Source organism: Manis javanica, chromosome 9, assembly GCF_040802235.1.
Source record: "Manis javanica isolate MJ-LG chromosome 9, MJ_LKY, whole genome shotgun sequence".
Classification (NCBI taxonomy): domain Eukaryota; kingdom Metazoa; phylum Chordata; class Mammalia; order Pholidota; family Manidae; genus Manis; species Manis javanica.
In genome coordinates this window covers 118,037,590-118,181,768 of record NC_133164.1, presented here as the reverse complement: position 1 = coordinate 118,181,768, position 144,179 = coordinate 118,037,590, and the positions used below count along the sequence as shown (strand labels likewise).

Here is a 144,179-nt window from a genome sequence, read left to right as displayed (position 1 = left end):
CTGTGAAGTAGTGATAATCTTGGAAAAGAAATCATTTTAACCTGAAAGAAATGATTACATGGCAAATTAAATAAAGTTCAATAAGCATCTGACAATAGTTTCCCCATTCTTCCATAAAACACTCAGTCTAAACTATTCCTGTTTTGTTATTTGCATCATTTAAGAAGTTTCTTTTAAAACTGAGAAGTATTTCTTCCTCATTGTAAACCATGCACATAGGAATCAGGAGTCAAATTGTTCTCTGAACAGCACCTTTTGTCAACCTGTAAATTAAGAGGTTTTTTTTTTTTCCTGGGCAAAGTTACAGTGAACTGCATAGATTAGAAATTAGTGCTCACTAAAGTCATCAATGGATATACACCTATCTACTTTAAACTGCACTTTAACTTTTGAATCTCATTCTCTGACTGATGAGAGAACAAGTTATCACACATCTCATGTTTGTGTGGTGCATGTCCGGATTTATTAGAAAGTTGGGTGGGAATGACATTTAGTACATGGGAGGCAATGGGGAGGGAAAAGCCCTATCTATCTTAGGAAATACAATAGCACATTCCCACACCACAAATTACCTGAAAGATGTGAAGACATTTTTAAGTTGTATACTGTCTTCTTGTGCGATCTGAAAGAATATGAACGACTATCTAGTGAAATTTGAGTACGGACTCAGCCCCGAGTAGAATAAAAGGGAGACTTTTTCTTAACAGTGAGGAAAGTAATGCAGTGTCTCATTATGTATTAAATTAATAGATATATTATTAAGATATAATAGATGTGATATATATTAATAGATATATGTTTAATAACATATGGTTATTATCTGGAATACAGCAAATTTAAAAAATTTTAATTAGGACTCACAAAATTACCCTCCTGGTATTGATGCCTATAGAATATTTATGCTATTCTTGATGATTTTGTAATATAGATCTCTTCTATGAGAATGGGTACATTATTCATGTTTTAATGATACTACAAAACACAGACAAATAAAAGGCTTTCACAAAGGCCTCACTGAATATTAATCACAGAGCAAGATAAAGGACATATTCTCTGACTCAAAATCAAACAGTGCAAAATAACATGATTATATTTTTCCTAAATAAGTGCATTTATAAGCAGCCTATTGAATTTTGGTAATATTTGAAGTTTTCTTATGTTGGCGAAGCTTATCCCTCAATATACTACAAAGTAGTTTTTGGTAAAAATCACCTTTCTGTCCATTTCTGGCCATGATGGCATCAGGACACAGGAATGACTCTCCCAACACAAGCAACTACAAACTGGCCAAAGTAGATTAAATGGCTTTTTCTCTCCAGATTTTGGATAACAAGCTGTTCAGGATTGTGATCACTGAGAAATGGAGACCAAAACAGGATCACCTTACTATTCCCTTGGCATTCTGCCAGGAGGCAGTGACTTTGATACACACATATACTGAAATTTATCTTTATTTTATAATGGGAATATTTTTCAAATTTACAAGATTTCATTATTTTACAGTAAAACTCTTTGTCAAATACATCTCACAATGTACCTTGGCCTATAAAAGAAATAAATGGAACTTCTTATATTGAAGAGAGAAAGGAGACTATTTCTGTTTCCACCCTCAACACATTCTCAATGGCAGCTAGTATTAGAACACTAGAAAACACAGGAAAATTGTAAGAGGGTAAATTTGTCCTCGCATAGTTATCCAGGTTGTAAGATCTTGGTACCAGGCATTGTTTATATATTCTTTCTGGAATATTCCAAGATAAGCTGTGAAGTTTGATTCTATAATATCAAATGGAAACACATATACACATGTTATAGGATCTAGGCTTTGTCAGTGTTACTATGTGGATTTGAATGAGCCTTAATATTTCATGGACATTGATCAATCTGTTTTAACAAAGTCAGGCCAATTGTTGGAGCAATATGTCTTATCCTTTGAGTTTTGCATTGAATGTGGTTAATGCTAATAAACTAGGTTTACCATTTTGGGGTGAAGGGTAGCTTCTACAAATAATCTGTGTTATACCACAAATGCAGCCACATTGTTGATGTTTATTTTTCATCTAATTAGTATAATAAATTATGATTGCTTGAGCATTCAGGTTTAAGTAGATGATTAATGTAGAATCTATTTAAAATGATGGATTAGGGTGGTCTATAATTATAGTCTTTTATATATCATGATTTATCATGTCTTTCCACTAATATAGTCAACCTTCTGAAAATATATCGCCTTTAGACAAAAAGTGTATGTTTTTAACATTTTCAGATGAGAAAATCATCATTTTAAAATTATGTACACATTTTAGACTATGAAGAACCAACAGTAGCTTGCATTGAACAGAACTGTCATTCGCTGAATCATTGAATTGTTTTCCTTTTAATATTTAATACTTACCTTGAGATTTCACTAAGAAATGAAATGGTTTGTGATTAATTTTCAGTATACACATAGGAAGTTTTACTTAAAAATTATTATTGTGTTTCTTCCTATTTAGTCTAAAATATATTTAAAACCAGAATAGACAATCTATATTTATTTTAATAGTGAATTACATAATGACCTAACACTTTAAAGTGCATTTTAAACTTGTGTGAACTATATCCAGTATTCTCTGGATGCCCTTGATAGCAGAGAAGGAAAAACTTAATTTGAAAATAGAGTTGCATTCACTCTAGAACCCACAGATCTTCTGAATTTTAATTATATTTATTGGGAAGTATTTAATTACTTCTGGGGATATTGGTGCACTATTTATTAATGAGAATCTCAAAGCACCTAACTTCCTTAAAACAAAACATACTAAAACAGTAATTGTGTATTAGCTTAACATCCTGGATTTATTGACGTTTCCTCTTATAAAACTAGTCAGACTTGAACAGGAGGGAAAAATGAGAAAGTCAAAAGTGTTTTGGTGACTTTTCCTTCCAGTCATGAAGTAACTAATACCCCACTCACCCACCCATCATAAACAATTCATGAGTGGAATAAATACATGGTGGCATGTTTGCATAAATGAATGAAAGTGCAGGGCTCTCATTCTTCCCAGCAGGGAAACGCACACAGTGAGCCCCCCATCAGCCGAGGTTTTGTCCTCTCTGCACAATATGGTACGGTGGAGCTGAATTAGAGCACAGAAATCTCACTGCAATTAAGAGAAAGGATTTGAGTAAAAAAAAAATAAAGCACTTGGAATTTACAGGAAACAATAAGAGGAAGGACAGACCCATAGAAAAATCTTTTGGGCACCTGCATAGAGTCCCCATAAGTCTCTGGCTGAATGCTAAGCTATGCAGGTACAGGGCAAGACTCCATAAAGCCTAATGGAGAACAGCTTTTAGGGAGCTATGAGCTGAACAGAGATGCAGGAGGTCACTCAGTGCTTAAAAAGATGGGAATTCCCATAAGGCCATTCACAGTTGCTCCAACAACTCAAAAAGACAGCCTCTAGAGTAATGACAATTACCTGCCAGGACAAGACCCAGTACTATCTAAAGGAAGACAACAAAGTCTAAATTCCTCAAAATGTAGCACTTGCAATGTCCAGAATAAAGTAAACCTCACTAGACTCAAGAAAAACAAAACTGGAGCTAGGGACAATTAAAAAAAATCAGCAGCAAGACGACCCATGTATTGTAATTAGCAGTAAAAGATTGGGAATAACTTATTTTAAATAGTTTCCAGGACATAAAGGAAAGCATGATTATGAATGGAATGAATGAAGATAAGGAAATTTCAGCAGAGAAGTGAAAACTACAAGAAAATCCAAAAAATAAATTATAGTATCTAAAATGCACATTTCACCAGTTGGCTTACACAGAAGATTAGGGACAGAACACAAAAGGGTCACAAAATTTAAAAACAGATCATTAATGTTAGCTAATCTGAAGAACAGAAAAGCTGAAAAGTTGAATAAAGACTCAGAAACTCTTAGCTAGGGATAATCGGTCTGACAGATGGATAAATCAAGGCCTGTAAGGAGAGGGAGGCTGGGGAAGAGATAAGGTATGTGAAGACTATTGTCTGAAAATTTCCCAAATTTGGTGAAAACCATAAATTTATAGATCTGAGAATCTCAGTAATTGTCAAGCTGAATACCTACATAGAGACACACCTAGGTATAACATGAAGTGCTTAAAACCATAGATAAAGAAAAAGAAATCTTGAAAGCAGCCGGAGGAGGAGAATTACATAAAGGAAAGTGATGATTCCAATTGTCACTAACTCACCATCTGAAACAATCAAGGCCAAAAGAAAATGAATCAATACCTTTAAAAGGCATATATCACTCAGCTCAATGCATCCCTGATCCGCCAATCACTAGCTGTGGCTTTGACCGAATTTTTTACATTCCCTGGGGTTTAGTGCCTCAACTGTAAAGTGGAGGAAACAGTAGTTCTTCTTGCTGGGGTTTTATGAAGATTAAATGTGAGGGTTGCGTGATTGTGAGCTTCTATGGGATGAAAGCCCCAAAAGACAGGGAATTTTGACTGTTTGGCTCATGGTTCTGTCCTCCACGCTGAGTACAGTTTTGGAGAAAAAATGAGGATATTTTTATGTTTATCTGGCCATTATTTTTTCCTTTCACGCACGAGTGATTCACAATTGTGTTTCTTACATTGAATCTCCAAACAAAAATGTGTTTTCCCGCAAGGTATATTTTTGCTCTTCATTGCTAATTTAATTACATTATGATCATATTTGTATGCTTAATTTTAAATACTTTTAGATTTGTTGATTATTTGGGGCCCATTTTTGAATCTCAAATATTGATTTTTCCAATTTCACTTGTAGTTGATGATTTATAATTCTAATTTATGTCCATATTTTAAAGCTGGCATTTTATTTCTTTTATAGAGTACAGATAACAGTTTTTTATAAACTGATAATACCAAAATATGAAAATTTTTGTTTTTACTCATAAAACTGCATGCAAATACATACCAGTAGGGATTTATGGGGTTTCTCTTATTATTTTTTGCTTAAAATATAATTATACACACTGCCTTATGTCTGTTTTAATCATTGAATCCCTTCAGGTCACCAATGAAACTACACTCCTTTTTACTAGCCGCATAATACTCCAAAGGTTGTTATACCACATTAGAATAATAACTGCTTAATTGCAGACTTTGCCACCACAATGTTCAATGCTACATTACATATTATTATATACATATTTACTTGCACATGTATATAATGATTATATATATGCCCATGTTTATATGGTATATACATAAAATGATACTTATGTTACTTATTATTCTAATAATAAATAGTATGTATGCATATATGATACATATATAAAATATATATAGAAGATATATACATCATACTAATTCTTTTTCCTCTGTGAAAGAAATTACAAGGAGCATAATTTGTGGGTTAAAGGGTGAGATATAAGTTTTTTAGTATTAATAGAAGTGGTATTAATTGCTCATTTCTATGCTTTATTCAGAGTTCTATCCGTGTGTTGGTATCTTAAATTTTTATCAAGTATCATGTAAGTAATAACCACATGACTTGATCACATGGATTGAAAATACATTTTCCTGATAATTTTTTTTCAAGTGATTTTTTCAGTGTCCTTTGCTATGTGTGTGCGTGTGTGTGTGTGTGTGCATATGATATAGGAAAATAAAGCTATCTCTTTTTTTATTGAAGTATATTTGATATATAGTTTTATATTTGTTTCCAGTATATAACACAGTGGTTCACCAGTCAGCCACATTATGAAATCCTCACCCCAACTAGTGCAGTTACTATCTGTCAAGATAGAAAGATGTTACAGAATCATTGGCTATATTCTCCATGCTGTATTACCATTCCACGAAAACTTATATTATGATTGAGAATTTTTGTGCCGCTTTATTCCCCTCAAGCTCCCCACCTACCCAACTCAACCTCTCTCCCGTGGTAACCACCAGTCACTTCTCAGTGTCTTTGAGTCTACTGCTATTTTGTTCATTTTTTGTTTTGTTTTGTTTTAAGATTCCACAGATAAGTGAAGTGAAAGCATATGGTATTTGTCTTTCTCTGCCTGGCTTATTTCACTTACCCTAATACCCCCCTAGGTCCATCTATGTTGTGGCAAGCAGGATTTATTTTTTATGGCTGAATAATATTCCACTGTGTATATGTACCACATCTTTTTTATCAGTTCATCATTGATGGACACTTAGGTTGCTTCCATATATTGGCTATTATAAATAATGCAGTGATAAACATAGGGGTGCATATATCTTTTCAAATCAGGGATTTTGCTTCCTTTGGGTAAATTCCTAGAAATGGAATTAGTGGGTTGTATATGGCATGTATATTTTTAGTTTTTTGAGGAACCCCCATGCTGCTTTCCACAGTGACTGCACTGATTTATATTCCCACCAACAGAATATGAGGGTCCCCTTTTCTCCACAACCTTTCCAACACTTGTTATTTCTTGTTTTTTAGATAGTGGCCATTCTGACTGGTGTGAGGTGATACCTCATTGTGGTTTTGATTTGCATTTCCCTGATGATTAGCAATGTGGAGCATCTTTTCATGAGCTTGTTGGCCATCTGTATTTTTTCTATGGAAAAATGTTTATTCAGGTCCTCTGCCCATTTTTTAATTGGGTTATTTGGGTTTTTTTGTGTTGAATCATATAACTTTATATATTTTGGATGTTGACTCCTTAATGGATAAATCATTTTGAATATATTCTTCCATACTGTAAGATGCCATTTTGTTCTGTTGATGGTGTCTTTTGCTAATCAGAAGCTTTTTAGTTTGATGTAGTCCCACGTATTCATTTTTTATTTTGTTTCCAGGGAAGATGTGTCCAGAAAAAATTGCTTATGCTTATGTTCAAGAGATTTTGCTTATGTTTCTTCTAAGACTTTTATGGTTTCATGTCTTACTTTTAGGTTTTTAATCTATTTCAAGTTTACTTTTGGGGATGGAGATAGACAAAAATCCAGTTTCATTCCCTTGCATGTAGCTGTCCAGTATTCCTGACACCAGTAATTGAAGAGACTGTCTTTTTGCCATTGTATATTCATGGCTCCTTTATCATATATTAATAAAGCTATCGATTATATAATTTATATGTTGTCAGTCTTGATAAAAGAATATCCACTCCCAGAGAGCTCATGTATTTTTTCAGATTTTTTTCTTACAATTAAATCTTTAAACTATTTGGAATTTATTTCTAATGATGTGTGAAAGAGGGGTTCAAATTATACCAAACCACATGAATGTCTGATTGTGTCACACTTTTTATTAAGTGTATCATGCTGCTTATATACTTGGATATCACAAGTTTGTCACACAATACATTTTCATATTAAGTATTATATTTCTGGATTCTGTGTTATGATCCATTTGTGTATTTGTCTACTACCTTGCCAGTATAATGTTTATTTTACTGTATTGATTTTTCAATAAGTCTGATGTCTAGTTTGGTAAAAATGTCCCTTGAACATTTTTTTAATTCATTTTTTTCTCCAGATTCATTTTTATTTTCTGATCTTCATACCTTTAAATACAATAAAAAGTTATCTAGTTGCTCAGTTGATGAAAAAAAAAAGCACATAAAATCACCTTAATGTCTCTGTTTGACATACAACCAACGTACATTTACTATGCCTGCTGGCTTTACCCTTCAGACATTTCCTCCATCGAGCTAGCTGCCCTTGCACCATCTCAGCCCTTCAGTACCAGCCGCATCATCGCCAGCTTGACTGGCTCATGACCCTCAATCTTTCTTTGCTCTTACCCTTGCTTGGATATTGGGATTCTAATTGGAATTGTATTGAACTTAGCTATTGAGTTTTGTAATAATTTACATTGTATGATTTTAGGTTTTGCTTTTGTGGATGGTTTTCCATAGGTTCACATATGTGTTCCTTGTAGTTTTTACTTTTATAAAGGTGCTGGACTCGACAAATGTATTGTAAGTTCATCACAATTTATGTTGTCAGTGTGATGGAGCATCTTTTCTCATTTCTGTTTTACATCCTGTTATTTTAACAAAACACTTAAGCTTAATAAGTTCTAATTATCTCATGGATATTTAAATATAAAATGACACCATTTAAAATGTATAATTTATCATCTAATTAATGTTTACAACTGTTTTTTTTATTTTATCTTATGATTTTTGTTATAACCTCCTAGATAATATGTAATAATAATGGTAATCAGGCCATGCCTATTCTAATTCCAGATACATATTTTATTTATTTTATTTTATCTTTACATATTTTTCTAAGGCTTGAGGCATTTTCCTACTCAATATTCTTAGCTGAACTTGGGGGCTTAACTTAGAGTGGGGCTAGGGTGTGGTCTTGAAGGAAGGCATTGAAAGGATATGGGACTAGGGAAATGAGTACAGTTACCCTCCTGTACTCCCAAATACTACATGGAGGTTTAAAATCATGTGATTTTTAAAATTCCAAAGGGTGAATTATTAGGTTCCTGTTGCTCCTTCATTCCTCTTTCAACCACCTTATAAAGAACCTGAGTTAAGTGTTCATCTTGTGTTCTCCTGTGATGGGCCCACAGACGGGTTATTTACCATTTGCTCCTGGGGGCTGAGGTCTGTGCAGGACATCTCATGAGGAGACAAGCCCCTGAGTGGGGCCAGGATGGGGTCTTCCCTGGGTGCTTCCACAGAAGGCAGGTGGGACCAGCACAAGGTCTCTGCTGATCAGGAGCCCTTAAGAGGCAGGAAAGCTTGTAGAAGATTAAAAATAAGACATCTAGGTTCAAGTTTATTTACGATCACACCATTTGACAAAAAATAGTACTATAATATTCTTAATGCCCTTATTGGCACCTTAGATGTATCATTTCTTTTTAAGTAAACTCAATAATGATTTGATGAATGTTAAATGCATTACTTACAGTATTTAATATAAAGAAAACCAGCTACATTATCATTTTTATATACGAACAACCAATTTATAGTTTAATTTTGAAAGATGAAGTATATTTATATTCCTAAGGTAGTGAATTAGCGGAATATTGAAACAAAGCTTTAAAAATCACCCTGTTCCTGCTAAGTTTTAAGATGAAACTATAACCAAGCTACCAGATGGCACAATTACAAGAAGTAATCAAAATTTTATGAGCATATAGTTGGAACTTTAGGAGCTGTTCTATTGCTATAATGGTGCTGGAGATTTTAGTGGACTGTTAATTATGGTTTTGAAAATAAATTAATTTTAAAGAATCATGAAATTTATCCCTGAGGGGTAGAGCTTAATCTCAGTGTAGAATACAACTTTAAAATATCATTCTGCATGATGTCAATAATGTCTTTATTTTAAAAAAAGGAGTTATATAAAGAATTTAATGCCTCAATATGAACTAAGAGATAATCTGTCTTTAAAATGATGCTCTGGTCCCTAGATGCTTGTTTTATCATGATATATGATGGTCTCACTGTTAATTAGGAAGGCATTGAAAGGATATGGGACTAGAGAAATGAGTCATGTCTTATGTGGGGACTCATCGTCCCTGGACTGCTCTTTCTTCCTCAGGAGCCCTATTATTTTACCCAGTTCTATGCATACCCTCAGGCAGTTCAGCAGATGCTGAATTACTGTCAAGGTTAAACATCTCCACTTGTGCCCTGCACCTGCCATCAGATGACATGAGCAACCCAATTAGTTAATTTCATACTTGTGTAGAGCCACATTCTGGAATAAAACCCTTCTACATGATTTAACTATAGTAAAGTCTTCAACAAATTAGTAAATCAGCCTAAAGTCCTCACATCAGCAAAATGACTCATTGAACCACTATACTTTTTGTATTAGTATATTCACTGGAGGTTTTCTACATAATTTCTATAGCTGTTCTTATTGCAAAATACATCCATTAAAAGATTAATTGAGGACATCACTGGGAACCAAATTTCAAAGATCACATTTCAAGCATGATGGATATTTTCAGCTCAATTTTGAGAATACTGCAAACTCTGTGCTAAATCTTCTTTTCTCCCTTGAGATCAAAAGACACTAAGGGGAAGGAGGGAGGAAAGGAAAATGTAAATAAGTGCACAAAAACATGCAGACACGAGCTAATGGCTGCGTCAACCTAGTGTCTTTGTTTCTTTGCTTCCACACTTCTGATCATACTTTCTCTACTCAGCTTTACCTCCTACTCCAAAGCTCATACCTTGACCTTTATTTTAATAATAATTAAACCATTTCTGTTGTTTGTTTCAATTATTCCATTGCCTGACTTTCACTGGTCACTTATCTTAGACTGACCCATGATGATTAATATTGTGTGTCTACTTCCGTGGGCCACAAATGTGTCTATGAAGGTGTTTGTGGATGAAAAACATCCAGAATGGTGGACTCAGTCAAGTTGATTGCCCTCCTAACTTTGGGTGGGTCTCATCCAATCTGTTGAAAGTTGAATAAAACAAAAAGCAGAAGGAAGAGACATTTACCCCTTTGTTTCCTGCCCCACTGTTTGAACTGGGACATTGTGTCTCATCTTCTGCCCCTGGATTGGTATTTAGACAATCAGCTCTGCTGATTCTCTGGTTTTTGGACTGGGACTGAATTCCACCACCAGTTTTCCTGGGTCTTTAGCTTGCAGATGGCGAATCATGGTACTTCTCACCTTCCTTAATTGTGTGAGCCAGTTCCCAAAATGGGTCTATCTTCTATTATTCATTATACATTTATCAACATATAGAAAGATGCAGGTATAAAAAGATATAGGTATAGATATCTATATACACACAAACATATACATAGAAAGATGTATAGATGTATCATGCTATTATCATACGATAACTCTATATTTTTATAAGAAAGAGAACAAGTCCCAATCAAAACTATGTGTACCTCATTTCCCTCAGCTGACTACTGGCTCTTCTCTCTTTCCTTCATTGTGGAAACTTGGCACATTAATCATGCATCTTGCATTTTCTCCTTCCCAGTTTCTCACTGAAATGGGACTTGGGCAAGTCATCCAAGGCGCCATACAATAAAAGCACAGCCTCCTACTCGTGTCTCCAGAGTCCCTGGCAGGGTTCAGCACAGCTGTGGTCTTGTCACCCTGCTGCCCCCCCACCTCACTGAATGCTCCCCTTCTTCCCGACTTTTAGAAGATGGACAGAACACAGGACCAAGTCTCATAATTCTTCTTTCTCTATTTAAACATATTTTCCAAATGTTTTCATCCAATGCCAAGGCTTTAAAAACAGCTTTGATGCTGATGCCTCCCAAGCAGAGAGCCAAGGCCTTGTCTTTTCCCTATGAAAGTGTATATATTGTTTGACCCTCATAGAGGCATTGAACTATATTTAGGCCAGAGTGCTACCATCCAGCTTTAGATGAGAAAAGAAAGAGTGAGAGATGAAAGCGACAAGCATGTGCCGAACAGCAAAGGAAATAGAGCCGAACCTCAGGTCCTGGGACTTCTGGCTGGTTATATGACACTGTCCATTCTGTTCACATTTTGGTACTGTTTAAATATATATTGAAAGCATTTTTTAAGTAGCACAGATTATTATGTACTGAATTAGCTCCTGGGAAATTTGTAAATGTGTATGAGGAATTTTTCCTCCTGTATTTAGCAAAATTCTGATAATGAAGGTACCGTTTATAAAAGGAAGTAAGATTTTTAACGTGGTTAAAGACATCAAAGCTGCCCCTTTTCAAGAAATCACCTGCATTCTTGTGTTGCACTTTAGTGTACTTTCTACAGTGACACCTACGGCACCAGAACTAGTCACAGATGTCGTTGGGTGTAACTTCAGCTTCACAGAGAAGGGGGTTCCCATTCCTCCTGCTGGCTTCTCCCCGTTTGCTCAGGTTACCTTACTCAAGTGCACTGGCTCGCTTCTGTTTCTGATCTCCCCCGTGTTGGCCTCACAACTTGCTGGGAAACATGAGGCCATTACTCAAACGGTGTCAGTTTGTCAGGAAGGAAGCCCAGGAGCAATGCATTTTCCGTGACAAGAGCAGAAGTGATACTGAGAATACAGCTATTGATAAAAGCAGTAGGAAAATGAAGAAATAGTAGCTAAGCTCACTCTTCAAAATTATGAAATCCTAACAATTTCAGACAAGCTGAAAAAAATGTTAGTAAAGGAGAGATTTCTGAGCAGATTTCCCCCATAAATGTCAAGGAATAAAGCACCTTTTAATAACACATTTATCTCTAGAGTGAATATTGCTGCTCCAATCTAATAGGCTAAAAATAATTAAATTTCTTATTTCAGGATATCTTTAGATTTCCAGAGAAGCTGGAAAGATACGGCAGAGAACCTGTATGCCCGTCACCCAATGCTCCTCGCTGTTAATTCTTTCTATTACTATGATACATTTTCCCAATCAAGAAACCACCACGGGTACATTACTATTAGCTATATGCCATAATATATTCGGATTTCCTTAGTTTTCATTGAAGTCCTTTTTCTTTTCCAGGACCCTATGCAGGATATCACATTTCATTGAGATGTCGTATTTCCTGAAGCTTCCTCTGGTCTGTGAAAGTTTCTTGGATTTTGCTTATAGTTGATGGCCTTGCCAAGTTCGAGGATTACTCTCAGGTATGTCGTCGAATGTCCCTGAATCTGCTTTTGTCTGATGCTCTTCTCATGATCAGACAGGGATTATGTTTTTCGGGAAAAAGACCACCGAGGGAAAGTACCAGGCCCCGCCTGCTAGCAACACGATTCATCGCTGCTGATGTTAAGCTGGGTCACCGGGTAGAGACAGCAGTTGTCAGGTACCGCCATGGCAAAGGTCCTTTTCTCCTCCTTCCCCCCTCTACTCTTCGGAAGCACAGAGACTTTAAAACATTATTTGTAATACGTTTGTTAAGGCACAAAAGTACCACTGTATACAAGGGAGGCCCGCAAAAACACAGCAGACTAAGCTTCTACTTTTGAACGTACCTGAGACAGCACCCCTGGCAGTATCTGTTACGGTAAATCTCTGGAGTAGCAAACTGCGTCCTTTTCTCCCGGTAGGTAGATGCTACTACTAACACCTATGGTTAAAACCGTCCTTTACTGCAAAGGATGTAGATCTTCCACGTGCAAGAGTTGGGGAATCTCCTCAGTTTTCCCACTGTAATCTGTACAAAATAGTTAAATACTCTGTTTTCTACATTTGCTTCTTCTTTTTAGGCTCTTTAGAACAGCTCTGTCCCAAACTGTGGTTCACAAACACTGAATTACAGCAAATAGGTATTACATGAGAAGAAACAGCTTTGTATCAAAATATATGTAGGAAAGGCCTGGATTAGAAGTGTAAAAGAAGATTCTTCACCACAGACCTTTCACAATTTTTAATATGATGGTATGCATTTTTAATATGCGATGGTGTTGCATTATGTTGTATTTCCCAGACTTACAATTAGAACATTAAAACTTATGAAGTACCATCTCCAGAGAGCATAGTTTGAGAAATTTTTTATGAAGATGAATTGGCTGACTCAAAGGAGCCAGTTTTCTCATTGTTCCATTTTAAGAGTGCTTGGTGTATTTTGGATAACAGCTCTATAGAAGATAATGTCTTTGGAAAAATTATTCTCCCTGTCTGCAGCGTGTCTTTCAAATCTCTTGATTTTTGTTTTTCATGGAGCAGAGTTGTTAATTGTAATGAAGTGCAGCTAAAACTAAATAGCTATTTAGTTATCCAGTCTTGCAAAGATATAAGTATCTTCTTCACTTGTTTTGCAATTCTGAGAACCTTAACTTGCCTACTATACACATTTTCTATAGCAGTTTATCTGGAGTAACTTGCCAAAACTTTCTGAGCTGCCTTTTTACCACAGTAGCAGTATCATAGGATTTGCGAGAATATGGTAGACAGATGGCTTTTTTGATTCCATGATTTTGATTGAAAAAAAGCCCTAGAGTTTTACTACTCAAGAAAGAAACACATGCACACATACCAACAATATTGCTGCTGGTTCTTAACCCTGATCAATTCCTTCTGAATTTATAACTGCAATGAATTCTTATTTTTCTCTTCTCTTTGGCAAGTATATAACTTCTCTTTGGCATGTATATGCCAAAGTGATTATTCACAATATTCATGGCTTTGTGTGTTATTAAAGTACTATTCATGTTTGTTTCCCACTGATTTGGCTTAATACAGCTTTCAAACTTTCTCTCAATGAAATATGGAACACATACTTAGAGATTCATTTCATTTCCTCAGGTTTCAGCTCAGAGGTTCAGCTTATTGCATTTCAAGTTTGAGAAGATTGACATAAGGATCATAAACACTGAATCTAAAATTTCTTTTCATTCTCTTTCCTTTCAATAAAGAAATCCTATGATGTTGAATGCATGTCTGTTCTCTTTAAATTTCTTTAACTGTTGCTGAAAACTCAGTTCTGTAAACATTACAAAAATGTGCGATAGTTGTTAATTTGTAAAGCATGTTTGGAGATGCGAGGCTGAAGAACTTCTTTCAGCGTATAGGACTTCTCTTCTTGAGCCTCAGGGCTATTTCAAGGGTTTTTCATTTTAGGAATAGCTGGCAGAGAAGAAATTTGATTCATTTCTCAGGATTGAATCCAAATTAATAATTTAATGAGGGAAATGAAGATATGACATAATTGCTGAAATGTACATTTGTGAGTACATGATAGAGTATCTCTACTCTATCATTTAAAAAAATCATCCCAAAACTCAAATCTGGTAAAGACCAACTCTATGAAATGCTGCTTAAATATCCTTAAGTTTTCTCCACTCCAACATACTGAACTTCTTACACCATCCAAATAGCTGTACCATAAAAACGTACAGCCACTGTTCTAAGTTCAGTACATGTTTGGAGAACTTATTATTGCTGGACATTGCACTAATTGTCTCAACATTTTAATCAGCTATCATTATAGTGATCAGTTATCAATGATTGTCCATTCGGATTTCCATTTTATAAATGAGAAAAGTTAAGTTTCAAAAAGTCTCAATAATCAGTCTTAAATTACACTCAATGTCTTTGCAAATCCAGCTGATGTCACACAGGCATGCCATGTGACATGTTTTCCTTTATTGTGTTAACTTGCTGAGTTCATATAATTTCTTTAAAATCCATCCCCAAAATCTCATTCAGCTCAGGTACTTTCTCCTTAGTGGAGTCTTACTGAGTTAAGTGCTTCATCCTTTCCTCTCCTTTATTAGGACACATTGTCTTTCATAGTAGCTTTGCCATATATGAACTTCATGAAAAAGCAAGATTCTAAAATCTTGCAGGGCCAGTATTGTGTATTATTTGTCTTGATTTCCATAACATCTAGCATGGGCTCTCATACATATTAGAGATGCAGTAGGAATTTTTAATTTGAAATGATAATCTAGGTCTGGATAGTAAGAGGTGAAAATCTGAAGGAAAAATTCTATATGAGCCTTAAATTATACTAATTATAAGATAATTTTGCATGTTATGTGAGAATAAAAATTAAGCTACAGTAAATGAAAGAAATAAGCAGAAAGATTCAATACAGCTTAAGTGGGAGCAATTTTGACCAAGTGCCCCTGTGATATTGGCCCGTATAAAAAGCTCCCTTGAAAACCCTCTGATCATCAGAGTCAAATGTTTATAATAAAATAAAAAAGGATACAAAAAATGACTATTGCAGTTGAAGCATCAGTTGGATGGAATATATGTCAAGTGATTAAAAGTTAAAAGGGAACCTCCTGGGGACAGCTCTGAGATTCCCAGTGGCACCCTGCAAGTCTGATGTGCCCTGAGAGCACAGGTGAAGAACACCCTTATAGCCTCTGGTTCTTCAGCTGTCATAGCTGACTTAAAACAAGAGTTTTATTCAATTAAAATCATTTTTCCTAGATGAGTTTTCAGAGTTAAGTTTCATTATTCTGAAGTAATCTCTGATAAGTATGAAAATGCATGCACATAAAAGCTCCTTGAAGACCCAAACATATATGGCAACTAATATTCGATAAAGGGGCCATGGACATACAATGGGAAAATGACAGTCTCTTCAACAGATGATGCTGGCAAAACTGGACAGCTACATGTAAGAGAATGAAACTGGATCACTGTCTAACCCTATACACAAAAGTAAGTTAGAAAAAGATCAAAGACTTGAATGTAAGTCATGAAACCATAAAACTCTTAGAAAAAAACATAGGCAAAAATCTCTTAGACATAAACATGAGTGACCTCTTCTTGAACATATCTCCCTGGGCAAGGGAAACAAGTGCAAAAACAAGTGGGACTGTATCAAGCTGAAAAGCTTCTGTACAGCAAAGGACACCATCAATGGAACAAAAGGAACCCTACAGTATGGGAGAATATATTTGAAAATGACAGATCCGATAAAGGGTTGACATCCAAAATATATAAAGAGCTCACACACCTCAACAAACAAAAAGCAAATAATCCAATTAAAAAATGGGCAGAAGAGCTGAATAGACAGTTTTCCAAAAAAGAAATCCAGATGGCCAACAGACACATGAAAAGATGCTCCACATCGCTAGTCATCAGAGAAATGCAAATTAAAACCACAATGAGTTATCATCTCACAACAGTAAGGATGGGTACCATCCAAAAGACAAACAACAACAAATGTTGGAAAGGTTGTGGAGAAAGGGGAACCCTCCTACACTGATGGTGGGAATGTAAATTAGTTCAACCATTGTGGAAAGCAGTATGGAGGTTCCTCAAAATGCTCAAAATAGAAATACCATTTGACCCAGGAATTCCACTTACAGGAATTTGCCCCAAGAATGCAGTACTCCCGTTTGAAAAAGACAGATGCACCCCTATGTTTATTGCTGCACTATTTACAATAGCCAAGATATGGAAGCAACCTAAATGTCCATCAGTAGATGAATGGATAAAGAAGATGTGGTACATATACACAATGGAATATTATTCAGCCATAAGAAAAAAACAAATCCTACTATTTGCAACAACATGGATGGAGCTAGAGGGTATTACACTCAGTGAAATAAGCCAGGCGGAGAAAGACAAGTACCAAATGATTTCACTCATATGTGGAGTATAAGAACAAAAGAAAACTGAAGGAACAAAACAGCAGCAGAAGCACAGAACCCAAGAATGGACTAATAGTTACCAAAGGGAAAAGGACTGGGGAGGATGGGTGGGAAGGGAGGGATAAGGGTGGGGAAAAAAGAAAGGGGGCATTACGATTAGCATGTATAGTGTTGGGGGGGGGGCATGGGGAGGGCTGTGCAACACAGAGAAGACAAGTAGTGATTTTACAGCATCTTACTATGTTGATGGACAGTGACTGTGAACGGGGATGTGGGGGGACTTGGTGAAGGGGGGAGCCTAGTAAACATAATGTCCTTCATGTAACTGTAGATTAATGATACCAAAATAAAATTTAAAAAAAGCTCCTTGAAGGAAGGCAAATGTTTTATTTCACATCTCTTCAAAATAATGAAGATTTCATGAGTCTAAATGATTTGCGTTCCCTCTAATACTGCTGCTACACTTTGGATCAGGGTTTTGTATAAGGTCTTCAGCCTTTTTTTTTTTTTTTACTGTTACTGGTTTCTGAACAAAAAAATACTCCTTGTAATGGAGCCCTTAAAAAGGCTCTAAGTGACAGGAAACCCCAGGGCCTTAGGTGCTAATGTGAATTTCATTTTATTTAAATGATTAATCCTTTTATGCTATACTGGGGATGTACTTACTGAACATGTCATCATATTTTGTGCTATCTGCAGATGTGGATGCCATAATGATTTCTTCTTTATAGAGTTCAAAATCTAGCAGTTCATATCTGAAACAAAGGAATTACCATATGTCCTCTGAAGAGAGAATAAAGAACTTATAATGTTTTAAACACCAGTAGAAATATTTTAATGAGGAAAAATGAACATTTTATTCATTGACTGTGGTCTACTCTGCTACTTAAAATTGACAAATTATCAGCTTTTAGTCACAGGATTCTGCTAATTATTAAATTCCTTTGACTATACTTGCTAAGACTATAAAGTCAATATTGTTGCAGATTTTTCATGGTTTTAAATTTTTCAGAGGGGAAAAAACGATTTTGAATGAGTAAAGAGGAATAAAATCAAGTTTAATTTGATTAATTTAGAGATGAACACTTGAACGCTCGAAGAGGGTTTCTGTTACAAAATCCTGATTACGTTTTATTCCTTGTGAGCTTCAAGCACAAAAAAACACCTTAACTACTAAAATAAGAATCTAGGAAAAAATGTTCTAATAATTGTGGCATACTAACATGATGAAGGCAGAAAAAAACGAAACAATTCAATCCGTACAGAAATCTTCCTTCAATAGGGTGTACTTGAAATGTTCAGCCCTTAAACACTTCCATGTAGTTGATCCACATCATCATGTGGTTGAAGTTTGGAGATGGGGAGAAAATAATACAGATTACAGATTTCAAGTCTGTTGTTTCATTCATATAGCACATTCCTAAGCAATTTCACATGCCTGTCACTATGTTAGGTTTTGGAACATAAAAATTTAAGAACCCTTCCATCAGAGAATTTAGGATCCCCAAATACAGAAAAACAAGGAAATGAATATGCTGTCGTAATGTGACAAATGCTGCCATAGTGGAATGGCAGAATGGATGTCACGGCAGGGAAGATTACACGTGGTCTTAGGAGAGGGTCGGGAAGCCCTGCACAGGAAAGGTGTTCGTTTAAATAAATTTGAAATGGCACCGAGGGGCCAGACAAGGGTAAGAAGAAACTGGGAGAACAGATGGGGATAGACACCGAGATGCAGAGAAGCTTTCTGCATGCCGGAAACAGCCAATTGCTCAGGGTGTCTACAGCAGTATAAGGGTGAGTGACATTTCTAGAAGGACCTTCATGTCATGCTGAGACGTTTGAATTTTATCATGAACAAATGGTTAATCAGTAAAGCGGGCAGGTAGCTTGAAAGAGTTCTATACAACACTGACACAGAGGGCCAGGAGGCTGGAAGCAGGGAGACATGTGGACAGCCATGTAATAACTTTGGCAATAAAGAAGGCAAGCCTTAGGTAAATGCAATTGGAAGTGGAGAAAAGGAAGACACTGTTCTGATGTACATTTTTTACTAGAAGCACATACACAGCTCCCTGTACATCCACAGCCCTCTGCCTGATAGAATGGTAATACGATGAAAGCCAGGTACCACTCTTTCCTCAATTAGAACTCACGTCCACCTGAAAATGGAATAAATTCCCTCTGCAGCTTACTCTTTAATTTATTAGTGTAGAATTACGTATGCTGAATCAGTCTTAAATTTCATGGAAATAAGCAATCCCCTCTAATCTCCTCCACTGCTGGACTTTGGATGGGGAGGGACGTGGTTGTGTCGCGAGCGGCTTTTCTGTTCAGCGTCGCGGCCATCGCTTTGGTGGGTGGCCTGCTAAGGGACGGTCAGCAAGAACGGACGTGCCATTTCATCAAACTGCAGCTAGATATTTGCAGGGGGGCTTTGCCAACCTCAATTTGCATGTGTGTTTTACACACCGTTCTTAAAAATTCCATTTTACTTGAACAAACAAATCTATGACTCCCAAAAAGCAGTTTAACTTCGTACTTTTTAAATGCTGGGCTTGCAATGGTGCAAAGGAGATGAGGAGCGCGGAAGTCAAGCCCGTTCCAGGTACTTGCAGGTCCCAAAAGGCCAGGGTGCTGCTCCAAGGATTTGAAGGTGAATATTAAGTCGGTTGAATTGTCAGCATGAAATATCCATCATGACGTGGGCCTCTTTGCAGAATTTCTATGCCGTCTAAAGTTGCAGAAAAGGTCTGAAATCAACTTAACAGACGGAAACTGGCTAAGGTAATGAAGCCCCGAGAATTCAATCCCTCTTTATGTAGCTGCGCAGAATGTTAAATCAGGCATTGGACCAATGAGACCAGGCAAAGAAAAATGCATTTCTCACAGGAATCTGTATATTTAATATATTCAAATACTCCTGCACTAGGATATGGACCCTGGATATCACCTTGGTCAGAGTAATTTTATTTTATACCATTTGAATACTGCAAAATATGCCTGCAGGGAATTTTGGGTTCTAAAAGCAATTACCATGTCATTATTTATTCTTAGTATCTTGTATCTTAGTTCAAATATGAAGAACACTTCTCTAGTTAAATCCACTTGGTTAATGCAACTATCAAATAATAAAGGACATGGAAAGAAATAGGCTTGTTAATATTCAAACAGGTAGCCCTGAATACAGTATGTATGCTGTTGTTTGGGAAATTCATTTCTCCATGCTTTTAAATAATAAATTTCTAAACATAAATACGTTAATTATGGCTAAAGAAGGATTTACACACCCAGAATATCTAATCTGATCTATCAGATTAAAGTAATTGTATGTAAAACTTGATTGTAATGGATGTAGCTTTTGTGTTGCATTATTACTGATAATTAAAACATTTTAAGTACCATTATCTCTGAGGAACAATTTATTTGAACAATTGGAATGATAAGATAAATAAAGCAGTATTAGATTATAACCCAAAGTATAAAAATACATATTCATGAGTCCATGCTGATATAAATAAATAATTGAATAAATCATGAAAAAAACATCAGACAAATTCCAAGAAAAGGGCATACATAGTATACTGTGCCCAACTTGCACCCCTTGTTACCGTCAACGTCATGAAAATAAGAGAAGCCTGGCAAATTGTCATGACCAAGAGGAGTCTAAGGAGACATAAATGTGCTGTGTGTCCTGGAAGACAAGGTCCTGGCACAGAGAAAGGACATTAGATAAAAATCAAGGAAATCTGAATAACATAGGGACCTTGGATCACAGCAGTGTGTCAGTAATGGTTCATTAATTGTAGCAAACATACCACACTAATGCAAGATGTTACTAATCGGGAAAACTTGGGGCGGTATGTATGCACCATCTACTTAATTTGTATATCTAAAACTATTCTAAAAAGTAAAGACTATGTAACATTTGAAGATATTATATGTATAATGCATATGTATACATACAAAGCATATACGTATTTATTATTTTTAAAATTCATCTGAACACTGAGCTAATATGGCCATTAAGATTTCTACAGAGAAATAGTGAGCAGTTCTTCAACCAAAACTTTTCAGTGTCACACATTTTCTTTCTTTCTCCATTGATGACAATTGTAAATGTCTTGATTTTTGGAGGATTAAAACACTAATCCAAATGAATAAATTACAAAATGAAGAGTTAAATTTATCTGCTGACAAGTTGCTAAGAAACATCCTTCAGAGTCTCAGATTTGTGTGCTAGATGCTTCTTGCTCAATTTAAGTGTGTGTTATGGGCAGAAGAATTTATATCCAAAGTATTTTCTAGCTTGCTCATCGGCCTGTTGTGAACATTTTCTACTTTGCACAGCCTTGATTGTTGCAGGAACATGTGTGCAGATTTACTGTAGGGGGGGCTTGTCTGTTGAGTAAACTACTGTTTCATAACCTCAACAATGTTCATCTTTGCCTCTTCACAACTTCTGCAGCCCTTTGTTCTTAATTATATCTCAGGAGTAATCATTGTGAACCTTTTCATGAGCACTTCTGTTTTCTCTGATTCTTTCTTTGCACCTGTGGTGGGCAGAAAAATGGTTCCTCAAAGATGTTCATGTTCTCATCTCCAGAAACTAGAAATATGTTAGGTTACATGGAAAAAGGGAATTAAGTTTCAGATGGAATGAAGTTGTTAACTACATCCTTAAGATTATCCTATATTATCTGAGAGCGACCAAAGTCATCACAAAGGTCCTTAGAAGTGGAAGAGGGAGGGAAAGAGTAGAATCAGAGGTGGTGTGCCTCAGAGAGCAGAGCCAAGGAGATGCAACCTTGCTGGCCTTGAAGTTGAGGGAAGGGGGTCATGACCCAGGGCCCAAGGCCAGCTTCTAGGATCTGGAAGAGGAAAACAAATGGATTCTCACCTTGAGCCTGCTCACATCTTTTACAGAAAAGAATGCAGCCTGCTCACATCTTTTACCCAAACTTCTGAACTACAGAACTGATAAGTTATATATTTGTGTTGTTTTCAGACACTAAACTTACAGTAATTTCTTACAGTGACCATAGAAAACTAATACAGTGCCCCAAATATAAGTTAAGCTGCACATGCATTTCATACAGCATTCCCTCTTACTCAGGGACGCTTATTTGCCCGTTCATATTTTCCCCTTGAGATCCCTTGAGACCAGAAAATATTATTAGTTGAAATTGTAAGTTAACAATATCATAGTTTTGGCCACATTTTGGTGCTCAGTAAATAATTACTGATCCAAAGAATGCTGTTCTTAGAATATGTAAGACAAATCTCCTGGACTTTTAGAAGAAACACTTAGCTTCTCTGATTTCCAATGTTCTCATTTGTAAAAATAAAAATTGTGTTCCCTATGGTTATGAATTTGAATATTTCAGTGCAATTGAATATTAAACTGAAACATTATGCAGACATAAAGTTTCCTAAGTACTTAGGTTTATATGACAGCGGTCTGCTTGTGACAGCTCTTTTCCCAGCCAGTCCTAGCATTCCCAGGCAAATCCCTGGAAGCAGAGACCACTTCTGCCTCATTCATCTTCATCCCTTCTGCAACATGTATCATTTAGATTTTTTATTTATTGCTCAAAAAATAGCTATTAGTTATTTAAATCAGCATAATTAAATATAGCAAAGATGGGTTTAGGGAAAGATGGTGTAAATGAATTAAGGACGGAAGAGAAGTTTCATTGTTATTCTAAATACCACTTCTCTCCGTTCTGGGTGTGGTTCCTTTCTTGTCCTCAATGTCTAGTACCTCCTAAAAGAGGGGTGAATGATGGATGGTGACAATGATACTAATAATATAATGATAATAATATAATTATAGAATTATATGACTTATCCAAGTTGTACAAAAAAATACTTTTGTGCCTGAATGCTCCACACCCACGTCTCCACAGATAAGCTGTATGGTCCAACGGTCTGGTTCTATATTGTGCGTTAGCCAAGTTCTGGTCAAGCATCCTTCACTCAATGTTATGTTAATAGAAGGCAATGTTCCAATAGAAATAAGCAGGATTTTCAAGATGGGGACCCTCTTTGGGGACCCCAGGGTCTCTTTCTGAATTCCTTTCCTTTCTCATAAAAACTACATCTTCCACCAAGGTGTCTAGAATTCTCACTGATTTCCTCCAATGCTGAAATCCAGACCAAGGAAAATACCACTCCTTCAAGCCAACTTGCACTGTAAGATTTTCAGTTGACTCTGGCATGAGGATTTGGTTGAATTGGAAAGAATTTCAGCCATCACTGAGCAAGTTAGGGAGGCGTAATTTGGAACCAGGGACCTAATTTTCTGGAATCTCATCACCCACGCAGCATGCCCTTCTGAGACTGGCTACGTGTGTTCCCGTTGCTCAGCACATCAGTTTCAGGACTTGAAACATCTGTGACCCTGGGAAAATAAGTCAGGTTTCAGTGCATCATATCTTGCAGAAGTGAAGTTTATAATGCAATGCTTCATACAGTACTTCAGTATCACTGTTATTGTAAGATTTACTAAGTATAGTTTTGAAGCATGTTGAAATCTTTTATGGATGACAGTTTACCAATAAAAAAGTTTCCTCTTACCTGTCATCTCCTGTCATATCACACACTAGAAAACTGTATTTGAAGAGAAGAAGGGTGTGTGTGGTGTTGCTAAATGCTTTATGATAGAATAATGCAGATATATGAAATTAATTCAAGAATACAAGCAAGCCCTTTCATCATGCGGGCCATAAAAACTGTATGTGATGAGCAGGACTTGTTCCGAATTAATGTTCACATTTTCTCAAATTTGTGTCTGTCATTTAGATTGAAGTGATTTCACTCTAGATTTGCCAGTTCACTTAACCTCAAGATTCTCTTCTATAATGATTTGTCATTTTTCAAATTTGCAATTTCTATACTGCTTTTTTGGCAGCAATGATTCACTGCCCAGGAAAAGTGCTAGAATATGTTACATTATCATAAGCAAAATCTTCACTTCCTATTGCTTCAGATTTTCCTTGCAAATTTATACTGCTTAGAAACTCTAATACAAACTCCATATTTTGGGTCATTTCTAAATTTAATGGTTCAATTAGAAGCTATGCCTATTTAGTATTAATTACATCTTCCAGTATGTGAAAAACAATCTCTAGGCTATTTGAAGTGAACTTGCTAAGACGAATTCCAAAAGCCAAATTAGTCATTTATAGTCTTGGGACTAGAAAGGGAGAAGGAAGCAGAGATGTTTATAAGCTATGCTGTCCAAATATCTCAGTAATAATAGCTGGCTAGTGTGGGTTATAATGATCAAACACTCCATCATCATTGTCGGGCACATAGACAACTAGAAAATCTTACATTGTTTGACTTCAGTGGCTACCATATTTTCCTACCAAGTTTTGATGATAAGGTCAATTGGTGCCCGATTAGTTGCATTTTAAGTTTCACTAATCAGTACATAGTCTCTTTCTTTCAGTTCCTTAGTTTCAAGGTACACGAGTGCTCAACAAACACGTAGACAGAAGAAAAAGTCCTTAAAGTATCTTAAATAAAGATATTTCAATTTAAATAGCGTTTTAGTCTTGTTTCCTCTAAAACCCAGAAATATAGATCGTACATTTCAAAGGAAGATCCAAGACCAGTTTGTAGCTCTTGCAAAGGTGATTTCTTCAAATATCTTCAGTCAAACAAAGGGAAGACTAAGAAATGAGTTGGAGTTTAGGAGAAAGTTAATCGAAAGAGTTGTTCACTGGGAGTTCCTTTTCCCAGCCCAAAGCACAGAAGAAGGACTTTCCTTGGGATGACCTAGAGAGCTTTTTATTTATTTCCCAGAGTCTCAAAGACATAATGAACTGATTTTCAACTCATGGCTGAAAAGCACATAGAAGTTGGCTATCTAACTTGTGATGGCCGGAAAAGGGGGGATCTCTGACTGTGAGGTCAAAGTCGTGTGTTTCCCAGGGTCATGCATGAGAGAGTTGCTGTAGATCCTGTCTAGAATGGCATCCCAGAGATCAATGGGAACTACAGTAAGAAGGAGGAAGAGAAAGAGAAGGAGAGAGAGAAGCAGCAGTTGCTAAAAATGTGCTACCAGACACCGAGGCTCACAGAGGCGGGGTGCGGGAAGGACGGGGCTAATCACGGAGTCACCTGTCAATTTGAAAGAGAATTGCAGAGAAAGGGGCAGCTGTGAAGAACCACCAAGGCTGGAAAATGCTGGGTGCCTTCCTCACTGCCCGGGTGCAGAAAGCAGTCAACAAGGCAGAATGGAGACACCAGGGGGAGAGAGGTGACAGCCTTTACCCTTTTGTGACTGGCTTCCAGCCGCCTGAACCGGGTGGGGCTCACTTTGAATACAGTTGGAAGATTCATTCATAAGTGGAGTCAGAAATATTATTCATCTGACACTGTTTTTTGACCAGAAATAACTGAAGGCATTTTCATCATCTGAAAATAGCTAGAGGAATCATGAGCAACTCTTTGATTTGTGGTCCAGTGGAGCAGAAAAGAACTAGCCCTCTAAAAATGAGTTGCTTTCGACCAGGGCGTGTGGAAGACAAAATCTAGTAATTTTCCAATGCTACCCTGTGAGGCCCTCTTTTCAGACCTAACAGAACACAGTCGGGGATAAAAATGTTTTTCTGAAAATGTTATTTTACATGTCTTTCTATTGGACATTTCTTGAGGCTGAGCGCTGTTTCTTACTAATTTTTACATTTTTATGTCTATATAGTACAAAATTACATATTTAGAAAACTTGTAAATATTACAACTTTTATAGTTAAATGGCTTTTCATATATGCATCCTCAGTTATATTTATAAATTTGTCATGATGTCACTTATGCTTTTAATGTTTCTTTGTTATGAGACAAACTCTTTCAAGTCATATGGGAAATTTAAGGGGCACTAAATTCTGAGTACAAATTAACTGGAAAGCAGTAAGGCTGAATATGAGCATCAGTGGTACTTCCCCCACCCTCTTCATCCATTCGCATCATCAAAGGCAGTGCTGGGGTTCAAGGCAAGCCTCTGCCCTAGACACCAGTTCACTATCCAGGTATCACCGCTTCTAGGCATTTCAACACACAGAGCTAGGGAATACATGCAGATATGCTAACCCATGCATGCACACGTGTCTATGTATCATCTACCATTTACCTATTTATATCTCTCATCTACCTATCTATCTACATCTATCATCTATCTATCTCTATCTATCTATCTATCTGTCTATCTATCTAATCTATCCTGAGTTCATACTGATACCTCTGATTTCAGTGCAACCCACAGAATTCTTTTTGATTTTTTCCCTCTTCGTTTACCTGTAACTTTTTTCTCCCTCCGAGAGAAGTTATTTCCTCCATCCTCTGATACACATCAAATAGATTTACTAACTAGATTAGAGCATTGATGTACAGTTTTTGTTTCCAGCCTCACAGTCCAGGGAAGGTAGTGTGTTTTAAAAATTCCTGAGGTCAGTTCTTGCCCACCACTTTCAGCATGTTTATGCTTTGAATTTGGAAGAGAGAGTTTGGTTGAATTTTCCAATTCGGTTGAATTGTTAGTGTTTCTGTTTCTTTTTTGAATTCCTGCCAAATCCTGCTTGGTTTTCAATTTTACTTACTTATACTTTAAATTAAATTCTTCTTCCCTCTCAAGCTCACATGGTCTCATGCGCAATGCCTGTGTTGTCATTGTGAGAAGACTGATGCACAGGTTTTTTTAATTCAAGTTGGTCACCCAAGCAAATTGATCTGGGTGTTGCAAATGGCCAGAATGATGTGCTTAGCTGTCTGGTTAAGTCGCCACATAGACACTGAATAAACACCATGTTTGAAAATGTATTTTTAAAATCAAGACAAGTGACAATGGTGATCCCCAGGTATTAGAAAGTAACTAAGAGAAACTTATTTAATGAGTGGATCAATATTTTACTTTGGCTTGTAAATCTTTCTTAAATAATGAGTACTTGGTTCCTGGACCTTGTCCTCTATTTTCAGATGGAGTTGCTTGCTGTTTTGGGCTGCATTTTTATGTCCCCTTCCAAATTCACATGTTGAAACCATGACCTCCAGTTGGATGGTATTTGGAGGGGGAACCTTGAGAAGAGCTGCATAGGGTAGAGCCCTTATGATGGGACTGGTGCCCTTAGAAAAGAAGAGAGCTTGCTTTCCCTCTCTTCTCTTCACCATATGAAGTTACAGTGAAAAGATGGTCATCTGCACACCAGGAAGAGGACACTCACCAAGAACACAGCCATGCTGGAGCCCTGTTCTTGAACTCCCAACCTCCAGAACCATGAAAAAAAATTTGTCTTGTGTAAGCCACCAATTCTATGGTATTTTTCTTTTAACAGTCCAAACTGACTTTGATACCTTCTCTAATTATGTCATTGCAGACCATCTTTGAGAATTCAGTCATGCATGCATGTGCTGAAGTGTGGGAGATGAGGGACCACACTTCTGGGGACCTTGATTCTAGCCAAACTGCTTTGGAACACTTAAGAGATAGTTTGGAAGTATTATATTGTTAGAGAGGGATCGAATGCAGAAGACATTTGGCATGATATAGAGAAATCAGGGCTGTCAGTCGCCAATGGGATATAAAGGAAGAGATTGAGAAAACAGCTTAAAGGACATTTTGATAAGGGTCAATCGCAGAATCTTTAGATTGCATAGGGGTCAAGCATAACCAGCCTGAAGGAAACTTTTTAAGACATTACTGTCATGATCAATAAGGAAAACTCAAGTGATGGAGCTATACTTTAATTTTTCTAAAATGTGTTTAACCATGTTCCAAATCAGAGAGTTTTATTGCTAAGGTGAGAGGTACAACCGGATATATGGACATGAAATAGGTAGAAAAATGGGCTCCTAACTAATGACAAAGTTCAAAAATGGTATGATGTCTTCTTTACTCTAAATGATTTGAAGGTATTTTTTACTGGGAAAGAGTGTGCGTGATTTTGTGTGTGTTATTTTTATGTAAGTCTTTTTGGGAAAGGTTGTGCAAATGTGATAGGCTAGAAAATAGTTTAGCAATGTATTTTATGAACTTCTTGAGAAAGAGAATCAGAAACTGCTTACTTAAGGGGTTATATATACTATTTTGGAATGTAATTCTTTGGGAATTAAATACTGAGTTAATGGTCCTTTAAAAATAATTGTTTTTGTATGCATACACCACATTCTCTACCCATTCATGTGCTGATGGATGTTTAGGTTGCTTCCCTATCTTAGCTATTGTGAATAGTTCTAAAATGAACATGGGAGTGCAGATATTTCCTTGAGATTCTGATTTCAATTCTTTTGTATCTATGTATTATTCAGAAGTGGGATTACTGAATCAAATGGTAGTTCTATTTTTATTTTTTGAGGAACTTCCATAGTGTTTCCATAGTAGCTGTACCATTTCACCTTCCTACCAACAGTATATAAGGGTTCCAATGTCTCCACATCCTTACCAATATTTGTCCTCTCTCTCTTTGATAATAACCATCCTAACAGGTGTGAAGGGACATCTCACTGTGGTTCTGATGGGCATTTCTCTAGTGATTCGTGATGCTGAGCATCTTTTCATATACCAAATGGCTATTTACATGTCTTCTTTGGAGAAATTTCCATTCTAGTCCTTTGCCTATTTTTAAAATGGGTTTTTTGTTTTTTGTTACTGAGCTGTAGTAGTTCCTTAATTTTGGATAATGACTCTTTATCAGATATATACTTTGATTTTTTCTCATTTCATGAGTTGCTTCTCACTGTGATGATTTTTTTTTCTTTGCAGTGCAGAAGCTTCTTGATTTCATGTAGTCACACTTGCCTATTTTAGCTTTTTTTTTGCTTGTCCTGTTGGTATTATATCCAAACAATCATTGCCTAGTTGAAAGTTATGAAGCTTTTCCCATATTTTTTTCTTCTAGGAGTTTTAAAGTTTCAGAATTTTATGTTTAAGTCTTCACATTCAGCCTTAAAAAAAGACAGAAATCAGAAAGCCTTGTATGTGACAAGGTGGATGAGCCTGAAGGACATTATTGTAAGTGAAATAAGCCAGTTACAAAAGTACAAATACTGCCTGATTCCATTTATATGAGGTATCTAAGATGCCACCCACAGACACAGAATAGAATGGTGATTGCCAGAGACTGGTGGGCAGGGGTGAGTTGTTATCCAACAGGTATAAATTTACCATTATGCAAGATGAGTTAAGTCCTAGAAGTCTGCTCTACAATATTGTGCCTGTGGTTAACAATACTTTACTGTACACTTAACATTTTATTAATGGGGTAGATTGCATGTTAAGTGATATTACCCCAGTAAAAATCAATAAAACATTTTTATGTTTTGTTTTTTATATTCTATGCACTAGGAAATAAAGCATCTTAAATGGGGCAAAGTTGATCAGATGGTGAGAACTTCTATTTCCATTATACTAATCTCAGTGCAGGTTATCTCTGTACAGCGAAACCTGGGAGTAGGCAAGGTGTAGTATGGATCAAGAATCATATGATCTACATAGGGAAGAAAATCTTACTGTGTTTTAGAGTGTTAATTCCACAGAACAGTTTAGAAGGTACCAAATGAGTGGCAGAGTTTTTCATGTTGACTTATATTGTTTGGTTTTTTAGTTCACCTAGAATTCATTTTATCAGGTGAAGTTAGACTAACTTATGCTTTTCAAAAGGATAAACAATTATGTCTGTACCATTTTTCACTAATCTATCTCTTTCCCATGGGCTTTTGTGCTTCATTTTACATACATATGCATATTAGCTAGAGAAAAGGAATATTCCAGTGATTATAGGGAGGAACTCATGCTCAGTATAACAGCTACTTCTCTCATCCACTCCCAATTCCATCCATTATAACCTGTCACCATAAATTCTGTCTCAACAGAGTAATAGCAGCCAATATAGCAGATTCATCTGGGAGGGAGAGGGTGGTGGTGATTATTATCATTATTTTTAGTATCTTTGAAAATTCACCATTCCAGAAATTTCTGGCTCCATGTTTTCTAAGGGAGGAAAAATTCAGGCTAACTAAAAAATCCTCCCACACTCAGCTCTCACTGAGCAGTCTTTCCACCTCTTTCTTAAATTCACCTCAATAAATAACATGATTAAAGACCTGCAAATGCAAATATGGGTAATTTCTCTGAATTTCTCTTTCAGTTTCCCAGCTTGGTATTTAGATGTTTATGTATGAGCCAAAACATAGCCAAGAGAGCATCTCCACTTAGAGCTCCTCTGAATGTTATTTTCTTATTGGAACATGTCCTGCCTGGTATTTGGCACAAGGCTACTGATAGAGTGAAGCTATTTCTTTTCTGTTATTTTTCACTTGAATGACCAAAAGTGTTTCATTTTTACCCAAAATAAGAGCAACAAAATACTAGGATTCTGCCTCAAGGTCATGTAAAGTTCCTAGTCCTGTACTCCCGTTGTCCACTTGCAACTTGACAGATTTACTCTCCTAGGACATTGTCCTTGTCTAACAAATTTATAACACCAAGTACGAAGTGACAAGTGCTTTATGCACAGAAGAGTGAGGGGACTGAGCCTTGCAAAGACCTGTGCCTCCCGTGACTTAGGGCGCACAAAAATCTAAAATGTTTAGATTTTAAAGCAAGCATATAGCCCCCAAATGAGTGATCTTTCCAGCATATTTATCACAGGACCAGGAAAGCTATTACTCCAGAAATGGAAATTTTCACAGGTTCAAAGACTCCTGAAGTGTCTGAGACAGAGGGGAAATAACTTGCGCCCTATAACAAGATTAACAGGAGAATCATAAGAAAGATCTTTTGGAGGTGATTTGGAGCAAATCCAGACTTTCTTTATATGTATAAATATTTCTCTTCTTGGAAAAGAGAATTTTGCTTGCTGTAGGACTGTCCTGGAGTATAAATACTTGACCATGGTTAGTAGGTAACTTCTCAGCCCAAGCTACACATTAAACTGGCAGATAAATTACATGTCTTGCTGCAAAGCTGATTTATCCCAACGATCAAGTATATATGCCCTCAAAACATCTCCTCATTAAATAGAAACAGTTTAAAGACTTTTGGTGCCCAGGGTCACTGAAAACACAAGTTTCTAAAATTAGCAGATTCTTCAAACACTCCATGTAATATACCTGTGGTTCTAAGGATCTCAGTCCATCAAATAGACACATACTGGAGTTTCAGAGCAAGTCTCTTATGATTATAAGATTTGACCAAAATAATAATCATTCTCTTTTGTTCATAGGCATCTTTACAATGAAAGATTTTAACGTACTGGACATTCACAGGAGCAATCTCAGAAAAGACATCCTAGACATAAATTTGAGTGGAGTATATCAATTGCCCATTCTTCTGGAGGGTGAGTATGTGTGTAGTTAGGAGCTGTATCTCCCACCAGAAAGGTCCGTAAAGATGGTTGAAGAGAGTTGGAAAGAATAAAACGAGGCACTGTGCTTGGTTTATAGTAGATGCCCGTCTCTGAGGCAATGACACCATTACTACTTCTTGGTTATTGATGAAGTAATATGTAATCCAATATTTGCAGATTTATAAACAATCAATTGATTGTAAAACACATTTTTTTTTCTTCTTCTAAATGCTCAGGAAAAAGACAGCTTCCCAAAGCATGGTCATTCTAGTCAGCATTTTTTGGCTGGCCTGTGACCTTTACAGGCCATGAGTGGTGCCTTATGATTTCATGGTTTTTAGAGAATCTTTATAATAAACAGTCCTGTAGCATCCAAGTTAATGTGAGCATGTCTTTTACTTCTAGCACAAAATGATCTAACTTGTAGGGATGAAGTGGAATAATGAGTTTAGATATTAATGTGTGTCACTTTCTTAGACGCTATAAACACCAGTGTTACACAGTTGCAAACGAAGGGGCTGTCATTTGCCCTGGGGGAGCTGACAGACAGATCAACAATTACTGTAACCCATTCCTGGTAGCCAAATGCATAATAAAGATTCTGACGAAGGTGTCAGGTTTTCCTTTTTTCAGACTGAAGCTTGGAAAATAGAGGGGAAAGGATGTTGACACAGGAGGTGCTTGTGTTATGTTTTCCTCTGTACCTGACCCTCTGAGTTGAGTATTGGAAGAGACACAGTTACATAAACCTTGAAATACTGGGGAATCTGAGAATAGCAGAAATAGTTCCGTATGTCCACAGTACGTATAAACCACAGTACACAGGTTTCAGAGAGAAAGCTCCTGTTCCGTCATGATGAAGCAGGATAGAATACAAATGCATGTGGTGTCTTCAGCGCGTGATTCCTGATGAAGGGAAGTCTCTCACAGATAGGAATACCTAGATACTCTACGTTTGGCCCTCCCTAACTAGGAGGCTCTGGAACACAGGGCCTTACACATGCCCAAAGCATTGAGGTCAATGACAAAGCAGACGTGTGATGCAATATTGAGCAAAACAACATGCCGTGGACTAAGAATTAGAAGCAGATTCTGGGAGGAATCAAGCTTTTTCATCAGGCCTGAAACTGTGGTCACCCCTACCTATTCCTCTTACTCAAGTGTTCCCACTTGAAATTTAGAATCCATGGCAACTACGGGAAATTAAAGTTCAATTTAACTAAGTGAAGAAAAAAACAACAACCCAGAAGTTAAGCAATTCCTAGTTAGCCAATTACACTGGGTCTTAGTTTCTGTCGGAAATCCACGCTGTACAGGATAAAATTACTTAGTCATTCCTCCCAGCGACCTCTCAGAAAACGTGGCTTCATTTTCACAATTTAGAAACAAAACAAATCTTAAAATCTAACTTGTACAGGTTACATTAAAAGCTAAATGAAGAGTTAGGTCACAACACCCAGATCAGGCCTAAGAGAGGGAGGGAAGCTTGTGCAGACCCTGGGAGAGTGTCAGGCAGACTGAGACATGTTCTTGATGTCATGGTGCACTGTCAGAGGGCCTTCCAGCAGAGGGGAACTTGTTAATTAGAAATAACACAATGGACAGTATTTTCCTAGTGATGCAACATCTTATAGTTTTAACCTGGGAAAGTAGTGCATATGCCTTCACAGCCTTTAGCGTTGTGTAACTTGCACAGGTCCCAAGATATTCCTTTTTCATATTGGGCTTCCAGGATTTACTAAAAAGTATTAATTAGGGCCTGACAAATCTTAGCAAAGTATCACTCCACCACCTTCCCCTTTGCCCCCCATAAATATATATGCACACACACATATATATCCACATGTGATAATCAATGGCTTACCCTCAGGAATATATCAGAAGGAAGTTAAAAATTAATTCTCACCAATGTGAATTATTTCAACATACATTTACCAAAGGTAGAACTTAAACATGAATGAATTATAACATTAGGGAGACTTCAGGTACTAACATATTTGAGTGTTGCAGACATTTCTGAATTTCTATTCCTGAATGTATTTGTCCATTAAATTTTACTGAATGGATACTATCAATCGAAATTGTTGTGATTACTGGAAATATAATGAAGAAGAAGATAATTTAGGAGCTTATAGAATAGTTGGGAAAAGATGACAGTCAACAAATAAACAAAGAGAAACAATAGTTTGGCATCTCCTGAAGTGATATGAAGAAAGAAAGCTGATGTAATCCAAGAAAGCTCACGAAGGCGCCACTTCAGGTAAGGTAGTCAAGGAGGGTCCCTTTCAGCAGAGGTAATTGTAATATTGGAAGAATGGAAAGGTGCCAACCCTTTGAAGACTCCACAGAGTCTGTTAGGTGCCAGGAACAGAAATCACAGTGTGCGATAACCCTGAGAAATACCATTCTTCAAGTTGTATGGAGAATAGATAGAATTTACAGGCAGAAATACAGAACAGTTAGAAAGCTAATACAGTTTTCTCAGAAAGAGATAATGAAGTTTTCATGTAGGGTTGTGGCACTTAAGATACAATTGGAAGGTACAATTTGCAAGATTTATCAGTGGATTGATCTGGGAGATGGGAAGAGGGGAATGTTAGCGGAAAGAGGGATCACTTAGGAAGGCTTCCCATTAGAATACCTGCCTGCAGAGGCTTAACAAATGAGGCTAGGTCCCCGCTTAACAAAAAGTTTGGGAGTAAGACTTCTCTGCTAATGGTTCAGCTCTTTACCTCTGCCATCAAAGATCTAAGCTATTATTTTTCTGCTCTTGAATCCTTCACTGGAGGAAATTTTTCTCATCTATTTCTTGCCTCTTTGTCATATGAAAGTAATCACTCTGTAGGCATTACATCCACCTAGTGAAAGAAGGACAAGATAAGGAGACACTGCCGTGAGCTGCATCTGTCCTTGTGGTCAGGACTGTAAAAGCCAGCCTGGAAGCCGCCACATTTGTAGTTCTTTTTCATTGCCCGGAACTTGGTCGCATGGCAACCTGTGGCTGCAGGCAGGTGTGGGAAGCATAGGTGTTGACAGTGAAATGTCTCAAAGTGTCCAGATTATGGCTGGATAATAAGAAAAAAATTTAAAATTTATAATATGTGTTTTGAAAATGATTAATAATAGAATGGAATATACACATTCTATTGTATACTTATATGTGTTTATATAAGAAACTTTAAATTTTTTTATGAGGTATGTTTTAATAGCAGATAAAAGAAATATCATTTAAAATAAAGGCAAATAAAAGCAAAAGGGGCTATTCTCTGAATTATGTACATTTTTCAACTACAACACAAAAGCAGTCTTTCTGGTGAATAACAACTTTTTAATTGGTTCAGGTGGTATTTTATTGAGCCATAGAAATGGGAGAGTTATGCTTGTTCTACTTGTCCTGAATCTACTGAAAAACAATATTGAAAAACCCCACAAAATGCTCTTGTAGTACCTTTTTCCTCTTACAAAGCATTTTAAGTATTATTGTTTTTCATTTCCATAGAATGTGTGAATTGTGCAAGTTCTTATTCCTTTATGTTTTTTTCCCACTGAAAATATGTCCTACAATAAATCATTTTGACATAGGATTTTTTCTGTTTTCTCATTTTTTCTGATTCCAGTCCTTAGTTATTTGAAAAGAACAGGTGAAGTGACAACAAAGGAAAAATAATTACTAAACTCATATTTGAGACATTTTATAGTTAAGCTCAGAGGAAATGTTATGCATATTTAATTAAAATTTTAGGACCATAATTATCAAACATTGGAACATTCCAGGTTGACTTTAGTACGTTTGCAGATTCTATATATGAAAGTATAAAAAATCATCATTTTAAATGTAGCTATTTGATGGGTCTTCTGCAGTGCCTGTCCAGGGATCTAATTTCATGCCCGTTTGTGTCATTTCTCTTTTTGGATCTTAGATATTTTACTTTATTCAAACATAGTGGTAAATATAACATTATATTCAATTATTATATAATCTCATTCATTTATTCTCACATTAGCATTAATTAAGCACCTACAGTGTTCAAGATGTCAATGCTCGGGCACTTGGATTAGGCCTGTGGTTGGCAACAAGATATTTAAAGAATAGTAGGGTGGGTAACTATAATAAATAGATTATAATAAATTTAAAAAAATGAAAAACAGCATAGGTATCAATAGCCCTAGAGGAGTTAAGATAGAAAAAAAGAAATTAGTTTTGATATGGGGTATGTCAACTATAGAAGGTAGAATTTCACTTCCATGCTGTAAGCTTTGGATAATTAAAGATAGCCAAGTATTTAAGTGTTGTGGGACTGGGGTGATGTGTGAGTATGGGGTATGGGGAAGGAAACTGAGAATTTATAAATTAGTTATCTTGAACTTGACCCAATTAACCAAGACTTGGTCTGCATTTACGAGAAGGTGTTTCTATGAATTTAGTTGCAAAGAGATGGGCAGAGATTTCATACTTGAAAATAAAATTTTAAAGAAATACAAACATGGCTGAAACCAGTTTTATGACTATTAAACATCTATGCAGAGGTATTCTGTTAAGCTGGCATTTCTGTGGTCAGTGATCTATGTCAAATTCCTGTAAGTGGTAATTAGGATAAGCCGCTATCCTTACAGTGGGAGAAGAGAAGTCTACACTCTAGTCACCAAATTCCCACAAATATGTTGCCTGGCAAAGGGAATTTGTAGATCTAATTAAATTAAGGGATTTAAAATGAGAGATTAGATTGCATTAACAGGGCAGGTCCTTGTAACCACCCGACCCTTGAAAGCCGAGAACTTCATCAGGCTGGGGTCCAAGGAGAAAATGAGAAGAGATTCCACAGAAGGGAAATCTCAGTTTTGAAGACAGAGAAGGCCCACAGCCAGGAAATGGGGACAAGCCTCCAGACGGCGCCATCACAGGCCAAATTCTAAATAAGGCAGAAGCCTCAGAAAATAATAATTCCATCAGGGAGTGGGAGAATGACAGACTTTGTATGTTTTCATCATTTTTTTAAGTTTCTGAACTAGAGAGGAAAATTAGATGTTGCTTTTCTCCTCATGTCATAGTTTATTCCATGTGAATTAAAATGTTTGACAGACTTCAAAAGTTTGTGTATCAGCAGGCTGAGAAAATTGATGTGATGTGATATTAATAAAGTTTTACCTTAAAGAAATCACAGTATATATGAACACACTGAATTGGCTGCAAGATTCGTGTTAGTAAATGCTAAAAATGGGAACTTTTCTGTGAAACTCTTTGTCTTACTATTTAAAAAATAAGGAACACAGCAATGCCTGTTTTCTGACAGGTTTTTAGCAGAATGTATGCAGAACCACTGCTAAAAAAAAAAAATGTGTTAACCCAAAATGATAGTGTTAGATCCCTGGGTACTTACTGTTACATGAATGACTTAAAATTTTATTCAATCTTCCCTTTTATGGCACAAAGGAAGCAAAAAAGTTCGAAGATAAGACAATATAATACAATTTTAAGTCCTTTCTTTAATAATAGTTTCTCTCCCCAAAACAGTATTAAAAAGTTACATTTCTCTTCTAAAAAGAAATGCAGCGATTACATATATTTTGCTTCCCCCTGGCATTTAAAATCTCTTATTTTTATTGGTTTTGGCTTGTCCTGCTTTCTTGCTCTCCAGATCATCTATAATGCAGAGCCTGTCATAATGGCACAGGATGCATTTCTTAGGCTGAAAACCATTTTAGAAATATCTTTGTAGCCAAAGATAAAATGAAGCATAAAGAGCACATAAACTGATTTAACATTTCTCCCCAAATAAGAACATTTTAAAATCCTTGAAGTACTATTGGGCTTGCTCGCTTTAGACTTAGAGGATTCAAGACATAAAAGAGAAAAGGCCGTTGCTCAAATTTGTTCTTCATCTTTTGAATACATTTTTGGAAAATGTGATTGCTCCCATTAGGGGTAAAAAGCCTCAAATGGGAAGATCTTTGTATAATTAAACATATTTGGACCAACATCATCTTCATTTTAAAAAAGAAGAAATGAAAAAGAGAAACAGACATTTTCCCAAAGTTGTATGCTTAGGTACATGATCTCACCAAGATTAAATAAAAACAATAGTGAATATATGAGATAACTTGCTCTGAGAACATATTTGAAAGTCTAAGTTAGTTGATATTGAAATATGTTCAGGAACAGAAATTTCCTGTTATTGTCAAGCAAATTTTGCTATGACAAGATCTATGATGTATGTGCTTTTGCTATATGAGGTATTATGAAAATTTACAAGTAAACTAAATGTTGCTCAAAGCTTAACCCAATTAAGATGGAGTTTGGATTATAATATTTAGATAAAAAGTGTGCTAAAATGGCACCAGTTTAATTTTGACTCCATGCTAGAACTGCATTCATTTTTTCTGAGACCGATATCTGCATTAGGCTCAGTGGGCAGTGGGAAGAATTAAAAAATGGTCATTGAAAACAGGAGCTCTGGATCCTGAAAAACATCAATTGCAAGGCATTTATTGGGGGGAAAGAACAAGTTGAAGGTGCTAGTATTAATAAGTTCCAAAACAAAATGAAATAAAATTCAGGTCTGTTCAAGCAGGTAATGAAAACTGTAACCAGTATAAGTCAAAACAGCAATAGAGAAGCCTCCATGTGAATATTAGAAAAGCTGTAACACATTTAGTGGACATCTGTTTTGTGCCTAGTAATATTTTGTTAGGCAACTAGAAGAACAGAATTGGTCAAGAGAAATATGGCCCATTTTCTCATGAAGTTTGCTCATTCAGTAGAAAGAAATCCATCATGTGGGACATGGAGCATTAAATGGGTCTGTAATATGAAGATGTTTAACTAAAAACTCAACAATAACACATTGTACAGTTTAGAGTACTTTATATTATTACCTTTTCTTTTTTCCATATCATTATGAAGTCATGTTCTCATAGATTCAATGTTTTTTCAATTAACTAAAGTATTAATGTTTGCTTGCTCAAATTGTCAATTGTTTGTTCAATGGGAGTCCCTTTACACTTGATATGATTCCATTAATCTTGGAAACATATCCTACTTTCTGGCACCAGAATATGTTAGACTCACATGGGACAGATAGAATTATCCATATCTCCAAAGGGCTTTTTGTTATTTTTAGTGGACAGTGGTATGGTACCTTAGGATGACCTTAGGATGACCTTGTCCCAAGGCCATTTCAATGGACAGAGGAAAGACTCATGAACATTACATTCTCTTTTAAAGACATATTAGTAATTTCAGTTCAGTTCTAACAGTATAGCGCTCTTCTTAAAATGCTTTGATTCTGTAAGTGAGCTGCATTTTCTTTCACATTAAAAATAGTTGTTGGTACATATACACAATGGAATATTATTCAGCCATAAGAAGAAAACAAACCCTACCATTTGCAACAACATGGATGGAGCTAGAGGATATTATGCTCAGTGAAATAAGCCAGGCGGAGAAAGACAAGTACTAAATGATTTCACTCATCTGAGGAGTATAAGAACAAAGAAAAACTGAAGGAACAAAACAGCAGCAGAATCACAGAACCCAAGAATGGACTAACAGTTACCAAAGGGAAAGGGACTGGGGAGGATGGGTGGGAAGGGAGGGATAAGAGTGGGGAAAAAGAAAGGGGGCCTTATTATTAGCATGTATAATGTGGGGTGGGGGGCATGGGGAGGGCTGTGCAGCACAGAGAAGAGAAGCAGTGATTCTACAGCATCTTACTATGTAGATGGACAGTGACTGTAATGGGGTTTGTGGGGGGTACTTGCTGAAGGGGGGAGCCTAGTAAACATAATGTTCCTCATGTAATTGTAGATTAATGATAACAACAACAAAAATAGTTGTTCCAAAAAGGTTCAAAGAAATAATATGAGAAAATACTTTATTTAATGGAGTTTGTAATTTTCTCTGAGGTTCTTTTTGTCCTTAGAATACATAGGAATGAGCATTTAAATTACTTTTTCCTACTTAAGAGTCAACAATGCCTTTTCAAGATGGTAGTTTTGTCCATTCTTTTTCTGTTTGAGGTTATTGACATTCTCAGAGTTCAGCTCTAAACTCTTATAAAATGATACTCTTTATCTACTTATTCTTTTTTTCCTCTCTCTCTTTTTGTTTTGGTTTCGTAAGTATGTCAAACTACTGGAGAAATCTCTCTGCCAGTCATGGAGACAACTGGAAAAAAGCAGTTCTAAGCAAGACTTTCTTTTTGCCACTAAAGCCCATCTACAGCTTTTTTTTTAAAATACAGTTGTTGTTTGTTACAACACTCATGTGTTAGAGTTCTAACTGAACAAGCCAATCCTACCTCCAACTCCTGAATTCCTAGTCATTTATTATTTATCAGTTTTTGCATACTCAGTTAAATTTTACTTCATTAAATTCTGACTTTATCCTAAAACTTTTGAATTGGTTATCTAATGTCAGAGCCAAGGCTTTTCCTTATGTGTTAAAATATCCCTTTACTATTGTATCTAATATATTACACTATTTATTATTATTATTATTATGTGTATATGGTTCCCAAGCTTGCTTTGTGTGACTCCCAATGATTCTCTTGGTTGGTACTGGGCCCAGTGACAAAGCCTTTACATTTCCTATGGAGAAATTAAGGAGATGACTTCTCTCTTGGAATTCTCCAGGACTAGATGAGGACAGTACAAGTAAATGCACTCAGTGGAGGTTTGTCAAAAATCTCCTTTTGAATAATGTGACCAAATCCAACTTGGTTTCATACACGTTTCTTTTTTAAAGCATTCTTATGAATGTGGACAAGAATTCCTTCTGGAGTTCCAAATTCTCAGAGGCAATTGAAAAGTATACATATCCATGTCCATGATAAATTCTTAATTTCACAAACTAATTAAAAATATTAGGAATGATAAAGGATATAGAAACACTATATAAAATTTTTATTTTATAGATTCTTCAGATTCTGTGTACAGATTTGTATTTTCAGAGTATTATCAGTTTGTAAAATTCTGACATTTAAACCCTAAAACATTTCAGTGACAATCCTAAATTCCTATTATGTTTATGTTAGAATTTACATACTTTGTTTTAGTGAAGAAAGGCAAATTCTTGTAAGACACTAGTGTATGCTATCTCAAATTCCCAATTTTGTATGACTACTAATGTGTTCACTTCCATGAAGAAAAAAAAGTTCTTATAAAGCAACTAAGATAAAATATTAAACTTTTCAGTTTTACTATGTAATGTGTATATTTAAATCATATTTACAAATTTGAACAAAATTTCACGTTCACTTTCAAAATTAGAAAATGTGTTTTTGAAAAACACAGAAATCATAAATACTTTTTTCATCAAAATACATAGAGGTTCCAGGAGATGTTGATCCCTTTCTAAAATCTGGGCTTTTGCTATTAGAAGATTTAAAACTGACTCTTTAAAAAATGAAGACCTTTTAGCTTCAGCGTAATCCTTTTATAAGTTTCTTGGCTTGCCGCCTGCCCTTCTCACCCCATTAGTTAAATTCCTTTCTAAATATAATAGTGCGCTTTTAAAAAGAACATTCTTAGTTAAGTTCAATATCTATGATTTTCAGCTTCATAAAAGTGATTCACAGGCATTCTGTCTCTTTAGCTAGAAACACATACATTAAAGCAAAGAACGTAAATACAAGCCTTCATATTTTTACCAACAGAATGTCTTGTTTTCCATTTCTCAAAAACTGTGTTTGTGGAACAGCTGCAGGGTCTCTTCTTACTTAATTCTGTCCTCTCCACCTTGTCGCACCTCAGGACGCTGACTTACACGAGCTCCAATATCAGGGATCCTCTAACTCCCCATTGACAAGGGAAACTCAGGCAGGAGAAACGAGAAAAGGAGGAGGGCGGGGGAGGGCATTTATTTCCCCTAATCCTTTCCAAGTCACCTTAGGCTGGAAGCAGTCCTCAAACCCTTCTCTCCATGACACTCTGCCGCTGTCTGGTAACTGCTTCCACCACTGCCTGTCCTGGGGGTATCCCAACACCCCTATATTCCTCTGCACTCTGATCATAACTTTGTCAAGATCCCTTTTAAACCCTGCCTGAAGTGTACTAATTTGATTGTAGCACTGTTATCTCTTAGGTCTCCAACTGTTTCCAGTCTTTCGAAAAGTTCCTTCTTGAAACCTGAGACCTCTGAATACTTTTTTTTTAATTCAATAAACTTACGTTTGTATGAATGACAATAATTCAAAGTTCTTGTTAGAGGCAAAAAGTTCTTAGTTTGTAAAACAGGAGAGCACTTCAGATATTAAAACATAGTTGCTTTAGTTTGGTTTTAACTCTGTTTCTTGATTAGGATCCATTATTTTAAGTACAGACAATCCCTTTACCTTTTCATTCTAATCAGTTTAGGCTTTTTTAAAAGGAAAGCTTCCCTTTTTTGCTGTTTCCAAGTCCTCAACTTTAAGGTTCAGTATCTTAAGGAGTTAATTTAAGTAAAATTGCCTTATTAGGAGGAATCTCCAGTTTTTAAAATGAGGGTAGAGTGGCCTTCTTTGGATTATAGAACTTTTTGGAGGATGAGTTTTAAAGAATTTTTTCTCCCCCCACCTTTAGCATATCTCCTACTAATTTGACTTTCACCCTAATGCTTCCAGGGCTTAATCTTATATGGAGATAATATGATAGAAGAATTCCTGACATCCAGGAGATGAGAAACTGAGTGGGGTTATTTTAGTGATTTGGGAAAGAGTAGAAGTTAGAAGTCAATGATATCAAAGATCACTGGGGTGTACTTGTCAATGTTGGGGGGAAGAAAACACACTGTTGATCTCGTTTTATGTTTCAAAGCAACACATACGGTTATATGCGGTTTGGGCTTCTCTTTTAATTTAAAGAATATTAATATTATTATTATTATTTGTATTAGTGTTAATTTCCTGTAGTTGTCAGAAGAGGGTTGAGACCTGCATTTCTAAGCTGTGAAGTTTTGGTCTTTGGGTTTTATAAGGTATTATTTTTATTTTTTGATTTAGCAAGTGAATTTATTTTGTGAGATTGGCTTTCCACTGAAACTATGGTACAATAATATTGGAGTTAATACCACATATCAAGGAATGCCTTATACTTCAACACCATTTCTAATATGTTCAATCCTCGTCGTCATAAGTCTGAAGTCATAAATCATTATTTTCATCCCCTTTTTATAGAGTCAAAACAACAGGTAACTTGTTCCAGGTTTGACTGAGGTGCTCTTGGCTGTAGAGCCAGTCTGTGGTGCTATACTGCCTCTCCTAGATATTTGAGGATATTATGCTGTATTTTGTGGATGACTACAAATTCTGGTCATTTCTGGCATTTCAATTCTAGATATTATAGACCAGACTATGGACCATACATAATCTGATCTGAGTGGATATGGAGTCCCTTCCTGACTCAAGCCTTGGGCACTGCCCACAGTTCACCAGAGTAGCCTTAGGAACGCAGATAGTTTTATGAGGCCATAGAGGAAAAACAGAGATTTGAGAAGGGGTGGCAGGAAAACAGATATGCCACAGAGAGATAAACTCAGTCTTTAAGCTCTCCCAAAAACTGTCAAGAGTTTTCTGAGAATAAAACAGTCCCAGGGATGAAGGTTTTGATTTATGAGCTCAACCTAAGAGCGCGTGAGGAACAGAGGAAGGGATATATTGTGACTTTCAGGTGAGAACACCTTGTGGTTAGGGAGGAAATGATGGAGAGTCTATGGTCATGGAGAATTTGAAAGGCCGCATTAATTGGCACCTAAAGCATAAATATGCAAACTGTTAAGATGTTTAAGGAGTTCTAATTATACGGAACTTCACCTTTCTAGGGTTAACCAGCAGATTATGACAAGCGATTTGTTTTGGGATAGTGACGTCTTCGGCTGAGCTCTCACCTGAGCTCGGAGGAGACAGCAGCTCTGAGTCCGCGGGGAGGGCACCAGGCAGGGCTTGGCTGGAGAGCAGACCCTCGCGGTGTCTGGCAGGGGGCCGCCCTCTTGTAGGCGGGGAGTGGGAAGAGGCCCAGGCATCTGGTCACCATTCTGTCAGGACTGCTGACACAGGCTCCCTCTGCCTTTAATTTTACCTGAAGTCTCTTTCTGGGGAAGAGATGTTTGTCTTTGTCTTTGAGGATGATTTCCACATGGCCTCTGTAAAACGTCTTGTTAAAAATGGACTAGAGGGGTGTTTTTGTTGAGTTATAGTCTTAATATTTTTTAAAGCAGACTGTAGATATCAGAGCGGCTGCCTTTTATCATCTCCCCAGAGTATCAGTAAAGACCAGGACCAGTATTGCAAAAACTTGGCAGGTTTGGAAAATGTGGGAGTTGCCTGTATCTGTAGATTTACAGATTAACAAAACAACACTTAACAATTGAGATAAACTCAGAATGTAACCAACTCTGCTGACCAGCTTGAAGAAAGGAGTGAAACCGGCTATCCTAAGATTAAATGGGAGGGGCCACCTAGTCAATAACTCAGCAAGTTCCTCTTTTGTCACACACGAGTGAACAAAGATCTTTCTCTGAGCCTGTGTCCTACTGGGAAGTTACAAAGTTAACCTACTTTGAAAGCAGCAAGCTGCAATCCTCTTTAAAGGAAAATAAGTTCTTGCAGAATTCAAGGATTGAGTGCAATTAATTTACTGTTACATAAACATACTAAAACATAAATTTAGGTAAGAACTCTTTAGGGATATAGCTTCTATAAAACCAAAAGCTTACAAATTTATTACAAATTAAATAGGAATAAATCACAAAGTTATTGTCAGGTTTACATTTTACTGCCATCAACTGGTTCTCTAGAATGTACCACACTCATTCTCCCTTGAGGATTGAGTTATGTAATCCTCTTTGCAGTTGTTTCATTTTATTGAAATTTCTTGGAACTCTTCACTTATTTGTTCACTTACCACAAACACATTAGATTGCTTGTTTTCATGTATCTTATTTTCTCTATAGCTTGTGGCAGCTGAAGTATGTTGCTGAAATTATATGTCAGGATTTGGGTATAAGATAGTCATCAGAATGATCCTAAATATATAATCAAAACTACAACTATAAATCACATATGTGAAGCTTCCAAAGAGCCCTGATAATGCATGTCCTCAGACCTTGTCTTGATGAATGCTTGCATAGATACCAACCAACGTACCAACCATAGATACTCCTACATACCAACACCCACTCCTGTTCTGAAATTCATTCTCTGTACTGAAGTCCACCCTCTTTACCCAACTGATTTCTTACTGCACATAATTTTGCCTTTTATGTTTTAAGTAAATGCTGATTTACTAAAATGCTTCTATCACAGTAGAGTTGGTGATACCTCCAGGACTTTATTTCTGATGAACTCTCTGGAATGCTTTTCTCACGTTTATGAAGCTGGTTCATAGATAATTACAATTTTTATTTATCCTTCAAGTATCGGGTTAGGTATTATTCTCTCCTTTGAACTTTCCCTGATTAGGCCATATTTGTTTCTTCTCCACATATATTTTTGTCCCATAGTTTTAACACTATTTTTTTTAATAGCAGTTTTACATTCACAGAAAAATTGAGAAGTACAGAGGTTTCCTACATATCCTCTGATCCCCCAACATGCACAGCGTCCCCCATTGTCAATGTCCCCCACAGAGTGGAACATTTGTTAGAATTGATGACCCACATGGACACATCATAATCACCGAAGGTTTATATTAGAGTTCAGTCTTGGTGTTTTATATTCTATGAGTTTGGACAAATGTATAATGTCATGTATCCACTTACAGTAAACAGAGTATTTTAACCACCCTAAAAAATTTCTCTACGCTCTGCCTATCCCTCCCCACCCCCCGCTCCCTCATTCTGTCTCCATTCTTTTTGCCTTTTCCAGGATGCCACATTCTTAGAAGCATACAGTACGTAGTCATTCAGACTGGCTTCGTTCACTTAGTGAGATGCATTTAAATTTCCTCCATGATTTTTTTCTTGACTTAACAGCTCATTTCTTTTTAGCACTGAACAATATTCCACTGTCTGCATGGTCCATAATTTGCTTACCTATTCACCCTGAGTACATCTTGGTTGCTTCCATGTTTCAGCAATTCTGAATAAAGCTGCTGTAAATATCTGTGTGCAGGATTTTGTGTGGACACAAGTTTTCATCTCCTTTGGAGCATGATTGCTGGATCACATGGTAAGAGTATGTTATCTTTGTAAGAAATTGCCAAACTACCCTCTAATGTGGCTGCACCATTTTGCATTTCCACCTGCAATGAATGAAAGTTCCTGTCGCTTCACCTCTTCACCACCATTGGGATTGTAAATGTCCTGGATTTTGGCCATTCTAGTAGGTGATATCTCATTGCTGGCTTGATTTCCCTGATGACATATGTTGAAGATGTGAGCATGATTTCATATGCTTATTTGACATATGCATATCTTCTTTGGTGAGGTGTCTATTAAGGTCTTTGGCCCACTTTTTAATTAGATTGTTTCTTTTCTTACTATTTAATTTTAAGAACTCTTTGCATATTTTGGAAAGAGTCCTTTATCAAATGTATCTTTTGCAAATATTTTCTCCCAATCTGTGGCTTGTTTTCTCATTCTCTTGACATTGTCTTTCATAGAGCAGAGGTTCATTTTAATGAAGTTGAGCTTATTGATTATTTCTTTCAGGGATTGTGCTTTTGGGGTTGTATCTAAAATGTTCTCGTGGTACCCAAAGTCATCTGGGTCTTCTCCTGTTATCCTCTAGAGTTTTATAGTTTGTGTTTTACATTTAGGTCTGTGATCCATTTTGAGTTAATTTTTGAGAAGTGTGTAAAGTGTATGTCTAGATTATTTCTTTCTCTCATGTGGGTATCCAGTTGTTCCACACCATTTGTTGAAGAGATGATCTTTTCTCCTTTGTATTGCCTTTGTTCCTTTGTCAAAGATCAGTTGTCTATCTGTGTGGATCTATTTCTGAGCTCTCGATTCTATCCCATTGGTCTATTCTTTCACCAATATCATACCGTCTTGTTTACTGTTGCTTTATAGTAAGTTTTGAAGGCCAGAAGTCTTCAACCTTATTCTTCAATATGTATTGCCTATCCGGTTCTTTTTGTTCTCCACATAAACTTCAGAATCAACTTGTTGATATCCATAAAACAACTTGCTGGGATTTTTCTTGGGATTGCCCTGACCCCATAGATCAAGTTGGGAAGAACTGCCATCTTGACAATACTGACTCTTCCTATGCATGACATGAAGTATCTCTCCATTTATTTAGTGCTTTGATTTCATTCATCACAGTTTTGCAACTTTCCTCAATAGATCTTGGCTTATTTTCTTAGATTTCATTTTGGGGGTGCTTATGTAAATCGTATTGTGTTTTCAATTTTAAATTCCTCTTGTTCATCGCATGTACATAGACAAGTGACTGACTGTTGTATATTAACAATGTGTTGTAAATTCCAGTTCTGATCATTACAAAATCCCTGGCATGTCTGGTTCTGGTGCTTGCTCTGTCTCTTCAAACTGTTTTTTGCCTTTTGGTGTGGCTCGTAATGCTTCCCCGATAGCAGACATGATGTACTGGCTAAAAGGAACTGCTCGGAAGAAGCTTTTAATGATGTGCTGGTGGAGTGTGGGGGAGGGGAGGTGTTCTATAGTTTAGTGATTGATTAGTTCTCAGTCCTTCTATGAGTCTATTCCTCTGGACTGTGATGTTCGCAGGTGTTTTTATATATCTTTTTCTCCCTTAGGTGGGAGAGGATGGCCAGCAAGGGGTGGAGTTGAGTATTTCCCTTCTCCCACTTGGAAGGTAGAGCCAGCTGGAATTGGGTGTTTCTGTTCCCTCAAGTCCTTTAGCTTTGATCAGACTCCAGCTGACTGGGCTCTGGTTAATGAGAGATTGCCCTGTAGGCAGGCTTTGTGAAGAAGGACTAGCATTCTGGGGTATTTCAAAATGGTTCCTTTTCCCACTCCCTGCAGTTAGCAGGGAGAATTTTTCTCAGATACTGACAGTGTGAACTTGGTCTAACTCCTTCAGGTAAATCTCACAAAACTGTGGGAGTCTGCTCCACCTTGGTCTCCTCGGAGTGTCTAAATTCACAGCGTTGTCCACACTGAGCCTCCTGCAATTCATCAATTACAGGTTTGATTTTCCTACCGGGGAGCTGGTTCCTGTGGTGGCTTCTGCTTGCTGGTCTCTGCTTGGGTGAGTTTTACTCTTTATTTGCCTGTGGTCTCTCCAGTCTTGGGCACAGCAGTTTGCCCTGTGTCCTTACTTGTCATAGAGATCCTAGAAGAGTTGTGGATTTTTCCATCTGTTAGCTTTTTACTTGTTAGGACCGAGGGGCAGCTTCCAAGCTCCTTACATGCAGTAGTAGAAACTGGGAGTCCCCCTTTATTAAATTTTAAAGTATTTTTGTTGCTCTGGTTAAAGCGAGTTTGTTTCTCAGTAACCCATGACCTTTCTCTAGCAACTGTTCAAATAGTTGACATCTTTCGATATTTTCCCTGTGTAAAAATCCCCCGGAGGATAGCCATTTGCAACTAAAACTATCTTGGAGAGTCCCTGGAAAAGTTACAAAGAATTTGTTCTTTCCCCTTGTAGGAAGACAGTTGTTATAAATAACTAGGTTTATGTGATACTGTAGTGTTAGTGACTTGCATGGGAAATGTCATGTCAAAAGAGACGCTAACATTCTTTAGTTTAAGTTGGTATCTGTAAAATATTAATATGACTATTTCAGAAATTGTAGGCTGTAAGGAGAGATCTAGAGAATTGGCAAAGCTCTCATTTATGTTTCTATTTGTCAGGACCCTAGTGCCACTTTGCTTGAAATAAGATAATAATATAATGGCAGTAGTTATAAATTCAGTTATTTTTTAAAGTATTAACTTGGTTACAACTTTTCTTCTTTAATTGAACCTAGCACCTTCTAGGCCAATGGTTTTCAGTTGGGGGTTAAAACAAAATGAAGAGGTGTGAACTCAACAGTCCAAGCAGGTTTATTGATAAACATGAGGGGGATCTCTGTCCTGGTGGGCAGAACAAAGAAGGCATCTTACAGGCTAAGAGGCTTTTTATGGCCAGGTTTTTTGGTGGGCTTTAAAGGGCATGGGTCAGGGAAAAGGTGGGCTTGTGGCTTGCTGACGTGTCCTCTGGAGAATGCTTGTAGCTTAAGTAAGATGAAACCTAGGTCTCTCTGAGATGGCAGGTGGGCTTATTCAAAAAGGCGGTACTCCTGTCTGGGCTCTATCATTCTTGGCTCTAAAGGGGTATAGGAAGACAGGTTGCATTCTTTTCTTGGCTACTTCCTGCTGAGAGGGGGCGATGAAGGGGGTTTTCTGATATTTTGAGGCAGGAAGGCCGTTGGGAGGTGTTCTTGAGTAGTTGTTCAGGAGATAGCCACCATTCAATCCTGTAAAAATCTCTGGAATGAGTGAATTAAGCAGGGAAGGAAAAAAAGGAGGTGGGTGATAAAGGTGAATGGGGCCCAGAGAGGTAGAAGGTAACTGAGGGTTGTAGAAGCTGAGAGTGTAAGACTTGGACTTGGCTGGGAGGGAAGGGTTAGAGCCCGGTGGCTGAAAAGGTCCGAGAGCTTATGTGAGGAGTGTGCCTGTGGGGGCTGGTGGAGGGCAATATTCTGGGCTTCAAGGATAAGGAGTGCAGCTGACACCAGGACCTGCAAGCAGAGAGGCCAACTTGGTCACTAGGTTGAGTTGTTTGGGCTGACAGGCAACAGTCTAGAGGGAGTCCCCGGCTGGCTGTCCGAGGTAGTCCTAATGCTTGTCCCTCTTTGCCATGGATCTGCTGGTGTCATCATGGAGGGGGCCTCGGGATCCGGATCACGTCAATCGGTCACTGAAGACAAGGCTGTGAAGGCTGCCAGGGTCTCTCTAGGTGTCTGGCCGCCAAGAGGGGAGAGAACCTGTCAACAGAGGCGGAGAGAGGAGGGAAAAGGTGCAGTTGTCAGGGTGGGGGCAGGGGACTTTTCAACAAGGAGAACTTTAGAGGGTTCTTGTTTGACAGAAGGAGATGTGGGTGGTTTTTGGTCAGTGAGAAGGATTTGAAGAGAGGAGAGGGAGGGTTGCTCGTGGAGGGTGGAGAAGGCTTGGACCTAGGGAACCTCTGACCATTTGCCAGGCCTCTGGAGGGACTCATCAAGATCTGGGACCATTTGGAAATCGAAAGTGCCCTCCACTGGCCAGCATGACCCGTTATGGAGTTTGTACTGGGGTCAAATAGAAGAGGAGTGAAATATTACATAGGAGACAGTTGAGGGGGGTGTCTCTCGATGTTTTTGAGGGAGAATGACCCATCATGGGAGGGCGAGAAAGGGGGCTGAGGTTTGGAAACAGGCAGCTGGGACACCTCCCTGTGATGGACTTCCCAGCTGGAGTCTGTGGACTCCTGGGGCCAGGTGAGAGGGTCCTGCATGCAGAAAGGAAGTGCCCCCCAATCAGAGTGCACAAGGTCTCCTTCTGCTGAGGTGTTCTCAAATGGAGAACAGAGGCAGGGAAAGGATAAAAGGGAAAGCAGAAAAGGGAAAAACGGGGACAGCAGATCGACTGTCCCTGGGCTCCAAGAGAAAGCCACTGAGGCCAGAATCTTAGCCTCCTGGGATTGGCGATGGATTAGTGCCCGGTGGTGGATGCATAGATTGAGGTCTGGCAAGATGGTCCCTAGACTGGAGTTCATGAGCGGAGTGTTGGGTGAGGGAAGGAAGGGAATCAGGGTGAGACCCAGGAGGCCCTCGGGATCTAGGAGTCAGCGCGGGATGAGCCACCGCTGCCCACTGCCTCCCAGGTTGCAAAAGAGCTCCTGCTCTCAACTCCTGCTTCCAGGTTCAGCACCAGATAAAAGAAAAAAGGGATGCAGACTCAAGAGTCCAAGCAGGTTTATTGCTAAACCTGAGAGGGACCTCTGTGTTCTGGCGAGCAGAACAAAAAAGGCATCTCTTACAGGCTAAGAGGCTTTTTATGGCCAGGTTTTTGGGTGGGCTTTAAAGGGAAAAGGTGTGTGGCTTGCTGACGTGTCCTCTGGAGAATGCTTGTAGCTTAAGTAAAATGAAATCTAGGTCTCTCTGGGATGGTGGGTGGGCTTATTCAAAAAGGCGGTAGTCCTGTCCCCGGGCTCTATCACACAGCAGTTACCCATGAAGTTTTATACATATATTTAAGACCTAATGAAGACTTACAGAATCTCTTTGCTTGATTATCTTGACACAATTAATGGTGTATTCTAGGGATAAGCTTGATATATTAATGGCATATTATCTCAGGCTATTATATCTAAAGATTTTCTCTTCTGTAAAAGTTATATTCACACATTTCTATAAATTGGATAAATTCTATAAGCAATATACTCTTCTTAGGAAATAGGAGGACAAACATTTCTTGGGTTGACTTTGTTTTACACCTTTTAGAAATAACCAATACTCCCTGTCTATCTTATTACTCTTTAATGTACTTGCATCAGATCTTTCACTTTTGAAAATTATCAGCAAAAGATAATCACAGTCATTATAAGACATTTATTATCCAAAGGTAGTTTTGTTTTATTCTGATGTTTTGCTGAAAGCTCTTGCAATCATCCACTGACCAGAATGCTTCATCTTTAAAGGACTGTCTCAGAACCTTGTAAAAACAGACTTTATCAGGTACTTTGAAGAATACTTTATGATGGCATAATTTAAACAACTATGAGACCAGTCCTGTGGACTGAGTCAGGATTTATAGACCTCTAGATGAGAAGCAGATGGTTTCATAAAACTACTAATCCAAGATCAGGGGAGGAAGAATTCCTTACAGAGCGTTGAATGAAATGATGATGGATAATTGTAGTTTTTGTTTGAAATAGTGTTGATGTCTTATGTTATATTTTCTGAGTATCAGGAACCCTTCCAAGCTATCTATAACTCATAATAATTTTGTAGACTCTATCTCTGTAAAATAAAATGAAGCATTTGTAAACAACACCAAAATCTTCCTACTTGTCCACTTGAAAACTTAGAACCTCTTGTTTAGTATTCTTAATTAAATATAAATGTAATCATTTGCATAATTCTATAAGAATCTGTACTCCTTTGTTATCAAGGTGTAATTTGAAAAATTGTATATGCAACCAAGGCTTTCTTGGGGATGCGATATTTGAGTTTGAGGTTTATTTAATCCAATGTAACCAGACAACAAAAGTTGACTTAATGGAGCTAATGCTCACAAAGCACTCTTGAGAAAAGTGGATCAGTATCTGCTTTACAGGATTCTTAGCTTCACAGGTAAGTAAGACAGTCACTTCTTAGTAGTTTTGTTTTTATTTCACATAAGGGAGACCTTTCCATTTATAGCCCATGGGGGTTGCCTCTAGTTGTTTTTATCATGAGTTTCTCTTTGAAAATTTCATGACTATTGCATCTAATACTCTGTTTGGAACTGAGAAAGAAGAGTTCGGTGTGTGCTCACCATGCCTTCTTGACCTGGAGGCCTATTCTCCCAGATTCTCTAGACCCAGAAGGCCAGCCTGCTAATAGACCACATTACCCCTTCTTTGCATGATACAGAACTTAGATTTGGGGTTTTGTACAAAATGAGCAGAATATCAGAAGACTCTTAGACATTAAGAAGTGACTGGTGGTTTCCATTGGGGAGAGCTTGGGTGGGTGGGGAGGTTGAGGAAGATAAAGGGACACAAAAATTCTCAATCATAATATAAATTGTCATGGGTTAGTAGTACAACATGGAAAATAGAGCCAATGATTCTGGAACATCTTTCTACCTTGACAGACAGTAACTACACTAGTGGGGGTGAGGATTTAATAATATGGGGAACCGTTGAAGCAACATGTCATATACTTGAAATCAATATAAGATTATACATCAATAATACTTCAATAAAAAAGTAAATGTTACTTGATTAAAAAAGAGTTGGGATTTTGTGACTGTTCAGTAGTGGGTTTATATTTTCTCACAAGCAGAAAAAACTCTCTTGGAATATTTTCACTGTTGCAATATCAATATTTGCATTATAATTCATGGTTTGCGTGTTTTACTTCTCAAAACTTCCATAGTCCCTCTGTCATGCCAGTTATAAGAAAACCAGTTTAAACCTCAATTTTAAGAATTCATTCTCAGTTAAAGACCACGAATGTTTACTGCAAAGGGGTCAGACTATACAGAATATGTTTCCAAAAGTTATTAGGGGGAAATTTTGTTAATAAATTTCAAGCAATCAGCCTGACAAAAAAAGACAAATCTTTCTTCTTTTGAACCAAAGCTTCCTCTCTCGGAGAGGAAACAAATCACCCAAGGTATTCAGGTCAGTGGCATGTGTAGGAATACACTGTGAACACAATGCTTTTCCAGTCAAGAAAAGGGAGAAATGTAGTCTTGAAGAGAAAGAAGCAACCTCAGGAGGTCATTTCAGTAGCAAAAGGAGAGAAATCCTAAGAAAGGAGTCATAAGTAACTCAGCTCGTGGTTTTGAAGGAAGACAGGTTGATCTGTAATTCCTATGTACACAGAGGCAATTCTGCAGTGAGTCCAGTAGGGCTGCAATAGTGACGATGATGATGGGGCACTCCCAGCAAGGGCTGCACTGCCGTGTCCTCAGAGCAGGGAGGGCGTGTGACTTGGTCTCTGGTCGCTCACACTGCCCCCCACCCGCGTTTCCTGAGCCTCCTTCCTTCAGCGTTTGTCTCTATCACTCGCAGACCTCCCCATCATCAAGGTGAGCTGCTAGCCTTTAAGGCTGAGAGGTCTCCCTCAGTCGCTCTTGCTGGATTTCCCTCTTGTATGTCATCCTGTTGTCACACTTTAGTGTGTGCATGTGAGATGCAATCTTCTCCTTGGCTTCTCTGACATCAAGTCTTCTCCCTTTTGTGATATTCTCCCATTGTCTTCCTAAATTCTTCCCCATGTAACTACCACATGAATGTCAGTGCTTAAGAAGTCCTAGTCCCTATTTTTCTCTAGATAACCACCCTGAAACTCAAGTCTTCAATTCTTACCACTGTCCACTGGCAAGGTCTACATCTTTAGCATCCACTGTCCATTTGATTTCAGAAGTTGGTTGTTTCCCAGGCACCCCCAATTCATGTCCTCTCAAGGTCTTCTTTACAAATGAAGTGCTGTTTTGTTGGGAACCTTCCACCCTGAAAAGTGGAAATACCCCATTAACCAGAATAGTAAATGAGGATTCTCTAATCTTTCATCTTTTTGATTAATGTTGTCTGATCATTTTCTAAGTCATCTTACATCTACTTTTTTAATTCACTACAATGCATCTGCTTCATTGACGGTACCACTGTCTGTTAAGCTGTGCACCATTTCTGTTTGTACATAGTGTAAGATTCTTCTATACAGTATGACAGCAAAATTGTGGCAAAGTTAAACAGCCAAGAAGGACGTTATTTAAAGTTCTTGAAACAGAGAGAGAGGGTAGAAGTCGGCCGGAGCTCCAGCTGGGGAGCTTTTAGAAGAGCTGAAGTGCATGGAGATCGTAGTCCATCTGTGTTTGCTGATTGGCTTTATTGAAAAGAAAGGCAAACTTTCTCTCACCTTCATGACAATTTTGAGCAAGGTGCCTATGGAAATTAGGCTCCAAGACCCCACAGAGAGTAAGATATAGAGGCTCTGCCTTTCTTGATAATTACATATTAAATCCCAGGTACTAGAGAAGGACAACTCCTGTGTTGTAAAACTGGCAAGAGCCCTTTTAAAAGATGTACATCTTAAGGGGGCAGAGACAGTTTTCTAAAGTAAATGCTCTAAATAAAGGGAGCTCAGGGGCCTAGAGTCAGGAAAAAGCTTTAGTCCAGCCAAGGGGACCATTAAGTCCATTTTGGTCAACAGTCTGCCACCTGCAGTCTTGCCCCAAATATGGTTCCTCTGGCAGATGTCAAAGTAATATTTTGTGGTTAAGTACAACCTTCAGTATATGCACACATCCTTCCTGGTATCCAGTGTGCCCCATAATCCCACATGAATGTTCTTCCAACTATATGCCTTATTTACAGTTATCATTTTTCTTTCCCCTCAGTGGCTTTCCTCATTTTAATTTTTCTTCCTGGAACATTTTTTTTTTCATTGCTACTTTTCCTGGTTAAATTATAAAAATCTCAGTCAGAGAAAGAGGGCGGTATGACAAATGAGGCAGAAACCTACTCCCAAAGCTACATTGAACAAGATAATACAACAAATGCAACTAATTCTGAAAGAGTGACTAGAGGACTGAAGAACAGATTGCCTACATCTGGAGAAAAAAGAAAAGGGTAAAGCAACAAAGCCACAATCTGGTGAGACCCAAACCCTCCTCCCACCTCAGCCCACAGGCAGGAGGAAGAGAAACAGAGTAGAGAGGAAATAGCAGCCCAGGACTGTTGACACCCAACCCTGGAGATCTGATCTGGAAGTATGAACTCACATTACATAGTACTCTGGAAATTAGTGGGGTTGGAAAGCAAAGACTGGCAGAATACTTGGAGAGACTGAGATTCCAGCTGCTTGTGGAGAACAGGTATGCACAACCAGCCACCATGGGACAAAAGAAAGGCAGGCAGTTTGAAAGACTTCTCAGCAGTGAGATGGGTGCTAAAGGGGCAAAGATTGCACAGAGCTTGCTGCTCAGGAGAAGGGGAAGGTGAACAAAATGGTCCTGGCACATGCATCCCAGCAGGTTGGGAACTCTCAGGAGCTTGAGATGCTCCATCCTCCTGGCTGGCAACACAGCCCCAGGGCTCCCCACTGCAATAAGAGGCCTGCCACTCCTTCCTTCCCCTGGAAGACACAGTTCCTTTCACTTGCTGCTCCATGCCATTGTACCAGGCCAGACAGAGGGTGGCCTCATCTATGGCAGCTACAAGGGCATATCACAGAGGCTCCTCTCTGCATGCACAGCCCACTGGACCTGGCAGTGAAAGCAGAGGCAATAGCCAGGAAAGTAAGAAAGAGCTCTTTCCTCCCGGCGGCACCAGTGCTGCTTGCCTGTCACCCCTGCCATTGCTCCAGGTGCTGGGCAGCTTCAGAGAGTAGAGCTTCTGGGCACTAGAGGGTGCCACCAATACAGTTATTTTTCCATAGGAATCACTAAAAAAATGAAACAGAAAAAGAATTTTATCCAAATGCAACTGCAGGAAAAAAACACCAGAAAGAGGGCTAAGTGAAACTGAAATCAACAATCTTCTTCATAAAGATTTCAAAATAAAAATCATAAACATGCTCAGAGAGCTACAGAAAAATATTCAAGATCTCAGGGAGGACTTCAAGAAAGAGAAACTTTGAAAAATACAGTATCTGAAATGAACCATGCAATGGAGGGATTTAAAAGTAGATTAGATGAGGTAGAGATGGCAAATGAAATAGAAATTAGAGAACAGGAAAACAAAGAAGCTGAGGCACAAAAAGAGAAAAGGATCTCTAGGAATGAAAGAATATTGAGAGAACTGTGTGACCAATCCAAATGGAACAATATTCATATTATTGGGGTACCAGAAGAAGAAGAGAGAGAAAAAGGAATAGAAAGTCTCTTTGAGGAAATAATTGCTGAAAACTTCCCCAGTCTGAGGAAGGAAATAGCCTCTAGGTCATGAAAATGCAGAGATATCCCAACACAATGGACCTTAGGAAGACAACACCAAGACATATAATGAATAAAGTGGCAAAGATTAAGGACAAGGGAAGAGTATTGAAAGCAGCCAGAGAGGGGAAAAAGATCATATATGAAGATAACCCTATCAGGCTATCATCAGACTTCTCAGCAGAAACCTTACAGGCCAGGAGGCAGCGGCATGATATACTTAATGCAATGAACCAGAAGGGCCTTGAACCAAGAATACTCTACCCAGAAAGGTTATCATTTAAATTTGAAGGAGGGATTAAACAATCTCCAGGGAAGCAAAAGATGGGGGAATTTACCTCCCAGAAATGATCTCTACAGTGGATTTTAAAGGGACTGCTCCAGATGGAAGTGCTGCTAAAGCTAAATAACTGTCACCAGAGAAAATAAAATCACAGTAAAGGCAGTAGACCAATTAATTACTAAGAAGATACAAAATCAAATGAACTCACAGTTAGTCAAGGGCTACACAAAGATTACAGAATAGGACCCCTAATATATAAAGAGTGGAAGAGGAAGAAGAAGAAGGGGGCAATGAAAAGAACCTTTAGATTGTGTTTGAAATAGTGTAATAAGCAATTTAAGACAGACTGTTACATAGTAAGGAAGCATCCTTTGAACTTTTGGTAACCACAAGTCTAAAGCCTATAATGACAATAAGTACATATCTCTTGATAATCACCCTAAATGTAAATGGACTGAATGCACTGATCAAAATACATGGAGTAATAGAATGGGTAAAAAAACAATATCCATCTATATGCTGCTTACAAGAGACTCACCTCAAACCCAAAGACATATGCAGACTAAAAGTAAAAGGATGGAAAAAGATATTTCATGCAAACAATAGGGAGAAAAATTCAGGAGGAGCAGTACTTGTATCAGACAAAAGAGACTTCAAAACAAAGAAAGCAGCAAGAGACAAAGAAGGACATTACATAATGATAAAGGGCTCAGTCCAACAAGAGGATATAACCATTATAAATATCTATGCACCCAATACAGAAGCACCTAAATATGTGAAACAAATAATAACAGAATTAAAGGGGGAAATAGAATGTAATGCATTCATTCCAGGAGACTTCAACCTTCTACTCATTCCAAAGGACAGATCCACCAGACAGAAAATAAGTAAGGACACAGAGGCACTAAACAACACAGTAGAACAGATGGACCTAATAGACATCTATAGAACACTCCACCCAAAAGCAACAGGCTACACATTCTTCTCAAGTGTACATAGAACATTTTACAGAATAGATCACATACTGGGCCACAAAAAGAGCCTCAGTAAATTCAAAAAGATTGAAATTGTGCCAACCAGATTCTCAGATCACAAAGGTATGAAACTAGAAATAAACTATGCAAAGAAAACAAAAATGATGAGCATGGATGCATTTCTGGCTAATAAATATAATAAGTGTACCATTAAAGTAGACCAGTAAAAAAATTTCCTGTGAAAAAGGTAGACTCCTGAGGAAAACTTGCCTTCCTGCCTGCCTCTGTATCATCTCTGTGAGAGATGGTGGCTATCTATGATTCCTATGGTATCAAGTTTCACAGCAAAAGTGAGATCCTGGAGTTTGAAGACAAATGAGAAGCACCCAGGTAGAGGACGAACTTGTAGAGCCTCCTGAAAAAGCTTTGTCAGTGGCATTTTTAGTTGAGAATATTAATGTTCTTATTGTTTAAACTAGTTTTAATGAATTATTTTGTTACTGTGCCCAAAATCCCTCATAAAGAACTCCTTTATCATCACTATTTTCTATTAATTGTCCCCCACACCTCAGGCAGTTCTGTGGTATAATCCTCCAGTTTTTAATCTGGAGCTCTATGTTTTGATGAATATAAATCTTGGAGACATGCTTCTGCCCTACATTCATAATTTGGAAGACTTTTTCTACAACAACTTCAGGAAAGTTGTGTATGAAGCAATGATATATTGACCAATAAATAAAATAATTGATTTCTCTTATTTAACTGATTATCAGAACAACAGAGAAAACCTAGTTTTTGAGACCCATTTAATCCTCTAGAACCTCATGTTTAGCCCCATAGGAGTGAGTAGGTAAGGCCTACTCTCACTTGAGGGGCTACCCATCATTTTCTGAAATTTCACCTTTGGTAATTCATCACTTGGTATCTTGAAGACTTTCCTGTTTTCAGGCTCCTCTTACAAATGCTCAGCACAGAAGGAAGCAGTGATTTAAAGCAGTTAGAGGAAGACCACTGACAGTTTTGGGAGATCCAAAAAAGGTCATGAAAATAGAGAGGAAAATTTGATATGCAACTGATAACTACCCTTACCTTTCTTGCCAAGTGCAAATTTTGCTTGGCTTCTGATGCTTTTGCTTGAAAAGGAGATGTTTAATTGAATAACAGAATTATATTATCATGGCATTTTAATCCTGGAAGGAACAGTAAATCTGAGCTAGACGAACCCCTTCATTTGAAAAATGAGGAGATAGTTCCATAACTTAAATATATTGCAACCCAATCTAGAGGAGTGAATCTTTTGGTGTTTGTTGCCACGCAAGCATAGCCAAAAAATGCTCCTTAGAAAGTAAATGTGTGAATCTGAGTAGTAACCCAAATTGCTTTCTACAGAGTGGCAACTGGGGACTAGGATAAATGAAAACTCTATCTTTTCATAAAATGGTATTTCACTTATTAGGACAGCAGTTTTTGACAGAAAGACTGGATTTGATTTGTTCACTGGACAAGAAGAGGAACTGTATGATATGCATGCTGTAGGATTTAATTATTCAATCAACTTTCTTAAAAAGGAATAATGTAACACCTTCACTTTGGGAATTGAACTTGAGATGAAAGAGAGAAAGAAAAGAACTTTAGCTCCTGTAATTTAGCAGTATTTTATCCTACTTATTTATTTATGTTAAAACTTCTGGTTTTCAGCATATTGAGAGAAGTAAGGCAGCATTATCAGAATCTCAAAGAGCCATCAAAGGGTCTACTATCAACCATGGGCAGTCAGGATGACAGCAAAGATGTAGAGTGTGGACTCAGCTACGATTCCCTGACCAACATAAAATTTTACAAAGTAAAATTTGAGCTCACATCCAACAAGTAGAAGCTGCTAATCCATTAGAAATTGGTATGCCTGCATCTGAGCACTTCATGACAGCATTTAGCAATCAGCAAAATGCACTGGAAATGGTAAAGTTGTATGGTATATACCTAGATCTAGCAAAGGTATAGAGCCTTTAAAGTTGACTTAGCAAAACACATGATGATAAAAGTTAACTTGGTATGTCGATAACTGCAACCACCGAACACCCTTCATAAATACAACCCTGCAGTGTTTAACAGGAGTAAGCTAACAAATGAGTAAATGATGACGTGCAATCCACTGGACCTATTTTACAGTAACTTCTCTCACCTGCAGCGTCCATTCACCCCTAGTCACTTCCACCTATGCTGCCATGATATGCCCAGCTAGAGCATTCCTGATTCAAAGGCAGTAACCAGTACCTTCTGGCCTCCATATAAAAGGGATAGCTTAGACCAAATGGGGAATAAGAATTTGGAAAATGGAGAAGTTGACTATTTGGTGGTTATCAATTGAACTTACATTGTAAGCTTGGGTGATGAGGAAGTTATTGGTATTGAACATTAATGGAATCAATAAGAAGACAGAAGCAGGGTCATCATGAAGAACAGGGGGTTTTCAGCTTTTGAGGGTACAGAGTACTTGCCAGGGCTCCAAGTCAGGTCTAGATATGCGAGGTGTGGCAGTGCTGGGATCTGCACTCTTGAATTTCCTTCTGTCTGACTCACTTCTTTGGAGTTGTTGCTCAGACTCCCCTTTTCTCCTTGGGCTGAGGTGATCAGATGGATCTCTGTGCTTTTTAACTGAAAGCCCACGTAGCTCAAATACAGAAACCACTTCATAAAAGGAGGGAGATAAGTCACCGCAGCTCAGGACTTCATTACATAAAACTGATACTTCTCAAATTTACTACAGAGTTTCATTCTCCTATACTTTCATTCTACTGACTGAGTCTCAGAAACCTTTTTGGTTTTTCTGTTTGCTTTATAGTCATGGAATTCCAAACCTGTACTAGCATCAGATAGGCTACAGTGGCTTAAGAAAGTGTCTTAAGATATACAGCATGAGAAATAGAGGGAAGGTGCTGTGGACTTCTAAATTTAAACAAAATCTCCTTCAGAGAAGCCTATTCTTAATATGTTACCAAATCTGCTGTAGCACAGATAATAAATCAAGATAGGTATTTTGGAGTGGAAAGAAATATCTCTATTATATCACCTTCCTAGATCCTCACCTGGAAATCTTATAGTTTGAAACTCCCAGAAAGATGATTGTGTTTTTGCCTGTGGATAGAGTTACTATATATTAAAAGATACTGAGTCTGAATTTCTTTATTTTCTGATCCCTGTGACCTCTCTCAGGGGTGACCAGGAAACAGGGTTAAGGTCTTACAAGGTCAGTCACCTTGAACTTCTCTCTCTCTCTCTCTCTTTTTTTACACACGAACCTAATCATTTTCATCAATACTTAGGTCCCCTGGCCCAAATAGCCTATTGGTACTGGGTTTGGGATTCGATGAAGTGGGGACCTTAACAGGGATAGACTAGGTTGTGTATTTTAACCCAGCTCTTCCAGAAATCTGGATCCTGATTTATTATAACTCAGGGTAACCTAAAAGAAAGAGATTGGGGAGTGGGGTCATTTGCTTCCTTAGAACCTTGTGTTGGACAGTTGAAGGGGTACTGAGTTATAACCAGATTCAGACATTCCTGGGTTCCTAGTCCCACTGACATGCGCATTCTCTTAGTTCAGGTAAAATCTACTGACTGAAGACAGTGCAGTCACAATCGATTCAATTAGTTCCACAGGTGAAGATTGTAAGTAAACATTTTCTTTAAAAATCTCTCAGATCGCCACATTGGAGACTGACATGATTTCTCACCAAGTCTGCCTAATAGTCAGTTTTCCCTCCTGTGTGAGTCAGATCACTGTTCTTTTTATTGGTGCACCAATGAATTCGTTACCTTGCCTTAGGGGGACACGCTGTGAGGAGACCACAAACTTTTGATGCAGCGAATCACATTCAAAGCTTAAGATGCTCGTATCAGAGAATAGTCTGCAGAAGCTGAGCATTGTTGAGTAAACACTGGTTCATACGCTCTTGCTCCGGGGTGGGTGCTCATAGCCTAGAAGGTGGGCAAGAGCTTCCTCTTTATGCCCCCATTCTTCTCTCTCGCACATATGCATCTACCTAAGTTGAACATGCCTGTGTTACTATTTAACTATGCAAGCAACATGGATAGCAGTATTTTAAAACCTAAGAGGAAAAATAAATACAAGATGCAGTCTTTGTTCTTTGGAAAGAAGATACATTGAAACATGAAATAAGTAACCAAGATTGCAGAGGACCTTATAATTAATTTATGTGAAAATAAATAAAACAGAAGTAGAGTCAACACAGCTTCAGAAATGAATGCTGTGGGTTGGTGAGGAAAATTCAGGAAGGTATATGGGTTCTTTGCTGTAAAGAGGCTGGGGCCATTCTCTGTAATTTATGATGATATCTTGGCACTACTTGTTTAAATTCTATGCTCTGCTAATATCTAGGCCAATGTGTGTAGCTACATTTGGAATTATGGTCAATTTTCTTTGGCACATCAACTAGCCGTTTTCACCATGCCCAACTCCTTCCAACCTGTGAGAGTCATAGCCACTCATAGGAATTGGTATCTAGCACCAGAGAGGGTCTCAGTCCCTGCTCACTAATTTATCTCCTGGTTCCACCATGAATTAGCTACTTACCAGGTAGAAACAGCCATGATCTGGAATGACCCGTGGCATAACTTGGTAAGACAGTCTGTGGACAGATTACCTGGGTTTGAATGAATTACAGAGATATGTAACTTAACTTTATTGCCAAATTAATTCAACTCTCTTTTCCTTAGTTGCCTTAGCTGTAAAATAAGCATACTAGTAACACCTACCTCATAGGGGTAATACGAGATTTAGTGAGGTAATATTTGGAAAGCACTGTTAAATATCTTGGTACTGGCTTCTGAATGTTGGCTCTGATTTATGTTATTCTCTAAATTACTAGAATATTACTGGGCATTCACATTAATGGACACTTCAAAAATGATAAAAATCTGCTAATGGTGGAAAATACATACAGAGGTACTTTACATACAGAAATAATTTAGTTTATTGGCTGATATGCCACTTGTATGTTTCATGAAGCATTCTTTGCTAAACAGCAGACTTATCTATTTATTATTTCCCCTTACTCATTGTCATCATAAATAATATACTCAATTACTTTCCTCTACTGACACAACCCTCTTTATTCCTGAAGAACACATATCAGACATTTTGTCTTTCCAAAAGCCTTCCCTGGTATGTTTTAGGGTTGGCAGAGTATTCTATTTTCCTCCCATACTTTTCTGCATGAATCTTATCATGCCACTTTTAACATGACACAGAAATGATCTGTTTGGCAGGTTGTAAGTAGACTGAGAGAATCTCCAGGAAAGGGTGATCTCACTTTCTCATTTATAACATCAACACCTTTTGCAGTGCCTAACATGTATGAGATTCCTGATTGATGCTTGCTGAAATGAAGTTACCCTTTTTTATGGTCACAAAAATTATAAAGAATGTGAGGAGAACTTGCAAGATCAAGGTCTGCACATGCCAAGATAGAGTTGTTACCACAGGGAATTCTTCCTAAAGAAATCAATTAAGAGGTCCAGAAAAAGAATAGAACCAGGTACAAAATAACTCTGCTTTTATTCTTTTGTATAAAATTACAGTCCTCATAAAATAAGAGATGGGACAAATTTTCTCAAAGATGCCCTATGAAATATTCAGCCCTTCTTTACAAATTATTCTGCAAAGAACTTACGTCTTTTCAAGAATGATGGTGTCTGTACTTTTAAAAGGATATGACTTTTCTTCATATGTTAATTATGACATAAAATAACTTTTGCACAAGCACATCGTAGAATGTTCAGTCTCCTTGTTCAAGTAATTATTTATGCTAATCAGAGTCATTAGGATTGAAATTAATGAGAAAAATACACACAAAAGATAACATCTGATCCTTTTAATAGCATGTGTTAAGCATTAGGTAAAATTAATAAGAACATTAAAAGTTATGTTTAACAATGTAATTAGATGACAAGAACATTTAAATTATCTCCAACAAAGTACAGATCTTAGAATAACTTGGAGCATACGTCAAAAGGCAGAAAAAGGGAACAATTGCTGAAGGTACACTTCAATCGATTAAAAGGCCATCACCAAACTTCAACTAACCAGAAAAGTGTGGATTAGATATGAAAGCAGGGATGAGATTTATTCAAGCAGAATAATTTAGAGGCAAAACATCATGCCTGGTCACTCAAAAATACATTTGTCTACATCCAATCACAAACCTGACATAAAATCTTACGTTAATTTTTATGATTTCTCAAAGATCTTAATTTTTCAGATCAACTGTTTTATCTCAATGTAATAAGAATTCCCCAAAATCTGTAGAGTTGTTAAATTTATAATCATGCTTGATAAGTAACTTATTTTAAAAAAATATGGTCATAGTCACATTTAATTAAAAAAATATTTTTGCTAGCTTTAGTTTATTAAGATCAACACATTAAAAAAGAAGACTGACATATTTTATTTTCAATTTTCATAAAAGCATTCGATATTGGAATGTCTCAATGTTTATAAAGTGAAAATGACCGAAAGGGAACTACAAATTAAGAAATTTTACGTTTTTATTATTCCTATTATATATCCTTTTTTGAAGTTAGACTGAATTGCTCTCCATAAAATTTTGGGGTTCTGGCTGCAGAGTTATGTGGGAATTGGACTTATTAAATTTAAAATTTGCTTAGTTTTAATTTTGTTTATTGTTTATTAAATTTCCTCAAATTGAAAATATTGTACACCCTAAGTGGTGTTTGGGGTTCTCTAATGCTTCAGGTGACTGAGATATCTCTGGGGAGTTGTCAATCAAATCACAAACCACGGAGGTCTAGACAGATCTTGGAGGCCATATTCCAGAGGGGTGTTAATTCTGGGATTTTGTTTCAATAGCTAATAGGGGGTCACATCTGTCCAAAGTTCCAGAGACATTTTGAAAAATAAACCATCAACATAGCCATCGCCTGGGTGTTAGTTACTCCGAGGAGCAAGGTCACCCCGGGTCCCCGGCTGAGAAACACTTCACTAAGCAGCGCTCTGACATCCAGCAGCTCAAGGAGACACAGGCTGGCGTCAGGGCGGTGAGCTGAATATGCCTGTTTCCCTCACTTAGCTGCACCCCGTCGGAGTGAGTCCTGATTCTTCCCCCTGCCTGAGAGCGGGTGGTGGGTAACATGCAACAGGGACAGCAAGTGAATGAGGTGCCTTTGTTCTTTATCCTGCTACCTAGTTTCTCGTCTGTCATGTGACCATTTATGAGGCTGTGGACTAACATAAAGTTTATACAGTCAGCAAAACAGGAGTGGAGCTGAGATTTCTGTCCTGCTGGCCAGAGAGCCATCTCTTTGTGAGCAACCTTTCTCTTTCCCTTTGGTCAAACTGAAGGCCAGTTGTCACACTAAGTATTTTATAACTTGCTGACTTTGAGTTTTCTACAAAACCTGAATGTCTCCAGAACTTTAAAACAAAAACCAGTGTGAAGTTCTAATTTTTTGCAGTCAGTATGGCCATGTTGAAGGTTTAATCATAGAATCACTGATAAGAAAGCATGTGGACTTACTCTGTGGCACTAGACATGGATATGCAGGAGGCTTTGTGGGGCTGCATTACAGGTGTCCTAGGAATTGCTGTTGCCCACACAGTGGTCTCCAAGCTGCACACTCATCAGTCAGTGGTTAATGGGATAAACCAGCTTCCAAGGATCAAAGAACGTGTAACTTGCTCCAATCTGCAAGCGTTCCTAAAGCCCCCTAGAGCTTTGCATGTGGCAGGGTACAGGCACCCTGCTGACGTGGGCTGAATCTGGGTGGTACGTAGATGTGGGTATAATGAAAATATATAGATAGATCTCCTGTCCACTTTTCCTCCTGGAGACTGGCCTGGGGCCTCCTGGTTAGGCCAAATCCCCATTTGGTAATTCCTGATAAACATGCATCCTCTCCAAAACAAGGTGGTGATTTGTGTGGCCTAATCCCACATTGAAGACTGGAGGTGGCTGATTAGATGGCCGTGGAGAATCTTAAGTATCAGAGTGAATCCAACCAGTACCGCCCCCCATGCCTGGGAGTGAGGACTGGATGACATGTCAGCCGCACAGATCCGAATGAGGAGATTACAAACAAAACCCAAAAGAAAACAACAAACAGAAGAGGAGATGCAAGGTCAAGAAGGAGAGACAGACAGACAGACAGACAAACCAGGGAGAAGACGGGGGAGAGAAAACTGGCGGGGAGGCAGGGCAGCCAGAACCAGAACAGGCTGGCTGTTTACATCACAGGGCAGAAGGGGCATTTATTATTAAAGCAAGAAAATGAAATTATCTCAATCCAATGAGGATCGGAAATTGTTCAGTGCAGAGACAGACAGCGGCGCAGTGCTGGAAGGCTGAGAAGGAGCACAGACTCGGACATTCCCCGACTGCTGCGGGAGAGGGTGGTTCAGGCCATAAACCTCTGCCCTCGTGGGGCGCAGCGGGGCGCGAGGGGGTGATTCGTCCGCACCCCGTGAGCCGCCGCACGTGGCGGTGCAGGCGGCGTGCTAACACTGTGATACAGGAAGGGCGCGGCTGGCGGTGTTTCCGTGTATAAGGAACTTGTGTTTAGATTGTACTGTAAATAAGAAGCCACCCTTCCCCCAACCCGTTCCACCCCAGCAGGCAAAGAAACCCATTTCACATCTCCTCCTGCCCCCAGCCAGGCAGGGCCCAGCCGAGGGGAAGCAGTGGGAGGAGCGTGGAGGCATTGCCCCTCACTAAGGGGAGGAAGCAGCCAGCGTGGGTGGGCCCAGCCCAGCCCCCAGCCCAGCCCCCAGCCCGCAGCCCGCAGCCCCCAGCCCCCAGCCCCCAGCCCAGCCCCCAGCCCGCAGCCCGCAGCCCCCAGCCCACTGGCGGGAAAGCCTCTGAAGCCAACCGTGATCACAGCGACGCTGTGGGCCAAGTGCAGAAGCAGAACTCCAGGAAAAGTGCCCCAAGGAAATCGGGTGCCAGCCAGACCTAGAAGAAAACAAATCTTGGCTCTGCCAGAGGAGAGCCGCCCTGGGACTCACCACGCTCTGCGCTGCGCAAGAACTGGCCATTCCCAGGACGTCCCCGCTCCGCGGCCCTCGCCCCGGAGGCGCCGCTGCTTCCCGCCGCTACTCCGACTCCTTTCGCCTGCTTACCGACACCTCGGTGGCTCCTCATCGCCTATGAGAAGGAGTGGAAGGTGCCGGGACACAGAATAAAAGCGTTCTGTGACCCCTCGACCAGGACCTCCTGCACCTAACACCTTGTTTCCTGGCAGGCGAGGCTTCCCTGGACATTTTGGTCTTCCTAAACTGCTGGTGGTGCCCAGCACACATTTGTTTTCTCCCACCTCCAAATCTGGTTCCCCTGCTTGGGGCGTGATGGCCGTCTGCCCATGGCCATCCCCGGGCCAACCCATCCAAGACTAAACTGAGGACATTATGGGTAATTCGTTTCCTCCGAATGTTACATCTTTGCATTTGATGGTGCGTTTGCTAGCACGTCTCTCTCTCTCTCTCTGTGTTACGGAGAACCCTGCTTCAGGGAACTGGTCACACTATTCCTACAGGTTACATTTCGCCAGTTATTTTTCTAATTCAGTCATAGGCCCTTTGGTTGAATAAATTTTAGCACTTTTTTCTCTGTCAATATTCCAACCATGTCTAAGAAGCTTCTCGTGAATAGGCCCAGAAAAATAGACTTTGTACGCCTTTTGAATTATCCTTCTTAGGAAGAATTAGCCTTTTCATTTTCTTAGCAATTCTTTCATTTTGCAGATAATTCACTTACATTATTGGACTAAAATTACATATTTTCATGTCCTATTCCTTCTAGAATGTGAGGCTATTCAAGGAGGGCAGAGGCCCTTTTGTTTGTTTTTATCCTTCCAACCCCTATCTGATTGAATGTCGGTCAAAATTTAAAAATTTAAATGTCACCATAATAACAATAAAACAGGAATAACACTCTGCATGTACAGCCACATATTTATTGAGCATTTCATTCAGAAAGGGGAGCTGAACACAAGCTCATCAGGTCAATGTAACAATTCCAGGCAGGGCCAACCCCCTGTGGATCAAGATGAACTATGAATGCTCATGTTTTCTCCTGAAAACTGCCTTACATTTAAATCTAGCCTCAAAATCAATGTGCACAAAACTAAGCTAAAATGCCACTACCATGAGATAAGTATTCTGTTATCTTTAAACCGTGCTTAAAAATCTGGATGAAAGAATGCTATTGACTAAAAAATACATAATTAAAGTTCTGCTCAGCAAATAGAAAATCTAATTTAAGAAAACCACTATCATGTTTCCCCAGAAATCATTCCCACGGTATAACAAGTAATTCTTTTCAGTTCTTGCTGAAGTAAATGTATTATTGCGCTATCTTACATGATTTAACACTAAATAAACCATCCCTGCGTGCAGAGTAAAGACCTTCTTCTACAAGGTAATTTCCCTGTAGATGCTCTGGGTTAGGAAAAATGACGAGGCTCTGTGTATTTAAGGAGCATTGGCCTCTATGCTCTTAAAAGGTGAATCTATGGTTCACCTCCAGACTATTCTTGCCTAGCACCTCCTCTGCTTCCCTCTGTGCACCCCCATATCACTGGCTTAGTGAGGCCAGCTGCGGTGGGATACAGCTTCCCATTGCCCTACACAGGCGGCCTTGGTAAATGTTGTGGGTGTGGTGGGGGTGGGAGCAGAAAGGATCTAAGATTTTCTCACTTCAAGCATATGCAAAATCTTCCTTCTTCTTCCAAGGAGAAGTCTAGACTGGGGTGGAGACAGTGGTAGTCACTAACTTCTTTTAAAAAGGGTGCAACTGGTAGACAGTGACTGCATTGGGGTATGGGTGGGGACTTGATAATATGGGCAAATGTGGTAACCACATTGTTTTTCCATGTGAAACCTTCATAAGAGTGTATATCAATTATACCTTTAAAAAAAAGAGTGCAAGACCCTAAGCTGTGAGCACCTGGCCCTCCGTGAAATTCCTCCATCTCTCATCCAGACGTCCTCCTCCCACAGACCCCCCCGGGTTAGAGATCAGGACACTTGCCGTCTGATCAAGCTCGGTGCTCCTGGAACCTTCTCACCTTGTTCCCCTACCCACACTATCTTGTTATTTATCTTACTCCTCCACAAGGTCCTTTTGCAGAGGGTAGCTGTGGATAATGGGATAAACTGATCTCAGCTAATTTGGTAGAAAATTCATTATCCTTTTGAACTTAAATCATGTCTTAAACTAGCTAAAGAGTACTTGAGGGCCATAAAGGGGTAATGAGGTTGGAATTTGTGAAAACAAAGCAGGACTCTGACGCCGTGCCTGGTCAAGAGGACCTTGTGACTTACGGCCTTGTACCGTGCTGACAGTGCCGTCTCTTCCGGCTCGTGAGGGGGTCAGGGGAGGACAAGCCAGTTAATGCCTCTCAGTTATCTCAGAATAATGTCTGCTTGCAGGGCCTGCTGCTTCTCCCAGGTCTGCGTGTCAGGCATAACCCAGAGGATACACGGTGTTGGACAGGACGCTCTGAAGGCTTACGCCTTAACGGGGAGGTTTTCCTCCCTCATAAATCAGAGGCTCCCCCTAAGATTTTATATCAGTCCATATCACCCCTGTGTGAGACAGAAATGCTAGGCTCATTAATCCTTTCCTGCCTAAAAGATTTAAAAGATAAGAGAAATGCAAGCATCTCACGTGGACACTTTATAGAGACATGGAGAGAGAATCTGGAAGTTTAGGTTTACGTTTGGCATGAACATCAGGATCCCTCAAAACACTGGAGACGTAACTGATGTTAATACTTTATTTCACTTCAAAAAGGGAGTAGAGAGAGAGAAAATATCTACGCCTGTAAGACATCGTAAGGAGCTCATGGAAGGAAAATGAAGAAAAAACCCTCTCCAGAGGCTGAATTCCACTGAATGGAGAGTTCTAGAAAGTTATATTGGAAATCTGCTATGTTTAAGGCATATGTGTGCTGGAAAAGAGGATGAGATTATGAAAATAACTGGACAGCTGTGACACCTTTAAAATTATCGAAGGGTTAGAAGGAAGAAAATAAAAGGCATTAGCTTATGGTACTAGAAAACGCTTCTTTATTAAAAAATTTCAAAACAATAAAGGAAACAACATAATCTAACCCCCTATATGGACTTGAAATACAACCAACATTATGAAATTACAAAAACAAAACTATGACTTTTTAAATACCTCTAATAATGCAAACTTCAACTCTAATAATGCTGAAAATGAGTTAGCTCTCCAATTTTTTCTGTGAAAAATGAAAAAATAATTGTAGCCTAGAAAAATCTATTTTCAATTTAAAATACATGATTTCCCTTCATTTGATTAGCATTTCTGAACTCTCCTGTTTAGCTGAATCTGTTTGCTTTTGCTTTGTTTTGTTTTGTTATTTTTCACCGTACTAGAAAAGTCTATCAGTTTGGTACTAGAAACATTACTTTGCTGTCTGACTTCTTCAGTTAATCTTTGTCGACACTGATACAGACAGTCTTTACTGTTTCTAAATATGAACTGTCTTCATTCTTTTACAACCCATAGAGTTTTCTGTATTTTTGCTCTTGAAGATGAATTGACCTACAGTGTTATGTTCGTTCAGGTGTACAATATAGTGGTTTGATTTGATATCTGTAGACATTACAAAATGGTCACTGCATCTAGTTACCCTCTGTCACTATACATGGTTGTTATAGTGTTATTGACTTTATTCCCTATGCCGTACTTTATATACCTGTATCTTATTGACTCTATAACTGGAAGAATGTACCTTTTAGTCCCCTTTATCTTGTCCATTTCCCCACCAAACCACCTCCCCTCTGTCAACTACCAGTTTGTTCACCATATTCATGAGTTTGTTCTTGTTTGGTTTTTTAGATGCCACATGTAAGTGAAAGCATGTGGTATTTATCTTTCTCAGTCTGATTTATTTCACTTAGCATAATGCCCTTTAGGCGTATCCATGTTGCCCCAATGGCAAGACTTCATTCCTTTTTATGGCTGATAAAATAATATGTCTACATCTTCTTTATCCTTTTATTTATTGATGGGCATTTAGGTTGCTTCCATATCTTGGCTATTACAAATAAGGTTGCGATGAACATATGTCTTTACAAATTAGTGTTTTTGTTTCCCTTCGGTAAATACCAAGAAGTGGAATTGCTGGATTATATGGTAATTCTATTTTCAATTTTTTGAGGACCCTCCAGACTGTTTTCCATAGTGGCTGCACCAATTTACACTCCTACCAGCCGTGCATGAGGTCCCCTTTTCACGATGAAGGAATACCTCATTGTATTTTTGATTTACATTTCCTGGCTGGTTAGTGCTGCTGAGCATTTTTTCATGCGTCTGCTGGCCATTTGTGTCTTTGGAAAAAGTGTCTATTCAGGCCCTCTACCCATTTTTTCTTTTCCTGATTTTCAGCACTGTGTGGAGGACAAGTATGGCTTCCATTTACCTGAACACTGTTGGCATAGTAGATGAGCTTTGCCATCTGTTAGCTAAGAAAGGTGTTTGGTAGAGCATATTGGAAGACCACCTTTCACTCCGGGTAGCAGCTGCCAGTCCAAAAGAAAGGAGAATCCCACACACCTGTCTGCTTTCCACATCCATGATAGGATGGAACCAAATCCAGGATTGCCGTTTGAACCCGTCACCTAATTAAGATGATGTAGTAATTCACAGTCCATTCCTTTACTGAAGCATATGTTACAGAATTATGAAGGAAGGAACAACTTTAGATTTAAAGTGATTTCATTTTTGTGTTTTTCATGTATATAGATACAATCTGAGCAATAAAAGTAAAAAAAGATTAGGCAAAAAAATCTTCTTCCCTCCAAGTGGTGGTGTCATCCTCTAAATCATCTTGGCTTCCCTTGGTCTACTTATAACTTCCTCATTTGCTCCATAATTTTTAGGCATCTCTTGAAACCCTCTGTGTTGAGTCATCCAACTTCACCTCCCCCAAAATCTAACTGAATGTTTTACACATCAACTAGTGGGTGTTTGATAATCGTAAATATCTGATGAGTGGATGCAAAATAGTGCAAGTGGTTGGCTATGTGAACTGAATAGAAAAAGGGGAACACGTGGCATGGACACAGTCAGATAAGAGGGAACATAATTTGAAGAAACAAATTGCATATATTGTGTGGGGGGCACTCTTCTCTCTGTGAAAATAAATTTGTATATGGAAAATTTGTTTTCATAGTGGGTTTAATTACTTTATATATGAGTATGAAAATATGTTTTTCACTCAAAGACTTTATTTCTTAAAAAGAGATGTTTTGACTGCTTATCAAATACTGAAACTATATGAATGAGTATGAATGTCACTTTAGTTGTAAAAGGGTTTATTATAGATGTATAATTTTTCTTACATGAAGTTGGGGAAATAAATTGGGGAAGACAATATTTCATATCATTGCACTAAATTAATATAAACTTTTCCTCAATCTAAGTCACAGTTACCCTGAATGAGATGCTAGGGGAGAAGTTCTGTTTTCAGATTGCCTTATTATTTTTAGATCGTCTTTTAGGTTGTCATTTGAGTTTTTTTGCTACACCATCTTGAGAGGGCTTCCATCCTACTGGTGTTGTTTCAGAATTCTACTGGGAATGCTCTTTCTCCTTCACCAGTTGACAACTGTGGTCCTTGGGCATCAACAGCTTTCCCTTAACCCCCCACCCCAGCCATAACATGTCATGCTATTTGCCTCTCTCCTACTTTGCATCCTCTTGACATATAAACTTGATGGTATTTATAAATTGCACTATGTAGTTTTTCTTTCCTCCCAGTAAGATTGAGATATGCCCAAAGGCAAGAATTTAGTGGTTTTCAGGTCTATGTCCCCATTGCCTACCAGAATGCCTGGCATACAGGCATTTGGAAGCCGAATGAAGTCATAAAATCAATCATTATCCTGTAATCTCTGAACTGACTGTTTTGGTTTATCACTTCTACATAAAACTTCAGTATGCCAAATCAACATAAAGTATGTTTGATTTAGAAGGACGTAATTTACAGAATATAAAGTTTGAAATAGCATGATGTTAAAGACCGCCAGAGATCAAACTGACAGGTTGATGGATTAGATTTAGTCTTGGATATTGGATTAGGTAAAATTACAAAGTAAATAATATTTGGCATGAGAAAACAGAGGTGCCAATTAATGTACTCATTCTCAAAAAAGTAATGCATGTTAAATGTCTCTTATGAAACACACACAGTGCTAAGTGTTTACTTTGGTCTCACAATAACCATGCTGGGTGGTTTTACTTACATTTTCGGGGTGACTAGACTATGATTCAGATGGTTTATTAAACTTAGTAGCAACATTAGAAATTGAAACTATCAGTCATTTTCTCTGATCCCAAGATTGCCTCCCTAGTACTCTTAATCCTAGCTCAGTCATGTGAGGATAAAGTGATTTGTAAGAAAAAAATAGATGTCATGAATATTTTGAGTCCCCCTTTTGTTATAGAATGCATTGTCCCCACCTTACTTAGAAGTGATAACATCATTCTATCCGACTTAAACCTTAGACAAAAGGTAAGCAGAAAATAATAATAACCAATATTTTACAGAGCTTTACAGCTTAAAATGGTAGTGCAGGTCATATTTTAGTTAAGTTTCTTTGAGGGTTTATTTTAAGATATTTCAAGGAACAGTGCATTTAAATTAAGATTGAGAAAAGAATGAAACATTTTCCTATATGTTCTGAAGTCTCATCAAAGGGGTCTGATTTTCCTGTCCAAGCCCACTTCCCACCTAGAATGTATATTTATACACATACTCTCCCTCTATAGATAGATAGGCAATCTATCTATCTATCTATCTACCTACCTATCTATCTATCTATCTATCATCTATCTATCATCTATCTATCTATCTATCTATCTATCTATCTATCTATCTATCGTCTATCATCTATCTGTATCTATCTATCGATATTTATCTATCTATGCAGATATATATCTATATATGTATATCTGCAGATACAGGTATATATTATGTATGTTAGTAAAATATTATGTCTCAATATAACAGATAGTCATTCTATAGAATTAGTCATCTCTTTTGCAAGTGGCTATGCGGAATAAGGTTAAAAGCTTTCTTGAACAGTTCACTGGGGTATAACATAGGGGTTAGTCTCTAAGAGACATTCTCATGAACGTTCTATTAACAGGTAACAGGGAAAAGGCAAACCATTCTTTCTCTGTGTAATGGCCCTGAAATCTAGGTAGGGAAATACACACTTAAGTAGAATTGGAACCATAAAGCTATTCATCCATATTGGATCAGAAATTAAATAACCAAAATTTACTGTGGACACATTATATCAGAGTGGTGGGCAGATGACAGTCTTAGATATGGCTTCTCTGCCCTAGGACATAGGGTCAGGTAAATCACATCTAGTTCAAATGATAACAAACAGAAGCAAATTCCCAAATGAACAGTAGAGACAAAAAGCTAGATTTAAAGAAGAGAGGTTTTTGGAGGAGAAATTGCATGAAAAATGCATTTTCAAAAAGAAATGGTTTGTACTAGCTTTAACGGGAGGTACAATCTTTGGAAAAAAGAGGAGAGAACCTACTGAGTCTGAAAAAAATACAGGTAGGTAAGCACAGGAATATGGGAAGAGTGGTGAATAGCCCAGTTGGGGCATAACTGAGGTTTTAGGAAAGTTGAATGATGGAGAGATGGTTTAAAAGCCAGTTTTTAAGCCATGAATCCATCTTTATGGCTAACCTTAGAATAAGTATTCTTATTAATGGAGCAATGTGTGGTTTCAAGTATCTAGGCAATTAAAGTACAGTGAGGACTTTAGAAAAGTGTTCTGGAATGGCACAGTGCATTCTCCTCTAAATTCTGAAATAGCAAAATCACCCCCATAAAGTAAAACATGCAATTTCAGATTTTAAAAATATAGACAGACAATAGATACAAAAAGAGTTCCCTATTCAAGTCTCCATACAATGCATTTAAAGTGAGCAATCCTAAAATGATGAGAATATAAGATTACAACTTTGTTTTTTATGAATATTTTCACATGTTCGTTAAAACATTTTCCATTTATTTTGGAAGTGCTGTTTATGATAGTTTTCTTTAGCATAAATGAATTATGCATGATCTTAGTGTACAAAAGTATGTTCCTATGGTGTGAAGGTACGAAGGGTTTTTCTTAAATAAAATTTTGTGAGGAAGTAAGAATGTTTTCGAATATCTAAGAAAATAAAACAAAGAAAACCATTCATTTTGCTATTAATTAATACATTTGTCTTCCTTGGCCAAAGGTAGTTTTTAAAGAAACTCACAAAGATCATAGCATATGAGAAGAAAATACTGATTTTTACAAATTTGAAGAAGTGGGGCATAATATCTTTAACTGAAAAATTGTAATTAAAAAGAAAGGATTAGATAACAGAGGTATATCTAGCAAAAAAGAGTATATCCTTCAGCCCAAATTCAGCTATATTTCATAAGTACTGAGAAGAGAATATTCATTAACAGGATAAAAATTCTATTGTATGTGTTCCATTAATTTATCTCTCTTACTGCCAAATAAGACTGCTTGTTGAATGAACAGTGTCTCTTTAAATTGTAATGGCGTATGTTGGCATATGGAGCTTCAAATCTTTCCTTGCTTCATATATATGTACATGTCTATGTCTGTATGCATATACCCTCAGATGTGCAAATGATTTTGCTGTATCATTCACATACCATCCACACTAATTTATTAGGCAGAATAAAATAGATTAGGTGAAGTAAACAATATTTTGTTAAAAGGCTAATATTGAAAAACAAAGATGTTGAATGTAAGGGTAGGAGTGATGAAACTTGCAATTCAGTAACATGGAGCTTAAGGAAGATGGAGATATTTAAAGTAATTTTTTGCAAGCATTGCAAGACTTAGCTGAACATTTTTATATGTAATTAAATTATGAAATAAAGCCAGCTGGCTTGGAAAAGTTTTAAATACTGTGTGAACACAAAGGCATATGGTCTTTTAACTGTGTCAGCTGATTCAGTCCTAGGTAGTATACTTACATGTTCCCAGGAGTTTCAGAGCTTTGAAGCAATTTTCCACTGGGTAATCATAATATTCATCTGACCTGTGCCAATCACTTAGTCATTTCTGTGTGTGTGTCAAATACGACTAATATGCCCTCGGGTATACTTTTGTCATTCATCTAATAAGTTAATAGATGGTATTTGTGTTAAGCTTTTTGAATGATTAAGAGTTAATATAATTCTGAAATTAGAACTTGCCAAGAAAGTATCTTTAATTTTGGAAAATATGTTAAGACACACATGATCTAGCTTCAGGTTTAATAGATTGGTATTGCTAGAACCTATTATTTTGTATTGGTTTTCTTTCTCAAACTGCACAAGTCACTAATTCTCAGAGACATGTATCTGCTAGGGTCTATCAAAGCTTTCTCTCTTCAAAATTAACATATAGAAAAATCAATTAAAATAAAATTGAAAATAAAGTATTATTATGTAAAGGCTTTATATCCATTTTAGATTGCACGTATTCTCTTAAATTACAGAATGATAGTATGTTATGGTTAATTTAAACATAATTTTAGCCTTTAAATTGCTGAACATGTTTCTCGTTTCCCAATATCTTAATCAGAATAAGGTAATTATGGAACACATGAATTTGTTCATATTACACAAATGACTTTTTCTTGTTAGTTTTGTATGTGAAAAACATAGGTTTGGAGTTTGTTGTTTATACATAAGTGATGTTGATGTTTATAATACTTGTCTTTACATTCTGGGACTATGGTTGATACCACACATTTCTTTATCTTTTCTGCCACCTTCACTATGAAGAATATACCCATAATGTCAAAGGGCAAATATTTGCGAGCCATATACCCACTTACCTTTCAAATCCCCTTCTACATAACTAGTCTTGAACAGGCCTCTGCCATTTTGATCTTTCCCCATTTCAACCTATTTTAACTTTACTGCTAGTTGAACAGTCTCACTTGAGAATTTCTTGAAGTATCCTCAATTTTGTTTTTTTTAAATAAAATACAAACTTTTTAACCTACTAGTTGAGCATTCCATGTTTTATCTTCAATGTTCGAATTCTTAATTCCAACTTTATGTTCTATTTTTCCTCTTTAAAAATCATCTATTTTAGTAAATTGTACTGTTTGCTATTTTACAACACACCCATGTTTTCACCCCTTGGGACCCATCTCACATGGTTCCACAGGCTTCTCCTAATTTTGCATACCTAATTATTTCCTTATTCAAGGCCATTTTATACTTGACTTCCTCTATAAGCCCCCTCTGTTTTCTAACTCATATAATGTCCCATTTTCTCCTATCAGGCCACTTCATATCTCTTACTTAAGTTATTCATTTATAGCTATATGTGTCCAACTAGATTATTTTTATTGGATTAGAAGTCTCTTGCAAACACTCTCTTTCTCTTTCCTTTGGAAACACTTATCGTTCAATATTTTTGATAAGTGATTTTTCCCCTTGTCATGTTTGTTACCTGGCGTGTCATATATTCTAGGCACCAAAGCCCCAGAAAGCAACAGAAAACATCTCAGGTGGTTGACTTGCATACTTGGTAGTATTTGAGAATCATAAGTAACTAATCCATTACTATTGGTATCTATATATTAGAGAAATATACACTTATTTTCTAATTCACAGAAAGATTATAGTTCAAGATGTAAAACCAAGGATTTTCCCTCAGTTTTTACAAGCACATTTTGGGGTTAAACTTTCTGGAGAATGTCTAATCTTCCTCTTTTTGCTTTTGAGATTCTGAATCATCTTGATTTTTTGCCTTTCTATTATGTTTTGGATATTTTGGATATTTACTTTTTTATCAACATGTTTGCATATGAGAGTCTTAGAGTCAATTCTCACTTCCATATAACTGTATTATCTCTTAGCAAAAGTTATCTACTCTCTTACCAGCAGATATTAATATGAAGTTGAAGGTGCAAAATAAACACTGTATTTTCTCTAGCACATTATTGAATGTAGAAGTCACCCAAATTGCTGTTCGCACAAAATCAACAAATAGATGAAATTGCCAGAGAACAATTGCTCTAAGTTGTTCAAGCTATTTCAGTGAGGTCCACTTGTTCCTTAAAATCAAAGTAAAATCTTTGCAACCTCTTTTACAAAAGGAATGGTATATAAAAATAAGATAATCTCATTTTAAGAACAGCAATTTACTTTTGAGGACATTTTTTAACCTTTGTCACACACCGAACATTAACACTATCAGATTTAGCCACACTCAAGGCTTCTGGAGAAAAGGATTAAAAATAAATGACAGGTGTGCCTCTTAAATTAAAAGTGTTAGCCAACACTGAGCACCTGTAATTACAGCTATGAAGAAACTTAGTTCAAGTTGCACGGAGCAACAAATGGAAATGTTCTGGTAGAGCAAAGTAGCAACAAAAATTCAAGAAGGAGAATAAACAAAGCTGCTTTTTCCCCCTAGATCATAATGTCTGCATGGGCTGAACTTAATGCCCTTTATTTTAGACATTGGAGAATCTGTTTTTACCTAAATTTTTGACATTTTCAAAGACAAAATTTCTCAGGCAAATATACCATGAAAGAATTGAATACAGGAATTCTCCTCCCTAGTGGTCCACATAAGCACAAAGACAAAAAAAAAAAAAAAAGAACTCCCCAAAACAAAAAAAAATAAAACCCAGACTTCTACCAGAGAAGTCAAACAAACATATGTGAACAGTTAATAGAGGAGAAAGGACTATATGACGTATTTGGTGAACACTAGTGTGAAATCCTTTACAGATACTCATAAAAGTATGGATTTTAGTGTATGTCTTTTTCTGAAGTTCTTAGAAGTGTTGGTCAGTTGTTCAGAGGAGAAACTTGAGTCTCTTTAATCCATAGATACAATGCTCATGTTCATGATGTCAAGCATTTATTTGGAGTGTGCAGTCCAATCCCATAAAAATTTAAAATTTTGGTTTGCCCACCATTAAGACCTTTGTTTAACTTCTGTGATACATGTCACTGAAGTACGTAGTTAATGGTGCTACAGCACTTCTGCTGCCAGAGGAATGTTTCGCTGCTACCAGACAGTAAGCAGGGCCTTTGCGGATTCTGCTGTGTCCTCATTGTGCAGAATAGGGCATGGCTCCCGGCGGGCACCTCAGGTGAATGAACGCATTGTCACACAGCGGCCGGAATGTGCATCTGTGCCACACAAACTACCCGATTTCAGTTCAGTGTCAGTTCAGTAAGGAAAGGACTCTTCCTGTGGAGAAGCAGATTCTATGAACCCTCTGCATTCATTCTGTGCAAGAGAAAGCCACACGGAGCACACAGCACGGAGCACAGGCACACGCGGTAAATACCAACAGGGGACGGTAGGCACAGCACTCTGGAGGGAAGAAAGCCTTCAGTAGAAAACAAAACTGTATTAATGATTATACCTGGAATAAGACTGTTACCAAATAATGTATTTATGTGGCTGAAAAAAAAGGGACTTAAAACAAAAATAAATAGTTCGGTGCAAAATATATCAGGGGTTAGCAGACCAGGAAAAATTGAACAGTCCAGCCGTGACCATAAAGTAATAATTACCTCGATCATAATAAATAATAGTCAACACCAACTCTGTCGGGATGATTCACTGGAAATGTTTATCCAAATTCTTCTGTTATAATATTAATTATATTTAGGCCTAATGTAGTATGAATGAAATAGTACATAGACCTCTTTCCAAAATTTGGCTTCAATTATTGGAAAATCACTTTATTGTAATCAAGGTGCAGTCACAGGTCAGTAAATCCTACCTCTGTGCATGGCTGGGCATGAAGGCATAGTACAGGTACAATTAGTTTTAGCATTACGGCCAAGTTTCCTATGTCTAGCATGCAAAAGAATGGGGAAGCAGTACCGTTTACAGAATCCTGTCGAAATAAAAAATTCTGGTCAGGCGTATTACTCATTACACGTCTTAACTCATTATTCTACTGTGTGGAAATACAAATTTAGCATAATGTTGGTATAGCATGTCATATAATTTTAATTAAAATGTTATGAAATCATGTTAGTTACCAACCCCTAATATTTTTTTTAAAGAAAGGTTTAAGGACTCCCACAATGCAGAGTATGCAAATATAAACTCATTTACAGGGCATTAACCCCAATTAGAAACCATTCTGATAGAGCTTCTGTAGGGTATGTTGTTATTGCTACATTAATACAGCTAGAATCTTACTGCTGACAAAGCAGATGTTTTACATGCAAATATTTGTCTTCTGTTGTTCTTATGCTTATTGCCTGCCTCAAATCAAGATTTGATGAGTTTCTGGGTTAAACGCTTATTAGTTCACTAGTAGAAATAGGAGGGAATAGCAGGTAATGATGCCGCACCCCAGCTCTGAGCCAGGTATGAGTATGTATGTGTATATTTATTTGTTGATTTGTTTGGAATCATTGCTGAATATGAATCATACTCTTCCTTCCGAAATCACCTAAGGATAAAAATTCAAATTTGGCTATCTCAGGAATTTAATGGCTTCTAAATAAATCCTTTAAATTATAGTTCCAAGGCACTGTACATTTGATTAGGAATTCTTTCTGTATGAGCGGAAGCTGTATCATTTTAACAGCTTCCTTAAGCCCACTGAGTTTTCTTTTTAAATCTCTCAAACCCAAAGCAAGTGACTGTTTGGCAGCAGCCTCTCGGCTCACCATCTCTCTGAATGAGGAGTAATCGCCCTACCTCTCATCCAGGCATATTATAAGTATAATGGGCACCAACAATAAGTAAATAAATAAAAAATGTAGTGCCTGTGTGAGAATGGAAAAATAGAACATTATGGAACAGAAAACAGATTCTAGAATGAGAAGTGATTCTAAATCATTATGGAAAGATGGACAACAACTCACTGAATGGGGGCAATTGGAAATGAAATCAGGAATGATAAATTTGGAGCCCTGTCTTACATCATACGTTAAAACGCACAAGCAAATGATTTAAGGGGCTGATACGAAAAAGAAAACCTTACGTGACCTAGAAAAAGATATAGGGACGACTTTTTATTTTAGATGCTCAGGATGCTCCCCAAGAGAGGTGTGGAAAACATAGGCAGGAAGAGAGAAGCTGAAAGTTGATTCTGATCTGGGGTCACCGTTGCTCGGGCGGTGGGGGTGCAGAGGCCCGTGGCGGTTCGAGGGGCCGCGCTGGAGATGAGGGGGGGCGAGCCATGGGGCTGCGGGAAGCTGAGCAGCTGCGGCGAAGGGTGGCAGGAAGTGAGGGGGGGTAGGGCTGCGAAGTCCTGATGTCCTGGCTTGTGAACTCTTGTATATGTTCTAGTCAAGTTTTATTGCTCATTTTTATATTTATACATATTTATTTTGTAGTTTTAATATTTTGTTATTTTCCTGAAGCAAACTTCATTTTTCAAGCTTCTAATTGCTTATCATAGGTATAAAAGGAAAAATATTGGTGATTTGCCCCTCTTGTCTTGACGTATCACTGTAATCTTACTAATTCTTAGAGCTTTTAGTTAATTATTTGAGCCTAAGTAGATGTGTTGTCTGGAAATGATGAATAAGTTCTTCTAAGATTTATACTTTTAAAACTGTTACTGCATTAAAATAGAAACTGTGGTTTATCTTTAATTTTTTTAATACCAACAAAGAAAATTCTCTCTATTGTGATTAAATATAATATTTGGGGTGATTCCTCTTTATCAGAATAGAAAAATACCTTTAGTGCCTCCAATATGGAGAGTTGCTTACATATACAGACAGTTGTGTGGTCCATAATCAGAATAAGATGTAGTCTTTTAGATACATTTGATACCAATATCCCTCATAATTAGATTTTTAAAATTTTGTTTGTTCTTTTTCCTTTTAACCTGTTAAAGAAATGAAAGACATTACAAATTTCAAAACCTTGAAACTTCCTTACATTTCTTAGCTCAAACAAACTTTGAGTCACATGTTTCATGATATTAATATACTCCTGACCGATTGTAAAATTTTATTTAGTACATCTACTTACATGGTTAGGAATTAATAGAATCTCTTGTTTTATTTTGAGTCTGGCTTATCTTTGGCTATTTCTCTGGGTCTGTTCCTCCCGTAGGTTTTAATATTGTTGATTTTTCAGTTTGTTCAGCCTTTTTAACTGTTCAGACAGAGTGGCAATGTCTGAGCTTCTTTCCTTTTTTTTCAGTTTAGAAAAATCTTAACATTAGAATTGAATCGCTCATTCTTCAACAATTTATTTAAATCTATTTTGAAACTGAAGCCCACTTTGTGTTGTTTTGGAGGGAGGACTGTTCTATTTTTGGACAGACTTCCATTTTGCCATGGTCATTAGTTTATGTAGCTTTACTATTTTATGAAACAATTTTGGTAGCGGACATTTTTCCCAAAAATCCTGTTCATCTAACTTATGCATGATTGCTTTTTTGATCTTTATTCTACTCCCTATTTTTTGACATACTAGCTTTCAGCCCTAGTTCTGTTGGTGACTGTTGTCTCTCCTCTTGTGATCAGTCTTGTCAAAGACTTTATTGGCCTTTTCCAAAAACCAGTGTTTGGATTTCCACATGTTTTGTGTTTTATTGATTTCCTCTTTCATCTGTATTGAGTCCTTGAAAATTTTAGGAATTATTTAATTGTATTTCTTGATTCGTGGGTTGTATTCATGTTTCATTTGTTTAAAATATTTATGTTCTAATAAAGGCACGCCTTGCAACAAATTTCCCTTTATGTTTTCATTATTCTATAGAATTTAAATATACATTCATTTCTAAGTAACTACAATTTTAGTTTTGATTTCCTTATTTCACAAAGGTGTTGAAAGAATGCTGGCATATATATGATTTCAAATAAGGATGGATATTTCTTTAGGGCATGGGGGACAAGACGGGAAAGACAGGTTTTAGTGGCACTTATTTTTGTTGCATTTCGATATAAGAGAGAAACCTATACGCTCCTTCATTGTGTAATTATTTGTCTTTTCTTTGCGACCTAATGCCTGGTCCATTTTTTAAAATGTTCTGGGTGTTTGAACACAATGAGTATTATTTGTAAATTGGTGACAACGTCTGGTGTTTGGCTTACAAATCTTCCTAAATCCTTAGTTATTATTAATAACAAGGTTATTATTATTAAAAAGCTAATAACTAATTTTCTTTGTGTGCATTTGAGGAAGGTGTCATAAATTTTATCACTATTATTGGATTAATCATGACAAAATATATACACACTTAAACAGATACACACATGCATACACATGCTCACAGGAACCAAGGATGCTTTTCATTCCCATCAGACACTCTTCTTAACTACCTGCCAACTTCACATAAATATGCTCACTGATACCACTGATTCATCGCTTTCTTCTCAGGAAAATCTACATATCAGTAATGGAGTTTTCCAACTTTAAAACATACTTATGAGAAAAAGAACATTTTATTTCCTAAAGAAGGTTTTAAGAATTGGAACAAGTTGTGAGGTTTTTTAAATGGGCAAATCTTTGAGCCTTTAGATACAATTAGTATTTGTAATTTTGATCAAAGACAGGCCATCTTTTCACTTTGCTTAGAGATGGTTTAGCATAAGAACTTTTCTTCAGACATGTCTTAGATTGCTCATTTTGCTCTATCTGATATGGCCATACCCATGAGAATATAAATTATATGTATGTTAATTACAAATATATGTGATATTGTTAAACACATATTTCTAAGGAATATACTCCTGCTGCCATTTCTTCATTTAACAATTTTATACATCATATAAAGAATTCCTGCTAAAACATGGGAAGTGAGCTCATTTATGTCAACTCTCCACATGACTTGATTTTCTCAGTACAACTAAAGTTTTGTTTTTGGTTTAGTTGATTAGTTTACATATTATTTCTTATGTATCTTTGCACTCAAGAATTTGTCATAACATTTAGTTTTTGTCAAAACTAGGTGTATACTAATTATTCAGACATATTAATATTTTAAGTGTTTTCTGTCCTCAAAAGTAGTTCTCTTACTCAATGATTTTCCTATTTTGATAATTAACTTGTCTTTTCTCCTCACTGTTGGCAATAACTTTAAATAACTGTTTCCCCTGTGAAGATGGTACATGTATTCAACTTTTGTACTGTTGCATTTGATGGTGTCTCTGTGTCACAGCATACATGAAAGTTTGCCTAACTTTTATATTCTTTGTTTATAATATTATTCCTCTTCAGTACTGAATGCATAGATGTATTGCTTTCTGGCTTTAGTTTTGCATGGAGGACTTTGAAACTAGTATACCCAAACTTCCTCCCCAATTTTGAGAAATAATATATTTAATCGAATTTTTATATGATTCTTTTAAACTCTGTGAAACTGAATAAAGGAAGCTGCATTTCAAATAGGGTCAGGAGGCCGAAAAAGAGGACCTCTCTTACTGCCTACTAATTCGCCAGTTGCAGACCCCGCCAGGAAGGGGTCAAATACCTTGCATTTTCCAACAGAAGGAAGCCTACTTTGCTGCCCCAGCTGGAGGGAGGAAGATTTTCTCTTTGCCTGGCGATAGCCCAGCCAGTGAGAAAAAATCACCACCCTGAGCTCTCACTTCTCTCCAGTTGTCTTTCATTCAAAGAAAGCACTCTCTCAACTTCCTCCTTTCTCCCCATAAAGCTCCATTTTTTTCTTTTTTTCCAGACTTAACCTAGTTAAGTTTTGCCCCAGCTTGCATGTCCTGAATTGCAATTCCTCTGCCGTTCCAAAGTAAACTCATTTTGCTTGCAAATTAACTGGCTATCTTATTTTCAAGGTTGACAACTTATATACAATTCATAATTATTGACAGTATCCTTAGATGCAACTTTTATATCGGATTTTGATTAATGAAGGGTCATTCTTTCATTTTGCTTAGAGATGGCTTTCTCTAGCACAGAACTCTTCAGATCTGTCTGAGGTTATTTATTTTGTTTTAGTTGCTGTAGTCACTGCATTGGGAATATAAATTATATATATGTTGGCATTTTTGTTCCCTGATTTTAATATTCATTACTTTCTCATCAGATGCATCTATTTGCTCTTGTTCTGTTTGTAATAAATTTCATCCTACATGATGTTGAGTCTGTTTTTTATATTGTAATAATGTAACTATCAGTTGAACCTTAATTCTGCTTTATGAACTTTGAGTTTCCTTGTGCTATTTTCTTATCATGCCCTATTGCTTTTTATTTCAATCCAGGCCTTTTTATCACAATCTGCACTCACTTGACTTTCTTCATTAACTATAAAGAGAACACATCCTTGAATGATTTTTTAAGGATCCCAAATAACTACCTGAAATTTTCTCCTTCAGTTTTTTGAACACTATTTTTGGAGAAACTCTCCTTTCATTCTTAGAGATAATCACTTGCTTTCACCTACTATGCAGTGTTTCTGTTTTTGTTTTTTTTCCAGAAGCCATGGCTAATATTTTTTACCATTTCCAATTCTTCAAAAATCAAGATATCTTAAGACTATTGTCTATTAACATATTAACAGAAAATAACTTTCATTTATACTACTGAAAGAAAGGTTTTGAACTTTAAAAATCTAATTTATTATCTAATATTTAGCTATTTGTAACCTTGATCAAGGGTACTTCCCTTTGACAGTGACTGTATCTTTTCTTGGCCTCATACCCTAGATATTTTAAAAGTCATCTTTCACTGTAGTGTAATAGACTCTTAAAAATTGCAGATTACAGGCAGAAAGCTTAATGAATTTTCAGAGTAAAGACACTCATAGACATAGCAAGGGAATAAAAACAAAAACAGGAACATTAACAAACCCCAGAAGTCTTCCTTTGTGAACTTTTTGGTCATGAACCCCACCCCCAATGGAAAATACCTGATTTATAATGCCATAGGTAACTTTTACCTATTTTTGAGCTGTATATAAATGAAATAATATATACTCTTATGTCTGACTTCTTCTGTCCAAAATTATAGTTGTGAGATGTTGCATGTGGTACACTTTTATTCTCATTATAGTATTATATTCCATTGCATGAATATATCTGCTATGGACTGAAGGTTTATGTCCCTCAAAGTTCATACGCCAAAGCCCTAGTCCCCAGTGTGATGGTGTTTGGAGGTGGAGCTTTGGGAAGTAATTGGATTTGGATGAAGACGTGGGGATGGAGCCCCCACGATGAGTTTGGTGCCTGTCTCAGGGGATGCAGGGACCAGCAGTCACTCACTCTCAGCCATGTAAGCGTACAGCTGGAGGGTGACCTTTTGTGAACCAGGAAGAGAGCCCCTACCAGGACCCAGACACACTGGACCCTGACCTTGGACATACAGCTTCCAGAACTGTGAGAAATAAATTTCTGTTGATTAAACTACTTAGTCTATGGTATTTTTGTTTTAGTACCCCAGGCTAAGACAATACAGTAATTCATTTACCCATTTTTCTGCTAATGGTTATCTAGGTCATATATCACTTTGGGTAAATATGTTTGTTTTTCTTCTGGCTTTATACCTAGGAGTTGAATTATAGGTCACAGACAATGGGTATAGTTAGGTTTAGTAAATGACTAATGAGTTTTAGTACTTTCCTCATGGCACTTTGGATTATCTTTTTAGTACTTTAGGTATCTTTTTCTATGACATATATGTTTATGCCATTTGCTCCTTGTTTTATTAGCTTGCTTGGCTTTTACATGTGATTTTTGAAAGTTTTTATATACATCTCCTTTTAGACACATCTTTTGAAAATATCATCTCCTCGCTGTAGTTTGTCCTTTCAATTTTAATGATATCTTTTCATAAGAAGCTGTTCATATCAATGCGGTTCTCTTGTTTGTTTTCTATGGTTTGTCATGTGTGTGTCTTGTTTGTGAAATCCTTTTTCAGCCTCACTCACAGTATTTCTGTAATCATTGGCCTCCCCACGTACCACAATGTTCGTCACGTTTCTGGGCTTCTTGCCCTTCAAAGGTGCTCTACGTTCCCAATGTCCCAGTGTGGTAGCAATTAGGGGAAACCTTTCAAAATAAAAAGGTGCCACTTTTGTTCATCCCATCCTTTACTTTCAGCCTAGTTGTTGTTTGAGGACTTGCTGATAATAATTAATATTGTAAAATTGTGGGAACAATGGAGACAAGGGGAGTATGAGAAGAGTGTGACATTATTGTCTGCTTTGCAAATAAGCTCCTGCAGGGAAGACTGATGGTTATTCAATTTTGTAGTAGTTAAAGACCCTAGGTCTCTGAGAACCAGAACAGTACAAAGAATTTTAATATTGTCTGCAAACCACCAGGGTCATATGGGACAAATTGTACACAGGTGAGTATATAAATTCTGGGTAACATTATTTAAATCATGTGCCTTCTCATTAATATAAATTTCTTACAGAGATTGGACTGGCATGTTGGTATGAGTCTCTGCTGATTTTGAACTATATCTTGGGGGATATTTTTTAAATGTCTCTATAGTTATTTCTGTAGGAAATAGGTCCTCCATTTTCCATAATGCCAACTGTTTCTATCTCTAAGGATCTCTATGTGAAATGTCACAGAGCCTAAGGTACTTCATGTGCGTGCATGTGTAGGTGTTTGTGTATGTGTGTATTTGCTCCAATAGATCACCAAGAAATAGTCTGACAGATGATGATGGAAACCTGCATGAAAATCAGCCTCATAACTTTAGGAAGCACCAAAGAGAAATCTAAGCATCACTTCATCAACATAATTTAGTAATAAAAATTTAGTGAGAAGCTAGTAACCTGGAAAGGAATATAATTGATAAATCAAGTGAGGATATGGAATTTAATGCAGCTTTTTATTGAGTGAACTGCATTAATGTCAACAAGGAAATGCTCAGGTTAGAGCCAATGCTTATTGAAAAAATATAAAAGGGTATTTAATCCATTTCCATATATTTTCACTCTGTCATTGAATTAAAGCACTAAGCCAAGAAGGTTAAAATAGAAGTTCACTCTCATTTTTTAAAGGGGAAGGGAGGGTAAATGACGATTAAAATGAATTATGCTTCATTTATGGTCCTTCACAGGAGACTGAATTAATTAAGACCAACCTTGTGGCTGGTTCATTGTAAGACTGATTTTTACAATTCTAATGTATGTAATAATATTGAACCAAGCAAGAATAAGTTTGTGTTACTTGCCAGTATTTTCTTTTCATTTTCTAATCCTCAGTATCCTATTCAGATCATGACTGCAATGTACCTGATAGCCTTTCCTTTAAAGAACATGAGAAATGCAAAACATAACTATATGTCTAAGGATTTTTCTATATTTCTTGTAATATATTTTCTCTCAATATGACATTCACTTGACTTTTAAACCAAAACCACGATGCATTTTATAAGGAATTTGAAGCAAGCTTTAGTTCAACTGTGAATTTTGAAATTTTGAAAATATTTGCATTTGAAAGTTGAAATAAAAAAATAGCACTAAATGCCTAAGAAAAAATGCAACAGAGTCAATATTTGCTTGAAATATACCATGGATAAGAGTTAACTTCTTGCAAATTAATCTTCAGAATTAAAGCATTACTAGCTGAGCTTCTAAGACAGAGCAGTGATACCCTCAGATGCATTACCTCTCTCTGGGAGACCAGAAGAGGGTCCTTGCCATCCAAATGCCAGTCCACCCCCTGCACAGGACTGTGGGTCCCAGCAAACTATTGGACACATCCCATGGACTATTTGATTTTGTTTCTTTCTTGTTCATTTAAAGATTGACCAGGTCAAAGTACATTCAGAGTCAACTCCTCTAGAAATCCCTCTATGAGCCTGCTTAGGCTTATTCCTTAGAAAACTTTGAAGCCAGTGAAACTATGTGTTTTTCAACAATTCCAGGGTTTTCAAATTAATTGACTCAAGGTCACTTACTTGGGTGTATGATTTACTGGAACCATTTTAAGATTAAAATATATTAATGTTGACTCCTTTAGATCTAAACAGACAGATTGGAAAATCAGAGTTAGAACATGGAGCAAAATTAATTGAATAAGTAGAACATCTTTATAGCCCGAGAGTATCAGGTTTGCTTGTCTTCCTTCTCCACTCCTTGTTCTCTTCTTCTTCCTCCTCCCCCTGCCCTTCATTATTCTTCTCTTTACTTATTTAGTCTTCTTACTAAAGAAATGAAAATGTTATACCGGAAAATACTCACTTAATGCAAAAGACAGCAGTTAATAGCAGACAGAGGAACATAGAGGAGAGGAGATACATACAAAATACAAACAAGACCACAAGTCATTAAGCCGACTATATCTGTAATAACATTAAATGTGCACCAATTAAACAATCCAATCAAAAGCCAGAGTTTGTCAATATGATTAAAATAAACAATATCCTACTACATGCTGTCTGTAGGAGACACTCTGGACTTGAAGATACAAGTAGATTGAAAGTAAAATGATGGAAAAATGTGCAAACAGATACCACAGAAAACTAGAGTGGCTATACTAATAGCGGACAAAATAGACTATGAAACCAAGAAAATGTTATTAGAGATAAAGCAATGCCAGAAAAAAGAGGAGGATTAGAGGGGGGAAAAAAATCAAAGTTTCTGACATGCCTGAGTAGGATGAGCAGAAAATTTGTTAGAATGCCTAGAATTTTGGCGGGGAATGCTTTGTCTAAAGATTACAGGTATAATAGGACTATATATGACTGAAAGACTTAAATCCAATTTAGCATCTTCCCAGTAGGTGTGTGGATCAAGCTGATTCAGAGCTGCCAGAGTCTCTGGCTTCTAATGTGGAAGCAACACTGAGGGCCTAACAATTTTTTCCTACAGCTTTTTTTCAGGAACATCTGCAACTCAGTTAAAAAAAAATCCTGCATTCAGGGAGACGAGGCAGCACGAACAAATCCAAGAGGAACAGTAGAGCAATTGGAACTACTTTACAGAAATATATAGGAAAATTTAGATAAAGATCTAAAAAACACTGATGGAATATTAAATTTATGAAATGGGAAAAAGGAAATTTGAATTACAACTAAAGCCAGATTCAATGAATAGTTACCAATCTTTCCACATAGAAAACTCCAGACACAGCTGGAGTCACTGATGGATTCTACCAGACATCTGCCTAATGTGTAATTCCAATCATACACAAACTTTCCCACATTCAAAATAAAAATAGTGAAATTCCCTCTATATAATTTTACAAGGCTAGGCAGCACCTTAAAACGAAATGAGGACAGCAAAATAAAGGAAAATCCCAATGCCAATACATTTTAAGAACACTCATTACTAAAAATCTTGAGCGAAATATTAGATAGTAAAGTGCACAATATATGAAGAATAATTCATGCTGACCCAGTTGGGCTTCAACAAGGAATGCATTAAAATTAATTAATGCAATTTACCACGTTGCACATTGAAGCAAAAAAAAGTTATTATCGTTTTTATACAGTTTTAATTGCTCCCTCTTCAAGCCATTATTCAAGAAGTAATCCCCACCCGGGGAGGGGGAAGGGGTGGGGGTTTATGTGGGTGGTCAAACTTCACTTGGGGAGATTGTTCCAAACCTTGCAGGGCCACAGGGGGTTGCAACTGGGAGCAGAGTGAATTAGCAGGAGTGCGGAAGGCAAGATTTGCTTAGTCAAGAGGGTGGGGTGCCCCATGGTTCCTGTGGAGACACGTAATTGGCTTGAATAACCCCTTGGATTGGCAGGGAACTGACACACACCCTCCAGGATGAGCAGAAACATACCAGATACATTTGAGAGAGGAGGTTGTTTGCTTAGAGGACCTTATTCCTGGGAGCAGAATGGGAGGGGGACCACACAGGCCATTTGAAGCTGTTCTGATTTTTCAAGCAATATACAATACTGAAACTTAATTTAGACCCTCACCATAAATGTTTATATAAAGTATAGTTTAAGTCACTTATTTATTTAGAGTTGACAGTGATGTTGTTTTAGCTATAGATTGAACAATCCCACTGAAATCCTACATCATTTATTTCTATTTTGGAAACGTGATACATTCATTAGCATCTCTGAAGCCCAACATTTTGCCTCTTTATTTAAATATATCTGACCTGAGATTTATTAAGACAGAAATTAACATGAATAGGCAGCTCTCAATAAAGGTTACTGCTTGTAATCTTTCAGAATGCTTAAAATAGTTGCATTATTCTGATTGGTGGAATTCATTTTGGTAATAAAGTGAAATTACAGAGCTATGATCTCCTGTGATTAAAGGTTGAAATGTTCCAAAGATAACATATTTATTTTACTTCCTTAAACACATAGTCCTATTAAAGGATGAATACTCCTTTGTTAGAGTAGGTTGACAGACATAAGCAGGGAGAGGGAGCGAGACTTTAGTGCGGGACTTGCTCACGTCCCACACGTTCTGTACAAGCTGCTCTGGCTGGGATGGGGGTGAGGGAACGCACAGTAGACTGGCCAACACTGGCCGGTTCCAATGCGGAGAAGTTCCACCCTGAGTTCCCCACCAAATACATGATACACTCATTAACACAGTGAAACTCATGCCCCTTTGTCATTAACATAGTGAACATCATGCCTCCTCGGAGCCACGACAGCTCCAAGGGGAACCAAATCAGCCCAGACCTGCCCCTACAGGGAGCGTGGAGCAAGCCCAACCTCCAGGAAGACTCCACCTGTTCCCTTTGAGACCTAACCCCTCTGAGTGACGATTTATCTCCTTCATATAAAAACGCTCCCTATTACTCCCTGTGCAACATTCCCTGGGGCTGCCCCCTCCCCAGCTCTCCAGCTGTATACCTGTCTTTTTCTAAACTCTAAATCTCCAAATAAACTCTCAATGTTCAATGGCTTCTCTGCATCCCTCGAGACCGAGGACCCATCTCTGGTAACACTGACCCACTACTTTAAAAAAAATCATCAAAATACTTATCCATTAAATCGAGTTTAAGTTATTTTATATGTAAACTCCTTTGGTATGACTTCTTTAATAATCGTAATCAGGCATATTTTAAATGACTAATTTTGCAAAAGGGGTCTAGACAGTTTTTCTGCCATTTATGCATGTTTTATATGTTCATTTGGAAAATAATTAGATCAGTAATTATTAATATTTAAAATGTGGAGAGGAGTGCCATTGAAGGCTAGAACACGGTTTAATTTTTAAACAAGAGATTTCATGTCTACTCTTAAGACAAAGAAGTATTCTTCAACTTATTTTTGATATCTATGAGAAGCTGAATCTTTATATGACTTTGACTAGTCATTACACACTATTTATAAAACATTCTTTATCATGAATTGTTACCATGGCTAGCAAAGACATATTCAAATTTATTGTGGATTGTTAGTCTCTGAAACTGCCTTGAATTGGGTGCAAAATGCCAGATGTGGTTCATATAACATGTCATTATTAATTAAGTGGAAAATTCCTGCTGAGCAGCTTATTATGGGCAAAATAAATGATTTTCATTAACTAGTAATTAACCTGGCTACATTATGAAGGTCAAAAATTAGTCTATGGCATACAACACCTTACCTACAGGTTTCAAAAGATAAATTTATCAGTCTGGAAACTCTCTGATAATACAAATAATGATAGGCAGAATCACATAGGTCAATAAACAACAATGGTAAAATTCCAAATAGAATCCAGTTACATGTTACCTATAGTCAGAAGAAATTGAACTTTTATTGGCCATTCACTGCGTATCTTGTGTTATCACTTACATCATTATCTTATTTAATTTTCTGTAGAAATATAAAAGATGATTCAATTATTTCTGAATTTAACCCAAGGAATTAGTGATTTCAGAGATGTCATTTTTCTTAAGTAACAAGTAATATAAGAAATAGATGGGCAATGCTTCCTTTCGGCAGTGTCCTAGCTGACAAAATTGTACTACCACAGTAGCAGGGGAAAAATAATTAAAAAAGAAAAGACTGATATATGAATACTTAAGTAATAGATTGAACAATGAATAAATAAGCAAAGTAATTAATGTGTATCTTAATGTATAAGCAGGCAAACATATTTTTCTCAAACAATTTGACTGCTAATCCTATACATGTAACATTTTAAATAGCGTAAGTTATAGTGATGGGGGCTGGAGGGAAGCACGGAAATGGTGGAAGAGAAAGAGAGAGTTTATTATGTCACCGTTGCAACTAGTATTAGAAAAATGAACATTTGAGCACTGTTTCTAAGATTTAATTTAAAAATGATGATTATAAATAAGAGGGTTTATTGGATTATTTGTTGAGAATTTAGCAAACATGCTTATCTAGACATTTTGAGTAGAGTTTTTTCATGAGGCCAATTAAAAGTACTATTTTCAAATTTTTTAAGGTTCATTTTGGGAAAAAAATTAGAATGGTGGAATTAGTTTTTTCTAGAAGCTTAAGCAGGGTACAGAGTAAGTTCATAGCCCAGGAGAGAATGGAAATAATTCTGGGACAAGCTAGCCATTCCTCTGTTTGGTGGGGAAAAGGAGTATCATCCTCGTGACTTCATTTTTATGTGTGTCTGTGCCTGTAAGAGGAGCAGAGGGCGTGGCAGCTGCAGAAATAGTGCAGCTGAATAGAGATTCAGCCTGTATTTGGAAAATTCATCCTCTGAGGTCATGGTATTAAAGTCATTTAGCAACAACAGCACCAAATAGGGCGTCGTGCTTGACCTTACTAGCACACAGAGATCATGACCAGGTCAGACACATACACCACCTTCTCTCTGAGAAGGGATGAGACTACTAGAAAGGCAAATGAAATACTCAGGTTGGGTGCAAAATGTAAGGGGGTGTCAGTGACTCCAGCAATCAAGGCAAATATTTTAATTCATACTTTAATAAAATAAAAATCAATGGAAGAAGTGCAAAATAATCCAACTACCCAAAATTCAAAAATCATAGTTCATGACCATTTTAATGAAATTATTGAGAATTTTAAAAGTTAACTGCAGGTTGATATTTAAAAAATACTTGGAAACGTATTTCTTTCAGAAGGGAATAATATTATCCAGAGTCTCTATAAGGTCTCATTCAGAAGGTCTAATGGTACCATCTGTATTAAGGTTCTCCAGAGAAACAGACCAATAGGATGTATTAGATATAGAAGAGGAGATTTATTATGGGAATTGGCTCACTCAGGCTCTTGTGATTATGGAGGCTGAGAAGTTCCATATGTCATCTGCAAGCTGGAGAACTAAGAAAGTCAGTGGTATAATTCAGTCTGAGTTCAAAGGCTTGAGACCCAGGGAGGCTGATGGCATAACTCCCAGTTCAAGGCTGAAGGCATGAGAACCAGGGGGTGGGCTGTCTAAGTCCAGAGTCCAGCAGTCTTGAGAACCAGGAACACCAGTGCCCAAGTGCAGCAGAAGACGAATGTCCCAGCTCCAGAAAAGGAGAAATAATTCATCCTTTCTTTACTTTTTTGTTCTCTTTGGGCCCTCCACTGATTGGGTGATGCCCACCCACATAGATGAGGGCATCTTTTTACTCAGTCTACTGACTCAAGTGTTAATCTCTTCGGTAAACACCTTCACAGTCACAGCCAGAAATACTATTTTACCAGCTATCTGAATCCCTGAGCCAGTCAAGTTGACACATAAAATTAACCATTACATTATCCAAAATCACTAGTCATACGAGCCCTCATATTAGATGATTCCAACTCAAAAGAACAAGCAGCCACATGGGGGCCATCCAGAAGATGGCCCAGATGTTGGAATTAGCAGGCATGGCTTTTTGTAATAGATAGTATAACTATGCTGAAGAGTGTAAAGAAAATATGCATGAAATAAATGAAAATAGAGGAGATGTGAAATGGAAACTATAAAAAGAAAAAGAAAGAGATTTATTTTAAGGAATTGTCTCACATATGGTGGAGCTGGCAAGTCTGAAACCCGCAGAGCAAGCAGGCCGGAGGGCTGGAAGTTCAGGGAAGAGTTGACGTTGCAGTGCTGAGCTGGGAACTCAGGCAGGGTTTCTACGTTGCAGTTTTGTGGCAGGAAACCTCAGTCTTTACTGTCAAGTCCTTTTGCTGATTGGATGAAGCATATGATACTCATATTTTAGAGCTCCATTGACTGTGCTCAAAATCCACTGATTTTAAAGTTAATCACATCTAAAACATTCCTTCACAACACCAGCCAGAATGTGTTTGACCAAACAATGGGTGCCATGGTCTCGCCCACTTGACACATGAAATTGATCATCACAAACGGTTGTCCTTTTATTTTTTTAAATATAAATATCAGCCATAAGCATCATGGGTATCAGTAAATAAATAGCTGCTTGTTATGGACAGACACTATTCTGGTACTTTTTTACTGGCATGATATTTATTGGTGGAAAAAAGACACACAGAAATTGGATACAGGTGATACTTTTAACTGGTCGTGTATTGCATTTTATTGTTTAAAAATTTAATCCTTAAATACATTTACTTGTCAAATCAGCTGTTTGCATTTTATACTTAAAAATTTTACAGCTGACAACACCAATTACTGGAGTTGTTAAACATTTCTTAGACAGTGCTTACTCTCATACGTCCACTGTTCTGACAGTCCAGGTTGAAGGTCCTAACTGGATTCTCATTAGGGAGAATGCTCATTTTAGAAAAAGCAATTTCCTTTCTCTCCTCTTTGCATGTGTTTTGTTCTATACACATGTAAGATGAGCCAGTTGAAGCAACTGCTTGCAAGTCACGGGTTAGCATGAGGCATTGGAAACTTTGCAATGCTAAAAAAGAAGTGTAGAAATTCTCATTAGCTGAATTACAAGTTGAGTCCATTACCTTCAAAAATTCTCACTGCTTTTTATTCATTTATGAGGTAAGAGGAGAGGAGAGGGCATTTTTAAAGGAGAAATAACTTTTACTGCAACCACAGAGAGGAATACTTTACAATCCACCTCAGAAAAGTTTAGTATCTCCCCACTAGAAAGTTATTTGAAATTAATTACTTGTTTGACAATGACACAGAAGAGAACCCCTTTTTGTTTATTACACACACTTAGAAGCAGGAAGTAAAGACTCTATAATCGAGGAATTCCACAAATAGAGAAATACACCTTGAGAAAATTGTGTTCATGCAGTTTAGGAGAACTACATACAGATCTCAATCAGCATTGTTTTCAGTAGTAAAAATCTGGAAACAATTCAAACAGTCATCCATTGGAGAATGGATAAATAAATTTAGTGTGGTCAGACAATGGATTAAACTAAAAGGGTATAGCTATCAAATACTTAATTTTAAGTGAATAAAAAATGTTGCAAAATGATCAGACAGGGCTTTATTACTTATGTAAGTATTAGTGACAGTATATACTGTTTATATATATGTGTGTGTGAAATCACACATAGATCCTATATTTACAATGTATTCTACCTTAATTTTTTATCTGACATATTTATATGTTCTGTGTAAATATATATATTCATTTGTACCATATATATAAACAATACATAAATATATATATATATATATTGTGTGTGTATATATATATTTATATATGAATGGAGAGACACATTCAATCAGCATGTTTGGCAAAAGCTGGAAGGGAATGTGATGGGGGTGGGGACAGTATGTCTGCAGTATGTCTATAAGGCTTTTTTTCATAGATAGAAAACATGAGAATACACATGATAGCAGTGAAATCTGGGTAATCATATGATCTCTGTACATTAATCTCTATATATTTTTATTTTTGTAGATAATCACAATTAAACCTATCAAACAAAGAAAAGGATATTAAGTTAAAATAAACAGAGATGGCAGAAGGCTTTTTTGGGAAGGAGAGTCACAGCAACTCATTAGAGACATTTATATCCAGTAAGACCTTCCACAGAGGAAATCAGCAGAGGCAGTGCTTTTTCATTTTAAATCAACTCTGCCTTCCTCCCTGGAAAATAGGTATTTTTCTATCTATCAAAACTGCTTAAGCTTTCTAAAGAGAAGAGGTATGAATGCCGCAGAGTAAATAAGATTCTTTGGAAATCTAACCAGTATACTTTCTGACAGGAACTGAATATGTTACACTGAGTAATAATGACAAATTAGTGATTAATGTGTATCTGTGATTCAACAGTACGTTCAGGTGCATATCCATTTTCAATCCAATTGTGGACTCTTGTTGAAAACTGAAATAATCACAAGTATCTTCAGAGACTGTACTGTTATTCTCATAAACGGTACCATTCACAGAATTGTAAAATAGATGTTTCTAATCTAGAGGGGAAAAAAATTCACGGTCCAAAGAAAATGTTTCTAGTGAGGCAAAGCTATTTACAGCTTTGTGAATACTTTCATGAGAGTGAAATTCTATAAATTGGAAGAAAAAATCCACAGTGATGAAACTGATACAATCTTAATGGAGTTGCCTATAGAGAATGAAGACTGAAGCTTTATTTCTGTTGCAGACATACACTTGAAAAATGGGATTACTTGATAATTCCCTGCTGCTTTTATTAGAAAGGCAGTTAGAAATCATACAGGTTCCACTTCATATTTCATCTCTCATGCTACATTTAATAATATAATCTCAAATAAGGCCACATGATGGGGCATAATTCTGTTGCTCATAACAAAAATGTGCCATTTTTCAGACAATATTCAGGACATACAGAGTGAAATTGTTGACAGATACCCAAGCTGACTTTATGTGAATCTTTTATCATTAGCATATAGAGTAGGCAAAGCTCAAGTTATTACCCAAAAAGTACAATCATTGGAAAATAAATAAGGCATTTTTCTATATAGACAGAGAAATTACTCAGAAATGCTGTTAATGTGGCTATTCTAATAGAAGCTAACTTGAAGCCACAATTTGTGTTTTCTGTGTAAATAAAATGATTCATCAGATTAGAATAATAGAATGTAGAAATGGAGAGAGAAAAATGGACAATAAACCAATAATAGGATTTTTCCCAGCTGCTTTGTCACATTTCTCCAGAATATTTTTGCAGTCCTTTAATATTTAGTAAAAATCTACCAGGAAATTATGCGTGAGTTCATAATCACACATAGCTTCCATAAAGTATTTACAATGTACTCTTCCTTAATCTTCGGATTGATTTTCACAGCTATTTGGACGTAGAACTAAAAGCAGACAAGTTTATTCCAGAACACCTGGACAAGTTTTCTTCTTAAGAAACATAAAAAGAGAAATAAGTCAATGGAATAAACTCACTATAAAGCTCCATTAAAGAACAAGTAGTTACTATATTATTAATGAGGGTAATTGTTATATAACAAGGAAATGGAAGTTCTCATGTTAAATTATCATCTTAGAAGAGGATGAAAAGAAAACTTGGGCAGTCAGATACAATAACAGAGAGAATCTTGAGAGGATCATTCTTTGGATGTGTTTAATAACAATTTTAAAAACTTTTATCTAAAAAATAGTTTATTCCAAGGATTGTGAATACAAAGATGAATAACACATTCCTTACTCTCCACGCTGTCAAAAGCTTTTGTGAGAGGGATGATATGTAAAAATATTAAGAACACTGAAGAAAGTGCTACAATGAAAGTTTGTTGAAATTGTTATGGGAATATTTTAGTGCAGGTGGAAATCAAGGAAGACTTCACGGAGTGGTAAACTCTCCGTAGTCTTGAAAAGTGGGTGTAGCCAAAGTGGAGTTAGCAAAACGTGGAGCCTGGCAATGGGGGCCTGACTGCATGTGTGGCGTGAGCGGGGAGGGGTAAGGGTGTGGGGGAGAAGCGTGGCCAGGCAGGGCCCCTGCTGCATCAGCCTAGCCCGGCTGCGAGTCCCCTCATCTCAGCCCTGCCCCCAGTGCTGGGTGGACAGCGGGAAGAAGGCTGCAAGCCCCTCTCTCTCCTTTAAATGTCACCTGCCATATGAAAGACTGCAATGTATCTCACGACACGTGACCAGGGCTTAAAGGATTCTGAGTTGAGCCGTCACTTGATCAGGTTTCTATTTCCGAAAGCTGATTCTGACGGTTCTGATGCGGGAGAGCCCAGGGGTTGAGCGTCTAAGCAGTGAACTCCGTTCTCAGCCTGAGGGTTTCTTCTTCAGAATAGGGTTGCAGTCTAGTCCAGGGGCTCTACAGTGTCTGGGGTACAGGAAATGCAGGCCATTTCTGTTCCCTCCGCTCTTCCCCTACCCAAGCCTCCTGGAATTGAAGGAGAAAGCTTTGTGACCGCCTGTAAGAAGGTGTGGCAAAGAAGTGAAAATAGTTTCCTCAAGGCAAAATCATGCTAAATGTCGGAGAAGAGGCAAACAGGGCTACTGCCTCTCTCCGTGCTGGTGATTGGGAATGCTCTGTCGCTCCCAGGAGTCTCTGACAATGACTCTGCCTGAGCCCCCGAAGTGTCAGCGTCTCCTGCAGCTTAAGGAAAGCAGATCGTCTTCCCGTCTATCTCATAAAATCTGATCGTTTAAGCTCCTCCTCTGAAGTTTGACTTGCCCAGAATGACTTAATGACTTTCCTTTTCCTCTGCCCTTACTTCTCTGCTGTTTTTTTTAAAGTTTATATTACACATTTTTCACTTAACTTTTCCCTATGTCCTTTCTCTGAACTTCTATCACTTATTGTCCAAATCTTAAATGTTTTTTTTGTCATTTATCATTTTGTAATCCCAGGATGTAGTGCAGTAACTCAAACATAACAATGAGCAATATATATGGAAAACAAAAAGGTATATAAGATCACAAAAAAAATGATGAACGGTCTTGAGATTTGGCCCAATTGCCTTTTGAGGCAAAAGCCTACTTAATTTCTGAATCTTTTTATGTGAAGATTTTCTGTGTGAACGCTGAGAATCAATGTCCTAACAATAGGCTCTCAATAGTAAATATATGACTGACAGATATAAACAATCACCGACAGTAATAGCATTAGAGGTTATAGCATTAGAGGTCTCGTTCAGAATTGGAGACTAAATTTATATGTCATGTGCCAAATTTATCAACATTAAACTGGGAATATTTTTATTAAAAACTATGGTAAAGAGAAATCTGACTTCTTCATTTTAGAAAAGAATTGTGTCATTCATAAATACACTTGATGTTTAAGATAGAACACTGAGCCAGATTTTTAATTTGAAGACATACATTTAAATCATCACAAAAAATTTTAAAGAACATTTTAAGTAACTCTTAGAAATAACTACACATATTTCCTCTTGACACACATCTTCAAGGCCTTCATAGGAAACATTACAAACATTTGAATAGCTGATGAAGCCAGCGAGACTGGATCAAGAGAGACAAAGTTAGAAATGTAGGCAGAGATATAATCAGACCTAACAGCCCTCCAGGCTCTATGAAACATTTTAATGTTCTTAATTAATATTTTATGGTTGACATGAGTTTTTTCTGATATCTGACCTTTAATATGTATATAATCTTATGAAAGCTTATTAACCCATATAAGCCTCATTGTTATTAGGGTTTTGAGAAGATTGAATGAGATTATGTATATTATCTAAGTAAAATACTTGTCATAGAACATTCAGTAAATGTGTACTGCTAAGCTTGTAAATATATTGTTTGGTGCCCCATTGGGACAGAAGGAATGGGGGACGTTGATGGCAAAGGAGAGTAACTTGTACTCATTGTGAGTGAATATGCATTCTGATTACTTGAGAATGTCTTTGCCCCCAGGCCTGGTGGGAGTTCATTACACAATCTGCCCTCTTTGTTGCTTGGAAGGGAGCCTAGCACGCACTCCACGCAGGGCCTGACGCCTTTCCTCCAGAGAGCCAGTACCGCGGACGGCCCTGTGCTCCAGTGGTAGGTCTTCCTCGGCCACGTGGGACTGGCTCGGCACCTCCTGTGGGAATTCACCCGGAGTCCTTCCCCCGCTCACTAAACTGCAATCTCCAGCAGAGCCTTCTTTACCAGCGATAGGCCGATGTTTACGTCATCATATGCTGCTCATTTTTATTTCTTAATTTGTTCAGAACAAAGAACAAGGGACACTATTTACTGGCCGGCTGGAGGCCTCTGCGCCTAGTGAAGGATAAATGTTCACTCAATTTCTGCTGAATGAATGGAGATAACACTTAATCGAACTCAATACGTGAAAGGAAAATTTAATTAGCCTCAATGTCTCATAAGCACAGCTATACTTAAAAAAAAAATTCTGGGCTTGCAAAGGCTGTTGGTTTAATAAATCATTTGCCAGGGAATGAGTTTTGTGAATACTTATCTCTTCAATATTACGTAGCAGGTATATTAGGTAGTAAAATAATGGACCACGCTGACTCACTGGCTAAAAGAGCAGCTAATCCAGAGGTTTTAAATGATTATAATTATAATTATGATTATAAGTGTGAGCAACTAGAAAAATCTGTATGTTGGGTGAGAAAAGAGAAAAATGATGCCAATTTCAGCATAAACCAATTGTAGGGTAATCTGTTTCATATACTATCATAAACTCTTTTGTGGCTCACCAACCCGTGAGATCCCTTTGCAGTCCTACCTGCATTGCTTATATTTATTTTTAAGATAATCTGAATGTTCATTTTATTTTCATGGTTGAGACTTGGGGGGCTCTTTCTTTTCACCCATAACTATTATTCACAGTTAGAATGTGTGTGGGCAGAGCACATACTTTTGCACAGAGACAACTTTGTGTCACATGAACACTTCGAGGAAGGTTAAAAGCAACCTGAAGTATTGCTTTTACTTTAGGCACAAATTTAAAAATTCAGTTACTTACTTCTTTAACACATTAAATTTTGCATCTTTCTTTTGAGACAATAAAAGAGGAGTGCTGGGTGAGGAAAACTGTAGCACAGAGAAGGCACATAGTGACTCTGTGCCATCTTATGACACTGATGGGCAGTGACTGCATTGGGGTGTGGGTGGGGACTTGATAATATGTGTAAATGTAATAACCACATTGTTTTTTCATGTAAAACCTTCATAAGAGTGCATATCAACAATACCTTAATAAAAAATTAAAAATATATAAAATAAAAAAATAAAAGAGGGGTGCTAGGCTGATACTAAGATTTAAGAAAATACCATTCACCTGAACTGTATTCCACACTTAGGACATCAGACTCACATTTTCATATACAACTAAGTAAGCATGAACATTTCCTGAGATTATTATTATTTCCTTAATACTCAGCCTAACTCTGAGGTGTGCTCCAGCGATTCCATGTTGGTCTTCTCACTTTCATCGGCTTTCTGTTCATCAGTACACACACCACACACACACACACACACACACACACACACACTCTCCCACAGATGTTCTCGGGACTGATGATGCACAGCTCCTCCTTTTCATTATCTGCTTCCCTGGAATCTGCACAGTTGCTTCTGGTACTTAGCATCAGAGATCTTTGTTGCTTTTTTAATCTAAAAGAAGGAGGAAAAATGTGACTAACAGACACATAACCAAATCTAGAATAAACCAAAAAGCTCTAAGAATACTTTGCAGTTATAGAAGTAAATACTATTGGAGTAAGGATAATGTTTCTGGCAAATGCTTTCAATCATGTACATTAGTAGACAACTGACCATTGGAAAATTTCCTCCCACTGCCAACATGTCAGTTACTGTCTGTTTAATCAAAAAAGTCCATGGCTTCTGCTCATGCAGGCTGACTGGGTGTCATTTTTATCTCCCTCCATGCTCACCCATTTCCCTTACCATCATTTCACAGAAGTGACACTCACCAAAGGTAATCATGTTAAACTCACAAGAGAGTTTTGTGGCTTAAATTATTTAAATTCTCCAGAACTATTGTATCGCCAACTTCCCAGTGTTTTGAGTGGCTCCACCTTCGAGTGCGTCTCAAGGAATGTTTGCCTCACAATGCAGCTCCTTGAGTTCAGTCGCTCACGTCACCACAGAGAGGACCATGCCGTGACGTGGATGCTGTGTGGTGCGTAGCAGTGCTTCCTTGTTAGCAGGCCCCCCAGCTGGCTCCCAGGACGGGCCCTGAAATGCATGTGGAGTCGGGCTAGGGCCATCAGGGGTGACCCTTGTTTCTGTTGCAATTGTTGGTTTTGTTCATCCATTAACTAGATTTAGGCTCAGACTCTGTGTGGTCCCCGGGCTCCAGCAGGCCCTCAATGGTTTTCTCACATGATGTGGACAAATTCTAAAACCAAGCCTTGTTTGTCTGTCTTGCCCGAGTAGACATGTTGAACATCCTAAAACCACAAACTGCAGTGTCCCTACAGCGGACTCTGACTATCCCTCCGTCCTTTCCTTCACTGTCACCGTGTAGGCCTGTGTGTAGGCAAATGACCCGTACCTATTTCTTGTAAATTTATTAATTTTTCTAGGCTGTTTGCGATTCCAGGACATGTACTTTCTTTGCCCAACACATAGTCAGTGACTAACATGGAATAGTTGCCCCAAAAATGTCTAGGAAAAGAATGAGAAGCCTCATTTTGGTTCACAATTTAACTATGTAACCTATTTTAATTTAGAAAAATAGATAAAAGGTTCTCTGAAACTACTGATGTAAAAAATCTATCAGATTTATTAGAATTTATGCATGTTTTATAGTAATGCATTCTAAAAAATGAGTAGAGCTGATTTGCAGAGTAAATTACAGTGGCCCTAAAAGACTGGACTTCACGTGTTCCATAATTCAATACGAATCATAGTTAATAGTGTCTAATTAAAACATCTTGGAAAGTCATCAAATACTGTCCTAGAAACCTTCATGAATGCTTCAGTTTGTGTTTCCATGAATATTTTAACTGGCCCAAATCAATTGCATATGCTGGTATGGAAATTCATTTCAAGCCATCAGAGCTCAGCTTGCAAAGCTAAGTAGTAGCTTTATTCTTCTATTTTCAAAATTGCATGTATACCAAAACACTGTATTTTTAATTACTGAGCAGGGGATGCAAAGCACCGATAGCAGAATTCCTGACACAAGCTGATGCCAGTCCAAGAAGGGGACGTGAAATGCCTGGGGGTAAGTCTTTTTGCAGAGAAGGGTTTTATAGTTACATCTTCATATTTACAGCTGGCAGAGATGAATAGTAAATAACCGTCAACCTGGCTGTTCTGTCTAGGATGGAAAAGCTCCACTATGGATGCAAAATGCCATATGTCTTCCAATATTAAGGTACTATTAGGACATTAGGAAAGTGATTAAGGGACAGCCACACAGTGGCCAGGTGTATATGGCATATGGCACATTTCCTGCCTAACTGTGCATCTCAATGTACTTGTCAGCTAAAAACACAAATAAATTTTTATTGCTACTTGTGAAGGTACAAATATGGATTTGTTGTTTACGTAAACTCTAAATAATGTAATGAATGTTTTATTACATATTTTATTACTGATTATCATCATAAAATTACTTTAGGGAGATGAATAGAAAGATATCTATAAATTTAAAAACTTTCAAAAAAATCAAAACAGCCAATATTTATTAAAAATTTTCTGAGTGTTAGTTACCATTTTAATTTCTTTAAATGGATAAGCATACTTAATTTTCACAAGTGTCATTATTTTCCTGTTTTTACGGAGTAAAAAGCTAAAGTTCGCAATGTGTCCATTGTTTCATTTAATAAGTGGAAGAATTGAGATTCATTTCCAGATGTTCTTCATTATAGAGGCGGCATAAACCCTGCGGTACCATCCGCAATTTAAATGTTACAGGTATTTCTTTACATCATAACGTCCCTGAAAACGAAATGCACTATGTATATTGGTGTTGTACTATCTGTCTGGTAACCAAAATAAGAAGAGAGTTAAAGATAAGATGCTCTTCAGGGTGGTTTATAAGACATCAACAAATTCTTTGGTACTTTCCCTTCAAGAGATGAAGATTAATTTCTCTATCCTTAGGTGTGGAATGTACTTCAATGCTTACATTTATTAAGCAGAAGCAGCAGAAGTGATAGTACGCGCCATCGGAAATTAGGTTATAAATAGGCTGCGGCTTCCACCTTGAAAGCACTCTCTCTCTCTCTCTCATTCTCTCTCTCAGACACAACTAGCAGGAAGCACGTGTGATCTGCAGGGGAGGTCTCCATGCCAAGAAATGGAAGCATCTTGCTCATGGCCACATAATGGGGCTCAGAGCAGCATTTCACTAGCAGAACCGACTGCGGCTCAGACTTACAGTTGGACCGTGACGTCAGGAGTGCTCCTGAGACAGAACCACTCAGATAATCTCCGTCTAGATTCCTCAGCCTCATAACCTGAGTGGATTTAATACATGTTTGATTTCTTGACTATGTTAACATTTGAGGCAATTCTTACACAGCAGTGTTCAATAATATGTTCTATAGGCATTTGAGATTCACCACAACATAAATAAGTTCATGATTGAATGAATGTATTTTATGAATGAATGCACTCCTTTATGAGTACAACAAACTACTCTCTCTCTATACTCGAAATACCTGTATGTGTATATATATATATATAGTATATATAGTAGTTTTCTGAAACTCTCTCTATATATGTATATATATATAGTGGTTTTCTGTACTCATAAAATGTACATATGTGTGTGTTTATATATATAATACATTTGAATATATTTGCTCTATATATAATTTATTTTAATCACATTAAATATATAAAGTACATAGTGTCAGATTATCTCAAAGGCTAAGCAATGTTTCCCAGCATGGCTTATATTATCCTATGTACTTGAAAATGATAAAGTCAAATTTCTTGAAAGGTGGTCTTTCAATTCTGTTTAAAAAAATGGGATCTGTTGATCTGTCACAGACATCAATTGTATTTTTATATTTCAGAAGACACAAGAAGAATTTGGGAAATTCTTGTTCTGGATTTAATTTTGACTAATAAGGTTGACTAACTTATTGATGATGTAACTTACTTGACTCACTGATTGATGACACGAACTAGTGAATCAGTAAATCCATGGGAGGCTCTATGTGATGGACTGAACTGCATTCCCTCAAGGTACCTCTGTTGCAGCTCTAATCCCCAGGGTGATGGTATTTGGAGGTGGGGCCTTCAGGAGAAGGTTAGGTTTAGATGAAATCATGAAGGTGGGTCCTCATGATGGGATTAATACCCTTATAGGAAGAGAAACTAGAAGGCCTTCCCTCTCTCTCTCTCAATGTCTCCCCCTTTCTCTCCTCCCTAAGCCCCCCTCATTCATAGTGAGGAGAAAGCAGAAGGAGGCCCTCGCAAGCCAGGAAAAGAGCCTCACCTGACCCCAGCCAGGCGGCGCCTGGACCTCAGACTTCCAGGCCCCTGAACTGTGAGAAAATAAATTCTGTTCTTGAAGCTCCTGAGTCTGTGGTGTTCTGTTACGGCAGCCTGAGCTGACTAAGATACTCTAAGCATGATTGTCGACACATAGTAAACTTTAAGAGTTGTTAGCTATTGTTGCTCTTAACAGTAGGAGCAGTACGAGTAGAATTAATAGTAGAAGTATATCATTATTTTTGTATATTTTTCCTTTACGAATGGAGCAAGTTCTGGCAAAAAAAAAAAAAAAAAAGGAGATGTCAAATGAGTTATATCCTCTATCTCTCTCTCAGTTTTATTCCAAGTTTCTTAGTGCCGATTTACACATTTTCCTAACACCGCAGTCCCACAGGACTTGCTCCGTCCCTTCCTCTGGGATCTTTGTTTACATATAATATCATAGGAGAAGCTCAGGAAAGAAAACACCTATACTGCCCCCCAACCAGCACACACACCCTGTTTCCCTTAATTTGTTTTGTTCCCTCTACAGAACTGACGGCCATATGAAATACACTTATCTGTGTGTATTTTATGCCATCCCTCACTGGTATGCAAATTTGGGAGAACTGAGACTGTTTCTCATTTGTGCACTGCCCCTCAATGTCTAGAATATGCATAGTCTGCATGACCACTTTTTGAATTAATAACATACCTGGAACATCTTTAAAATTCAGAACAATCTAGATCTACTTCATTCATTTTTAGTGGGTTTCCATTTTATGTATAGTTATTTATTAATCTACTCCCATCTGGTGGCAATAGTGATTTAAATCTGGTGATCTAAATGCACAAATATCAAACTCTCTAACCACATGTCACCCAGAAAGATTCCAAGAGGCATTATCTGTAAGGGCATGAGATAGAGATGATGTAAATCAAGAGAGCATGCCTTTGTGAAATACAAGAAAAAACACTGTGCCTTGTGTTTTATTATACATGTGCAGACCGTTAGTACAGGTGTGTGTTGCTATGAACATTTTCCATATACGTGGTTCCTTGATTTAAATACTCAGGGAAATTACGACTACTATTATATGTTGTTATCGTTTGGTAATGTAGAGGGCTCAGATGCTACCCGACAGAAGGAGAAAGGACTTCCAAGGATAGCATCTGTCTCATTGGCAAAACCTACCCTGCCTTTGAACTTAGCCTTGGAATTACCATTGGGTTTGGCACTTCTGAGATAGACTGACCTGCTGAATCCTTTTTTTTAATTTTTTAATTTAAAGAAACCATTCACTTGCAGGTCAGGTTCACATTCTGACAAATGTAATTGTGTCTTGAAAAAGGTAAGTTGGACTTCTTTACATTCTTCTGCATCCCACCATAGAATCAAACCAGTTATCTGATATATGGTAATTGGAAAAAGACAGACAACAGTTGCCATATCCTTTGCATAGAAATGTGCTGTGTGGGCCTGGCGCCACTCACCCTCCCACCTGGAAGCTCTCTCCAGCTCACATGTTCCCTTTCCTAATTGGAACTCAGACATGCCGACCGCTTCCTTGCTGTGAGATTGCCTCTTTCTCTCTTAGTAGCATGGACATCTGCATGTTACTTTATTATAAATAAAATCTTGGATCTCTTACTAAATAGGGTCTTTCTGACAAGGAAATTGCATACCTGTTTAGCGACATATCATCTCATTATTCTAGGTATCTTTCTTAATAATATACCCCTGTGAATATTTATTGACATTTGATTTTTTTTTTCTAATGACAAAATCAAACCACAGGAAGGAGCTTTATATTCATCTTAGTATACTTAAATGGACATTCGTAAACTTGGAACAAGTCAGATGTTAGAATAGAAAAACAGCAATACGTAGCATTAGTTTTCTTGGGTCCTTGAAGGTATATAGAGGTAAAAAATAAATAGAGAACAGTGGTTAAAAACAAAAGTGTACAAGCACATTGTAGCTCATCAGTATTAAGTAAAAGCATTCAAGGAATGTTGACATATTAGAAAATCTGAATTCTGGTTCAATCAAGGCACAATAAAAAAAGGACTTGGTATAACCTCAAAACTCAGTCTTTGTAGCTCATGTCTAAGTCTGATGTAGTTGAATAGATGGGTTGGACTAGAGGCTCTTTGCTCAAGAGGCAATTGCATAACAACATGAAGACATCAATATGGCAAGTGACATAATTTACATGTGGATCCTAAGTTCTTTTTGATGAGATCTTAGTCATTAGTTGCTTCAATATTGGGTCACATGTCTTCTGAAAATCAGTGTATACACTTCCACTAAGATGAATACTCAAGAAAAGTGATCCCAAATCTAATTAGAAGTCCACAAGCTTAAGAACGAAGTATTACCTTTGGAAAGTACACCTTTCCTCCATTTTTTTAATCCAACTCTAATAGGGGGTACATAGTCTTGATCTGTTTTGAGAAGAGGTGACTATATTTCAACTGCTACCTCATGAGTTTTGGGGCAGAAATAAGTGGAGAGGAAGCCTGGGCACACATTTCAGAACTGGTTTGAGAAGCACAGATCTATAAGGTACAGTTCAAACCATATGCAAAGGAAGGTAACACCTGTCTAGTTGGATATCCAGTCTAATGAAACTTGCTTTCCATTTAGTGACTTGTGATAGATAGCTCTAGAGTCATTGTACTGTGATGCAGAAAATGACACACTTTTAAATGGGTTAATGATCAGTATTAATGGTAAAACTCATTGAAAACAAGCCAACTTCTATAAGTATAACTGACCAGATGATGGTTAATTGCCTTCTTCTCACCTTTTAAAATAGTATGGTTCTTTAAACATTTAATTCTAAATTTTGTGCTTTCCAAATTATTGTCCTTTCCACCTCTGTTTTATATATTAGCTTCTTTATATTTTAAAACCAACCCCCTGAGCTCTTTACTTTCACGTAGGCACCTCGCCTCACCGGAGTGCCTGCTCTCCACAGTGCTGGACAGATCACTCTCTTCATGTGAATCTTCCTAATTTGACTCCTCTCTACCCTTGCACATCTGCTGCCTTCTGGCATCTTCGTATGTTAGCATACCTAGATAGCAGCACCACAGTTTGGCTTGCAGACTGTTATTCTGTCATTTGGATCCAACCATTTTGCTGCATATCTACAAGTCTGGAGAAGAAGCTTACCCAGCTTTGATATGACCAGTGCTGAGGGCTCTCGCTGAAGATGTGTTTCTCATTTGCATTGACCACATAAACACACAAATGAAGTTTTCTTTTTCTAATTCTAAATTTGCCATTTTTTGTAGTTCCAACATGGTGTTCTACCACGCACTCGTCCTGTCTTGCCATTTTGCTTAAAAAGCCCGTTTTTTTTTTCTTTTTAGGGTGACAAGCCTGGTGCAACAGGGGGTTGGAGTGGTGGGGAGCAGAGGATCAGTCATCTGTGTGGAAGCATTTAAAAGACACGTGGTGGGTGCAAAAAAGGAAAAAGACTTTAGAGCAAATGAACAAAAAGAGCACCCTTCTGTGATGTCTTTCTAGAATGATATTTGGAAACTCCACTGTGTGAAGGTTATCACTCACCAAGGGAATTTCTTATGTTTCACTGTGCTGAGGACATCAGTACTGTCAGCGACTGCATTCTTCCGTCTGCCTGAAATACAGCAATCTGACTTTCAAATGGAGTTACTTTCACAAACAGATATGAAAAGTGAAACCAGCACACATATTTTCCTTTAATTAAACGCACCATGATACAAAGTGTTTTAATATCTAGACTTCCGATTTTTGCCTTTTTAAAAATCATGCTAATATGACCTCTACTTCAAAGCTTTTTCCAATTTTTATTATATTTTACAGAAAATATTCTTACCATATTTTTGGGTCTTTGCATCAAGACCAGCTAAAATATGTTAGGAGATCCAAGCCTTTTTTTTTTCCTGCTAAATTATTTCCTTAGTTAGATTACTTCCTTGGGTAAGAATAATTAGACTCAGCTATGCATTCTTGGTTGTAAATATCAGATCTCTTATCTTGGCTATTGTGAGCAGAGACGGGATTTATGTTAAGCATATCAGGATGCTCACAGAAGACATAAAGCTGAAAAACCGTGCTCAGAAAATGGAGAAAAACAAACCAACAGACAAGGAATACTGGGCCATAGATGCCCCATTGAAATCACGCTTCAGGAACTGTCTGGGGGTCTCCAGTGCTGACACGCTGGTGGGCACAGTCAGTGGGTACTGGGCATGAGGACGCCAGACTGGCAGAGTGTAGATTATATGGACCCAGGCTGGCCACAAAGGGTAGAGAGAGGAGTTACAGTCTGTAACAGAAAGAGGAAAACCCTTCATCAGTAATCTACCTGATGTCAAACACCCATGTATGTGAAAGGAGTTTACATTACTGGAGGCAGACAAAGCAAATCCCAACCACGAGCATATATTAAACAATGGAAACCCTCAGGGCCTTTCCTTTCCACCAGATAATAACCAAGTTATGTTTTGTCCTGTTGCTTGTACACCAAGTTAAGAGAGGCCTGGTCATCACTTGCCACACCTTTCGGTATGATTCCTTAAAGATTGCCTTCAAATGAGTATTTGAAAATGTTTGCATAATAAATTTGTTCATTCATCTTCAAAAAAACTCTGATCCTAGAATTACACATTAAAATGCTTTCTTGCTATTGTAGGCAGAATAATGCCCCACCGCTGCCAAGATGCTTGTCCTAATCTCCATAACCAGGGGCGATTTTACCTTGTCCGCACAAGGGATTTAGTAAATGGGGTTAATGTTGAGGACTTCTGTATGGGGAGATTACTCCTCAATTATCTGAGATCTAACCAGATGAATCCTTAAAAGAACAGAGACATTTCCCAGCTGTGCTCACAGAGGAATGTGAGATAAATTTTTGTATTAAGATGCTAAGTTTGTGTTAATTTGTTACTGTAGCAGTTTATTATGGCAGCCATAGAAAATAACACAACTCTTCTGTGAGTCAACAGGTATCAAGTCTCCATGCTTTTCATCTGGACCAGGTGAGACTCAGGAAGAGTAAATACTCAATAGCAAGATGAAATTCCGGTAAGCGGCTACAGTGACCTAATTCTCCTACTTCTCTCCACCAACTTTGCAAGAGTTAAATAATAACACTCTTACACTGCATATGCATTAGCATGAAGTTGTCAGTTTTACACATTTCACATCATTAGAGAGATTTTTCAGAAATACACATTTTGACGTCACTTATTAAAAACCCAAAATTTCTAAGGATCATGGTAAATGTTGATACTAAGAGAAAGGCATTGCTTACATGCATCATGTGCTTTTGGTTTCTATTTGAAAACAAAACACACAGACAAAAGGCTTATCTGTAATCAAGGCTAGATGTTTAATGTTTTAGTTGTCTAATCATGTAAAACTTACATTATCCCTGATGTAAGAATTTTCAAGCATATAAAATTGAGAGGAAATCTCCATCTCAGGGCTAATGCTGCTTTTCAGGTTGCCCACTCTATGAGAGGCTATTGGAGGAGAAGTAATTCTCTGAGAGCTAAGAAAGGACATGGCAGTGCACGCTGCATCCGGGGAGTCCTGGAGTTGGTAGGAAACCTAAAGACAATTTGTTACCGTGCCTCCACATCCTAAAATTACATTATAAATTGTTAGCTTCACTGTTCAAAGGAAATAAAATGTGGACAACTAATTATTCCTTCATGATTGTCAGTCCCTGATAATGTAAACTGTTGAATATCCAACTTAATGTAATCCTACATGGCGGCCTTGTTAACCCTTAAGGTCATGGATCCCCATTCTGTTTAATGGTAGTTTAATGAATTCATAGTCATCTCCTTATTTATCAAACTCAGAATAAAATATACATATGAATATATATATGAAAAATACACTAGTTGATGTTGTGGACTTTGCCCCATCAAAGAAAGATAAACACACAGTAAACACACTGATGGGTCAACTCCATCCTTAGTATAAAAACTAGTATTCTCAAAAATCAAATTCCATTTAATGAAAGCTCACTTTAGTATAGCTGACAATAAATGTACAGGTTAGTGAAATATACCAAAAAACTATAATCTACATGTTTTCCAACTGTAACAACTGTACTGTTTCCTATTTCAAACCAACTTCCACAACATTGAAATAAATAATTATTTTGAACATGAAGAGGCCTGCATACAGTACCTATATTTTCCTCTCTGCACTATTTGACTCAATTACACCATTAGTTTGATTGTCTTTTCCAGTTACTTGATTTGAAGGAATTTTAAAAGAGCTCTTATGCATAAATCCTGGAGACCAATCCTGTATGTCTCTGAGATACAGAATGCCAAGCACTTTAGCTTCATATTTAAATCATCTTTTTTTGGAAGTATGATATATATATATATATAGACACAAAGCAGACATCATGGCTGTGAGGCTCAAAGGATTTTAGCCACAAAAACACCATCAGGAACAAAGAATAGAATATTTTCAGCGCCATAGACCAGCCCCTATACCTTCACCCAGTGGTGACCTTCCTGTTTCTCCTTTCCAGAAAGGTGCCTACTTTCCTGATTTCTAACACCAGAGATGAATTTCGCTGATTTTTGAATTTGTATATATGTCATATATGTGTCTTATCTCTTACCTGTCATCTTAAACGGCATACTGCTCAAGACATCACGTTGTTGCTTATAGGACATTTTAATTTCATTTTTATTGTTGTTATTTCATTTCATGAATATGCCAAAATGTAGTCCCCCATTTTACCTTGATAGCCATTGGTGGTGTGTTCTGTGCTTAGCTCTTGCTTTATAATTTCATTCATACGTGTCTTCTGGTGCGTATGTATTTCTGTGCATATATAACCAGGAGTATCGCTGCTGGGTCATAGGATTAGTTCTGATTTAGTGGGTGTTGCTCACAGCTTTCAAAAAGGGATATGGCAATTTACATTTCAGCAGCAGTGCAAAAGATTTCTGGTGACTCCATGCCATAGCTGACCCATTCTTTTCAATTTAGTCACTCTTTTGGTTGCACAGTGGCCTTTTGTTGTTAATTTAACTTATCTGGATGTCTTTCCATATGTTTATGTAGAAGTACGGAGCAAGGAGCGTTTAATTCACGCAGAATAGTGGGTCATGGAGTTTTAAAGATAATGCTTCAGGTAAGGCTCCATGTTTGAGTTGGACATGGAAGAATAAATATAACAATTTGTCTGATAAACAAAAATGATACCGAGGTAGAGAGAGAAGGAGGAATTTAGATATTAGATGGTTCAGAATAGTGGTAACTATCACAGAAGGAAACGAAGGCCTGAAAATCTGTCAATTCATATGGCTTACTGATGAGTCTAGTGTATCTAGAGCATAAAATGGGTAACAGGAAGAAAAGACTGAGAGATTCAGGTTGGTTTGGGAAAGGGGCTTGAATGTCTTTAGCAAAGAGATGAAACAGTCTTATTTAGGAAAAAAAATGAATATATGAACATTGATGTCATCAGTAGCATTGATTAGAAAAAAAATCATAATCGAAACCTGCTACAATGTCTAAAGAATAAAGAACACATTTTACATTCATGAAATTTTAGATTTATTTTGCTTATTTTTTTGCTGCATGTAACATTTTTATCTTGTAGAAGTCTGTACATGCCCAGATAGTAGACAGATTTAGATTCCATTAATGATTAATATTGTTTCAAAACTGAAATCCATGATTCATTGTTTGTACAGAAGTGAGCTCTAATATCATGAATGAATAATACAAAATATTACACAAAGGAATTCATGCTCATTCTGTGAATGAAATGGTAGACGGCTTTTGGATAAGCTGCACAATTTTTTTTTCTACTGCAAATTAAATTTAAGTTGCAAATTATTTTACTAAGACATCAGTCTGTATACAAAAGGAAAGCTGAGTTTAGGGCAAAAAATTAAAATTATGAACACAGTGAAATTCTATATTTTAAGAACATTTGGACCCATCCTGCCTCCAGAAATATCATCTCATTTTAATTTATCATAAAGCCTTAGTTAGACCATTGTAGGTTCAGTTCCAAACAGTCACGTACAGGTCTCTGACCTTTAAAAAGGTATTGAACCCATGTGAGCCTTATTAGTTCCATCTGTACATATGCCTATGTTACAGAAAGTTTGCCATTTTTACCGAAGGCATGTCTGGTACAAATAATATTATCATGTTAGTTGATGGTTCGGTTTCCTAATTACTACTTATTTTCTCTGATTCTTCAGGCTTACCCCCCTTTTTCACTTTAAAATATTCGAAAATTCTTACTTGCAAGGAAAACAACTATAGGTGTCCTGCTTACTATTTCACAGTGTCAGTGACAGACTGGGTAGGTTCAAACTTTAGGACTTTCTATACAATTCTATAATTTTTACAAAAGGTGCCATGAAAATACTGTAAAGTTAAACATATCTGTTGATACTTGACCGAACTTAAAAGGATTCATAAAAGCTCCATGCAATTAACATGTTTTCTCATTTCCTTAAAATTCTTGACTAGTAAACAGTTGACGTTTACTTTTATACATTGCTAAAGTGAACTTACAGATTTTCATTTTAAATTGCCAGTTACAGGGTTCTTTATTTTTCAAAAAAGTATGATGAAATGCTTCTCCTTTTGTGACCACTGGCTTGTATCCACCTTAGGATCACAAACGTTTTGATTTTTTTAAACCAACGCGATCTGTAGTAAGTGACCTCTTGTGATCCACGGCAGTGTTTATTGTTTCTTCCTTATCGGCGCACTGCGTCGGGCTCATTTCCTCCAAGTTCTCTAGCATGCCTTTTCAATGTTCTCAGTCCAGACGTTTATTATTTGCTTCCTCAGAATTTGTCTTCTTTCTTTACACTATCCTGTGAAATATCCTTTTTAGGCACGAATACACTTAATATCTATATACTGATGACCATCAGAAATGCACCTGAGGGTCCTTTGGCCCAAGACCCAGCCATCACATAGCTTTCTTTTCCATACCTCCGCCTGATGGGAAAGAGTCAGATCCAACTCATCATATCCACAGGGGCACGCTGTTCTCACGACCTGGTGAAGATCTGTACTCCGCATGCATAGTTTCTTGCCTTAATAAAGACATAGGTGTCTGTCATGTGATTCAACACAAAGCCTGTGAGAGACCCTCGACTGTCCATGCTCTTCCCTACCCTGCCCATCCTTATCCGCTCCGTATTCTGCATCCCTAAATCCTCACTGCCTCCCTAATCATCCATGACTCTTGGACCTCACTGTAAGTGGCCTAAGTTTTGACGACACAATCCCTCTATCAATTTTTTTTGCAATAGTACCCTATCCATTATTTGTCTCTACACTTGACTCTTCAGCACAAAAGTGCATAAAACATAAATAGAGGAAAAGAGCCACAATTAACAGCTGTGCACCTACAACCAAGTCAAGGCAGAGGATGTTACATGCAGTTTTCAGGGTCCACTCCCTAACACTGCTTTGTTCCCCTCCTCCCCAAATTAACCACTACCTTGAAACCTCTGCCCATTACTTCCCACATGCTCTGTCTTCTTCATTACCCCAACAGCATCCTTACTTAAAACGCTAGTAAGTGTTGTGTATTTTAGACACCATATAACTGAGAATCATGTTTATCTTCTGAGACATAATTTCTTCACTCAGTCTTAGGCTTCTGAGAGTCACTGCTATTAATGCATGAAGTTTGATTTCATTTTTTTAATTGAATATTCCACTACGGCTTATCCATTCTAGATTTGATGTACATTCGGACTGTTCTCAGTATCTTGCTGTCATGGCCGTTGTTACCATTAACTTTCTTGTAGTTATCCTGGCACATGTGCGAGAGATTCTCTAAATCAGGATTCTCTAAATCAGGTCCTGAATTACAGAAAATGGTAGTGGTTTCAGAACATCACTGCACTTTAGAATCATCTGGAGCTTCTAAAACTCCCAACACGCAGGCCTCACTCCCTGTCAATTAAATAAAACTAGCTACAGGTGGGATCTCATATCAGTGGCTTTTAAGAATCCCCAGGTTAGTCCCAGTTTGGGAACCACCTGGCTAAGAGCTTGTTCACCTCTACCGTATGATGCCGAAAATGTTTTCAAAGCAGTTCTCTTCCATTTTCCATCTCCAGCTGCAGTGGGTGAGTGTTTCTGTTTCTCTGTATCTTCACCAAAATGTTATATTATCCAATCTTAAAAATGTTGTCTAGCTGGTAGTGAGAAATAGTGCTTATATGGGATTTGAGCTTGTATTTCCCTCGGTTGCTCGTAAGGTTATTTGGTTTAACTCTTCTGTGAGCCATTTCTGTTTTTTGATTTGTAAATCACCTTTCAAGCTTCTGCCAGAACTTCTAATAGGTTTATTTTTCTATATTTTTACTTGATTTGGTTTTAAAAAAAGTGTTTTTTTATAATCCTTTGATAAAAATATGCCTTTATCTATCCATGAGAGTTCTGCCCTGTTCCTAGGTTGTTAAATGCCCTCCTTCCCCAAATTATGAACGTCATCATTTTGTGGAGACTGAGAAATTGATAAGTTGGTGGTTTTTTACATTCTCAACATCTTTAAGTTGCCCTGTGCCTGTGTGGCTTGAGTAAAAGCCCTCTGCAACCAAGCCGCGTTACTGTTTTAATGCGCTGCTAGGTTCAATTTGCTCTTATTGTCTTTAGTAAATTTGCATCTAATCGTTGAAGTGATACTTGTCCATCCTTTTCTATGTGTGTGTGTGGTATTGCTTTTGTTCAGATTTATTTTAACGTGCATTTTTAAAGTTTTTGCTCCTGAAAGCTTTTCTTCTTTATTTTAAGAAAACATTTTCTCCACGTGGAGAATAGTTTTATTTTTAAGGCAATGAAGTCAAACAGTTTAGTCTACATTATAAGGAACATCCTAACTCACTAGCTACAAATCCTGGCTTTGCTATTTTCTGGCCATCTAACCATCCGGAATTAATATAGCTAAATGTGGGTGTGCGTGTTTTCTGATAATGAAGCAAGAAAAACTAGTTAAAATCGTTCCCCATGAGCTTCCCATTTTTGTTCTCAGAAGAGAAAGCAAAGCTAGAACCTGGCACATTTTACCAAGCGACTCTGCAGGTAGCATGGCAGAAGGTAAGTTATGGGCAGTGAGGCTACAGTGCCTGATTTCAAATCTTTTCTCTGTCACTTGCTAGTTGTATAACCTTGGGGAGCTTACTGTGTGTGCCTCAATTTCCTCATGCCTAGTTGTGCAAGATGATGGGTGCTATCTCATCGGTTTGCTATGTGGATTCAATGGGTTCGTATTTCCAAAGCACTTAAGTAGTTCTTGGCACAGTAAATACTACATATAGGACTGGTAAATAATAAACAGGAGGCATGCGTCCCTTTTCATGTCCCTTGCCTACCCACATGATGTATCAGCACCACCTTCTCAAATTTTTACTGGAAGACAAGTTCAAATGTATGGCTTTTATTTACATGTCAAGTTGTATAGGCACATGCACAGTACAGATTTTTTGTTTTTGGTACCAAGATAAGCTGCGTTCTGACTTTGCGTTCTTGGTTTTCCAAGTATTGGAGAGGTAACATCATTTCCATCTTAAATGATGCTTTTCCCTTCCTTTCTGCCAATATTTGTTAATGATGCTATTAGTCCTGGGTTATTGTCCACTGTGCTCACACTTCTCTGTGACAGACAGTCAGAGGGTTCTGGCCATTCTTGTGACTTCTGAGGGTTCACAGTGAATCTCTGGTGCTGAGAAATGGCTAGTTTGGGGAAAGACCCTCCCATCTTTCTATTCTTTCCATATAGCTCTGCCCCTACTCCACTGTTTCTTCCAAATTTGGGGAGGGCATCGTGAGATTTATAAAAATTCTCCATCTTTGTATTGCTCCCTTATGAGGGTTAGAGAAGCTGCTCATAAGTTCTGTCAGTTCAGTCCTAGGGTAAAGCCTGAATACTTCTTCTAGGAATAGTGCATAGGAAGTACACAAACATATATACCAAAGCTGGTTAAAAGTACACAAAACAGTACTTTTCTGTCCATTTTCATTAAGAATGGCTAAGTCTGATGACTTGTGCACATGCAATTTTTACCTAATATACATGGAAGAGGAGATTTTTATTTCCTAGGGTAACTAGTTGCCCTGCTTAGTTTTAACTTGAATATATGCAAGTTGGTTGTCACAATAACAATAGTCCTTTTTAGCTGATATCACACCTCTAAACAGAGAAATGTCATAATGATAAGGAGTTTCTGTTTCCAGTGTATGTTCCTCTAACTCACATTTTCACAGACTCTAAGGTTCATCCAACATGTATTTCATCCCAGGAATGGAAATATACCCATGAAAAATACCTTGCCTGCCTTATGTATTTTCAAAATAAGGTATAATTATCTTCTGTTGTCTCTCTTTTGAATTTAAAAATAGTTTTAGCTCATCTATAAAAACTCCAGAAATTTCCACCAGTAAAGGTCAGTGAAACACCTGAGAGAAGTATTTGGGATAAAAACAAAAACCTCTTTCACATAAGAAAATAATCAGAATTTATATGCTATGCCAATGGTTGCAGGAAAAAAAATCTACTTTGAAAATGTGTAGGGAAAATGGAAGTTCCCATGGCCAGGATGCTTACCTGACCCTAATCTAGCTGCCCACTGCACATGTGTAATGATGTAATTGTCCTGGATAGTTACGTGTTTATACATTGGCCTGCCACCATGAGAATAAAGCTCGGAATAAAACCTTTTACCCCCAATGTTCCATTGTCTTATTTGGTCTCCCCAAACAGAGTGAACTTGCCTGGAGCTGAGACCCTTTGGTGCTATAAAGTGAAAATAAGCTTCATCATTTCAATTCCTACATGGTACATTATATTACCAAGTCTATTACAAAGTATTTTACCAAGCTTCATTTTAATCTGTGGTGTAGATTTCAGTATTATTTCCATAGTTCTTAAATATTTGGGTTCACTCTTCATTCTCAGCCTTAAAATTGGAGTTAGAACAGCAAGGAACATAGCATCTGATAGAGAAGCAGGAGCCAAAATCATTTCATTAACCGAAAAATCTCCTTACATTATAAAACTATGCATTAGAATCCTCTTGAATGGCACTCTCCTCAGGCTGGGCAAGGACTGCAGCTTTGGGGGTCCCCCCTGCTCTTTGAGATATGACTGATCTTTGGATGTCTATCAGGAACAAAATAAGCTATTTTCTTTAGGACTCCTTCAAACTTTAAAAATCACAGTTACTTTTTCAGTTCATGAGCTACAGAATTTGTTCTCTTTACAGATACACACATAGTTTGGGTTTTAACTGCTCCAAAAACTAGGCATAATGACATTAATCAGGCACCAACTAGCCTTTTAATTTTGGAAATCAGCTATGTTCTTGATTGGCCCAAGTATGGATTCCATGTAGTCCTTTATTTCGAACTTCTTACAACAGCAGGTTATTTCAATAAAACTAATGTGACTTAGTTATTTTATAACTGGAGGTTTGTAAACTTTTGACCCCCTTCACCCATTTCACCCACTCACCACTGACAACCACAGATCTGTTCTCTGTGTCTATGAGCTTAGTGTGTTGTTTTATTTATAGTCCACATATAAATGAGAGCATGCGGTATTTGTCTTTCTCGGTATTTGGCTTTATATAATGTCCTCAAGGTTCATCCACTTGGTCACAAATGGCAAGATCTCAGTCTTTTTTGTGGCTGTGTAATATTCCATTGTGAAAATGCACCACATTTTCTTTATTCATCCATTGATGGATGTTCAGGTTGTTCCCATATCTTGGCTTTGATAAATAGTGCTGCAGTGAAGGTGCATGTATCTTTTTGAGTTAGTGCTTTGTTTTCTTCAGATAAATGCCCAGAGGTGGAACTGTTAGATCATATGGTAGTTCTATTTTTAATTTTTTAGGGAAGCTCCATACTGTTTCCCATAGTGACTGAACCAATTTATAGTTCCACCAACAGTGTACAGGGATTCCCTTTTCTCCATCACCAACATTTGATACTCCATTTTTAATTGGATTGTTTTTTTAATTATTGATTTGTATGAGCTCTTTATCTATTTAGGATATTAACCTCTTACCAAAGATTTGATTTGGAAATATTTTCTCCCATTCTATTCATTGCCTTTTATTTTGTTGATGGTTTTCTTTGCTGTGCAGAAGCTTCTAAGTTTGATGTAGTCTCACTTGTTTGTTTTTGCTCTTGTTGTTTTTGATTTTGGTATCAAATCTAAAATGTCATCCCCAAGACAGATGTCAAGGAGTTTAGCCACCTATGTATTCCTCTGGGTGTTTTGTGGTTGCAGGCCTTACATTCAAGTCTTCATAATCAATTTTGAGTTTTTGTGTGTGTGTTGAAAGATAATGGTCAAATTTCATTCTTTTGCCTGTGGTTGTCTAGTTTTCCCAACATTATTTATTGAGGATATCATCCTTTCCTGCTGGTATATTCTTGGCTCTTTTGTCAAAAAATAATTGACCATATGTGCCTGGGCTTATGTCTGGGGTTTCTGTTTGGTTGCATTGGTCTATGTGTCTGTTTTATGCCAATACCAATACTGTTTTGATTACTGCATAGCTTTGTATACTTTCTTGAAAGCATAAATAGAACTGAATGAGATAATTCTTATATCTTCAGTAAAAAAGTTCAAAAGACATTCTAAATAGCAAAAATCATCTTAAGCCTCAAATTATTTCTAAATATTTTTTATGTATTGTCCATCATAAAAGAAAATGCATATAAATAACAGACTAAGACAACAAATTTACAAGGGTCCATATAGTAGAATTTCCACTATATAACTGTGAACTTCTTTGCTCATGATGGCAATGGAACTCAGTCTAAAATTTCAGCAAAAATCTGGAAACTATTAGATATTGAAGAATGGCAAGGGAACTCACAGGAAATATTAGAATTAAAAATTACCATGCCCATAATTAACAAATCAACAGATAAGTATAATAGCACACATACGCATTTGATGATATACTGCTATTCAACCGCTAGGACTAAAAGGAAAAAAAATGATAATATAAAATTTTGATAATATGCAACAACTGTAGCTGTCATACATTGCCAGAGGAGCTAAAAGTGGTACAATCATTTGTAAAATTCCTTTTCACTCTTTGAGAAAACTTAGAATGTACCTACCTTATGACCTATCAATGGGGAAGAAAAAAATTTTCCTTACAATAGGATTCAACTAATAATAGAGAAGGAAGGATGGAAATGAAAAATAACAAATGATTAACAGGTAAAATATTGATGAGAAACAGGATACTTATATAGGCTCAAAGTATCTCCAGATATTGCTTTTTAATTAAAATTGAAAAATACTAGTTTTCAAGAGAAGTAACCTGATAGGCAGTATCTTAATCAAACCTATCATCAACAATATGGGGACAAATTGACATCCTGTGCCTTCGGACATTATGCCCTATGCACACAGTATCACTTCAGATGTATTTCTGTCAAAAATAGATAACTTAGATATAACCATGGTTTAAATTTTGGGACACTTTAAAATAACCTGTAATCTGGAAAAAATATCAACATGCTCAAAGACTTAGAAACTCTTTCCTTGTAAAAGAAACTATGGAGACTTGTCAAATGAATGTAGTGTTGGACATGAATTAGATCCTGAGCCAGAAAAAGAAAATGACTGTGATCATGTCAGAGAATGTGTATCCCACAGGGAAAAGGACATTCTCTGCCATGACCCTGGTACAGGTATCAATTTCAGGAAACATAATTTTGTTGCAATTATTATATAACCCATAGTCCATATTTAAATTCTATAAACTTTCCTACTATTCTTAGTAGTCACTTTTTAGTCATTTTTATTTCATGTGCACAAATAAAGAGGTATGATGCCTCCAATTTACTTTCATTTGATACCCAAACATTTGAGAGATATATATGCTTGTATTTATGTATACTTATAATGGGTATATACAGAGAGACAGAAATAGAGAGAGTGATGTACTAAATAGAAGTCAATATATTTTGTTGTGTTTGAGTTCCTTTTAGTATTCTTACAAGTTATATGTAAGTTTGAAATTATAGCAAAATATGAAAAATATTTTTAAAATCAATAAATTTCAATAATATGTAAAAGCATAATTTACCATAACAAGCTGAGTTTGTTTTATTCAGGAAAGTTTAGTTTACCATTCTAATAGTAATCAAAGCAATTTACTACATTAAGAGATTAAAGGAGGAGAAAAACCATGTAACACCTCAATATATGTCACAACAGCATTTGATCAAATTCAATGGTCATTCTCAGTAGAATTTAGAGCAAACTAGGGTTAGAAAGCAACTTCTTAAAGGATGTCTATGAGCAATTCTCACACTTCATGATAAACTGGTAGCTGTGCAAGGAAGACTAAATTGACCAATATAACTGAGGTCCCAGAAAGAGTCATGTGTGTATGTGTGTGCACATGTGCACATGTGAATCTGTCACAAAGTTGGAACTGTAGTGCAAAGGTATAAAGCATGTTCTTTTCAATTATACTGTTATAGCTACTTACTTTTCTTGAAGAATAATTCTTAACCTTTACTTCATACCATGCACAAGTTTAAATTCCAAATGAATTGCCCACCTAAATTTGAGTAAGAAACAATAAAGCTCTCAAAAGATAATATAAGAAAGCACTTTTGCGACTTTTGTTTAGGAAAGTCATTCATAGAACAAAAGAATACTAACCACAACAAAAGAGATAGATAACTTTCATAATATCAAAATTAAAATTTCTCTTTATTAAAAAAGCACCACTAACAGAGACAGGAGTCAAACGAGTGAGAGGAAATGTTTGCAATTGGTGATGTGTTAGGGGAAAAAAAAGCCAAACCAAAAGCAAAATCTTTGTATACCAAGTGATATGAGACATAAGAAAAAATAGGCAGAGTATTTGAAATTACATTTCAAAAATGTAATAAAATACCCAATAGATAAGTGAAATACATAAAAATCTGCCCCACTCCATTAGTGAACTTGGAAATCAAAATAAACCATAACGAGAGAGCACCCCAAAAACACCAGAATGGCTAATAATGGGAATGGTTGGCAGACTTTGGGTAGATACAGGCCATGGTAACTCTCATTCTATGAACTGGAAAACTGTTCAGATGCATGTTAGCAGGTATGTTACCAGTGACCCTGCAGAGGCCCTGCTTGGTGTATATCCCACCGAACTGTGCACACATACGTACCAACGACCTGCACAACTGTTCTTACAGTGCGGTTATTTCCAGAAGCCATACACTGAGGTGCTGTATAGCAAAATAAGCAAAAGAATTAGAGCCACATACCCTGGATGAGTCATAGAAATGCTGAGTGTAAGAAATGTTCAAAGGAAGAAACTGTCCATTCATCTTTGTTTAAAGTTCAAAACAGACCAAATGAATTGTTAGGGATACATACCTGAGTGATAAAAATATAAGAAAAAGAAAGCAAGTGTGATTTCTATGATGGTAAGGAGGGACTGTAATTTAGGGGCTGTATTCGTGGGGCCGGGATCTAATGTTCTGGGATGAGATATGTTGACTTGTTGACTCGAGTTGTGTGATAATGGTGTTCTCTGTGTATTAATTTGTCAAACTGCATGTTTACATTTTATGTTTTCCTCTATTACATTTGCCCAATTAAAACTTTAATAGTAACAAAAGATTACCTTAGCAGAAAAATTCTAATAAGTACAGAAGCAAAAAAGAAAGATAAAAATTTTGATTGAAATGTTAAGTATTTTATAAATTAAAAAAGGGAAAAACAAAAACACCAAGCTCATAGATACAGATAACAGATTGGTGGTTGAAAGAGGCAGTTCTGGGTGAATTGATGAACTGTCTTTTGTTTTTTTGTTTTAGTTTAAATAAATTGAATAATATTAGAAACAAACACTGGCCAGCCTCTCAACCCCAGTTGAGCAAGGCATGTCCAGTGACCCTGAGCTCTGCATTGAGCAGGAAGCAGTTGCAAGTTTGTGTATATCTTGCATTCCCCCTCAAAAAAGAAATAATAGCATAGCAACGGTGAGATAAAATTTCTCCAGATATATTTAATTTTAAAAATAGGAAAAGTAATCTATTTCTCTTCTTTCTCCAATTCTGGCTGACCCTTAAAACAGATTTGAAAAATCAAAATTACAGATAAATATATTGATAGAAAACAATCATTATTACTAAATCTCATGTATCTACCTATGATTTGTCTAGGCCAGAATTATGGGCAACAACTGAAATGCTTTTTATGAGATAAACATCTCTTATTATGATTTAAACCCCAAGTCAAAAATAAAGAAGCTTCCATTTTGACAAATTTTGATCAATATTTGTGAAAGTTTGTTGATTTAACATCAGGTTCCTAGGAGTTAAACAGGAATTTCTCAAACTTAATATTTGTTTTCAAATGTTTTCTCATAACTACAACTTTAAACAGATAGAATTGAGGTCACATGGTTGATGAATAAAGAACGCTGTAGCAAGCAATCCCAAATGTATACATTCCTTATAGACAGAACTTAGAATGGAAATTTGTGTTTCACTTGAATTATTGCAGACATTATAAAATATTATTACTGATATCAAAATAGCATACTTTAAAAGGAAGATGTAGAATCAATGATTTGTCATAACTTAGACATGTAATATTTTAAGTTAACGATTCTTTGTCTTACTCTCTTAGTCTACACATCTCCTTGGCTCACTCTGGTTCATGTAATTGCTCCATGACTGACAACCATAATTAACTCCTTTAGGACTTGTAAAAGACAGTGAGGTAAATACAATGTTTAAGCATAAGTATTTTGGGTTGTTCCTCCAAGCAGTATTATTACTCAGTATTTATTTAGGTAGAACTTCTGAGTAAGAATTTTCAAGTGAATTGAAGAATCTCAATTCAGAAGTAATGCTTTTAAAGGTATTTAATGATTCATTGTTACCAACATCGGAAAACACAAGTTAATGACTAAATAGAAGCCGGTTAAGTCTGTTTGGCTATTATGACAACTGCCAAAATAAAAATCAACTCTGCACACCCGTATCCCTGTGCCCTGATCAGGCACTGACAACGTAGAGAAAATTGACATTGCTTTTTCAGCCCCAGTTTGACCACTTAGGATTCTGGCTCAGAACAGTTTAAGCAATGCTAAGAGTATATGTTTCATATTAAACAGATTTTCTGATGTTTGTACCCATTGTTCTTGTTCTGAGTTTTAGAGGTATAGAGCATACATTTACTATATGTTAACATTATAGCTCTTAGATATTTGAAAGAGCATATTCCATATGCCCTAAATATTCTCTGTTCCTCAGAATACTGGGAAGGTAAAACATTGAAATATTCATAGTCATGTATTTAGGGATGTAACTTGCACTATCATTCTTACAAGCATGTATGTGCATGTATGTGCATGCACACACACATACATGTGTGCACACACACGCACATCTCTACTTTGCAAAGCAGGTTTTGAAAGAAATCCATTCAGTCTTAACAAACAATATGATAAAGTCTGAAATGATAGTATGAAGATGCTTAAGTCATAAAATAAAATCTGAAAGGATGTTTCAGGTTACCAGCTGTTGATAGACTGAACAGCATGGAGTCAAGATTAAGACAAGACTTTGAGTAGCTCTTGGTTCACATCATGGTTTGAACTGAGCAAGCCATACCTAAAGACTAGTTCAAATTGATTTACAGTTTGGATTGTAGTTGGGGGAAAAAAAGAAATGCAAAGCAATGTTTACCCTCTTTTGCCTTATTATTTGTTAGAATATAAAGAATTTAAAAAATCAGTCACAAAAACCACAACGCTCTTAAAATACGTGGAGATGGCAGTGCTACCAAAGATAATCAAAGCCACACTGTTTCTTGCTGTCCTTGGTATAAGCAGCTGGTTCTCTACTGCGCGGCACGTCCAGATGCAGACACATAAAAGTGTGAATGTGCATCTCTATTAGCTACCAGATGGTGTTCCTCACATTTTTTTTTTCACTTTTTCTGCTTGAGATTCATGGTGTTTTTTTTCATACTACATTAATCGCTTATAAAAGTTGTTCAAATTAAGAAAAAAGAGAAACTGTGTGGATGATGGAAACGTCTGCATTTATTTAATGAAAACAGTCAGAAAGTCTTTGTTACAAGCACTTCCCTGTAGGCTGATTTTAGCACCCTCGTGATTTGCCTCCTGGATGAATCTGGTTTAATGTCACTTGCTCTGGTGGTCTGCCCTGTCTTGGCCTTCGCACGATCTTCTACTTCCTGCTTAGGTTATGCAGTTTGACACTCTGTCTGGTGTAAGAGCTTTCACTGAGCTCACAATGGGACAGCCGGTCTCTTTGGAAGCTGAATGTTCTGAATAATCTGGCTTCCCTTCTTCAACCATTTGGATTATTTGTTCCCCATTCTTCACAATGGCAGTAAACCCTCCACAGCGATGCATGACAGTGGACCCTCAGAGGCCTGCACACATCCTGTATATCACACTGGTAAACAGCCGTTACCTACCTTGGAGTTTGTGAAGAAGCATAAAACCCAGTGGCCTTGAAGGAGGCAGTCAACTACGTCTACACCATTTATCCTGAAGTTTCCTACTTAAGGCATAATGGAAGTTGTTTCTCAACAAATGATAGATATTTATTTGCTATCAAAACATTTGTTTCATAATGTTTACTTCTGAGTCGGGATTGTACAGATCTGAGTTTAGATGTTGATGCATATGAATGGTATCATCTGGTACAATAAATTGTATGCAGGTTATGTTAGAGATTCATTATGGCATTTTTTTTTACCATGGATGTTCCCACGTAATAGTTGTAACAGACAGATAGATTCAGTTTGTCTTTCGTCTTATGAGGAGTCTGTGACTTATTTGTCACAGAGCATGCCAGGAATTGAGATTCTCTGACTAAAGGTTTCCCATCAGTCATGTTAGTGCTTTATAACACTACGCAGCATGCATCCATTCTTTATTCATTTGTCTAATTAGAATGTATATTCTGGTTGGCTTCAGGTTTACAGATGATTCTGTTCAGTTGAGAGATTCCATCCACGCCTAAGATATCTAGAGTAGGTAGGGAGAAATCTTCAGGAGGCTTGTCAGAGTTCCCTGGCACCCAGCTGTCAGCCAGTGTGGGGAGAGAAACCAGGGATCTTCCTCATAAAGCTACTTGGGTGCCAATCTGCCATATTCTGAGATAAGATGTAGCATAGGGGCTAAGAAGCATGGGCCATGTGGGGGCCTTGATACTGGTGTGTGGTCTGAGACTCAAACCCACCTTGTCCCGTGTTTACTAGTTTTCTCTGCAACATTAAATGGTGCCCCAGTTAAAATGTGTGGAGCGCAGCTTTTACCAAGGCACTTTATGCACAGTACAGATAGGAATATGGGGGAAAACATGCCATAGCTTAACTTACTCCACAAGATTCAACATGCAAAAATTTGAAAAATGACTGGGGATATTTGAGAGGCAGTAAATTTTAAAGGTAACTTTTGGAGGGAACTGAAATATATTAGCTGTATAATGTTGAAGTACAATTATTGGAACAATGGTAATCTTGGTGTTTCAATGGAATGATAGAAACAAATAAATAAAAAAGCTTCTGAGGTAAAATTCCTTATTAGGGAAATGTTACCAAACAAAATTATTCCTTTGCATGGCTACTTTAAGATTCTTACATGTAATAAATTTGTGTTAGGATGAGTCAGAAACTTTAACTACTAGGCAACTGATTATCTGCTTCATCAGCATCCCAATACGGTCTTTCCTCTTAGGTTTCCTCCTGGGCCACTTTTTGGCACTTCCCATATGTCCATTGTGGGGATGGGGAGAAACTGGGGAGCATATTATAGAAGCCCATGCACAGAAGAGCAGATAAAACTTAAATTCATTCCTTTCATATCTATTGCTGTCTTTGATATCTAGTAATGAAGATGACTGACAAAGTGAATTTTCAGATGTTTTGTGACTATCAGTTTGAGATTTAGTGGGAGAGATAATCTTCTTTAAGCAAATTTAGAAAAGAATGTTGTGTAATAAAATATGCAAAACATACTTCACATTTTTCATCAGTGGTGCTAAGAGCTTAACTCAAATGAATGTTCCTACCTGTGGTTTGAGTCTGCACATAGGAATTCAAGCATCTGTTGTTTATAGCCAAGATATTTTTACTCAGAGAATATTAATAAATTTAGTACTTCTTAAAAAATAATGAGTACAAGTTGCAAACATTTTATTTCATACTGCCATACCATTTTTATACTGATAGCAAAAAAACCCACCTGTCATCTATGATTTCTTAAAGTCTTATTTCTTTTTCTTACTGTAAGGAAGCACTTGCCTAAGTAATAAGAACTTTCAATTTGTAGTATTCTAATATGCTAGTGAATCAATTCAGGAGCAAAATTAAAAAAAATAATGTTAGCAGTAAGCAATGTGTTTAAAGAAGGGTCTGCAAGTTCTCAGATAGCAAATGTTGTGTGTTCATAAAAGATACAGATATTTCCATTGAATGTTAGGGGTACCCAGGAACCCTGGGACATCAGCTACAACCTTGTATAAGTTTAAGGTGGATAACAGGAGGCTACGTGCACCTACTGTGATTTGCTTACCACAGTAAGATTGGTTGACACCTCTCGATGGATTTGTTCACTCCTTAAAACATGCATGACATCATGGCTTGAGCTAGTCCTTTGTGTTCCCATGGATATAAAATAAAGTATCTCCAAAATTAGCACCATAAAACAACCACTTATTCTGCTCCAGTTCCTTTGGTTAGAAATTCAAGGAGGCTCCCCCCTGTGTTTGAGGCTCCACTGGGAGGCATGAAGACTGAGAGACGGGATCTCGGGAAAGCTAAGTCTCCCATGTCTTCGGGATCTGGCCACTGATGCCGTGAAGACTCAAACGCTGCCAGCCAGGCTGCTGCGGCATCTGTCTTTCTCTCGAGTAGTTTCTCATGTTGGGTAGTCAGTTGTCTTACCGAGTGACTCAGGGCTCCAAGGTCCTATGTCCCCAAAGAGAGAACAAGTCAGGTGGAACCTGTACCACCTTTTCTAACCTGGCCTACAAGCCATACAAAACCACTTCCAAAGCTTTTTTGTCTTGGACAGAAGTGAGGCACTGCAGGCTGGCCAGTCTTCAAAGGGAGGAAAAGTAGACCCCATTTATTTATGAAAGTGGGTTAGAGATTTAGTGGAATGTTTTCAAGCTAAGAAAACTCTTGAATAATTACAAAGAAGTGGAACAGAGACATGATATGTTTTCCAGTCTTTATAATGTGTGCTCTTTCTCACTCCACTGAAAAAAGCAAAGGTAATTATATGACATCACTGACAACCTTCTTGAGATAAAAGAGGCGAGTTATTTTGGGAGCAGAAAGTTGTGATTAGCTCATGCACAGGGAGAAGGGAGAAGGATGCACTTCTGTCGCTCCCTCCTGGTTTGATTTGGGTGGAAGGATGGGAATCTCCAAATGATGTATGAGAACTAAAAAACCATTTCAGGGGAAGCAGAGGCCTAAGGCGTTAGGACAAGTGATATCTTAGCCTCATTTTCTGTTACCCTGAACCTTTAAAAATATACCTACCGATTAAGTTGTGGTCTGCAGTCTAGAGTTTCTCCTGATCTTTGGTGATGTATTTCATAATACATGAGGGCGATTGGCTGACATATGTATCAGGAATTGTCTCCAAAGTCAGACATCCCTGTGAGTCATGTTTAAATGTCACAGACTCGACCTTTGCTTCCTGTACTCTGCAGCTGATCAGCATCACTACATGTGACTTTCAAAGAAGGTTGATGTAGATCTAAGTCCTGCTCATTTCTGAGTGTGCATATGCCAAAATTATTTAGTTAATTTGTGTCTCAAACAAAATAAGCAGTCATCTGGGAAGGACTACAAGAGCATGCAGGCTTAAAAATTCAAAAATTCCAAAGGCATTGCAAGTAAAAAGGAAAAACCCTTAGATACATATGCATTAATACGATTTAAAAGGTGGTAACATCATATCTATCTTGGTAGCAGAATACATACTTAAATAACTAACTTTAAGCAATTTGTTAAGATATTATAATGGAGTGGAATTCTATTACACAATATTCCAAGTAAGAAAGGATGTATAACATATAAATTATCAAAGTTTCAGAGCTGTTACATGAATAGTTCTTACAAATTTTCCCCATGTGTACTATTTCTAATGTGTTATATGTCCTCCTACCTTCCAAATGATCACAAACTTGGGTGCTTTGAGTCAGTTTTGCTAAAAGAACATCTGACACAGAGACCAAATATGCATCTATATGTCAATTTATTTTAAATTCATTTGATCAAGTGAGTTTTAGATTTATAGATCTGTATCTTTTCTTTTTTAAGGAAATATATTTGATATACAACATGTAAATTTAATGTGTAAAACATGTTGATTTGATATGTTATGACTGACACTATAGTGAGAATTAGGACCTCTACCACATTATATAATTATTTCTTTTTAGTGGTTGGAATAATTAAGTTCTTATCTCTTAGTGAGTTTGATTATAGTACAACATTTTAAGGTTCCACATATGAGTGATAACAGACTTATCTCATTAGCCTGATGTCTCAAGGTCTATTGTGTTGCTGCAAATGCAGGATGGCCTCCTTTCTCATGGCTAAATAATATTCTACTGTGTGTGTGTTCTCACATCTTCATCAGCCATTTGTCCACTGATGGGCACTTAGGTCGCATCCATGTCTTGGCTCCTGTGAGTACTGCTGCCGTAAACCAGGGAGTGAAAATCTCTCTTTGAGGTTCTGTTTTCATTTCCTCTGGGCTTATACCCAGAAGTGGAAATGCTGGATCATATGGTAGATCTATTTTTAACATTTGAAGGAATGTCCCTAGTATTTTCAATAGCAGATGAACCAATTTAACTTCCTACTAACAGCGTACAAGGGTTCCCTTTCCTCTGCATCACCCACATCACATGTTCTCTCGTCTCCTTGATTATGGCCGTTCTAACAAGCTGAGATGATGTCTCATTGTGATTTTGATTTTCATTTCCCTAATAATGATTTATATTGAACTTCTTTTCATGTTGGCCATTTATGTATTTTTGTTTGGAAAATGTCTGTTTAGTTCTTCCTCTCATTGTTAAATCAGACTGGTTTGTTACTGAGGTCATATTCTTTACATATTTTGAAAACCCTTTATCTGACAAATAGCTTGCAAAATTTTCTCCCATTCTGTAAGCTGCCTTTTCATTTTGTTTCTTTCACTGTGCAGAAATGTTAATGTTTTCTTAACTATCAGCTTTTTAGTAAATGTAATAGTTCATAAATATAATAGTGAAGATAATTTTACAAGTGGTCATATTAAAAATAGTACCCTTAAGAGGAAAGGAAAACATTAGTCCATTTTCCATTAAAATATGGAAGTATAGACCAAAAACAATGAAATAAAGAGAAAATAAATGCTCATTAAAAACAAAAGAAAAATCTCATAAATTTAAACAGTCTACCCTTTCCTCAATATTTGAATGATCTTTCCTACTTTAAGTTTGTGTGTTATTCCTGCAACAGTCTCTAACAAATCGGTGAACTTCGCTCTGCTTAGATTTATATTCTAAACCTTCACTTTGACATTTGACATTGAGTTGGATGTCATAGTAACATATCCAGATACTATTAGGTACCACAGGTTCCATTAGCTGCATGGTCAGAATCCTAGTAGAGAACTTCCCCTGGGGATTTGCCCCTTGCTGTCTGAGGAGTGCCCTGAGCCGAACTCCATCCGATCCTCCAGTTTTCTATTTCCCATCCTTTAACTCTTTCCCTCTGTGCTCCTTATTTTCACTTTTTCACGGCTGGCCCTCCTCTTAATGCTGTTCACTGCCCTCTTCACTACCCACAGAAAGTAGCCTTCTGCATCTTAGATTGCCTGGTGGTGAACCTCTGCCAGGCAGCCTGCCTGCCTCCCCCATATTATCACCCCATGACTCTTAACTCTTCAGCTTACCTGAATATTCACAATCTTCCTGGAAAAATATTGAGTTGACGAGATTCAAATACACTTTTGAGGTAGAATTATTGCTAAATATATAAGCATTTAATGACCATACAGATTAGTGTATTAATAATTATTTCTAGCTTTCTGAACAGAGTTTGATTTGTTTAAAGTGTGTGATTTTCCTGAAAATACTTTCAGCTTTTCCTCCCATTCCTGTGTGAACGATCCAATGAGTGTTGTCTATTTTCTATCCACTGATTTTTGGCGAGCCGCAGGGTTTGCTCTGACCTGCAGAATATGAACAAATTGATGCACCGCCATTTCGGTGTTCGTCCTTTATAAAGCCTGATGGCTTCTGATTTTGCGTGGAGCCCTGAGCCACCTGGTAAAAAGTGAAAATTTTATGTTAAACCGCTAAGTTTGGTTTGAGGCAGCTTCTTCACCAGCAATAATAGGCATAAACACACAGAATGTCCAAATGTACCAGTAGAAAGCACTTAAAGATTTTTGAATTTATGCAGAGTGGTAAAAATGGTCAGCCCACGTCACTTTGTGTTTGGGGAAATGACGTAGAAATAGTCTCTACCAGAGTTCCTTACCGTAAAATCCTATCCAGAGCAAGGTGCTCCCGCAGACCTCCAAGCCTTAGTTCTTTGAGAATTTTCTGCCTGGAAGTTTCCTTTTCCCAGATACTTGCGTGGATCCCCTTTCCCTTCACTGACATCACTCCAAATGGTTTTTACCAGAATGCCTACGTCTTAACCCACAACTGCACTATTACGACTTCCACGTATTTCCTCTTATCTGACCTTAATTCTTTTCTTCATAGCACTTACATATTTTTGCCATGTAATGAAATGTTGTTTTTCTTCTATCTCACCTCCCGGAAGGAGATGTAAACTTCAAAAGAACCAGAATGCGTTGCTTACTACTGTAGATAACATTGCATTGAACAATACCTGCACATAAGGTAAGGTTTTAAATGGTTAAAAAACTGGAACGATACTATGAATGAATAATACATTAAAATTCTTTATTTTTGTTTTCCAATGACTTATTTTTTATTGAAGTAAGTTGACATAATAGTCTCAGGTGTACATGATTCAAACTTTATATACATTACAATATGTGTAACTTTTACAGTAGCTATTACAGTATTACTATTCTCCATGCTATATCTTTCATCCCAGTGGCTTACGTAAAATTTGAAGTTTGTACCTCTTCATCCCCTTTCCCTATTTTGTCTGCTCCCCCCCACCCCAGTAATTTATTTTTAGCTGATTAAACACTTACGAAATTAGGCTGCACAAAGGAAATGACTTAATATAAAAACTTCAGCAGAGTAATGAATGTTAGATCGCCTTTGGAGCCCAGAACTGAGGGCAGGGCTGCATAGCATCAAGTAGACTCTAATGATTTGTGCAATTGCAACAGAATTTTTCAAATGACTGAAAGTTGGGATGTCCGTGAAATTAACCTAATGATTATTTTCCTAAAGCCTGTCTCTTTTTTTGCCTTCATAGAATATGTAATTAATTAATCTTAATTATGTCTTTAAGAAAACAAATGGCAGGGTCCACCCCACAGCCTGGCTTCCAGCATCAGGCCACACTTCCACTGGGAGCTTAGTGGCTCTGTCACCATGCAGGTCACTGAATTCACATCAGGGGATCCCAAGGGGCTGACTCTAGGGTCAGAATTTTTTAGAAATCAAACTTTTAAGCTATTGAGTAAATTGCTGACCACAGATAAAATAGAAGTGATATTTATGATAATACATACTTTGTATGAAATTTTAGACCCTGAAACTTACTTCATAAAAAAATGAACAAAATAGATATTTACAGAAAACTGTCTTTCCTGTGTTGTCTTCTATATACTTTATGCAGAAAAAATCCAAACTACTTCATATGTGGAGGGAGATGTTCTTGTGTATTTTAAGACCAGAGACGATTCCTGACATCTGGAGAGCTACATTTCTCGTTTAGGTGTGGCATCATTTTAAACACTGATGCATCCATTTCAAATTTTTATTCATTTTGGTCCTATTAATGGTAATTTAAAAGCAAATAGCTTTTACACATTATTAACCCATTGTGGGAGTATTTGCTTCAGATACAGGCAATTCATCTCTTTTTTCTTTCAGCAAGTTATGAGGCAGGATATTAAATGGATAGAAGTCTCCTAAGTAAAAAATAATACATGAAGATCAAGTATAGGCGTGAGCTATTTACACATATTAACTAGTAGTGGGGGAAATAGCTCAAGTCATCTAATCATATTTGTAGTATAAAAGGTAAAAGTATTAAAGGACATTGTATAGGTCCTTCTGACAGCTATCTTAAATTACACGGCTGGGTTTGACAGGATACCATTTTCACTTTCTCAGCTGGAAATCTCGCACTTGTTACCTATGGACAAAAAGTCCTATAAAGAGACATAAGGCAGTGAAGTTATCCCTAGGTAACTACTCATCTGCTTCCTTTTACTACAGATTAGTTGGTATATTTAAAAATTTTATAGAAATGGAATAATACATATGTACTCTAATTTGCCTGACTTAATTCACTCACCAGTGTTTAAAATAGCTTAGTGACACCTTTTTTAAAGCAGACATATAGTATTTTTGCAATAGCATAGTGGTAATTTTATTCCCTCTTGCACATCAGTTTTGTATATGTTAGACTTCTGCCATAGGTGGAAAAGGTCATGAAATGTTATTCTCTTGGGCAGAACAAAGTATTGCAATCGGTTTTGTAGCTACATAACAGGCCGTAATTGTACATTATGCCAATTACATTGAGAACAATATCAACGCTACCAGATAATGAAAGATTGGTTCACTTTATAGCAATGACTATTTTTTCTTAAAGCCATAAGTTATTTTAGAATAATGTATGCCTTGAGAATTCTGTAACTTCATTGTAAGGTTAACATTGTTGTAAGGTCAATATTATTGTAAGGTCAACATATATAAATGTAATATGATCAGGCTTATTTACTAATAAGCCCCACAAATGTCTGAAATATAATTAAGGATGCTGCCTGTATCTCATAATTTCTTAGTATAATCCTATTATATATAGCCTGTTTATATTACATTCTATATGTATACATTAGATATATTATGGATATTACATAAGCATATATTATATGTATAATATATACTCTATATACAGCATATGTGATACATTAGCATCATTTCACTGCACAGTCTCTGCACTGCCACCACATTCTCTCCTGGGTTGCCACAATGATTTCTGACTAGCACCCCTGCTTCTGTGCTCGCTCCCGCCCTCTGTCCTCAGTGAGATGGGTCCTTCTAAAATACACTGGGTCACGCCGCTGCTCTGCTCAAAACCCTGCCACCATACCCCTTCACCTCCCTCAGACTAAAAGCCAAATTTGGCACTACCGTTGCTTTCCCCTATTTAATTTTGGCCATAATATAACTAGGTTTGACAGAACAATTTTACCAAAAGATGTAAGGATCTAAAGCAAGGTTGAATAGCTAGTACCTTTCCACCAGATAAGATTTATTATTTTGTACTTTTCAGGTGCACTGAAACGAAGCAGAAACACAATTTAACAACTTTCAGAGAATTCTCTTACCTTGCCCATGGAAGAACAGAAAGGTTCATGATGCAAATAAATTAACCTTTGATTCATATTAAGTATTTTCCCCATTTGCAGAACTTTGAAAGCTAGTTTAAAGCTGTTAATGGTGACCCGGTTCTAATAACTTTCCCAAGGAAGTTATACATTGTTAATGATTTATTAACAGGATAAAAGAATGAAATTCACACTCACTAGAAGTCCTGTAGCTTTTGCTTTGTGCTTCTCCATTGTCCTGTAAAGAGTTTGGGGACAGGTAGCTACATGTCCATCCAGGTCGGCACAGTTACATAAGGTCACAAACGAAGACTGAAATGGAGACGTCGGATTAAGATAGAAAACCTTAATAGAAAATTTAATGTGACTTTTATCTCCTGTGTATTATAAAGCTATATATCTAGGAGTAAGAAAAATATCAGCTCATGAGTGAAAAATGGAATCTGTCTTCTTTCTTAATTTCCATTTCTTTCAACATATACATGTACACACGTGTATCTATTCATACTCATGGGCGAGAGATGCAGAGTAAAATGAAAAAGAATGGAATTTTCTTCAAGTTTAATTTCATGGGATCATTTTGAGGATTTATGCATACAAGCATAAGAGCTCAATGTCTTTAATTTTTGACTCAACTTCTTTTCAAAATTCCTTCTTGCCATAACTCGAATTTTTGAAATAGAACAACAAAAGATCCACTGGACAAACACTGAATACCTTTAAAAACATAACCGTGGTAATGTGGGCACTGTGATTTCAGTAAGAGGTGAGGCATTTTAAAGGGGCTCATAATGGTGACCTCTGACACCTGGGATTGCAGCGAGGGGTCACCTTTGAGTTCATAAAGTATCTTTAAACCTGTGGAATAATGATGGTTTTACTTGCCTTTACTTTACATGGATGATTGTATTTTTGCTTTTCTGTGCTTTCCAAACCATTTTAACAAGCCATCACCTAATTCTATGACCGGTTTATAGCATGCTCTGTGATGTCCAATTTCTGCCTTGGTAGGTGAGCTATTTTCTTCATCAAGACCTTATTGCTCCATCACAGCCAAGCTCTGCCATAGAAAAGAAGTGTAACGGGACAAAGTCTAGTTGCCTGCAGTGAGGAGTTAGAGGACTTCTCAGGTGGATAAGTGAGAGACTGAAAGCACCCTGGAGTGCAGGGTCGGGGGAGCGGTGACCCCACACGGTGTTTCAATGTTAGACCATTTGAGTTCTCTGGGCCTGTTTCCTTACTGGTAAACCATCTTAAATGGGGTGAACACATGGCCTCTAAGGTCCCTTTCATCAAGAATACTCAAAGACCCCAATTGTGCTGAAAATCACAGTGCTGCTGACACCAGCTAGGATGTGTCTCCCCTAAAGCTCAGCTTATAGCCAGGAAAGTTCCGGATCCCTGGGGTCCTCCCCTTTCCTTGTGATCCTTCCGATCAGTGTCAGAGCATCGCACTGATGATGCCCAAAGATATCCAGGCCTCTTTTCAGTGCTTTCAAAACAACTGCTTGTTACTATGGGATATGAAGGCATCGAGTTGACAGATTATTATTCTACCTCTGAATCAGAAGAGCATTGTTCACATGTCAGGATAGGGTAATTATTTTTCAAATATTCACATCTGCATATGTAATTTCCAGATAATCCACATTCCATATTGCATTGATGTCATTGAAAAAGCTCTTATTGGCTCATCTTTTTCAAGGACCAAATATAGGTAGGTTCCAAAGAAGTATAAAGCTGATCCTCTAAAAAAAAAGTATAGTTTAATTAAATTAAAAAATTTTATATCTCAATGCATCTGCAGGAGTGAAAATATCACGAGTGACTTTTTTGTTTAATTAAATTGACAAAGAAGATTTTGCCATTGACACATCCTAAGAGGAGGTACCTGCTGAAGGCCTGCTCTAATCCATCTAGTTATCAGGAATCGCAAATGTGAATTGACTCAGTCTGAGTCCAATATGTATACTGAAGACTATATGCACAATTACAGCAGTTTCAATTAAGAGCCTAGTCTATATTAATACTCTGAATTTGAGTAGTTTTATTTATGGATGGCAATCTCAAGACACCATTAGGTCCAAAACAAATTCAGAAATGGCCTATTTCCTTATTTTTGCTTTTGTATGATTATTTCTTAAAGATCATAGACATTTCAAAAAAACATTTAGAAATCACCCAGAATAAGCCAGTACCTCTCATGCTGCAAACTGGCAAACGGCGGGTCCAAGACACAGGTTAGTAATTATCTTGTACTGCTTGTTCCTGGAGTGTGAGTTGGAGCCCAAACCCTGACTAGAGACCTTGTTTGTTAGAACATACAGGAGCTCCCACAGATACTCACATACATGCACACACAGTCTCCTTGGGTATGTTTTCCATGTTTTATCTACATAGCTAAAGTTACCTATCAAATATGTATATTCATATGAACATATTACACATTATACCTAAACTTCCATGCTTATATATTTATCTACTCCTAAATATTCAACAACTGATCTATTTTCTAGAGGATGCATTTACTTACATATTTAGTTTTGCCATATGAAGTATCCCTGACAGAAACATCTAAGCCACCTGTCAATATAGGCTGATGTAATATAGCCTGTATGTATGTTGCATATGTATTATATATACTGTATGTATATGCTATATAGTATATCTGATGCATGTGTACACACATACATGTACATGCGTTCACAATTGCAAACCAGCTATTGATTAAAAAATGCTTGATTTTTGCCAAAAAACTCTATTTCAAGGTATGTATTCTTAAATTTAATTCACACAGATCTATACAGTGTGAATTTTCTGTTCATTTATGCTGCAGCAGTGCTGCAAGCTACACAAGCTCTTAGGTCTGACGTGGCTTACTCAGGTTTATTTTGCCTGCTTGGTCATTACACAGACCCCTGCGTGCTGCCTTATTCATATGAGAAAACCACACACTGAATTCACTGGACTATAGTGCTGGTGAATGATAATGAAACAAGTGTCAACCCCTTTCATCCTTTCCATTTTGTTCTCTTAACACTGAGCTCAGCAATGCAAAATACCCTCTGTTCTGTTCCAATGTTACAGGCAGAGACAGCAGAATAAATTTAAGGAATCAAGAAACCCAGCGTCCCTGACATGCAAACGGACAGGCAGGATCGTTCAGAATACATTAATTTTCACAGGAAAGGGTAAGAAAATCACAGCCTTTGGAGACTGAAAATTGTAGCCTTTGCTGTTTCCCCAAAATAGGTCACAATCTCTCGTTGTTGAAACACCCAGAGAGAGAAAGATCTAGAAAAGCACATTGGGTATATTCTGGCTGACAAAGATACTCCGGGATTATTTGTGAAGAGCTGGTATTCCCTTGATGAGTAGGAAGGTGGGGAAGTTATTTAAATGGAGGTAGGAAATTCTTTGGCAATAACAAAATGTGGGTTCTTTATATGTGTATAGCTACATTAGGAACAATCTCATTCCATTTTAATGTTAATTTTAAATATGCCAAAATAGAAAAAATTCCATTGGGAGTTTGATAAAGATTAATGCTATATAATAAAAGGGGATGCATTCTGGTTGTGTCAGATGGCTGTTGCCTCTCAGGGTCTGTTTTCACTTTCTTCTTTGATTATTGTCCTAGTTGTTAGTCCTGTACGCTGCCACCTGTAACAAAGACTAGACTTTCCAGACAACCTTGTTGCTATATGTATGCGGCCTGGGACAAGAATCCAGCCAGTGAGATGTCTGCACTGCTGTCAGGTGGTGCTTTCGGGATGTTGTCTTAGAATAGGGTGCATCCTTCTTGAACGTCCAGCATCCTTCTATGTGAAACAGACACATGTTGGTTCCTGCCAACAACAGGTGTGGACTGCCTATTGAGAAATTCATTTTCACTGTAGAATGAATATTAACAGTTCTTTCTTGTTTAAGGAGCTTTTTTTTTAACCCTTGCAGATATACTATCTCCTAATTAGGTCTTGATATGTCAAAAGATACAACACTTACTCAGGTGATAGCAGTTCTCTAATGACTTAATAGAAGCATAATTATTATATATCTGTATTGAACTTCAGAATTTTAGAGTTAGGATATATCTAATATCCTCACATTTCAAATTCAGTCACTAGGGGAATTGGCACATACATAAATTTACGGAAATGCAATACAGTTTTGCAGACTGTTTCCCTGGCAAAAACACTCCTCAGAAGGGGAATTTACCTGTAATCTGAATAGTTACCCCTTTATAGTGTCAAGTCAATTCACTGTAGCAATAAACCTCAGTTATTATAACTAGGACTTCTTTCTTGAACTTGCTAAAAATATACAATTTCCTTGTTAATAGTATCTTTTAACTGTCAATATAGTTGCAAATCTATAGGTAGAGGGAATGCCCTATAGATACAGATCAAGTTTCTTAGGTCACCATATAGAGCAAAATACTATTTGCAGAACTGGAGTTAACAAAACAGATGCTAAATCTTGTGACAAAACTCTAGGTACTATGATATTTATGGGCACAGAGGCAATACAATCATGAACCATCAGACATACTACAAAAAAAAAACCTTTGATGCTAATGGAGTTGATAAAGTTGTTTATGTAGTTTTCTTATATGTAATTTGCTTGCACCTGTTAGAGAAATATTTGGCTTGAGATTTGTTTGAATTCAATGCAAATGATAAAATGGGAATTTTGGATTTAAATGTTACATATTCTTACAGTATATTCCTTCATCATTAAGGTTATTTTTAATACTTGGAGCAGGAAATTTCCATCTTTGTTGGTTCTACAAAGGAGATCAAACTTGTGGGTATATATTTACATTTAAATTGACACTAGAATGCAGACAGCCTATCATCACTCAAGTATTCCTTTTACTAAAACTCTTGTTATCTCCTTCCAATTACCATGGTTCCTCTGCTAGAAAGTAGTACAGTGAATTAACTAGTCATTGTGATACAATGTGACTTTCTTAAAAGATAATTATTAAAGGGAAAATCATGTCATATCTGTATAATACTAGGTTTTTCTCTTGACATTAATTTCAGAGTTGATTTGTCTTAATAAAAGATGGTAGAATACTTTTCATGTTCTTATACTTTATTGTAATTTCTATTCTAAAATTAATTATTTCATCCATAATACCAATATAAAGGATGTAAGACTCCTTTAAAACATTCACACATTTAATCTCCTGTACGTTTATTTTATCGGACAATTACATTTACTAGTTGTACGAATAATGTAAGTTTTCCAGAAAAACCAACGATGGGTTGATAGGCATGGAACTTATTCTGTGACCTTTGAAAATGATGTCAATTTTTCCATTTTTGTCAAGTAAAATCTCAATTCCTTAATACTGAAAAATTCTTGAATCACTTGATGATTCCAGTGATTACTAATGCACATCTACATTTAGGAAAAAAAGTGTTATATGAAATTAAACACTGATTTTCTAAAATAAATAAACATATACATGGCTTATCCAATTAAATCTGTCTGGTTCTTAATTTTTTAAAACAATTTCATTAAGGTATAGTTTGTATACCATTGAATCCTCCCATTTGAAGAAAAACAATTCAATACTATTTATTAAATTTTTAGAACCACACAACCATTTCTACAGTCTGGTTTTATCTACCAACCCAAAAAGTAGAAGTAATAAGTCAGTTAAGAAATAAGCCAGGTGGTAGAAAGCCTTGATAAGACACTGTGTAGCCCTGGGGAGATGAGAAATAATTCTCACTTTTATTAGGGAGGTATTAGTATTTATTTTACTAGCATTTAGTAATATTAGGGAGGGATTAAAAAGTTAATCTAATTTTAGAATAGAAAGAACATGAGTTTATAAAAAGTATTCAACCATCATTTTTTGAAACAAATCAACTTAGAATTTAATGTCAAGAGGAAACCTAATACTTTGCAGATGTAACATGATATTCCATTTAATAACCCTTTTAAGAAAGTTACATTTTGTTATACTAAGTCAGCATATCTAAATAACTGGAAGTTTTACTTCTGTTAATGATACCAGCTTAAAAATGTCTTCTTTATATAAAAGTAAGTCCGTGACCAAGTCTCATTTAAAGATTAAAATGAAAATATTGACATCGAATGGTGGACTTGAGGTTTCCAGTGCCTCATGTGAGGAGGCTGGAAACCATCCCTCCGTCCCAGCAGCAAGGGAAGAGCCGAAGGGACGGGGAAACCAGCAGCTCTGCGGGGCCTGTACGGGAGGAAGGACGGCACCGCGCAAACCCCGGCCCCGACGCTGAAGGAACAGGGGCGTGTGTGAGTCAGGGCCCCGGCATGGAGGTTCGGGGGGACCCAGTGCTCGGTGGGGACCCCTGAACTGTGGTGACCTGGGGAGGCTCTGTGCAGACGAGTCTGAGGGCAACAAGCTGCAGAAGGACCCAGTCACAGGAGGGTCTCAACAGCAGTGACATGCGCCTCCACAAGCTTCCCCGGGTTCCCACAGTAAATGCTGGAGGAAAACCCCCTTGGGCTTCCTGCAGGGAAAGGGACCCTTTGAAGTGCCCACGAGCTCTCTGGTCCTCCTAGCAACGCCTGGGCCCCCCTGGGGAAAGCAAAACAGGACTTAGCCAGACTGATGGGGGAAGGGGCCACCCCGTCTCAGCCCCTCCAGCCATCCTGTCTCATCTAAGGCGGGGCGGGGGGGAACCCGAGAAATACTTATGATAATTACCGACACATATGCTCACTAAGGGCTGAGATCTAATCCCAGGACCACAGAACACTGCCCCCCACGCCCCCACCTTACTGCCGCTCTGCTAAGGCCTGTTGACAGCAGTTCCTTTACCAGAACATCATGTCTGGCTCTCAAGAAAAAACAAGGCACGCCAAAAGGCAGACAGCACGATTTGGAGAGACAGAGAAAGCATCAGGACAGGGCAGGGGTGTCGGAGGGGCACCTGGGATTGCTCTAGTGAGGGCGTTAATGGGCAAACAGAACATGCAAGAGCCAGTGGCGATGTGAGCAGAGAGATGAGGGGGGAAAAAATGCTGGAGACAGCAAAAGAAAAAGAAAAAATGTAATAGAAATGAAGAATGCCTCTGATGGGTTTATTAGCAGACTGGACACAACTGAGGAAAGAATCTCTGAGCTAGAGGATGTATCACAAGGATCCTCAAAACACAGAACAAAAACTGAAAAGAAAAACAGAACAAAACAGAATATCTGGGGGCTCTGGGACAGCTACAAGAGGCATAGCATACCCATAATGGGATAACTAGGAGAAGAAGGGAACAGAACCATATATGGAGAATGATGACTAAGAAGTTCCCCAAATTAATGTCAGAAGCAAAACCCACAAATCCAGGATGCACAGAACACCAAACAGGAGAAATACCAATAAGACAAAGCCCCATGCACAGCTCATAAAGCATAATGATAATTACATGGACAAAAACAGGAAAATAATGATTTTTCTGCATATTTAATATCATATCCCTTCTTCATAAAAATACATAAGAAAAAATTTAAAAATTTCAAAATATGGTATAATTACCACTGTTTTTAAATGATCACAGTAGAGATCCACAGGTACCTTTACTGAGTAGTTACTGTTTTGGTTTCTGGTTTTGCTGAGATCCAGTGGGTATTGATAAATTTAATGGTGTTCATGTACTTTTAATTGATAATACTTGAGAGGGTTTTGTGCACCTGGTGAAATTCTCTGCAACATTTAAATGGTGTGAATTGTTAAGAATATAAATTGAAACTGCCTCCCAGCACAAGTTATTAAACAAGCTGATTCACAGAATTCTAACACTTTTATTCCTGCCCATCTTCTCTGCTTGCCGTTTATTCTCTTTATAGTAAAGTAGATAAAAATTAACACTGCATCATTTAAATTTGAATTTACAGACTCTGTTCATGTGTATCATATATTATTTAGTCACCTCTATTTTAACATCTTGTATAAAACAAGAACTGAATAAACATATGGGGAATTTAAATAGGATTTTATAAATAGCCTTTTCCCTAATTATACATGGACATATTTGCTAAAAATGTTAATTCTTAAGCACAATGAACACATCTATGTTCATTTGAATGTGATTCATAAACAGAATTGAAAGGTATTTATGTGCCATCCTTGCTAGACTGGGTAGGGAAATTTCAAAGAATCAGAAGTGTAGGTTATTACAGAAAAACCAAAAAAGAAAAAACTGCTTTGATATAAAATTAGTCACACACACACACACAAAAAAACTCTGAGAAGCAGTGCTAGGTATAATGGGAAAAACAAACTTCAGAAAAATGACCTAGACTGTATAGCCTGGAAAAAAGATGTCAAGGGTGGACTCAGTGTTAGGCTTGGCCTCATTGTCCTAAAACAAAATCATGGTAGATAGCAACCACGAAGGAGTATATATTCCCAAGAATGGAAAGATGGAATAACTGGATTGAAAGCAGAGAAAGAATTTCAAAGAAACTATCTGAATCAGCTGAAATTAACCAAGCCGACTTGTGACTAAAATGTGTGGCTCATAGTAGTTTGTATGCCAAGAAAATGGTTTCTTAGAGTCTAAATAATTGCATGAAAGATAAAAATAGTATATCTTCTAAATTCGTATACATTTCTGTCCATGTGTATCATAAATTCAGACACCCCTATATTACAATATGAATTGAATAAACATGTAAGGAGACCAGGAGCAGGCACTGCATTTTCCATTTCCTCTGGGTGAGTGTAGAGAGAGCTCTGGAAGGAAGTAGCCCTCATTTTTCCTCACACAGGAAAATCGTTTCTACTTGAGTGGTTATGAGGCCGACATTGTTTACAGGCTTCAAGCATTTCAGCTTTTAGACGGATACATAAATGAAGAAAATGTAGGCGTACTGTCGATGATCACTACCGGATGTTCTCATACACCACTCGGTGAAAGAAGAGAAGGGCAGTTTAATTTCAGAAATGATCTGTTATGACCCCATGAGAGGAACAGATGAATTCACATACCGATGCTTCTGAAGGTTGACCATGACTGTCAGTTTCAGATTTTGAAGTAAACAATAATCTAATTACCAAAAATGTCTGCCCATTACAAAGGAGGGTAAAGTGCGATGGGACAGAGAGCGACGTCATGTCCAGCGACAGCTGCCGACCCTAATCAAATCAAACAGTGCTAATTAAAACTGGGAAGGAACAGAGCGGTGACAAGACCACATGGATGCCCCCTGGGAAACGGACTGTCTACAATGAAGCAGTTGCTAGAGAGAACATACGCTCCAGGGGACGGGCGGACACATCAACACCTTTACGCTAACAAAATAGCAGGGGTGGAATGGTAGTCTGCAAGTGGAAAATT

General features: G+C 37.3%; 1 long non-coding RNA gene across 2 annotated transcripts; it reads left to right on the top strand.

The window, feature by feature from the left end:
• The first annotated feature begins 47,181 nt into the window (after positions 1-47,181).
• LOC118968779 (uncharacterized) lies at positions 47,182-104,362 on the top strand. Of its 2 annotated transcripts, XR_005056631.2 has the most exons (4): positions 47,194-47,316; positions 47,422-47,484; positions 102,947-103,023; positions 104,050-104,362. It is a non-coding gene; the product is annotated as an uncharacterized lncRNA (long non-coding RNA). The 2 variants fall into 2 exon arrangements; XR_012121410.1 differs by having other exon boundaries at positions 47,182-47,484.
• Positions 104,363-144,179: the final 39,817 nt, after the last annotated feature.